At 36.6% G+C, this 144,179-nt stretch overlaps 1 protein-coding gene and 1 non-coding gene across 3 annotated transcripts; one reads left to right on the top strand and one right to left on the bottom strand.

The window, feature by feature from the left end:
• Positions 1-11,005: 11,005 nt before the first annotated feature.
• Positions 11,006-103,354, bottom strand: Erk7 (Extracellularly regulated kinase 7). Of its 2 annotated transcripts, XM_081739523.1 has the most exons (10): positions 102,970-103,354; positions 66,917-67,136; positions 48,079-48,209; positions 47,579-47,748; positions 42,026-42,165; positions 40,123-40,315; positions 37,524-37,930; positions 31,272-31,492; positions 27,605-27,664; positions 22,203-22,340 (listed from the first exon to the last, which is right to left on the bottom strand). In XM_081739523.1, exons 1-9 carry the CDS (start codon positions 103,042-103,044, stop codon positions 27,638-27,640), a joined length of 1,584 nt encoding a protein of 527 aa, XP_081595649.1. In that variant the 5' UTR covers positions 103,045-103,354; the 3' UTR covers positions 22,203-22,340; positions 27,605-27,637. The 2 variants fall into 2 exon arrangements, with proteins under 2 accessions (XP_081595645.1, XP_081595649.1); XM_081739519.1 differs by lacking the exon at positions 27,605-27,664 and having other exon boundaries at positions 11,006-22,340.
• Positions 103,355-143,296: 39,942 nt separating this feature from the next.
• Positions 143,297-143,370, top strand: TRNAI-AAU (transfer RNA isoleucine (anticodon AAU)). The gene has a single exon. It is a non-coding gene; the product is annotated as a tRNA-Ile (tRNA).
• The last annotated feature ends 809 nt before the right edge of the window (positions 143,371-144,179 follow it).

Raw genomic sequence — 144,179 nt, forward strand, 5'->3', positions numbered from 1 at the left:
TGCGTTTTAGTTTCCCCATTGCCAAAATTGAAATGCAGACAGTGAATGAATTTTAAAATATATACTTCACAATCATGTCTACCAATTTTTCAAGAAGGTTCTGTACTGGTATTTCATAGTTTTCTCTTACAAGTAAACCTTTCGATGTCGAAATCTAGTTTCTTATCCAAACTTGTCAGAGAAGTGTGGGATACCAAGAAACGAATGTAAACAAAATTTAAAGTGCTTCCGTCCATAAAGACTTCCGCAGTGGCAAAAAACCTGATTGATCAGAATAAGCCATAACAATGTGTTTCAAGTTTGAAAATTTAATTTTATTTGTAAAACGGGTAAAGCGATGAAAAACAAAAACGCATTAACTGACACCGGGAGGAAGTAGACCCTCTGTTTGAGGGTATGCTTATCATGATCGTCATTTTCACGTCAGCCATCTTGTATCTCGTTCGATTCTCTTAATCAGAAAGGGGGTCATTTAATATATCAAATTGAGCTAGAATTTTACGAGAAATACAATGGTGAAGTCTACCATAAGTATATAATTGTAAGACACAATGAAATGCATACTGATAAGAATTCGTTGGTTCAAAGATTTCTTAACAGCCGTATGTTTTTGAAAAGAATTCAAGTCAGGAAAACCTAATGTACGCTAATGAGAACATCGTAGGTAGCTACTTATGAAAGGTATAATCAGCTTGAAACAATTATCAACTGCAGATAAAATGAAATGGCGATGAAACGATCATAAACCTTAAAGAACTCATGGAAGATGGATGACATATTTTCTATTGGATTATTCGAGTTAGAAGACAAACCTTCATAAGCAGCCACCTAATCGTACGCAATAGTATACAGTCATTCGGTTTTCTTGCCTTGGTTAAAAAAAGGGTTTTTTTTTTCACAGGAGAGGGCAAAGTTCATCCTCTGGTTTTGTATTTTTAATATAGATATAATAAGAGAAAGGATATGCAAAGAAGTCGCATTGAAGCTTAGTTGATACCATCTCGGTATTCACGGTGGTATCACATGACATAATCAGTAAGAACGCCAGGAACATTTACGTAGTGGGGTGTTCAAAATAAAGGAGGGTGTGCACCTAAAATAATGGTATACAGTTTTACACAAACTCAAAAAAAAAAAAAAAAACATTTTTACGCCCAGCGGTGTATGTAAGGAAATTTGGGGGAGTGTTAGTGGTGTGCAGAATACTCCCTGGACATAATATATATTTTTACAACAGAAGTTGTAAACGTAAAAGAATAAAGAAACTACAACCAGTGGCGGATCAAGGAGGGCGATCGGGTGGTCACCCAGAAGAGGAAACATTTTTTAATTTTATATATAAATAAAACCCATCCCAGAGTTTGAAGCTCTTAAAAGTAGCTCTAAGTAGCAATATTACAACCCACTGCCTCCCCCCAGAAGTCCGTCCTGGATCCGCCTCTAACTACAACAGCATTAAATTCAGAAAATACTTGCTTATGCTCGGAAACTTAATGCAAACTATTCATTTAATTGTTAGGGGCAGGCCATACCCTCCCTTGTGGAGTCTATGGATGTACCTGTATTGCAATGACAACCGAGAGTAGGAGAGCCATCTTAACTGTACCATAGCCACTTGGCCGGGGGCCCGCGAACAGTATGGCATGTATTAGGAGCAAGATTTAGTCATAAGGACCACAACACATATGTTTGCTCTGGAGCCTAATATTCTCTTAAAACGGCATGTAGATTAGAATGGAGATTAAAAGGAACTAGCGCGGGGCCCCCTTAGGCGCGGGGCCCGATTGGGAGCAATCGGTCCAATCGGCTTAAGGCCGGCCCTGCTCCCGATAATAGGGTGGGAAAGAGGAAAAAATATTCTTATGTATTCTTATTTCACCAATTCTTCCATCATCATTCATTTGCACTAATCATCCGTCTCACTTAGTCTAAACATAATTGCGTCCCTTTAAACTGAAATATTCCATTTTTTTTTACAAAGCCAAGGCAATTGTTTTTAGGTGGGACACTATTGTATAGAAGTTGTAGTTTCGATAGAAGAACAAGCGGTTCTATTTTTCAAATCTAGTCACAAAGGCTCTGTAATCTAGTCACAAAGTCACGTGCCTTCCCAATTAATACGAAATTTAATAATTAATAATAAAACAATTATGAATGTTTATTTTCTATATAGGAATAAAGAACGAGCGAACAAAAAAGTAGTTATCCTAATTTTGAATCTGGATTCGAGAGATTTGTCAACATACGAGGTCATATACTTGATGTTGCATTCTATTTACGTGTTCTGGGTTGGCTCTATTTTACGTGCTAGCATGCCTCTAAAACGACCCCTTAAATGCCTGCCCGTACGTACCATGTAATCACGATTTTAACCTGTCTGAAAAAAATCGATTTCAAACATGTATTTCATTGCAGCCGACGGAAAAGGAGATAAGGTGGGGGAAGATGGTTTCTCAGTTCTATACTGGTCTTGCGCGCTCCAAACAATGAAAGTGGAGGAAGGGTCTGCTTCTTGCGGAAAAAGCCTGACTCGTATTGTATGAAGGGCGAGAGTATTCTGCATTACATTTTCGAATATTTATTTTGATGCTCATATATAAGACTTTTTAAAAATAATATTTTATTTGGGGTGTAACTATGAACATATGAGAGACTTAACAAAGGGAGAGACCAATTTGAGCAATCGAATGATTATTCTGTACATTTTAACATCAATAGAGAAATGAAAGCTAAACATAAGCTTTGATTTAACATTATTAAAATGAAATACTTGTTTATGTGTGTTTGTGTATCTGATTATGTGTTGTTACAACAACGTGAACTATATTTCTTTTACTAATCTGGTTAACACTTATAGATACTATCCTTAAAGTTTGTTGGTTTTAAGTTTTTGATTTGCTGTATTTGTATTTAATTTTGTATTTTGATGTTTTGCAAGTTTTTAATTAGAAATGAAATGAAATCTTTCAGTTTAAGGTCACACGATACTGTTAACTAGAGTGAGGTATTTACTTTATCTGTTTATTTTGATTGTGATATATTTTAACCAGTGGTATGTAGGGCAAGCCTTAAGCCGATTGGATCGAGTTGCTCCTAATCGGGCCTCTCGCCTAAGGGGGCCCTGCGCTAGTACCCTCTACTCTACTTCCAGTCTAATCAACTCTCTAGTGCCGTTTTAACAGCATATTAGGCCCAAGAGCAAACAAGTGGGTTGCGGTCCCTATGACTGAATTTTGCTCCTAATACATGTAATTAATACATGCCATTCTGCCCGCGGGCCCACGGCCAAGTGGCTATGGTACTATTTAGATGGTTCTGCTACTCTCGGTTGTCAAGTACACATAACAACATATTGCAATACAGGTATATCCATGGACTCCACAAGGGAAGGTATTGCCTTTCCCTAACAAGTAAATGAATAGTTTGTATTAAATTTCGGGCATAAGCAAATATTTTTTGAAGTTAATGTTGCAGTAGTTTCTTTATTTTTTACGTTACACTTCTGTCCTAAAAATAGATATTATGTCCAGGGAGTATTCTACACACCCCCAATACTTCTAACACCCCCAAATTTCCTTGCACACACCTCTGGGCGTAAATTATTGTTTTGTTTGAGTTTGTGTAAAATGTATAGCATTATTCTGGGTGCACACCCTCTTTTATTTTGAACAACCCACTAAGTAAAAGTTCCTGGGGTTCTTACTGATTATGTGATGTGATACTACCGTGAATACCGAGTTGGTATCAAATAAATCACCCTCAGTGCGACTTCTTTGCATACTCTTTGTCTTATTATAGCTTTATTAAAAATACAAAACCAGAGGACAAACTTAGTCCTCTTCTGCGAAAAGTCCCTTGGATGTATTAAATCAAGTCAGGAAAACCGAATGTAAACTAGTGCGTACTGAAAAGGTGGCTGCTTATGAAGGTTTGTCCTCTACCTCGAATAATCCAATGGAAAATGTCATCCACCTTCCATCAGTTCCTTATGGTTTGTGATCATCTCATCACCATTTCCTTTTGTCTGCAATCGATAGCTATTTCAAGCTGATTATACTTTTCATAAATATACCTATGATGTTCTCACTAGCGTACGTTAGGTTTTCCTGGCTAATTCTTTTCAAAAAGATACAGCTATTAAGAAATCTTTGAACCAACGAATTCATATCAATGTGCATTTCATTATGTCTTACAAATATAAAAATTCTAGCCCATTTTGATATATTACATTACCCCTTTCCTATTTAAAAAAGTCGAGCGAGATACAAGATGGCGGCCATGATAAGCATACCATCAAATAGATGTCTACTTCCTCAGTGGCGGTGGTTGGACGTTAAAAGTGGGGGGGCAAGACATGATCTGAATATTTGATATCAATGTTAGTTTTCCTGGTTGCTTATAACACTTTGTTTGACGAAAGGTTGTATAACTATTAGGATACTATATTTTTCAGTTAAAATACCGTATATCTTGTTTCATATTTTATTAAGTAAATTGACAAGAGCAACGAAGTAAGTACTAGCCCTTTTTACTCTTAAACAACGAAGGTGTAAGAAGAGATTTGATTCCTTGCTCATGAATATCTTAAAATTCTGTCTGGAAAATTATGTGATCAGATTAAGGGCCTATCTAATAACAAATTTGCAAAACAAATAAACAGAAAGGATAATATTAATCATTTAATAATAGTAATGAATAATGAGGCTTGTTTTGTAAAAGTTACGGTATATTGAAACTGGAAATTAATGAACAACTTATATTTTTAATTCCACGCATGCTGTTATATGTGTTATTACTCTTAGAATGACAGTGAATACTACAAGCATATGCTACGATATTTAAAGAAATACTTTTGCGACTTCCCGAAACATGTTCGCTGCCATTAAGTACAGTTTTCACTTTCTTGGAATATATCAAAACTCAGCAATACTTAGAGTCACTCCACATTTCAGTTATACAAAATAATCCTAAAACCTAGAATTATGCTGAATTTACTAAATTTAACTGTATATAAAAAAACTGTATATGTACACCACTAAACTTTTATATTACACTGCAAAATTAATATTCCTTACTGAGCTCCTTCGTGGCTAAGCGGTTAGCGTACATGCCTTTGACGTGGGAGACCCGGGCTCGATTCCTGGGTAGGAGCTCACGTGGTTCGGACTTTACGTTGATAATTGAGTCCACGTCTCATATAACTTCGCTGCTGAACAGGATGTTAAACTGAAAAAATCAAATCAAAGTATTCCTTATTATTAGAAAGAAAAAAATACATTTTAGGAACTGTCGATTTTGTACTATTAAAGAAAAACTTGTGAAGGACTTCTTTTCTTGCGAAATGATATCTCAATTAGTTGCAAAGCGGCTGACTAACATATCGAGCCCTTGCAAGAAGAAATAAAAGTACGCTCGAATTGTGGCGCTCTAATAGGTTAATTTTGGGGCCATTTTTAGTGGCAATTCAAACGCAATTCCTGTAGCTTTCTTAATTCAACAGGAGACAACCAATACGTACTCATGGAACGACAAATATTTTATGGCACCATTTTTATTCTATGAACCAATAATATATACAAAACTTTATATTTCCAAATGAAACAATATACATTAATGGGTAATTTCAAAAAAGTAGGGGGGGAAGGCAACTGCCCCCCTTTGCCCCCCTAATCGCCGCCCATGTACTTCCTCCCGGTGTCGGTTAATGTGTTTTGTTTTTAGTTATTTTACCCGCTTTACTAATAAAATGAAATTTTCAAATTTGAAACACATTATTGTGGTTTATTCTGTTATGACCTGTTAAAGTTTGGGATACTTGTCAGAGTCGGCATTATAGCATATGCTCAATATGACCTCCATTGCTCTGGATACAATCGGAGTTTTTTTTTTTTTTTGCCAGTCCTGCAGCATACGTCGCAGGGTCTGCGAGTCAACAGAGGCAAATGCCTCCTCAATACGCCGTGAGAGATGTGGTACATTGTTGATTTTTACCTCATACACAATTGATTTCAAATGATCCCACAGATAAAAGTCAAGAGGTGTGAGATCAGGAGATCGTGGTGGCCATTCCATAGGACTCTCCTATCTACCCAGTGACCTGAAAACTGTTAATCCAGAAACTGTCTGATCTCACTAGCATAGTGGGGTGGTGCACCGTCCTGTTGGAAGGAAGTTGGGAAATCACCCTGGGATTCAACAACGTTGGAAACACATAATCACGTAGCCTGTTCAGATACCTCTCCCCATTCCAGGTTCCATGAATAAACACCGGATCCACGATTCTTGTGTCCCAAATCACACATCAAACCATCACTTTTCCACCACTAGTACCTTTAAAAGGATCCATCCACGAGAGGTTTACATCTGGCCAATAACGGTGATTATGTTTGTTTACGTCACCTTGCACATAAAAGTTAGTTTCGTCATTGAACAATACCTGTCATATGAGGTTTGGATTACTGCCGCACTGATCCAGAGCCCATTCTGCAAACTGTAACCGCCGATCAGGGTAATCCTCCGAGAGATGATACTGCAACTGTAACTTGTACGGGTATCATTGGTGTGTGCGCAACACACGCAGGATTGAACGCTGACTGACACCGGATATTGCATATAACAGGCGCGTACTGTAATGTGGACTTTTCACAACCGATGCTACAACTGCTGTTGCTGTCTCCTCGTCGGTGGTTGTTCTTAGGCGTCCACTGCGTGGCTTGTCCGCCACAGAACCTGTTGCACTAAATTTGTCCAAAAACTTGAAAACTGTTATATGTGAAATGTCATTTCTCTCAGGATGTCGTGCATTGAAATCAGCAGCAATCACTCTGGTACTTCGTCCACCACTCATTAACATAATTTCAATGCGTTCCTCCTGTGTAAATGCCATTGTGGATCACTTGCAACAGTAAAGAAAATTGATCACCTATTGGCAATTTTAAACTTTAACAGATCATAACTCCTAGACAAATTAAGATATTGCAAAACGGATTACACAGGTGTTCCTCAGAAAAATGCAGTGTAAAATGATACGCGACATGACTCCCTTCCCATTTAAGAAACGTAACCCAAATCCAAGATGACGGATTTTAAGATGGCCGCCGCTGTCGCCATAGCTCCTATAAGTTGCGCCCCCACCTATACCCCATACCAAACGACACTATGATTCCTCACACCGTTCGTTTCAGACTTTGGCCTCACCCTGTATAATATACGCCAACCAAATTCCCTACGAGCAAAAAGTAGACAATGAGTCATAAATTACGTGTCAAAGTTGCCAACTTTTAGTCTGAAGTATTTTCTTTAGTATGGGCAAAATCCATGATAATGAGGCGTGACTTAAACATATGATTCTTAAAAATCAAATATCAAGAAATAAAATTTGTACTCTGGCATTTGAAGAAAGGAGAAAACAAAATAATGAACAAATGAAAGAAAGAAAGTTCAATATCAAACGAGAAACAATCAGTTTCCCTACGTGCCACATGAAATGTGTGTAGAACTAAATTTTTCTGTCATTGAGCTCAATATGTGATGGTACAAAGGTGTGGACTGCGCTTCTAACAACATAACAAAATATATTTGTTCTTGTTAAGGAAAATAATTATTCACCAACTATTTTATAAATGTGGAACATGGGAATTTCTTGATAATTTACGAACAAATAAAAAATAAAAACGCAAAATATACATAAGTTTCATTTTCATATATTATAGCGTGCCCCACAAAAAAGTAGGAAATTTGGATTTTCTACAATAAGAGCGATTGTATGTGCAATAATGTGTGTTATATGCAGTTGTATAGTTTTGTGCTGTTCCATTGCGTATATTACGTATGTGCACCCAGATGTTCCAAGACATTAACACAGTTATGGCTGATCACGAATGGACATGGCAACAAGACAGTGCGAAGGCCCATACAGCAATCGATACTGTGACACGGATAAGAATTAATACTCCTGACTTCATCGAACCTAACGACTGGCCGTCTAAAAGTCCAGATCTCAACGTGATGGAATATTGCATTTGGGGTATACTGCTACAGAAGATTCAAGAACACAGGAGAGACATCACAAACAATGATGGCCTGAAAGCTGTACTGACAGACGCCTGGAACAACGTAACACTTCAAACTATCCAGAATGCCACCGGAAATCGGTTACAACGTCTACGCCGCTGTGTGGAAGCCAAAGGGAATCATTTTGAGCACTTGCATTGATTATGAACATTCAATTGACAGTGTCAGTAAAATATAAATGAAAATATGTGTGTCCACCTCATATTACAGAATCTACAATAACTTTCCTGCTTTTTGTAGGGCACCCATTAATAATAATAATAATAATAATAATAATAATAATAATAATAATAATAATAATAATAATAATAATAATAATAATAATAATAATAATAATAATAATAATAATAATGATAATAATAATAATAATAATAGAATGTGAGAAATTGAGACGCTTTTCTGCATCTTGAGATGAGATTTTATAGCGTTTCACGTTGACATCACTGAATGACCACCATTTCTGGCCACGATTGACTAACAATAAACGCAAAATGATCTTAAACTGATCATAGAATGATCGTAGACTGCAATAAACTAACTATTACTAACCATAAACTGACTACCATTTTGAAAAATAATGTAATTTCTGTTCTTTGACGTTTCACTGAATTAGTTTTTACAATGAAAATTCACGCGCTAAATGCTTTTCCAAGGTTAAGCCTAAGGGAATCTAATTTTTCGGTGATTATTTTTCAATGGTATGTCCGATTGGGACATGCGATCTCTTACGACACTCAGCACACTCTCTCGAATCATCATATCAAATTTGGTTAAGTCTCTTCATCCCGGCGAAATTAAAATACCGCTAATTTTACAGTAATTATGTGATATCTTCAAATAGATAAAAGATAATCGAAATGTGGAACAAGAGCGCCCTAGACAATAATATTTTACATGAGAAACCGTTATCACGACTCACTTATCTGCTTTCGATTTCGAGCCATTTTGAAAATCGGCATTTATTTTCGCGTTTCTAAACAGCTGAAAACGGAAAGCCACTAGGTGACTTGTGATAACGGTACTTCACGCAAAATAATATTGTCTAGGGCGCTCTTGTTCCACATTTCGATTATCTTTTATCTATTTGAAGATATCACATAATTACTGTAAAATTAGCGGTATTTTAATTTCGCCGGGATGAAGACTCTTTAAGAACGGTTCAGGTATCTCGGAGGAGTATCCGGACAAACAAACTTCTAACTCGAGTAAAGAGGAACTTCGTTCGAATTGTTTCGGATTTGTTTATTTATTGCAAGGTATTTCACAAGCGTTAAGCCCAGTTACAGTATCCTAAATCACTACGTGCATGAAATGAAAGAGGAAAAATGGGTGCGGAAAAAGATATTAATTTTTACCAAGTTTGTATAGGAAAATCACTCGAACCGTCCCCAGGCGGCTACAAAGGAAGCGGAACACAAGGAAACCGCGTGTTTCTTTGTTACATGGGAGGGATAATTCAACATGTCCTTCCAGTTGAGGGTGGCCTGCCAGTTGACCTGCTGAAAAAGAAAGCGAAGTTGCAATTTTCACCCTCTTGCTTACTGATTCTCCAATAGTCTTCGCAGAAAGACAGATTTATCTTGTTTTTTCGTTACTTTTGTTTTCATTGCATCCTCCTCCTTCCGTCTCCTTTAGCTTGAAGGGCATAATTCTGGGGCGTTAAACTGAAATATTTCTTTTAATTTGAATTCGTTGTAATGAAGAGAAAAAAGAAATCAATCATTCGTTTCATGATATGTGCTTATATTACTCTTAAATATAGATTATTGTTAATATTATGTAACTTCCATAACGATAACGCTTGTACAAACCAAACATGTTAAGTAGTTCGCCCCTGTCCCCCCTCCCAAGGCAGTGACGCAAAAGCCCGATGAGAAAAAAAATACAATCTTTCTTTGCCGCTCCCAGAAATCCGTCCTTGATCGCCCCTGTCCATACTATCATACTGAATTCCTTTAATGATTGTGTTTTATTATTATTATTATTATTATTATTATTATTATTATTATTATTATTATTATATTATTATTATTATTATATAATGTCTCCATCGATAATAAAAGTTTAGCGATGGCAACAACGTATTACTTCGACACCGAACACGTGCCGTTTATGGCTTATTTGGAGTGTTATTTATGAGGGCGGTTAGGGTAAATTTTCTGCTTGAGTACAAAGGAAGCCGGTTGGGGACCAATAGAACGTCTCGACTATAAACCTGGTAAAATGCAGTGGAAGCGACAGTCAATACTCTCAATAGGGTATCTATATAGAGAGATATATGACAACCACCAAGGTAATGGGCAGGAAATGACATCACCATTCTTCTATAATAATGCGGTTGCTACGAAGAGAGACAAAATAGGGACATAACTTTCTCTGAATCGTGTCACTCTTATTTTTAGGGGACAGGCGAAGAAGTTGGAGTCTTTCTATTTCAAGTGCGCTTCTGCTAGCGCTGCTGTCGATGTGTGTTTTTCTGTATCTCCCTCGAAAGAAGAGAAACAAGTTGCTGCGGCCGAGGTCTTTCAATTATTGGATACGGACGCGTTACCACAATGAATTATTTCGCTGTGCACTGTCTTGTTAGCCATTCTAAGTAGCCTACGATCTTCACTCGTCAAGACTAAATGACTGAATGACAAATTGGCAACACAGCCAAGGTTATTCACTTCTTTTCCCAAAGCAAAGGGAGAGAGTGTTCCGTCAGATGGCGGTGGGGATGAGACCGAAGTATGTTTCACATATTTTCCGAGGGCACACTTGAAATAAAAAAAGACTCTAGTTTTCTTTTGAGACTGAGAATGAAATATCTATAAATTAAATCGGAAAATAACTTTTACTTATACATACTGCCTCAATTAACTATCTATTGAGTGCGATCCTAAAATTTAAGATTTTCTCACCAGGAAAATAATACACATTGAAATACGAAAGAGTATAATTTAATGATTAAATATATGTATATACAATTGACAATATTTACAGATTCTTGCTTCTTCTACATTTCTGCATTACAACAACTATCAGATGTATTATAAAACAAACAATATTGTCATATTTATATAAGTTTTAAAAACCTTGAAGACTAGATGCATTAATACATAATTTTTTATGCTAATACATGTGAAATAGAGAAAAATCCTGTTAGTTTTACAGGTACCATAATGAGCAATGTTTTATTGTTTTCATTACTAAGACTTTTGTGAAAAGTGAAGATTGTGATAACAATGGATATCATGAAGTTGTACATAGTTTCAGATATCTCGTAGCAGGACTAGATAAGAAACTTGTTCAGACTAGAATGTTTAATACCACAGTTTAAACTGGACGGAATAAATTACTATTATAATAACTGCATTGGCGTTATTAGTAATTACACGAGGAAAAGTATTCATTCATTTAAATAAAACAACCAAGCATCGACTTGTGTCAGTATTCTTATTATTATTTGTCAACCACTCAGCTTGATACATAGACAGTATGGAAACTAAAATTCTTATGAGATTTTTCGAATATGTTAATGTAACTCCTTAAAAAAAAACATCGCGTTTGTAACACAGATACTACATTTTACTCTTCTTTTCTTACGTAGATTTTACTATTTTTACGTAAAGAATTTACATTTCTCTTTTGTATCAAAAAGACCATACAGTAAAAACCAAGGATCTTATAAAATAGAGGATCTGCCCTTACAACAAAATCTTGAAGCCATACGTCACAGTTTCACCACCCCTACTCTGCCCACTCCGCCCAATATGATCACAACGTTTTGAGCCAACAATCATGGCGGAAACGAAAGTAGCCAATCAGACGTGCCTATGCTCGGTTTTTTTTGGCTTCATCGATTTAATAGAATGAAAATAGATATGGACAGATCCTCTATTTATAACATCCTTGGTAAAAATATACAATTGAATTAAATTTTTCGGCGTGTTGATAATGTTACACTCAGAACAAAGATAAAATATATGTATCTTATTAATGGTCATTTTGATAAGGAGCATGAATCATTATCATTAACTAAGGTAAGTATATTTTTTCTTAGATTCTCGTTATAGTGTTATCAATACGCAAAAAAAAAATCAATTGTATGTTTTTACTATATGACTTTAAAGAAAAAAAAACAGTTGATAATGCTACATTCAGAATCATTATCAAATCAAAATGTATGTCTCATTAATGATCATTCTGATAAGGAAGAAGGATCGTTACCTAAAGTAATTGCATTTTTCTTTGATTCCCATTTTAACATTAGCAATACGAATTAAGATTACATAATAAGGTGATATTAGATAAGCTCGAAAAAAACTTAACATAGCATTCCAATTTCTCGATTCTATGCAATAGACGTGGTAGGCAGCATAGAAAATAACTGGGTAAAAAGTTACGTAGATTTTGCTAGACATACTCAACAACAATATTGGCAAAATGGAAAGAGTACTGAGAAAACAATGAAAAACTACTGAGATGTTTAAGAATATGAAGAAACGCAGAAGGGCGAAAACCATTAATGTCAAAGAATACAGAAAAATGAAATGAAATGAAATCTTTAAGTTTTACGTACCATGGGTATGCCGGCTAGGCTAAAAGGTATGAATAAAATGATGAAATGAAGAAAGTGCGAGGAAACGGGAGAACCCCGAGAAAACTCACGCACATGGTGTTTATTCACCACACAGTTCACTTAGTGCAAGGTGGGGTCGAACCAAGGGCCCCATGCACCAGAGGTGAACGCTCTGCCAATGAGCCACCGCGGCCTCTCAAAGAATACAGGAGGCTGAATAATGGGTTAAGAAGAGAAACGGACAGAGCCAGAGAGAAGTACGTGGAAGAGATAGAAAAGTAATGGAATTTCAACGGTGTGGTAAATTAGATTTGATGTATCAGAAAGCACAGGAATTGACAAGGAGACATAACGAAAGTATATGGATGTTTGAAATCGAAGACCAGCAAGGTCACGTAATTACTGTCCACCAAAGAATCCTTAGGATCTAGAAGGAATACATAAAATATCTATATGAAAAAAGAACCGCCCAAGAGGCGATTGAAGCAGAGGAAAAAGTGGATGGAGAAGAAAAACGACTTAGCATATTGAAAGATATAGTAGTACAAGTCGTCAAAGATATGCGAATGAGGAAGATACTTTGACGATGACATTGCTCAAGGGATTAGGAGACAATGGAATCAAAGTGCTTTCTTTATTTATTAACAAGATCTATCTGAGTGAAGAGTAGATGAAACATTTCCTAGATGTTACAATGGTTGCATTACTTAAGAAAAAGCAAGCAAAAAAGCACAGTCATCACATAATCATTAGCCTTATTTCCTACACTGGAAAGACTAATGCCTGCATACTGAATAAGCGGATAGGAAATAAGGTAGAAAAGATGTTGTAGGAAAATCAATTTGATTCTGGAAAGAAAAAGGCAGTAAAGATGCTATTTGATTGATGAGAGTTATATCGGAAAGAAAACATTCTTGATGTAAAGCAAGCGTTGTGTTTGTGTTTTAAGTGGCGAAAAACTTCTAGAAATACTCAAAGAAATCGGGGTCACTTGGAGGCATCTTGATTCATTCTCAATCTGTACACATGACAAAAGAGCAGTGGCGAGGCTTGAATGGAGACAATGTCTACCTGTTAGAATTTTATGTGCATTAAGTTTAGGTCTTTTCCTAGCTTAAAATTTCCAATAATTTATTTTCCTCTTTGTTTTGTTTTCTTTTTTTTAAAGTTGAATATAGATCCTTATTTAGAGCCTGCTTCCATGTAGATAGACAGATTCTCCATCGTCTAGCGGAACCTTGAACATTATCCCTGTTTTAGATCCATATTCTGTGCGTCAATCTATAGAAGCGTAGGGATACGAACCGCGCGCGCAAAAAATGAGTGAAGTTGCGTCAAATCAAGGAGAAATTAATGGTATAGAGATTGGGAACAGAATCAGACAAGGATGTTGTATGTCATCCCAGTTGTTCAACGCTTATAGTGAATGCTTAGTGAAGGAAATGTTAATAGAAGTTGGAGATTTCAAGATTAGAGGACAGATCATTAACAAGGTGAGCTATGCAGATGACACAGTTATTATAGCTAGGACCAAAGGAGGACTACAGTAGATGATTGATAAAATTTAAAAAAAAAAGAAAAAAAAAACAATCTTCAAAAAAAGCACAAATTTTTCCGCAGTCTTTTTGCCTGGGCAATTTCGGACTTTTTGAAGCATTTCAATTTTAGTGCAGATATAACACTACGTTCCATCTTTTTGTACATCATAAGACGAAAAAGCATTTAATTAGCAGGAAGCTAATGAAGGACGACAGATCATAAAGATAATAGGAAAAAGAAGAAACAGCATGCTTGGCCATCTTATTCGGCACTCCGATTGAATCACCGTGCTGATAGAGGGAAAGACAAAAAGAAAACGAGGAAGAGGAAGACCAAGCATAGAATAGCAAGATGTAGTTACGAAGAAGAGACCTTATCAAAGTATAAAACAACTCTCCCAAGGGAGAGAAAAGTTTTAAAATTCCCATGTTGCCCACTAACCAATGGTTGAGGTGAGAAAGAAGAAGATAAAATCCTTAAAAAAAAAAAAAATCAAGAATCAAAGGAAATCGGACAATCAACAGGAAAGAAAAAGTACATGGATATTATAGTTCCAACAAATTGTTATAGAGATTTTTAGATTAACGTTCAACGACAAAAATGTTTTAGGAAAAGTTAATTAGCAGCAGTGTATTAGCAATAACTATTCTGAAAGTTTGATAGATTTCTAGAAGAAAACTATCATTTAAAATTTATGAATAAACTAAAACTTCATTATAACTTTATATAACATTTATTGACGCTGCTAAAATTTAGAGGAGAGAACGTTTAAAACGTTATCCGGAATTTTCTTATTTCAAAACTCTTGAAACAATATAACAGAAAAAAAAGAATTCTGTAAATAATAATATTATACTAAACTCATACCCAAAATCAGGCCGGTAGCCAGCCGAAAAATGTAGGGGGGCCCGGCTGAAGTTAGAGCGGCCCGATCCAACCATATTAAGTTCATCACCATATTATAGTTCATTTGCAAGCCTACCGTGAAAATTTTAGAGGGGGCCGGCCCCCCAAACCCCTCTGGATACGAGTCTGCCCAAAATAGCCATTTATAGCTTTAATTTTGAAAACTGAACTCACTATGTTTAGGATAAAATGTTTCCCAAACGGAGAATAAGATGGAAGCAAGACAAAAATGATTTTGTATCTGTTTCCTGGTTTATGGTATGTTTTTCTTGCCTGTCAAATTGTATTTAGGAAACCAGTAGAACACATATATCAAGATACATACTTAATAAAATGTTTAGGCAACCAAAGTGACATTTGGAATATATGGGTTGCATACATTTCACTTGCACGTAACAACTGCAACGGCAATTTGAAGACCAATCAAGACAGCCAACTACGGATTGAACACAGAACTCATAAATACTGGATGTTGTCAACGCACTTTCTTAGTTGAAGAATCCACTACAAGAAAACAAAAGTAACACTTGAACAAGAAAGAAAGAAAAAGTAAAAAAAAAAAGTCAATATTTTTCCCCACAAAAAGCATGCTTTGTTTGCATCTAAATGAAAATCAATGCCGAAAACTCGAAAGCCACGAGAATATCCCATTGGAACGCATCTTTATAGATCATAATAGAACAAAGAAAACTTGAAGAGGTCGATCATTTCAAATATCTTGGAAACCTTTTGACAAGACACACTTACTGCACTACAGACATCAGGTCAAGAATTGCCATAGCCAAAGTGACATTCAACAAGAAAAGATCACTCCTAACTAGCAGGCTTAACACCGGACTAAGAAAGAAAATGAAATGAAATCTTTAAGTTTAACGTCCCACATTTATGCTGGTTAGGCTAAAGGAGACTGTGATAATGAGGAATGAAGAAAGTGGGAGGAAACGGGAGAACCCCGAGAAAACCCACGAGCACGGTTTGTCCACCACAAAGTTCACACGGCGCGAGTTGGGATCGAACCAGGGACCCAAGCACCGGAGGTGAACGCTTTACCACTGAGTCACCGCGCTCCCCAGGACTAAGAAAGAATCTAGTCAGGTGCTATATATGAAGTGTTGGGTTGTATGGTTCGAAGACTTGGACATTACAAAAGTTAGGGGAGAAATGTGGTTTTGAGGGAAGATGAAGAAGATAAATGGACAGAGAAGATACAAACAAAGATGGGTAGGAGAGAAGAGAACGCTTTTAGCCAGCATTATTCGTATGAAGACCAATTGGATTGGACACATCTTGCGAAGAAGTCTTCTTCATAATGCCATTGAGAGAAAGATTGAAGGAAAGAAAGGAGTAGGATGAATACAACTGATCGATGATTTGAAAAATAGAAGAAAATATTGGCAGCTAAATGAGGAAGCTGAAAAGCAGGTAACTTGGCAGAAACGTTTCCAAACCTGAACTCTTTCGCAGGAACTGTCGACAGCAGAATACTTGCAGAATACAGAATAATTGCAGATGATGCCCAAATTTCTACAACTTCTGACTTTTTGTATTACTTCCAACAAAAATAGAATATAGTTATCAAGAAAATTTCTGCGTAAAAATGTAATACGGGAGAAATTTGTAATGGTTAACGAATGCGACAAAACTGTACAAGATGATAACTAATTTGATTTTAACACTGTTGTAACTTTTAGATGCCATGGTGGCGCGAAGAAGACATTGAGGATTTAGTTACTGTATGCCAGAATAGTTGCCACTGATTTCCCGAATATAAGTATTTCCAATATTTCATGGATAGTAGTTGTTTTTAAATCTTAACCAGGAAAAATGTTTTACCGAAATAAGAATTAGAAAACGCCACTGAAATGTTGAGAGGAAGACGAGGAGTGATAACTTCTTCAACGACAATATTGGGGCTGAAGAGGCCAGAGTCTCAGGTTTTGGCCTCTATGCCATGCACTTTTAGAATAAAGAAGGATCATCTATCAGGACAATATATCATATTTAATGGATGTACGACTTTTTTCTGATTTTATTCTTGATAAATATAAATGTGATCCATATGAAGCACGAATCAGCGAAAAAGAAAACCTAGATGAAGGAATAATTGTTTTGACAAATTACGGATGTTTATCCTACATTTACTCTTTCATTCTTTGGAAATTGTAGTACAGAAAGCTTCCTTTTCTTAAAAATAACTTTTCAAACAATTTATTTACCTTCACAATCACTTCCCTAACTAAACTACCTTAAGAATCCAAATAGTCAATGGCTGCTAAAACAAAAGGCTGCCTGTTAATACTATCCTGAACCAAATTAACATAGTTGCGATTGTTCACCCATTCTCTAACATCCAACTTTACATTATCCTTCAATTGTACCTTTTCCTATAAGCTATCCAACTGATACTTGCATGCTCCGTCGTAGCCAAGTAGCTAGTGATTGCACTTTCTGTATCCATGGTCCTAGGTTGGATTTCCTGCGGGTGTACTTGTTTCGGTTACAAATGCCCCATTAAAAAAAAAAAATAGATACCAGCTCATATAACCTTTGTGCTAAAAAGGCACATTAAATTAAATCAGTAAACCAATCAAAATCTATGTATCTTACGAGTTCTTTTCATTCTAGCAAACATGACCCAACTATTCTAAACGTCTAGAAGTATTCGCACTAGAGTCAGTGACGAAAACAGTGTTTCTGGTCATATATCTTTCTCAGATGTCTTTAAAAAAAGTTTTGCGAAAATTTTGAACTACTTAGCTATTAGCTGCGAAAACAAGCAGTTATGTATGGAGTAGTAGCACGCAATTCTCGAGCATTAATTTGTTTCACAACTATCCACTCGATTCGTTCTATTTTATCCTTCACCCCTAAAATACAATTTTTAGCTGTGACATAGTGAGACACCAGAACAAATGTTTTACGGGTTTCATAAAAAATAACGAAATGGAATCTCTTCCACTTCCTTCTCCTACCCCCTCCCTCACACGATCTTTCCAAACATCGTAAGCATGAAGTTTCTCGAAATATTTCGGTTTCATTCCATTTTACCATTTCTGATTTTCGTTTGAATGTTTCCAACCCTTTTACCTTAAACTGTGTGACCGGAAACATTCAGCTTAGATGTCTGTAGATCATAATATGTGTAATTCTAAAACGTAAATAATTGGATTTCAGCGTATTTTTCTGTCCAGGTTCCTATCCAAATCAAGGTTTTTAGAAAATCATACTACAACCTTCCTTTCACTGTCGACAAGCAATCCATCTCTCATTAATGGGTATGTCATTAAAATTTCTCTTAATTTGCACTGCATTGATTTGAAACTCCATTTGTTTACAAATGCAGTAACAAAATCAATATCTCGATACTGTAATATTATGGATTAGAGTTATCTTACATCGATTTATATTGTCTGCCATGGACGTCTCTGGCAAGTTAAAATTGGGGGGACGGGGACGACTAGAATCCTAGTAACTTAGATCCTAACTAAATTTACGTTAAAATTATGAGTAAATGTGAATTTGCTTGAATTATGAGCCAACGGGATCCTCATACTAGCTTTATAAACACAATAGATAAAATAAGCATGACGTATTTCCGTCAGTGTTTGTTGTTCATTTGTTTCCGCTGGGTTCCAAAGTCGTGAGATCCGTAATACTATTGTTACTATGGTTATGTTTCGCATTCTTATAATGAAAGAGAGAATTGAAACAGGGGGGTCATTTAGGGAAGGCAGGAGGGGGCAATTGTTTCCCCCATACTTTAATCGATTGTCTACTAATACACTAGTACAAAACGTGAAAGTCTTACGTCGGTGGTGCTCTTGCCCCCTCAAGCGAAGTCTGAAATGACGCCCCTGAATTGAAATTTTTGTTTTTAAGTTTCTCAAAAAAGAAAATTTAAAGACCATTAGATCAAAGATAAGTAGGAGAAAGAAACTTGTTTACATGAAAATAAAGAGAAAGTTATACCAACCTATGCTTTCTATACGTTCGGACATTTTAATCATACCAACCTAATACTTAACCACAGATATAGCTTTATTTATTCTCGCTCTCTTTACTTCTTCCATATGGATCACCATTGATACATTTAATCTTCTCAACAAAATATTGGGGGGAACAGGTCCCTCTGTCCCCTCACCAGAGACGCACGTGTTGTATGAATACAAAGCCTTTCTTTATGATCTAAAATATTATTCTCCATCATACTTCGAATGACAATTAGAACAACGGAAAAAGTCAAGGTGTTCGTAACCAAGTTTTTCAATTTGAGACAAAATACACAGTGGACCAAGTTCCTACAACCGCGCAAAGTTAATTTGTCCTTTTCTTCTCCTTGGATCGCAAATAATGTAATTTCTTAAACTGCATTGGATTAACTATTAAATACACAATGCAATAATTCTATTACACGTCTTCCATCAGATTCAATAAGAAATGTATTACAGAATCTTTCGCAAATTCTAAATTTATTTCGCTAGATAAAAATTAGATAACGTCCCAATTTAAGTATGACTAGATCAGATTAGATTGGACTTTTAAAATCGATATTAACCTAACTTGAATTTACATCGCAGTAATTATGCAAAAGAATCACATATTTAAAGAAAGAGATGAGAAAAGCTACCATATTTAATTTTTTACGTCACAATACTTTGGCATGTGCATAAAGTGCAAAATCGAAATCCAAATTTTGAAACAATATAAAATTTATCAACAGTAATTAAAACTTTCTTCTTTTTCTTCACAATCGTTATTTTTCAAATATATTCAATTATGAAACAACTACATATTCCTAATGATTTAACGGTTCATTCTTCTTTCACCGAAACTAGTATTAACGGAATAATTTCGGCAAAGTTGAATAAATAAAATTGTTGTTTGTTAAATGTTGAAAACAACAAATTACCAGCATTTATAGAGAATGTATCAATAGCAGTTTAAAAAATACAAAACATTATGTTCCTTGCATATGTTAATGTAAGGGTTCATTGTTTAAACGTACGTGATATGCTTTTCTGGAAATTTCAAATATTTATAATAGAAATAATATTAAAATAAATAATATTTGAATTTCATTTAGAATTCTGTTCTATTAGCTGTTTTTTTAAATTATTTTTTAAACGATAATAATAACTTCCCTTATTTTTAGTATAAGTATACGTTTCCATGAATCATTTCTTAGTTGGAAGTCAAATTGCAATGAAATCAATTACAGTTTGAAAATTAATATCAAACGGACAGAGCTTGTAAAACTTTCAAATACTACAATAATACCTTTAACACGATTCATACTTTATTTAGGACATACTTGTTACCAGAATTGAAACAAAATTTACAATTTTTTTTTCGCCAATAAGAAAACAACTCTACAGTTAATAAAAAAAATAATTTCTTCAAATCGTTGCTACATTATCCTGTTTTCAGCAATATATATTCGGTAATAAACGTCCAACAAATTACTTACTATTGCTCAAAATACTGGATTTTCCAGTTAAATACTTTCTTGGTTGTATATTTGAAACATCAAAATTGTTTGAAAGAAAAATCTTTGTTTTTACATTAAGATCCACCAAGACATTAGTAATTTGGTGTACGAAAGAGGATTTTCATGATGGAAATATTGCAAGCAACATCAGAAACAACAGAAAAGCTCTTCCATTAACAACGAGATAATAAATTTTGGATTTATTCCTAAAAGAAAAAAAAATCCGATCAAGAGTAAAATAGAAATTTTACTTTCTTCTGCAAAGCAATAAATTTAGAATGAATCTGAATATTTACTAGTTAACTGTATTGTGCTTGCCTTCATTAGCGAAATTATGCATATAATACCCAAATGAAATTTATCGTGAAAAAACGAACCTTGTAAACTAATATCAATGGAGATACATGTTTTAATTTTCGATTGCTTTTGATACAACATGTGTATGAAAATAAAAGAGTACTATTCGGCACAAGATAAATGAAAAAAGAAATAGTTTTACCAAAGTTCAAACATTTTATCTAACTCTGCTTTTTGTTGTATTATTCATAATCACATACACAAATACTACCTCGATTTGCATTCATGTTTTGAGTTTTGACTCGAAGTAATAAATAATAAAATATAATGATCATCCTTTCCTTAAAATCTAATCTTTCGCCTTTTGTTAGTGGATTATTAGAAATGTTACGTTACAAACATATTTTTGATAAATGATTGGAAACAGCGGTAAAACTCATGCATCAAAATGTAATTTAATATATTAAAAAGAATTTTAGTTTCAAAAAACATTTCTTTTTAGATATTCCCAGTTTAATTTAACTTATTATTATCATGCATTTCTTTCTAAACGCAAGATATTTATACTAAAATAACACTTCGTAAATTATAATGACCCGCGAGATATTATGGATATTTGTTGATTTCTTAAGAGCATATTCACTTTGTTTTCATAATAATTGTTCTATACAAGATATGCTCAATCCAGATCAGAGACAAAGTAACTTGAATTTTATTCTGAATTTATGATAGCAGTAGTTTTTCCATAACTAAAAAAAACAGTATATACACTTTTTAAAAAAATATAAAAAGTGTCGAGATAAATAAAAACCATCTTACGAATTATTACTGTTCATATGATAAAATAACTTAACATAACAATAAAATAATACAAATAAAATATCAACATTAAAAAAAAATAAACTCAATATTCGATAGTACTCATCATCAGTATTCTATTCTCCTTTAAAAAATAAAACTGATCAATGTAGGTCACATAAAGATTCCTAAAAAAAAATGCACATTAACCGCTATTTATTTTGAGATCAACCTTAAAAATAAGGTACAATAAGTTTCCTATGCGATGTTAGATGTTTTACAAATGTGATACAGAAACCATTGTCGACATAACTAAGTTCTTATCCCTCACAAAACTTACTCCAAAATGCTATGTATCTGTATAGTTAACTTTCAGAAGCCACTGTTAAGATAGCTTAATTCTATATTTCAAAAAACGTGATATTTAGCTACAAATAAATCCTAAATATTTTTGCCCTGTTTTCTTCCTTAATAATAAGTTGCAATTCTTCCAACACGTCTTTGAAGCTCTTGAAGAGCGGAAGCTGCTATTATGCCATTGTTTTGATGATAACTCTGGAAAACTACTCTTGGAGATCCTGAGCTTGTACCATTACTATAATTCCCATACTGTCTCTTGCCGTAAACTGGTCTTGGTTTCTCCTTCCAATGCGAACTATAACGTTCAAATGGCAACTAGAGAAATATTTAGAGAAAAAGAAAGTGTCAAATTGCAAATCTAAACATTTCACACTTTTATGCAATGGTGTAAAGGGACACGTTTTGCCAATAGATGTCACTACAATCTTCGTATCTTTCTCCTTTCACTAAAATTTACAATTTCTCTTACAAATTTCAACCTAGAGACTTCAAATTTTTAGAGAAGGAACTTCATAACCTATCGAAGGCAGTAATTCGTGCCGATTTTTTATTTAGAATTTTCTTCATTGTTGAAACAGTTATATTGTTAAAGGTTTGAATATCCATTTCAACAATCGAGTCATTTCAACAATGAAAAAACTTTAAATAAAAGATCGACATGGATTGTTGCCTTCGATAGGTTATGAAGTTCCTTCTCCAAAAATTTGAAGTCTCTAGGTTAAAATTTTTTAGAGAAATTAGTGTAGTGATATCCATCGGCAAAACTTGTCCCTTTAAACCAACATTAAGATACGAATTTCAATACGCATTATTGTGTTATTATCTGGGTTTCTAACTAAAATATGAAAATTTGTATTGTGTGAAAGTCAAAAATTAAATAAAAGACATGATGCAGGGTAGGAAAGCTACGTCATGCCAGTCTTTGTACACGAATATCGAAACAGTGTGTAGCAATTTTTAACAGCAATTTTAGGTACAAATGTCTGAGCATTAATTCCAATCTACTTATAATTAGACATCGGATTTTTATGCAAATGCATATTTTGTTTGCTTATATGCATCTCTGTTAAACTTGGTACTTTCTAACAACAATAATACAACTCGAATTTAAAGTTTTATAGTGCATATAAATGCATATTTCAAACGTTGGAGCATATATTAGTACTTAAGACATAGTCAGCATATTGTATAAGATTTTATTTCAGATATATGCTTATCGTAAGGAATAAATCCAGTTTTAGTTCGTAGTTTCAATGCATTTACATGTCTATGCAACAGAACGGCTTTCTGCATGGGAGGATGGTAGAATGCTTAGTTTGTGGAGGACCAATAATATTAGCAACCAATCAGCAGAGAAGACGCTTACCATTGCCAAGACGTTAAGAGAAAAATTAATGATAAAGACATTCTAATATCATGTCGACATCAAGTCAGAAAAAAGAGAGGCGAGGAATGATGTTCAGTGAACGCTCAGCTCTAATTGATAAAGTTCAGCAAGATTTCCAGTTAGTTCTTACTAAATTCGGGCGCTCTGTGGGAAAGAAATTGACGGATGTTATTGCCAGAAATTCCGACTACAAAATAATTGAAGTCATGGGAAAGTACCTTCAAGGTTAGCTTTCAACTTGCCAGAAAATATAGATACTAAACTTGCTACTCTCTATAAATACTGCCCAGTAGCATCTATTGATGTTAACAGTCATTTTCTGGCTACAAATCTCACAGACTCTCACAAAAAAAGATGAAGAGAAGGATCTTGTGATACACTGTAAGGTTAATTACAAGGAATAAATCCTTAAAAAAGATTCTTTTGTACAGTGGAAACGTGTAGAAAAGTTAAGCTCGTATTATTTGATGTAAAGCAAATGCACTCTAAAATACAAATGTGAAGAAAAATTAGAGGTCGTGTTCTTGTATCACTGTGCATATTTTAATCTCCTAATTTGTTGCGTTTTAAAAAGAGTATATAAACTATAACTGTCAAAAATAAATTCTGAAGAGAAACTCCTGAAAGGTAATGTACACTTTCGATGTTATATTTCAACTACAAAACTTTGTCACAACTTTACTACATGTATGAAAATGCTCTCTTACATTGAACTGCTAGTGCATATAAGTGCATATTCTTTAAAAAAATTAACAGCACAGTTACATGCATATTTTATGAATTTTAAGTGCATAAAAATATGATTTCTAATTATAACACATTAAAAAAAAATAAAGAAATTAGTTCCAGGTAAGAATAAAAAGAAATCGTGCAATTAACTAGCGGAAAGACATACAAGGAGAGTATGTTTTCCTATAAATAAAAATAATAAGTTAACATACACTGGACTTGTTCTTGTTTCGTTTATTTCCTACTTGAAAATGCAGTGTTTTTGTTTCGACCTTTGTTCCTTTGTCACATAAATTCAGATAAAAATGTATTTTTTCGTTTCACAATAGTAATTAATCATAACTCACTAATAGATTTGCTATGTTAAAAACAAAGAGGATTTATTATGGTAAAAATTAAAAATGATTTTCATCTATAAACATCAACAAAGGCATACGAAATAGGATGCTTAGTGAAAATAGAAAAATGCACACACACACACACAAACAATACATTATCCTATTGAGTTTTATCCTTCAATATTCTAATAATGAATATTATAGTTTGTGAAGAATGTTATAATATAGTAAATAGTCTGTATCTCTGAAGAGTGTAATGGTGAATAGTCTGTGAAGAATGTGATAGTATAGTGTGGTGAATAGTCTGTATCTGTGGAATGTAATAATTGAATAGTCTGTGAAGAATGTAATAGTATAGTGAATAGTCTGTATCTGTGAAGAGGTGTAATAGTGAATAGTCTGTGAAGAATATGATAGTATAGTGAATAGTCTAGTATGGTGAATAGTCTGTATCTGTGAAGAGTGTAATGGTGAATAGTTTATGAAGAATGTTATAGTATAATGAATAGTCTGTATCTATGAAGAGGTGTAATAGTGAATAGTCTGTGAAGAATGTGATAGTATAGTGAATAGTCTAGTATGGTGAATAGTCTGTATCTGTAGAGTATAATAATTGAATAGTCTGTAAGAATGCGATAGTATAGTGAATAGTCTGTGAAGAATGTGATAGTATAGTGAATAGTCTGGTATGGTGAATAGTATGTATCTGTGAAGTGTAATGGTGAATAGTTTGTGAAGAATGTTATAGTATAGTAAAAAATCTGTTATCTGTGAAGAATGTGATAGTATAGTGAATAGTCTAGTATGGTGAATAGTCTGTATCTGTAGAGTATAATAATTGAATAGTCTGTAAGAATGCGATAGTATAGTGAATAGTCTGTGAAGAATGTGATAGTATAGTGAATAGTCTAGTATGGTGAATAGTCTGTATCTGTAGAGTATAATAATTGAATAGTCTGTAAGAATGCGATAGTATAGTGAATAGTCTGTGAAGAATGTGATAGTATAGTGAATAGTCTGGTATGGTGAATAGTATGTATCTGTGAAGTGTAATGGTGAATAGTTTGTGAAGAATGTTATAGTATAGTAAAAAATCTGTTATCTGTGAAGAATGTGATAGTATAGTGAATAGTCTAGTATGGTGAATAGTCTGTGAAGAATGTGATAGTATAGTGAATGGTCTGTGAAAAGTGTAAAAGGACAATAGTTTGTGGCTTTTGGCATAAGCCGACAGTTTTATGAGCAGGAGTTGGATAATACAAGTGTACATGTTACTTCTTCTTATTCATGTTATTTCTACTACTTCTTCATGTTATTTCTTAGCATGAAGATAACAATTAGTATCTCTGAAGTAATTTGAAGAGTGTTGTGTGCATGTATCTGCACCAGTAAATAAGGAGTAGCCTAGTTTTAGGGAAGTATTTTTTTTAATTAGTAAAAGTAACAGAAAATATAAATTGAATTTCATAATTGAGGTTATATACTAGATAAAATATTAACATAGTATTAAGACCGCTGGCAATAGGGTTTAAAATGGCTTTCCCAATGAAATGGTTTTTAATTGGGTGATGTGTGTTAATTAGGCATATCGGCACCAGTCCCTTTGTTTCTAGCAAGCAACACATAGACACCGATCACCCTTGTTTCTGGATTCCTTTTAATTCAACTAGTTCCTCAATTGCTTCATAACATCGGTAATGTTGTACCTTCGGAGCACAACATCCATACTATACTTGAATATAACAACAATAATAGTCAAATTAAAATTATAATAATGAAACGGTATCTTTTACACAAAACATAATAGTCTAACCAGTTTCCACATAGCTGTAACAGGATGATTCATTTAGCTAATAAACATATTCAAGGTGAACATGCTTGAAAGAAAGGATCTATCCGGTTGCAATGATATGAACAGACTTTGGGAGAGATGGCTGAAATTCAGCTCAAATATACAAGAGACTATCGAAAAGCAAATTGTCCTAAAATGGATGGAACATAATCAAAAAGCACGAAACATTAACATTAATGTTAATAGAAATCAATGAAAAACGAATAATTTCTCCACTTATCTCAAAAACCAAAAGAGGGAGATGGCTGACATTTAGCTTAACTATAGAAGAACTTTGTAAGATTCTATATTCCAGAATAAATTGTCCTAAAATAGATGGACATAGTAAAAAGTCAAGAAACATGAATATTAAAGTCAGTGTAATATCAATGAAAAAAAAAAAATGAACTCGTCCAAATATCTCAAAAACTATAATAAGGAGATGGCTAATTGAAAGCTTATTGCAAAGACATAATGAAGAGCTTAGAAACGATGTATAGCACGTAAGGTAAACATGCGTAGAACATTGTCAAAAGTCAACCTGTTTGAGTAAATTCAATAATAATAAGAAAAATATACTGCCGTCCTAAGCGAAAAGACCTTAACTCCACATTTTTCGAAAATCGAGATATTGGTATGGGAATGTTCGTAGTACCATTCTGCATCTATCTAAAGTGAAATTGACGTGGTTTGACCAATAAGTAGGGGGTAATGACGTCATGAGTGTTTACCTTATGTTCAAAACTGTAACTGAAAGTAAGCAAAAAGACCTTAAGTGGTAATTCATAAGCAAAAATATTTAACTGTATTACCACACTAATTTTAGATCGTGAAAATATATTTAATAAAGTTTTACTGAAATACAACAAATTTGAACGTACAGCCTAAGCCAAAACGCGTTTTGCTTATTTTCTCGAAAGTATGTGAAATGGAGATAAGGCCTTTCCGCTTAGCACGGCAATATATGCATCTTCTGCGAATTACCCAGGGCGCCCTATGCGGAAGTTACGTGCTTGAAGCATCTCACATCTGGATTTGGAATCTCCAGACTCAATTTAGCACACAACGTGACTTTTGACCTGATCACGTGACAGTTTGGTCCTTATGGCAACCGGATAGGCTCTTTACTTGGACTTGTTAGCTTAATGTGAAAAGATATACTATGATAAGAATTTTCATTTCAGTTATACATATAACACACAGTACTATAAGGTGCAAGTGCTTTGCAGCAAGCATATATGTGTGTGTGTATTTATTGGTATCAATACAATCAGAATTTGAATAACTTATTCACCTGCTTATAAACTACCATCTTGAATCATAGACACTACACTACTCCCATCTTGCAGGTTAACTACAAGAAAATAATTATACACAAAATATAAGAATTAATGCTATTTATAGTATAATAGTTGATAGGAAGACGAACAAGGAAATGTACAAGAATTGACTCTTAAATTAGAAACACAGTAATAATATTAAGGATTATACCAAAGGCCAAGAAAGATAAAAAGAGAAAGAAATAAGAAATTAATGGTATTACCTGCTCAGCTAGAATTAGATTATAAATATAAAGCATATTAAACAAATGAACGTTTACGTCTGTATACAAAGATAAAATTTTGAAAAAAATGAAATGAAATCTTTTGAGTTTTACTTTCCACGGTTATGCCGGCTAGGCTAAAGGAGACGGTGATAATGAGAAATAAATGAAATGGTGGAATGATGAAAGTGGGAAGAAACCTGAGAACCTTCAAAAAACCCACGCACACAATGTGTGTTCACCACAAAACTCACTTGGCGCGAGCTGGGATCGTACCAAGAATCAAATGCACCAGAGGTGAACGCTCTACCACTCTACTACCGCGGCTTCGATAAAATTTTGAGTTAGAAAATTATGAAATTATCGCTTATAATGACATAGATGGAGGAGACAAAGAATCCCAAAGTATTTGTCCATCGGAAGCCTTCATGGTTGGAACCATTTGTAACGGAGGTGAACTTTGTATTCAACCATGGGTCTTTGTTCGCACAAGTTATTAAAGAGATTGCTAGAGTTAACTTTTAATCTGCCTAATTTATTTTAGATTAGGCCGGTAATAAACCTGGATATTACTAAACCACCAAACATAGTTCACTAATGACTTTCTACTGTCAACGAATCTGCGTACATCTCAATATTCTCTATATTTATTTTCATAACCTAACACTCAGTGTTTTGCTCTATATTAGAGTTTCTCAACCTATGGTACGCGTACCACTGGTGATACGCAAGCTGCTGTTGGTGGTACGTACGATTTATCTTAGTAATGTTTTGCTGGTACGTCAGTATAAAAGGTTGAGAACCCCTGCTCTATATAATACTAATTACCATTAACCATTACCTAATAAACTTCCTTGTAACCCAAACAACAAAGCTCCCTTAACCTAGACACAAACGAATACTGAAGTACATAACAACACCTTTCCCAATAACTCTATCATCTTATTTATATCCCAACGAAGATGCTACCTTGAACACATCATATAACATATGATGTACGAGGAGGTATCCAAAAGAAACCGAACTTATTTTTTTGAACTTATTTATTCATATTTTAAGCACAAACCTTCAATCCCTTTCAAAGTACTCTCCACTTACACTAATACACTTGTCTAATCTTTTATTCCATTTTTCAAAAGATTGTTTCAATTCATCTTTTCTGATGTTTGACAGCGCCTCCATCGTTTTTTTCTTCACCTCAGCAAGATCAGCACAACGCTTTCCTTTTATGTCTCTTTTCATTCTAGGAAAAAAAAAGTTGCATGGGGCAAGGTTGGATGAGTATGGGGCTGAGGAACAGAGGTCATACAATTTTTGGTCAAGAATTGTCGTACAGACAGGGCTGTGTCAGCAGGAGCATTGCGGCACGAATTTGGCAGCCACTCTTTTCATTCCCAAATCTTCTGTCAAAATTCGCTGCATTGAATTCCAAGACACTCTCGACAGTTCCATAATTTCTTCAATGGTCCGTCGTCGATATTCGTGAGTAACTGCACGAATTTTTTCAACATTTTCATGTGCCCGGGCCATGGAAGGACGACCAGAACGAGGTTTGTCATCAACTGACATTTTACCACTTTTGAAACGGTAAAACCACTCAAACACTTGAGTTTCCCCATAGCATCGTCCTTGCACACCGTTTCTAACATTTCAAGAGTTTGTGTTCCACTTTTTCCGAGCAAAAAGCAGAATTTCACCACTGCACGGTGTTCACGAAAATCAGCCATTGCAAAAACGACGATTACACAAAACAGTTGTCACTATAAACTCTGTCGAAACTAGTCCTGACCTTCTGCAGCGACAGCACTCGGCTTATTGACTCAGGAATGTTTCCTCTATACGCTCTTAGCGGCAGAACGCGGTACTACAAAAGCTCTGCCCACCAAAAAATTAGTTCGATTTCTTTTGGGTACCTCCACGTATATTATTTGTCTGGAGAACAATATATATTTCAATTCATCTGTTTTCAACCAATGTTTTAATTTTCGTCAAGATGAGTGATAAGAAGAATTAATTTAAGTAAAGGGCTTAAGACAAGAAAACCAGATTAAAAGAATTAACTCCCCTAAAAGAAGAATAAAAATATTTACCGTTTTCAGCTGCAGAAAATGAACCTAAGAAGCACCGATCCAGTCATATTTCTACGAACAATAAATCAAGGAGTAGTAACAATTGGAGGTGTCGCAGAACTACAAGAAAGCCCACTGATACGATGTTTGTCCACCACCAAACTCATGTGACTTTCAATTGGATCTACTATGCTGCTTATCAGATAAGTGTTCTACTACTGAACTAACGTTCCTCGTCTCCACAGGTATAATGAGTATTTAACAGATATTTTAAGAATGCTTACTATATAGCTAAGCTGTTACACAGATGTATATTTTAAAAATAAACTTTTTTTGTCTCCCGTCACAAAGTGATGCTTTGATATAAACGTATTCTGGCCAGATCTACATGGTAATCATCATAGGTATTCTGCCATTATCGGCAGGTCACTTGCTACAACTGAGAAGCTTCCACGCTCCACAATCTTCCGCTTCCGCTAACCTTCACGTATGATTTTTCTGTTTTGATAATTATAGCCTCCTTCGCCCTCTCCCTCTTTTCCCTGACACCATACTTTCTAGCACGTCCCTCATAATACAATTCCTTCTTATCCAATGCCCCAATCAGTTTCTCTTTCTTTCCTTAATAATATCTAAAACTGTTTTCTTGTCTCCCCTACCATTTCTAACACCCTCTTATTCGCTTTCCGCTCCACCCAGCTAATTCTCTCCATTCTTCTCCACACCCACTGGTGGAGAGTCGAAACAATTCTTTCTTGCTGTTGTCTCCCATATTCTTAATTAATTCGCTTGGTACATTATTCATCCCGGTTGCCTTTCCATTCCTAATCTCGGATATAGCTTCTTCAAACTTATCTCGAAGAATACTAAATCCTTTATCATCTTCACCAATTTTATTTTCTACTTCAATATCTAGGCCACACGGTTTATCCCTACTCTCATATAAGTCCTTAACATATTCTTTCCATCTTGCTAATATTTCACTTCTCCTACTGACTATCTTCCCATTTTCGCTGACTGACTGCCTGATAAAACTATTTACTGTAAAACATATATGAAAAAATGTCTCTTCTAACTCTCTATGTAGTTTTATCATTTTACTTATCTAAACCAAAATTAAACTCCCTAGCGTTACAACCGATAAAATGTCATGGTTGGCCAGATGGCTTACTGTTGGACAAGGACGGCACATCGGCTCTAATTCCGTTATTTCTAGCTTCCCTACCCGGAGTCTGCTATCTCTTAACTCAAGTGGTTCCCAATTGTCTCATAATGCTAGGTCAACATAAAAAATTCTGTCCCTCACGACTACCAGTCTTATTTATTCATATAACAGACATTAAGCTTACCGGCCTTGTTCCATTTATTTCCTGGTGTTTGGCTTGTGGAGAAATATGAGCCTGGTTCCCGATAGACTTTGAGAAGATTCTTTTCTCGGCACTCTTAATACTCGTAAAAGACTTGGAGGCCCTAACCTCGCGAGCTTCACCATTGTCTACAGGATTTTGGTGGATAACATTCACCACATTCACTTGTCGCGTCACTGAAGATCTTCTGAGAGGTATGTGACCTACGAATGAGAAAATAAAACCTATCAAAACATGTACAATTACCTTCTATTGTTTTTATATCTATTGTATCAGTCGGTATTACTTCATTTCAGATGGTTTCGATGTTTATGCTTGCAAGTGTGCGATACCATAATTCCAAGTGAAATTGCTTAATTTTAGTGGTTTATTTATAAACTTCTTTCGTATTTCTAAATCATTTATAATTTTGTTGTGATAACTACTCATACTCTTTTTTATTGGAACAAAATCTTTTGTACGTCTTATATCTGGAGAACTACATATAGTGTAGCCAAACTCAAACTATCACCTAACTTAGTATGATGTGCTTATTCCGTAGAAAATACGAAAACTCGATTTAGAGGCCGTTAAAAATTGTGGCCCCTGATCCAAAATAATAATTTAAATATTTTAACTGTATACATTTCTGGAGACAAAACCAAAGGCGAAACTTAGTGTTGCCTTGTCCAATTGTTAATATGAAAAAAAAAAAAATGTAGGCATTTTAAGAGGAGATACAATTAACGGAAAGGGTTTGAAAAAAATAATAATTAGAATTTCTAAAACACTGTATTCATAGTATTAAAGATGTTACTTCATATTTAATGGACGGTTATTTCTTCAGTGGTTTCTTTCACTTATAGTTCTTGAGACGTGTAGCTAACGAAAGCAGAGAGTTTGCCTTTTTCTGTAATGCAATCTAATCTCTTCCGAATTTCAGGTCTGAACCTTATATATACTGAAAATTTGATCGAGATCGGTCGGGTGGTTCAAGAGTTTTAAGTCACAAATGTAGTCAGTTTCATTTTTGTGTATTTTTCTATATCTCCCCCTCCCCTCCCCTAAGTTGCACCGTCAAAGTAAAATGATAAAAAAACATCCCAGGCCCGAACCTCATCTATGATGCAAATTTAAACGAGATCAGTCTCGTGGTTCAAGAGCTATTAAGTTTTATTTATTTTTATATATTTCCTCTCCCTTTACTACACACACACACACACACACACACACATATATATATATATATATATATATATATATATATATATATATATATATATATATATATATATATATATATATATATATATACAGAGGGTTGATTAATTCGTGTGTCAATTTCATTTGTTCACTGTACAAAAGTGGTATGAGGTAAAGCCGTGCAATTTGGTATAACTTTAGACGAAGGACTTAAGTTTTGTTTCGCCATAGAAGCATGCTACTTGTACTAACGATTCAAGAGATATAGGGTCAAAGGTCAAATTTCGATTTTTTCCTTATAGGATTGGAATGGTAAATTCTGAAAGAGTCTGAAAAAACGTAAGTCGAAGTAATAACAAAGAAAAAGCTGTATGGCATGATTCTATGTCGCAAGCCGACCAAATATGCGTCAATCAAGTGTCAAGGTCAGACGTCACGGTTAGATCAAGGTCACAGGTCATCTTCAGAACCCAATTGAATACACTGAAAACAACGCAATGCCCGTACTTCATCATGCCAAATGGGTTCTCAAGGTGACCTGTGATCTTGATCTGACAGTGACCTTTGACCATAGCACTTGATTGACGCATATTTGGTCGGCTTGCAACATAGAATCATACCATACAGCATTTTTCTTTGTTATCACTTCGATTTACGTTTTTTCAGGCTCTTTCAGAATTTACCATTGCAATCCCATAAGGAAAAAATCGAAATTTGACCTTTGACCCTATATCTCTTCAATCTTTAGTACAAGTGACATGCTTCTATGGCGAAACAAAACTTATGTCCTTCTTCTAAAGTTATACCAAATTGCACGGCTTTACCTCATACCACTTTTGTACAGTGAACAAATGAAATTGACACACGAATTAATCAACCCTCTGTATATATATATATATATATATATATATATATATATATATATATAAGGAAGGAGAGGCATGGGTAAAATTGAGTGGTTTAGATCACATTATAAATTGTTGTCTGCAGAAGGCGACTGCCTCAAATCAACTGAGGAGGAATATAAGGCAAACATTTCTCAGTCTGTAATAATTTTGTATGTATATTTTAGAAATATTTGTTTTTTTGAACCGAGTTCAAGATTGTAGTGAGTATCGTAGTTTTAAAAATATTTATTTTATTTCTTTAATATTCGAAGCAAATATCCAAAACGGCTTTTAAAAAAAGCCAACGACAGAAGTTGTTTTGATATTTTCTAGTATTCCTGAACTCTTTCCTATTCTTCGACGACGATCAGTTTGCGGCTTGAAAGCTGATCCCAAACTCCGGTTGATAAAAATGTGTAGTACTATATTATTGTATCACATATTAATATGTATATGCAATATATTTTCCTTTCTATTTCATCATTTCAGATAGATGATATCCTGCAACATTATATAAGAACAGTGGCGTATTTAGGGGGGTGGCTTCCGGGCTTAAGCCCCCCCCCGAAATCTTAGTATAGTAAAGTAAATGAAATATCTTGCAGAATTTTCACATTTCCAGGCAAAGGCCCCCCCCGAAAGTTAGCAAAGCCCCTCCCGAAACAAAATCGTAAATACGCCACTGTATAAGAACAACTATTACAGGTGTATTGACACCTGAATGTTCACATCATGGAAAGATGTATATGTGTGACGAGACTTATAAACAAATAAGCCCTCCCTAAAAGAACAATATTATGATGGAATTACAATTTCTTTATTATGGGATTGATTAAGGACAAACAGGGATAGGACAGCCATCAACACGACGGAAACATTTGAGAAGGTAGCCAAAGATCTGAAATGGGATTTTACGGCAGCTTTTACAGAAATTGACGCAGAAGCTATGTTTCCTTCTCCAAATTATTGCTCTGTAATATTTGGTATTAAATAAAACATTCGTCGAATAAATAACTAGCCAGTATTTAAATTATATTAGTAATTATTTTGAAATAAAATATTGGAACTTTATGAATTATAAAACAAGGATGAAATCAATCAAAACTTTTAACGGGTTTAGTGTTGGTTTTAAATTGCAAACCTGATATGAAAATTTTATCTAGATCAATAGCAGATTACTTTTTTTTAAACTCTGAACAGACTCAATTTTACTTAAGGGGCCGCGGTGGCTCAGTGGTAGAGCGTTCACCTCTGGTGCTTGGGGTCCCGGGTTCGATCCCAGCCCCAGCCAAGTGAACTTTGTGGTGGACAAACACCGTGTGCGTGGGTTTTCTCGGGGTTCTCCCGTTTCCTCCCACTTTCTTCATTCCACCATTTCATTCATTACTCATCATCACCGTCTCCTTTAGCCTAACCGGCATAACCGTGGGACGTAAAACTCAAAGATTTCATTTCATTTTTTTTCAATTTTACTTAAATATTATATTTTATTATATTTTACTTAAACATTATATTATATTTTATTATAATTACATATATAATATAATGGAAACGAAAAGCAGAAAACTAAAAAGAAAAATCCTCAATATTCCAGAATTAAGGTGAGATGTGTTAATCTTTACAAACCACATGAATTTCATATCACGCTTGAAATTTTCCCTTAGAAACTTTTTTCTCCCAATAATTTTTTGGATGAACGGACTGATCTCCACTTCAGTTTACCATTAATTATAAATGCAGAAGTTTGGTCACTTAAAAATACGAGTTTACTCGTAGTCCACTTTGAACCAGTTATCGGTTAGTAAATCCCTTCTCCACCGGATTGTGTTCGATGCGACTGCCACGGACCCTGCAGCGTAGTTACCACTGTAGCAACAGTAGGAGTTTTCATAATGAATTGAACCGAACACTGACCTATAATTTCATTTAATTTCAACGGAAAATAAATTAATAATTTTTAAAAAATGAAGTTTTGATATTTACTTTATGGCTAACTGGTTTATGATGGTATAATTGTGTTGTGGAGAATCAAAGCAAGCTTGTGTTAACATTTTTTTTTTTTTAGCTTGGATATTAGTAATCGTGGAGCGCTGGTTCGTGAGAAACGTATATTTTATGAAGAAAAAATTGTTTGAAATAAAATCTATCGAATAATTGCTGGCATTCAAAAGTTTCGAAACTGATACTCCTCTCATTCTACTCTGTTTAGTACTGAATTATTCACCTGTTACGCATAAAGAATTGTCGTGCTTGCTCAACTTGTGAACGAGATTTACAGCACAAGGAAAGTGAACACTTAAGGTTTATGTAGATTCCGTGATCTTATGTGTAATATTTAAGTATCCTTTTGCTGAACGTTTAAGGTTGCAAATCATAGTAACTCCTACTTGCTGAATGTCGTCATGAATTCTCATCGCTGTCCGCGGATATTGTTTGTTTTTAATATTTCCATAGACACACTATTGTTTTACCCACTTTTTAATTATCTTCCATCTGGGGCAATGTTAAGTCTTTGAACTAGAAGATTATGTTCGAAAATGTCTGCACAAGCTTGTCTTCCCAATATCCACCATTTCCCTGTTATGTAGCGGTGTTAATCTAAAATCAAGAGGAAGCAACTATTCCATTACGTACAACGTGTCCGAAAAAATACTATCATATTTTAAAGTGGTATTACGTTGCTTCAGATAATCGTATTTAAATGAAATTGATCACATTTGAAAGAAAAGCTCAAATATTTTTGTGTGTGTCAACAATCGACAACAATGTCAATAATGAACATTATCAAACACGGAAGAAGTAAATTTACTCATGTACTTTGTGATTAGTCAATGTGGGTTCATTGTTGGATATTTAAGAATCAGTTGCTGTTTCTGCTGGAGGTCACTTGGGAAGCTTTTAGGTTTCTGTTTTGTTATGCTGTAATGTGCTAACGTAAATTTATTTCCTTTCGTTGTGTTGTGTTGTGTTATTATTAAAGAATAACTTTTAAGGAGTTATGGCGACCCTACAAGAACGAAGTTGGTGTGCTTTGGAATATCACAGCACGCAGAGTCTGGTGCAGGTTCAGCGTGCTTTTAGGCGAAGGTTTCAACATCAGGCTCTTACACACGTCAGTTTTGAAGTGGTACCATGATTTTGTTGATCGTGGCTGCATTTGTGATCAAAGTAAAGGCTATTCAGGGAGACCATCTGTCAATACGGAACACAAATTATAATATGTATAAAATCTAATTATGTGTAGAACCATACTTAGAACATACTTCTAGAACCATACCCATAGTTAGATTTTATACATGTTATAAATTGTGTTCCATTCTATTTAACAAATCTTCATTTTGTGCTCAGTTGGCAACACTGAATTACATATGATGTTATTGAGCATATCTGTGTGTACAATAGTTGCTTACTATACTGTTGTGTAAATGTCATTTTGATTACTTTAATGGTTTTGAAGTTCTTTCTGTGTCAGTGTATCTTTTGCATTGCTATCTTCACATGATTCTAGATCCTTCTTTCCTCTGTATCTCCTGTGTTTTTGGGTGTCGGCCCTAAAACTTTGGATTTCTCACTTTTCTTCACTCCTTTATCAATTCCACATTGTTTGATTGGGCAATGCTACTATCAATATAAGATGTTCCCTTGTGAGAATTATATTAAAATGCATTGTTTCCTTACTCATAGGTAATCTGTTTTGCCTCTAACCACCTATAAAAGTGACTTTTTTTTGCGTTAATACATGTTTTTTTTTTTCAGAAATCACATAAAGCTAGGAGTATACATATTGACTTAATCATGTATGATGCCTTGTAACGTCTTGTGGCAAAGATGCCAACGAAAAATATACCCGCTGCTTGCTTTTTTTATATTTTTTTATTTTTTAATATCTTCCGGGTTTCTAGATCGATTTGAATACAGCATTTTGACTTGGAAAGGACAGAATCCTGTGAATGTTACCGAGAATCGAATTTAAACTGAACAACAATATTTAGGAATTCCATCCAGGATTTTAAAAAGGTCGTTTTTACTTATATCACATTGAATGAAAGTGAAGATGCAAATATTAACTTACTAATTTATTACGAAGCTACTGATAACAGAAAATCTACAGGTAGAAAAGTATTCTTATTATTAAATTGCCTATAATAAAAGATGAAATAATTACCATTATACGAACTGTTAGAATATGTATGTCTGCAGTTGATATCGGAGACAGATGTTCTTTCAAGTGGTGGCTGACTGGTATTGCGAGTATAAATCTCTTCCACCGACTGATGCCTGCTCACTTTCTCTCTGTCCAACTTTCCTTGAGAGTCCCTTCTTGTTTTCACCTTCACCGGCACCTCTTCTTTCATTTTCACCTCTTTGGGTTTAATGGTCTTCGTTCTAGTTAGCACACTGATTTGTTTCAGTTCTTCTTTTGGTCGTATGGGGAAGCAATGTTTGTGTCGCTTCAATTTCATATACTCATATAATTTGTTCCTATACTCATCTACCGTTAGCTGTACATCGTCACTAAGGGGAGGGACAACATCGTGGTAAAGGGTAATTTCATTTTCAGGATTATGGAACCTGAAATCAACAGAAAATATATTTAATTAATTGTCGTGAGGGACTTGAAGGCATTTTAATGAACAAATGTAAATCGTATGTATTAATTAATTCAATTAAAATATAAATAATACATTACTGTTGTATAGTCTAAAAAGCATTTCATGCTATTTTCTTGATAACACTCCTTACTTAAATCACACCATTAACAATATAAATGAGTGTAGGTATGAAGAAGGAACAGAAAAAATCGCGCCGGATTTTTTTTTTTCATAATATATTTGAACACTTGTTAAGAAAATGAGAAAAAGGTGATATAGTCACTTTATGATTTGAGTCATGGTCCGATTAAATAAATAAATAAATAAATATAAAGGAAACAAAAGTAGAAAGTATTATACACTTTGAAGCAGAAGGTACACTTTCATGACTAAGATTAAGCAGAGGGTACACGGCGTGTACCACCGTGTATCCCAGGAGCGGATCCAGGGGGGCGATCGGGGCAATCGCCCCCCCAGAAGAGGAAACTTTTTTATTTTATATATAAATAAAGCCCATCCCCGAGTTTGACGCTCTTAAAAGAAGCTCTAAGTACCAGTATTACAAGCCACCGCCCCCCCAGAAGTCCGTCCTGAATCCGCCCCTGGTGTACCCTCGACTACAGCTCTGAGTTTAGATCTAGAAAGCTCTTGATGTTCCTGTTAGGGACAGCGCAACGCAGAGCGCTAACCACGTGCTCGTGTCTCGGCTAGACGTAGTTCAGCCAGTCTCTAGCAGATGGCGTTGGAGCAAGCTTAGGCCCACAAAATGGGTTGTTACGCCAAGTGTCTTTTTATTACAGTTATCTCAAAACTTTTGGGTTGCACCTTGTATAAAATGGCTTGTCCCGACTATGAACATAGGTCTTTTATGATAAAGTTCTTCTCGGGCAATCAGCCAGGTGAAAACTGGTGGATAGGCCAACGTTTCGAGAGCTGTCATCGTTCTCATCAGGACAATTATGTAGAGATCAGCGGATATAAGTAATATATACTCTGGGCTGGAGAAAATGCTGGTTCCTGATTGGCTGAAAATGCTGGTTCCTGATTGGCTGGTTCAATCTGAAAAACTGGAGCTGTGATTGGCTGGCTATGTTCCGTAGTCCGTGCTATCGATTGGCTGAGGGTTATCTGGATGTTTGTGTGTCGTTTTCTTTGCTGTGGTACTGATGACTGTGTACTGTGGTACATAGGTCTTTTATGTTATGAACTAACTAGGTGCAAGCATAAAAAAGCTGAAAAGCATATTAAATGATCAGGTGGCCATCTCCAGCACTAGTTATAGTCAAACTAACCACAGTTAGATTCATAGCATTTGACCAGTGGTGGTATTCAGCCGGTTCGCTAGAACCGATTGTTGAAATATTTCGAATTCACAGAACCGTTTGTTATGCCCGAGACATAACAGTAAATTTACCTAGTTATGCCCAGAAACAGTAAATTTGAGTTTAACTATCTTTGTTTTTAAAAAGTTTTACAGATACAGGGTTAAACATATGATTTCTCAGAACAACGTATAAGAGTTTATTTCTTAATCTCAAATGCTCAGATATCAAGAATGAGAACTGGTATCACATGAATGTAGTTGTGAGAGTTATTTATATTTTAAATATATATACATGCCATTTTCAACAATTGTCGATCTATTGCTGGATTAAGGTCTTTCCAATACTTTTTGATAATTATCTAATCTTGGATAATTCGTATCCAAGATGTTCGAAGTGCTACCTAATTTAGTCACACTACTTTGTATTAGGATGGTATGTAGGTCTCTACTTGTCATTTCTAGTATCCAGTAAAAGATTTGCTTTTCTCTACCTTGTATGGTTTGTTTCCTAGGAGAGTTATATCTATCCATCTACTCTCTCTCTCTCTCTCTCTCTCTCTCTCTCTCTCTCTCTATCTATCTATCTATCTATCTATCCATATATATATCTTTGCATATAGCCGGCCCTTAAACAATTAGAATAACACCACTGATAATAACTACTATATTTTCTTGTTTTCCCTGTATCACAGAGGTTTTCATGTCAGGACCACTTTTATTTGAACCTTCCTATAATTCTCAATTAACTGTGAGAGAAACAAATATGTAAAAGAAAAAAAAAACAGAGGTATAAGCAACCAGTCAATTAGTCACATTATCATGATAGAAATATCTAAAGTATTGCCTACCTTGCAACATAGGGATGCTCCAAAGCTTCTGTAGCAGTGAGTCTCTTATGAGGATTGAAGACAAGAAGTTTCTCAATAAGGTCAACAGCATCAGGAGGAGCGTCTCGGAAGATCTCCTGCAACGACCGTCGAGGACAAGCAGGTGTACGTTCTAATAAAGACGTTGCATAGCCAGCACTAACACTTTCTAAATCTGTTTGAATAGAAAACAGAAATAAATATTTAAAAAAATATATTTAATGCTTAGGCAATCGGTCAACATATTCGTGAATTTTGTCGCTATATTTTAGTCTTCTTCCGAATTCGTATCGTTGATAGCATACCACATAAAATAACCTCTCACTAAGTCGAATCCCAAATTTGATGGCCAATAACTGAGGAACTAAAGGTCTGTACACCAAAATATTTCGTAAGAGCACTAAACTCCTTAAGTTCTATCACCATCGCAATTTTGGTGAAGATTGGAAGATTTCCATCAATCACGTAAGATATATAAGCCTACTGTCCTACAAATATTGATTAAAAAAAAGAACGAAATTATTTGCTTCATTTGTACTATTTTTGAGCATAACATATTGTGTGTAAATAAACTATAAAAATTTTTCATTTAAAGCAATTATATATTTAAAATAAATACATAGCCTTGACTAATATGTCATATTTTGGCAGACAAGAACTGTTACGGAAACATTTTTGTTCTTCATACATAACTTTAGATAAGTTACTTCGAACTCTTGCAACTCTTAGATGAATCTTTGATATATTCTTCTAAAATATATAGCTTTAAAGATTCAATCGATGGTATTTCGTACGTTCTAGTAAACTTCCGCCTGCTTTCAACTTCTAACAACTTACCGCTATCACCTGTATGAATAGTTGCACTTATTACATTAAATAATTAATAACTAAGACTTCATGAGCTCATTTCTAACAAAGCATTTACAATATATATGTGGGAGGCACGTTGGCTCAGTGGTACAAGACCGCTTATCTCTGGTATGTGAGGGGTCCCTGGTTCGATCCCTGGCTAAATAAGTTTGTGGTGGACAACATCGTGCCCGTGGGATTTCTCGGGGGTACTCTCGTTTTTTCCCATTTTCTCATTCTCCCAATTCTTTCATCGTTATTCACTTGCTTTAATTATCGTCTACCTTAGCCTAAAGAAGCATTTCCGTGCGACGATAAACTGAAAAATTCATTTAGTATGTAAAAATTCACTCACAATGTAATTATATTATATTGTCTATAGGGTGTTCTGAAATACCAAAACGCTTGAGGAAGTATATCTTCACACGAAAAAATGCAAAAGAATATATAAACCAACATGGGTGCATAAATGTGTAATTTCGGAGCTATAGCCTAGCGATAATTGACCGAAATGATTACATAAAGGGTCATAGATCAAGGACAAAATGTCGGACAAAGATCAGATAGAAGAACATAGTCTTTATTTTGAAGCTAGAATCTATTAATATAACAATGGACATGGCATAGGAGCGGCGACAAGGGTAACCCGAAGTATAGGAGAACAAACATGACAAACATGGTGCCTTCTACAAACGAAAAATGATAGATCAGAAATTGAAGACTGGCGCATTTACCATGATTTATGGTTCATTAATGAAATCTAGGCACAAAATGGTGCAAGCATCATATTTACTGGTTCATTAATAAAATCTCCGCACAAAATAACTCCTCTCTTCTTTTATCCGACCTTCCTCCGGGATTGTCTTCTCCAGTTAGGACCCTTTTATCTCGTTCTAATCAATTTTTGGCGGGCTATCAATCAGGAATGATCATTGTGCATCCACGTTAGTCTATAATTAATTTAATGTTTTCATGGAACGCTTCATTTCCCAAAGATTTTTCATGCTGTTTCCGAACACCTTGTATATAATGGTACCTTCCGGTGATGGTTTAGGAATAGTTGACATGATCCTTTCGATTTGATTGATTGTGGAAGTTCCTGGGAATAACGGCTTCTCAAGAATCATTTCAGCTAATATGCACCCTAAGCTCCACATATCAATTCCCTTGGTGTACCTGTAGAAATACAAATGTTAAAATGCACTAATAATCACTGTGATATAATACAATACAAAAAATACATTATAAAATTAAACAGTAGAGTTAAGGTGGATCACAAAGTGTTCTCGGTGCTATGCTAAACTCTGCTTGAATAGTGCGGCATTGTCAGATAGTGTCGTACGTTTACTGATGCCAAATAGTAAAGGGAGTTATCATGGAATTCTGCTTAGATACTTACTGGAGAAATTATTTTTCGACTCTTACCGCGATTCCTCTTCTCGAACTGTAACGCTAAAATCCAGGAATTTTCTTATTGTGACTACTGCAGTAAACATACAAATTTGGCAACAACGCATTATGGTGTTCTGTGTAAGTTTCGTCCCAGAATCTGTTTCCTTATGTGTAAATTAATATTTAAATAAAGTATGAAACATAACACGAAAAAGGTGAAACAATATATCTATTTCTTGATAAGATTGTTACTTTAAAATACTTTACGCACACGAATAAACATTTCATGAAACGGAGCACTTCTAGAAAGATCTAAGAGCAAGTGCCATCTTGTGTGCTCATTGTAAAAGGAATCAAATATTTTCTTTTATTTGTTACCTTTTTCAATATCAGAAGACACAACCAAAATAATCAGTGTCTTGTGTTGTAGCTAAAACATAACTTTATCTTATAGTACAATATTTATAATGTAACGTTTGATTGCGCAGTAGTTAATTGAATGAGCTAAAATATGTACTGACTTCCGGGTGGTGATCCATCTTAATATGGCAATAATTGTTATACTATACTAATAACTTCAGTAAATGTAGTATGTTAAATTACTGGAAAGATTTAGGGTTACATCCAAGGAAGGTGGATGGAAACAAAAGAAAAATATATATTGTCCTACTTTGCAATTGAGAGGTGTTTGAAATTGAGAATGATATGCTACTTTAAAAGTGTTACTTTCCTCTTCCGTTTTACGTCCTCAGGGCCATGGCATGGACGTCCACAAGACGGTCCGTGACTGAACAAATTAATGCCTAATTTAAAATTATTTCGATGGTAATTTTTATGAGACTTTAATATGTTTGGCTTGGCACGACTCTAAAAACATTTATAGATAATAATAATGAATTGTTTTCTATTTTTAGGCGCTTTATTATTAATATTATCTGCATTTTAATATTTTTATTATTTTTTACCTTTTTATGCCTTTTTGAAGTAGGTTCATATTTTTTAAAGTTTTTACTTTTTGCTTTTTAATTTTTTTTAAAGTCGCTCGTTTTTCTTTAAAAACTGTTTTCTGCTTTTAACTACGTTTTGGAAGTCAGTTATTTTTCTTCTAAGTTTTTATTTTTTTTTTCATTTTCCCATAACTGAGTAGTTTAGTTAGATACCTAAACTGAAAATAGGACAAACTCCCTATAAGATGGGCATCCCTACGAAACATGTGTGAAGAAATGCATAATAATGAATTATCAAATTATTGAAATATTTTTTTATAACAGGTAATAGCCTTCCTTGAGACTAACTCATTATATAAGTGAAAACCGAAAAAAAATAATCACGCAATCTAAAATGTAGTTAGCCTTTTGTGCAAGAGATGGCATTAGTGTATGAAATCGCAAGGCAAATCGGTCGCAGCATGTCCAACCTAACACCATTAACAGCTGATAGTTGAGGCTAGTAGATATGTAAAATGTTGGAATTCTTATAATATGTAAGTTTCACTAAATTTGAAACTTTTTGTTTTTATTCTTCAAGAAAAAAAATGGTTGTAGGAGTAGCTGAGTGTCTTAAAAGATTGAGTTAATTGTATTATTTAAGCAAACATGGGAACATACACCCTATATCTGGGGCTGAGAAGTAAAGGAGTATAAGTCAGAAAATATTAATTTCACAGAATAAGCAGAAAAGCGTTTTCAAGACAATATTTTGTTGAAATGCGTCGATTGTTTATTGACGGAAAAATTGCCTACTTCCTGCGTTCCAGTTCTCCACATCTCAAAACTTTCCTAATGTCCCTCGTACTAATGTAAGGAAGAAAAATATGACAACTCAATTTCGGCCAATAAGTGGCTTGGCATAGTTTACCTTTCAGCCGCAGATATACTCTTTTGTCAAGGGCTTTAGGACAAGTAGATTGATTTCCACTTTTCTTTGGTGTAGAGAAAGAATATATTTCTCTGAACAGTGCTAAAAACTATATTTCAATTAGACAACTCGTCAGTAAGTTGTTGAAAAAATGAACGTGTAAGGTGCATGTACCCAATTTTTGTTAGTGACTGTAGATGGGTTCATATTTCATAAACTATTAATGAGCTTCCTGATTGAGGAAACAATTCATTCACCGTTGATTTTAGAAATTCTTTATTACAAATACAAACTCAATTTACTTAACAGTTTAATCTCAAATAATGTTTAATACGATTGTTCCATATATTTTCGCCTACTATTTTGAAAATCTAAATAACAATTAATTAATTTTTTTGCTAATTCTTGTTCTAAATAGTGATTAGTGACTTTTTTTGCTAATTCTTGTTTTAAATAGCAATTAGTGAAAATTTTGTTAATTATTGTTCTAAACAGTAATTAGTGAAATTTTTTGTTCATTCTTGTTCTAAATAGTAATTAGTGAAATTTTGCTCCTTAATCGTTGTTCTAAATAGTAATTAGTTGAATTTTTGTTGATTCTTGCTTTAAATTGCAATTAGTGAAAATTTTCTGGTGAATTCTTGATCTAAATAGCAATTAGTGGTTTTCCTAATTCTTATTCTAAATAATAGTCAGTGAAATTTTTTTGCTAATTTTTATTCTAAATAACAATTAGTGATTGTTTTGTAAATTCTTCTTCTAAAAATAGTTATTTTTTGTCAATTTTTGTTCTAAAAAGCAATTAGAATTTTTTTTGCGAATTCTTGGTCTAAATAATAATCGATTATATTAGTGAAAGATAAAGCAAACACAGCTATAGAGGGAAGATGGTAATTCTTTTTATAGAATTCAATATCGAGCTTCAATTTTAACATATCAGTTTGCAATTCCAGTGTAACTAGCTATCTTATCTTTATTTCTTGATTTTCCTTCTACTTTTGTAAAAAAATAAATAAAAAAACTTGTTTCCACCTTTAATGATAAGTAACTTGTTTGTGACAAAGACAAGACTAGTTTTCATATCAAAACTGTGATAAGTAACTAAATGGAGCAGATGTTCGCTACTGTTTGAGAATTGAGCTCTTGTATTTGACAATAATCAAGCAATTCATGCTGGAATTTGTTTGACCATTTGCTTTAACACTGTCCATGCGACCTAAACATGATTTATGAATGTGGTATTCAAATAGAAGGTCACCTTAGTAAATTTAACTACCATCATCATATGGTCTGTTTTCAACATTAAATATTTTTAAACAATATACGAGGCGTGTCCGGAAAGAAGTACCGTTTTGAAAAAAAATACTAAACCAGGTTTGATCAAGCCGAATTTATTTTTATATGAAAGAACACACAAACTATTTTTCGACATAGTTTCTACCAATGTTCAAACACTTGTCATAGTGGGTGAGCAACTTGTCCAAATCTTCCTTAACAAAACATCTGTTCTCAACGAAAGAAACGGATGTTTCTTTGAGAAAAGCTTGGACAAGTCACCCGCTATGACAAATGTTTGAAAATTGGTGGAAACTATGTCGAAAACTAGTTTAAGATGTGTTCTTTCATGTAAAAATAAATTTGGCTCGAACAAACAGTATTTTTTCAAAACGGTACTTACTTTCCGCACATGCCTCATAGGTATGACAGATTTTACCGTTCCGTGCAAATGCACGTGTTGTACGCATGGTAGAGCCGGGCCTGATACTAAGCAAGTGAAGATCCATCCAGTCCCTGATCTTCACAAGTTTGGTGAAGATCAAATGACTTCCGTATAGCTCGTAATTCCCTTCTCTGTGATTAATTTCTGTTTTCCAATGTAAGATGGACGGCGAAATTCTTTTTAACAATACTGTACATGTGACTTACGGAAAAGATTACAAAATATTGATTTATATATTAAACATTGTTAAGTATATGCATATTGATTATATGATAAATTATCGGATATTAGAAAGTACATCATACATGTAATAACAAGAGAAATACAATATACTATATTATGTTAGCCAAGATTTGATTGCACGACGTGTGTTTAAACAGTGCTTTTTCAACTTGTATTTCAAATTAGTACATTAAAAATTCAGTGTTTGCTATTTAGAACAAGAATCAACAAAAATTTATTAATTGCTATTTAGAACAAGAATTAGCAAAATTTTATTATTCGCTATTTAGAAAAAGAATTAGCAAAAACTTCACTGATTGTTATTTAGAACAAAAACAAGCAAAAATTCATTATTTGCTATTTACATCAAGAATTTACCCAAAAATTTTCACTAATTCCTATTTAGAAAAAGAATTGGGAAAAATTTCACTGGCTGTTATTTAGAACAAGAACTGAAAAAAGTTCGATAACTGCTATTTACATCAAGAATTCACTAAAAAAATTCACTAATTCCTATTTAGAACAAAAAATAATTAGCAAAAGTTTTATTAATTGATATTTCGAACAAGAATGAGCAAAATTGTCACTGACAGTTATTTACAACAAGAACTAGCAAAAATTCACTAATTGCTATTTAGATAAAGAATTAAGCAGAAAATTTTCACTAATTGTAATTTTAAACAAGAATCAACAAAAATTCAACTAATTGCTATTTAGAACAACAATTAACGAACAAAATTTTACTAATTGTTATTTAGAACAAGAATCAACAAAAAATCTTATTTTCACAGGTAAATATTTGTGTTGATTAGAATTGGTTGTAAATTGACATCTATTGTATAATATACAGAGTGTTTCGAAACAACACCGACAACATTTGGAAGGCGATCCCTGATATCAAGATGAGACAAAAAGTATGGACCAACCTGGATGCATAAATACTTCCTTTCGGTACTCACGCAACAATTTCTATAGAGGGAGTTTGACTACGGACATTTAGTTTGAAGCACTCACCAATTACGTCCATAAACATTGTTGCGGAAGTACCGCAAGATTCTGAAACGTGGATATTTGGATAGGGCATATACTAGTTCCTAAACAAAGTCTTGACCCGACTACGGTATGTCCAATAGTTTTGAAGCTATGGATTTTTAAAATTCATTTTTTCGTGTTTTTGGCAGCCTATAACTCCGAAAGCAAGTATTTATGCATCCAGGTTGGTCTATACTTTTTGTTTTATCTTGATGTCAGGAATCATCTCCCAAACATTGTCGGTGTTGTTTTGAAACACCCTGTATTTTTGGACGTTTTACTACCAATATAAAGTTTATCAGACGACTTTACAAATACCTTTATATACTATTACATTTATTATTATTATTTTTGTTCAATACTCACCTTTTGGAAGCGACTAAAATCTCCGGTGCCCGATACCACCTAGTAGCTACGTAATCTGTTAAAGAAGGGTCTCCCTGTAGTTCTGGACTATCGTATTGCGTGACAGATCTAGCTAAGCCAAAATCCGCAATCTTACACGTGCACTCTCCGTTTAGAAGGATATTAGAAGGCTAAAAACAGATCAAATCATGTTACTCAACCAGAGTAAGTTCTTACACAAATTCAATATATTGACAAGTACAAATTGAACACAGAAATTATCAACATAAGAGTTCCACAAGGATAAATAATCTTATTTCCAAAAGGGAATTTTTTAAAATCAAAATTTACGTTTATTGATTTCTGAATCTTTAAAATGAACTCTTTCGGATTATATAAGAAGGTTTATACATAACACCTATATAAAAGACACAATCATAAAAAAAATCCACTTTCAGAAAAGTAAAACATGTTTTGAGGATTCTATCTTAGTTCTTTGTTTTAACAAATCTTTTACTTACCTTTTGATCTCTATGTATAACATTCCCTGAGTGAATATACTTAGTCGCTTTGAAAAGTTGATACATTATATAACGCTTATGGATGTCCTTCAAAATATTCCCTTTCTTTATAACATTATGTAGATCAGTTTCTGAAAAGCAAAATAAAGGAAAGAGTAAATCAGATGGAAATAATTATGACAAATTTCAGGATCAATTAAATGTGCAAATTAAGAAATTATTTAATCTTATGCGGCAACTGAGGAGCTACATCACTTAAGAGGTAGCAAACTTTTATTTAAAGTGTGACCCACGTCTGAAAGTATTGGGAATTGGTGATTGAACGATAGACTCGGACCTGTACTATCGATTACAAGCGCAAGTGCACCTAGAAATCCAAAACAATCGACCAGAGATGGCCAATAGAAAGGCTGTCGTATACCACGTTGAAAATACTATACCTCATACATCTTTAACCCTTTCAGGATTTATGATATATTCTTTTAAAACGCTCATTTACCATTTATTATTGGTAGATTCTTTATTGTTCAGTCGTAAATGCATTGCGAAACAGGTCATATGTGTTTTGAGAAGGAGCTAGTCAAGCTGGTGTGGGGTCATGACGTCATCTGTTTGACCTTCAAGAGTATAACGCAAAATGTTTATTTTGTTTTCTCGGAAATGCTATCTAAAAGGTTTTATGGGATCCAAGAACATATATATGTCGTCGACATGACCATCAGACAGAATACACATGTTATTATGGCTTCTTTCCTCCTTCTCTCTCCTCCCCCTCTACAATTTCCTTATCATTGTTTACTTTCAAAATGAAATGAAATCTTGTTTTACGTCCCACGATTATGCCGGCTAGGCTAAAGAAGACGGTGGTTATGAGAAATGAATTAAGAAATGGTGGAATGAAGAAAGTGAGAGGAAACGGGAAAACTCCGAAAAAACCCACGCACATGGTGTTTGTCCACCACAAAGTTCACTTGGCGGGAGCTGGGATCGAATCCGGGACCCCATGCACTAGAGGTGAACGCTCTACCACTTTTTAAAAGTTAACTGACTCACCGAACATGTCTCAGTAACTTACTTGAACTACTTATTACTTAATTTTACTTGCTTTACTCGTTTACTTGACTTTTTTTTCCAATCACCTAGGACGACAGGGACACGAACACAGAAACATTGAGGACAGTTAAAATCACAAAGGCTCTCCCACCGGGAATCGAACCCGGGACCCCGTACGCCAGAGGCACACGTGCTAGCCACTAAACGAGCGGGAAGCGCACCACTGAGCCACCGTGGCCTTATTGTTTACTTTGAATTAAAAGGCCCGGGCTGTAGGGAGGTCGATGATGCCCAAGAGAAACTTCTTCAACGGTGTGGCGCTCCTCGTCGGTGACGTTTCTCTACCAGCCGCAAACTCTGGACATAATTCCGCAACATGCTGACGAAACATTTCAGTCTCTCCGTAAATCTCTAAAAGCTGCCGGTGAATTTCAGCCGCAGTTACATGTTTCACCCACAGAAACTGAATAACTGAGCGGACTACTCCGCGAGACCGGTTTTCCAAACGAGGCATCATTTGTATTTACCTACAACTAGTGCCGTAGGAAGCGGGTGGCTGAAACTCTGCAACTGCCAACTTCATGTATTAAAATTACCGCACATTCTTCATTACTCTATAACAGACGAAACTCCATGACTTGTATTCTTAGTTTCTGATCCTTCTTCGTATATTTACCTGTTTATGATAGGCTTTTTCAGTATATTTGATCTAAGATGTTTTCCAAATAAACATTCCTGCAACAATAATGCATTACTGTTTACATTTGCTGAAGATCTATCAACTTTCATGCCCTTGTTAATGTCTTCATATAGTTGTCTAAAGTTGGCCCTTGCAAAATCATATACTTCACCTTGAGTTTGTGCGATATCTACATTAAATACATATGAGAAAAAAAATTATCAGCTTGCCACTCAAAAACAAAAGGTGGACCTGTCAACTTTAACTAACGGACTGACATTAGATCATACTGAACAATTTGTAATGTTAGTTAAAACAAGATTCAAGACGATAATAATAATAATAATAATAATAATAATAATAATAATAATAATAATAATAATAATAATAATAATAACAATAATAATAATAATAATAATAATAATAATAATAATAATAATAATAATAATAATATAGCTTTTAGTTTAACGTCAAACAATTTAAAAGGATAAGTCAAAATTATCCCTAATTTTGACATAACTCGTTTTATATTGTTCATACTGACGTCTGTCTCCGTTTATTTTATTGTTATGCAGTTGTGGTCTTGTTTTGAAAGTTTGATCCTAATTTCTCCATTTGTCTCTCTTTTGTTGTAGATAGATCATGGCCGCTCATTAGAAGATTGCACCAAAGAGTAACAATGAGCAGTGATCGGGTTTTTGTGGTCGGAAGGTGTATCAGGGTCCGCAATCATCAAAGACTTTCGGTACAATACAAGAACAGTGCCTGGTCGCAACGGAGGGTCTACGAATGGATTGAAAAAATCAAGAAGGGTCACACAATTGTTACACAGGAGGAAGGAGCTGCACAACCATCTACGACCACAAATGATGACAAACAACATTTAGCGTGTACGTGACATGGTTGTGTTCAAGGATGCTTGAAATAGAGGATCTGCCCATACAACAAAATCGTGAAGACATACGTCACAGCTTCACCACACGACCCGCTCGGGAGAGTAATACTCCCGGAAGTACTTTTTTTTCGCGCACTACTCTAGCCAGCTGTTTTACGCGCTATCCTAGTCAGTTGTTTTAAGTTGGTCACAAAATCTATATCATTTAGTATAAGGGGAACAAAACGAGCCTTATATCATGGAGTACAAGGGCAACAAAGTATTATAAAAATGTAAAAAAAAATGTTAAAAAAACTTTCCTCGGGCCGGGTTTGAACTGACGCCAAAAGAGATTTTCGTAACTAGCATATAGCGCTAGCCCACTCGGACACGAGGACCGACAACACTAATCGTCTGAATTCTGCTATTTGAATGCAACGTTGCAAGACATAGATAACGCCAACCAATCAGAAGTGTGTTTTCCGTTCCTACTTCCGGGAGCATTACTCTCCTGAGCTAGTCCTTTCGCCACACCTACTCTGCTCGCTCCGCGCCACTAAGATCGCAATGTTTCGACTCAACAATCAGGGCGGAAACGAGAGTAGCCAATCAGACTCAGACGATGCTCGGTTGTTTTTTGGCTTCACTGAGTTCATATGATGAAGATAGGTATGGGCAGATCCTCTATTTTATAACTTCCTTGGTTCTGTTGGACAGACGAGTAGCTATTGATTAAGTGACACATCGTCTGGAAATTAGTCATGGTTGCTGATACACCTTTCGACTACAAAAACCGGATCACTGCTCGTTCTTTCTCTTTGGTGCAAACTTCTAATAGAGCGGCCATGATCTATCTGCAACAAAAGGAAGACAAATAGAGGAATTACTATCAAACTTTTATAGTATGACCACAACAGCATAACAATAAAATAAACGAGGACAGAAGACAGTATGAACAATGCGGATAATTTTTGACTTACCCTCGTATAAGTGTAGTTTAGATAAGACGACCGATTAAGGAAAACAAAAGAAGATAAAAAGAATTGGTGAAATGAAGATTGCGTGTGAATATCTTAGCAATCCCACGAATTCAATGTTCCCTACTATAAACTGTCATGAGCTGGGACTCGTTGCACCAAGCACGAAAGATAAACGTTCTATCAAGTGATCGTTTCTCTCGAAGTGCCTTCGTAATAACTAACATTCTTTACATTTCGTAAAATTAAAAATATCAAGCAATCGTTGCAAGTGACGTAGGCAAAGCTTTTAAGAAAGGCTTTTAACACAAGTAGATATTTAAAAAAAATGGCAGTAAAATGGAAAAAAGAAATCACAGAATGAAGGGTTTATTTTGTTTCAATCTTAAAAGTAACCATTAAGAGTCTCACATTATTATTATTATTATTATTATTATTATTATTATTATTATTATTATTATTATTATTATTATTATTATTATTATTATTATTATTATTAAGAACCTCAATAACATTATTATTTAATTTTAATAACTGTATGTTAAAACTTTTGTTTATTAGAAACTAAATACAACTACTATTTAAAAAGTAACTCACAGGATACCAAGACAACATGATACGTAATCAAATGCAGTTGGGTTCGTTCCTTTAGTCGCCGCCTTAACTTTTTTAACTTTGTGGTGGACAAACACCGTGTGCGTGTGTTTCCTCCGGGTTTTTCCGTTTCCTCCCACTTGCTTCATTCCACCATTTTATTCATTTCTCATCATAACCGTCTTCTTTATCCTAGCCGGCATTAACTGTGGGACGTAACACTTAAAGATTTAATTTCATTTAGATTTTTGGGGAAATGTTAGTCTGGCAACACTGTAATTTCTATGGATGGCAACATTGAAATTTCTTCAGGTTCATATTTTCTGTTATAAAATAGCATTATCTATGATTGTGGTAAGTTGCATTTCATTATCTTCTTTCACTTATGAAAAACAAGCAAAAGAAAAATTAAAAAATGTATTTTTTTTAGTATGTCAGGCTCTTAATCTATTGTTCGAGTAAATACAAAATTGATTTACGAATTAAATTTTTTGAACTGATAATCGTGATAGAAATTCGTACAGTAACTTTTTAACTTTAAGTTCGATAGGAGATGAAATTTATTTTAAAATTATTCGATAAAAATAGGCGGATCCAAAGGTGAGGCGAGAGGGGGCGCGATGGCTCAGTGGTAGGGCGTTCACCTCCGGTGCTTGGGGTCTCTGGTTCGATCCCAGCTCGCGCCATGTGGACTTTGTGGTGGACAAACACCGTGCTCGTTGGTTTTCTCGGGGTTCTCCCGTTTCCTCTCACTTTCTTCATTCCACGATTTCATTCATTTCTCATAATCACCGTCTCCTTTAGCCTAGCCGGCATAAATGTGGGACGTAAAACTCAAAAATTTCATTTCATTTTCCAAAGATGAGGCAAAGGACCGTTTGCTCCCCTTCCAGCAGCATAGGCACCAGTTCTGCAAAACCCCGATGAGAGTGAGAAGAAAACTCAGAATCTTTCGCTGAACCCCTCTTTCATAGACACCTTCAGGAGTCAGTAATGGATCCGCCACTTTCGATATTAACAACATAATTAATATCCTAACTAAATATAAAACTACATCAAATGACTGACAGAAAATAAAGTGGTACTTCCAGTTGACGTGGAAAGTTGAAATTTGGCATGATTATAGCTTTTCGGTACTAACGCACAGGAAAATTGCTAAAAGTGAATACTTTTAATTTTTTAGGAGGTCTAAAGCGGTATGAAGAAATTCCCCATGTTACTTAAACGGGCATTTTTGGATCTATAATCTCATGTTTTATGTACTTGGAATTGGAATAAAAACTTAAAATTCGGTATGCTTGTATGTTATAGGATTATTTAATAACATTACTAAAAAGAAATCCAACTTTAGAATGGTTTTATGGGTAACTAAAAAATTTTCCCCATGTTATTTATATGGGACACCTTTTACACCCCAAAATTAGTTGGCACTTCCTGTAGGGCTACAATTATTAAATTTGACATTATTGTAGCTTTCATGGTCTAACCGACAGAAAAATTGCCGAAAGTGAATATTTTTAATTTTTAAATGGTATAAAGGGGAATGAAGAAATTCTTTGTTATTTCTTCTTTTTTGGGAGGGGGATATTTTAGGTACTTGGAATTGGATAAAAACTTGAAATTTGGTATGCTTGTACGTTTTCGTTAGCCTTACCTAAGTAAATCACCAAAAATAGAAATTTCGAACTTTAGAGTGGTTTTATAGGGAACTGAAAAATCTTCCCCATGTTATTAATATGAGACATCCCACACCCTAAAATGTTTAGGCACTTCCAGCAGCATTAGAATGATGAAATTTGACATGATTGTTCCCTTCCGGTACTGACCCACAGAAAAATTGCCAAAAGTGAATATTTTTGGTTTTTAAGGGGTCTAAAGGGGGACTGAAGAAATTCCCATGTTATTTAAATGGGCGTTTTCCTGGGATACAAAATCTTACCCTTTTGATAGTTGAAATACGAAAAGAAACCTGAAATTCGATAGAACTGTGGGTTTAAAAAGTGCGAAGCCGTAGGGCGAGGAAACGCGGGGGTTTGGAAAGAAAGCCCCCAGCTGGCCAAATTTAGAAAATAATTTATTAAGAGCAAATGCACGAAATTCACTCTTGATACAAAGGCTGATACATATGAGATGCGAGGTCGTAGGGCGGCCAAATGCGGGGGCCCGGGGGCGAGGTCCTCAGCTGATCAATCCTTCCCCAGCTGAAAGGCTAGTTCTGTATATAAAACCTAAAAGGTGATTCTCACGTATAAAATCACATCTAATCTAAGTCTCTCAAACGTTACTTCCAAAGCTGGAACCTGTAGCGTATTTCTGTAATCTAACGAGGGAACATATCCAAGTGTATAGGGATGCGCTCGAGTCGAGACACACTTTGTAAAATTCGAGACGAGTCGAGACAAATGCATTTCTCGACTCGAATTTTCGAGTCGAGACTCGAGTCGAGTCGAGACAGCTGGTAAAAATCTCGACTCGACTCGAATGTCTCGAAAATTTTTCTATAATTTTTAATATTATTTTGAAGAAAGTACTGGATCAGAAACACTCGGCACGAGAATTTCGGAAACTGCAGGACTTGTCAGGTGTTCGAGGAGTGCTATGGTGATTGTCTTCAGCAAGTGGCGAAACCAAGGGGAAAAGACGTCCAAATGTCGAGGGGTTGTGTGCCCCACCTCATTACAGATGTCGAACGTCGTAGGCTGGGCAGACTGGTAAAACAGAACAGGCGGCGAACTGCGTCGGAACTAAGATCAGAGTTTAATGCTAGGCAAAGTACAAGTGTGTCTGAACTAGTGTTGTCAAATTTCCGGAAATTTTGAACCTGTTTTTTAAAAGTTTTTTTCGATTTTCCGGAAAAATTGAAAAAATAAATATGTTTGTATTAGGTTAATTTTGCTAGTAATGATATCTCTTTTTTTTTTCAAACACGCGAAAAATTTAAGTTCAAAAATTTCAATATTGCGAATATTAAAAAATAGCACTCGAAAATAAAACTATTCCAATTATTATCTATATATTAAAATACTAGATTTACGCGTATATGTTTCTCCTCACAGAAAAGTTTATATGTTTGTCTCCAATCCTTTCAACAATGAGATCTCGAACCCACAAGTGCTAGAAACGTGCCGTTTTCATTTGTCGATTCCAAATTTTATGTAAATTGTCCAGTTCTAATTGAATATTTTTATATTAAAAAAACATGGCCATTAGTTCTTTATTACATTTATAGGGGTACACAAGAAGTACTGTGGGGGCGCGGTGATTCAGTGGTAGTGCGTTCACTTCCGGTGCATGGGGTCCCTGGTTCGATCCCAGATCGCGCCGTGTGGACTTTGTGGTGGACAAACACCATGCTCGTGGGTTTTCTCTGGGTTCTCCCGTTTCCTTCCACTTTCTTCATTCCACCATTTCATTCATTTCTCATCATCACCGTCTCCTTTAGCCTAACCGCCATAACCGTGGGACGTAAAACTAAAGATTTCATTTCACTAGAAGTACTGAAATTTCTGAAAAAGTAAAGCATCATACCCTACGAGTTATATATTCCAACATCACATAGTTGTATATAGGGGTTGTATATCTGTCAGACGTTTGTTTCATGGCCAAATGATAATGAAAACGAAGGATAACCATTTCTCCAGTCTAAGATTAATCTTCATTGTTTGGAGAGGGTTTTTTTCAATAAACACCGTTTATCACTGACATAATTAATTGTGTGTACTTTATTTACTTATTAAATAATACATGCAAATGCATGCATACACGATATGGGCATTCAGTAAATGGCTACTTGAATATTTGAATTCAATTATCTATACAAGCCGGCTACGAGTCTTTTGTCCAAACTACTCTTTGGGATGAGCTTCTTACCAGATGTGTAGCCTACCGAAGGACCACACATATGTTATGGAAACTATTGTGCTATTGTTTTTTTTTTTTTTTTAATGCTTTGGCAGAAAGTTCTGTAGATATCGAAGCCCGCCAGTGAAGCCATATCTAGCATCTTGGTGCTAGATCTAGCATAATTCACTCCCATTTAGCATATAACATCTTGACTTTAGCATCTTGGCAAAATCTCATTCTTTCTTCTGGAGAACAGGAAAAGAACGAAAATTTAGATGGCTCACTGACCGTTGGGAATTATCCCTTAGTTAAAGCGATGGTTGGAGTAATAAAACCAGTTAGTATTTCCGCTGTTGTATTGTTGAATTCACAGAAATGTTCAAAAATAAGCAAAACGTGGGAATTATCCCTTAGTTAAAGCGATGGTTGGAGTAATAAAACCAGTTAGTATTTCCGCTGTTGTATTGTTGAATTCACAGAAATGTTCAAAAATAAGCAAAACTCTGTACAAGATGTTTACTTACCTATAGTTTTATTATTGTCAACTGAACCCTGAGTGTCTGGGATGTTTCAGTCCCTTCTCACTTTACAACTTGAGAGGGGAGGGGGGTATGACCGCTAAAAGAAATACTTCAGTGCTGCGTCGGAAGCGGCATGTTTTGTATATATTTCTTAAAATGTTATCCATTCTTAAAGTATAAATTCCCCCTTCCTCCTCTGATTCTCTTTCCAATACAGAAATGGAGAAAGAACCCTGAACCCTCCCGAAAATGCAAAAATGAATGATGCGTACAAATAACAAATCTGTGGATGAATCAAATAATGCAGATACATGAGAAGATGATGAAGATAACAGTGCTTGATGCAGCGCACTCCACCACATGTAAATAGATTTGAAGGGTTCATATTTGTGTATGTGTACGTGTGTATGTACTTGTTTCTGAGTATTTATATGCGCGTGTGTCTTGGAATTGTTATAGTAGTATCCACTGGATTAAGTGAAAGTATAAAATGGATTTGATGACTGCCAAATTGACGTCACCTTGGTAAGTCATTATTTTTTAATATTTAGTAATATTAAATTAGATTATAGTTTAGCGTCGTTTTCAGGAGCAAAGCTCTACAAGACGTGAACGTACAGTTTAACGTCGGATTTGAAACACATGAGCTCCTACCATGAATCAAACCTCGTTCGAGAAAGGCGCATATGCTAACCATATAGCAACGGGGTGCTCAACATTTAGTGATATGTATATTAAGTTGTAAAATTATATTCGTTTAATTTTCACTAATATAATCTTCACAATGTAAAGCATTCGCTAGGCACGTTATCTTGTTTAAAAACAAAAAGCCTATCTCTTATGTTTCCGTCTCGAGGTTGGACTGCGGGATGATAGAAATCCGAAAGAGATGTTTTTATTATATTTTGTACAGTAGATCTGCTCCTTCATAATCTCCGTGTTTGATAAGAATGAACCTCCCTGACTCACCTATACGTAATATAACAAACCATGCACATTAAATGCAAGACTAATATAGCAAACATTGAAGATGCCCCCTAGGAAATTTTCTTCGACCGCCCACATCTGGAGGTACACAATTTCGCAACTCAGTGGATACGATGTGGATGTATTCAAAGTCTACTGATTTACCCATAAAATTTAAATTTTATAACAATATTCTCAGTGAATACTAACCTGAGGAGAACTATTTTTTAAATTCGATCGCTAAATGAGTTTTTTTTTTTTTTCACCAGGTCTCGGTAATCGTCTGGCACGAAAACTGAAGTTTCTAAAAGTGTTTCCCCAGCAATTTTTTTGAGAAAGGGGTCCTCCAGGAGCGTTATTTAGGGTGTAATTCCTGCGTTTGTTATATACATATATAGATATAGATAGATATAAATATAGATATACTGTGTATATGTATAAAGATAAGTAGGAGCGGGTCTTTAAAATTAGTTCGGAAAGATAATATGAAAATCTGGCATAATTTGCAAGAATCTATCTAGTCTAATATAAATAAAATAAATAGTTTGTTTGTGTTTGTCTGTCTGTATGCAGCCTGGGGACCAGACGAGTGGACCGAGAGTTACCAAATTTTAGTCAGGAGTACCCTGGTCGCGGTCGCTGAAATCAATGGTGAAACTCTGATCACATTAACTTACAAATTCACCCTATTCGGACCGGTGGTCACCGGAGGGGGGGTCGGATACCGAGACATGTAAAAGTAATCCAAAATGACCGATATTAGTGTCAAATCCATAGTTTTCGCGGTCACTAATATCGATGGTGACACTTCCATTTGCGATGATTTGCAAATTAAGCTATAATTGTATGCGGGCCGGGATAAAGAAAAAGTTTTGCGTCCCACGGTTATGCCGGTTAGGCTAAAGGAGACGGTGATGATGATAGATGAGTGAAAGGGTGGAATGAAGAAAGTGGGAGGAAACGGGAGAACCCCGAGAAAACCCACGCACACGGTGTTTGTACACCACAAAGTTCACTTGGCAGGGGCTGGGATCGAACCCGGGACCCCAAGCACCAGAGGTGAACGCTCTACCACTGAGCCACCGCGGCCCTCAATAAGGTTGGAAGCTGGTCAGTCATGGCGGGAAGTGGCACATGTCATAGGAGTGGCACAGAGTGTGATTTCCCGATTGTGGAATCGATTTCAAACAACTGGAAGTGTTCGAAGAAGACATGGACAGGGCCGTCCACTAGCAACCAAATCCAGAGACGATCGTAATCTCTTGTTAACAGCCCGTCGAAATCGGCGTCATAATACAACTCTGCTGCCGCGAGCCTTCCGAACAACAACAGGACGCACAGTATCTACTCAAACGGTCCGCAATCGCCTTCGAGAAGATGGTCTCTACGCACGTAGGCCTATGGTGTGTGTCCCATTAACTGCATGACACCGTGTTGATCGAAGAGCGTAGACGGAGGAACATCGTGGGTGGGGACGCAATGAATGGGGCAATGTTTTGTTCTCTGACGAGTTTCGATTCAGTGTAGAGCCTGATAATCGACGTGTTCTCATCTGGAGAGAGTGTAGAACACGACACAATCCCATGTTTGTGCGAGAAACATCCCAGTATCATGGTGGTGTACTGATGGTGTAGGCAGGAATCAGCATTGGTGGGCGTACTGAGCTCCACATCATCCGAAATGGCTCTTTGACGGCTCTCAGATATAGGGATGAGATCACTAAAACTCTTGTTCTTCCTTATACTGGTGCCATTGGTGATTCGTTCCTTTTTATGGATGACAATACTCGTCCTCACATAGCTCGGTTAGTGGATGAGATGCTGGATGCTGAGGGTATCGCTCGGATGAAGTGGCCAGCATGCTCTCCGGATCTCGTTCCAATTGAGCATGTCTGGATAATGCTTGGCAGACGAATTGCTGCTAGGCCAGTAAATCCAACAACCATTCCAGAGCTGGAAGTCGCTCTTCTTGATGAGTGGCACAACATCCCCCAAGAACTCATCGATAATCTGATTGAATCCATGCCCCGCAGGTGCGAGGCCCTGTTGGCTATTCGAAGTGATCATATGACATATTAAGGAACAATCAGTGTTGTTGACTTGCCTATTTGTGAGCAGTTCGAGAGGTGCACACATAACCCTCTTGTGGCATGAGCCATGTGAACAAGGTTTTCCGTGCCCCAACACCAGTATGTGCCCCATTTTTCTAGTGTATCTTAAAGCATTCCATCTTGTATGATAATATGAGTCAAACACAAGCTTATTCATACACTATCTTAAGGTCTTGTGTGATATTTCAGCTGAACCCCTAATTTTTTGAGCATTATATACAGTATATATATATATATATACATGATCGAAAATGGCCTCGAATCCATACTCGCTGAAACGAACAGAAGATGCCGTTTAAATCCACAAATTCAGCCCCATTAATACTCTAAGGAGGATGGTGACATGTAAAGATAATTGAAAATTATCGATATGAATGTCAAATTCATAGTTTTGGGGCTCCACAAGTTCATTGGTGACAGTTTTGGTGCCCTTTGTGTCCAAAAATGAAACGTATTCTCCCCGTGCGAAGAACGGATATTCTGCTCGTCTGTAATAACTAACGGAAGTTTCATTTAATATATTTCTCGCTGCTCAAATTTACTCACTTGTGCGGTATATGTGTGTAAAGTAGAATTAAAACCTGTTGCTCTAAGTATTTTTCCGTTAGCGAAATACATTGTATATACACTAGGACGTCGATAATCCTAACGTCAAAAATCCGAACGCGGTCCCTAGAAGGTTTTTACATTTTGTCTTAACGCTAGCGAGAATCAAACAATAGCGTGTCCATCGACGTTATGTGAAGTCAGTGTTTTTACAAAAGTTCATTTATATGTAATTGTTTGTCATGTATTTTTATTTTTATTTTTTCTTAGGCCTATAAGTTTTAAGTGTGACTTAGAGTACAAGGAAGTTCTTCAGAAACATTAAATGTAAGCAGCCTTACGTACGGTATTGTAATTACTGTATGTACTGAATAACCACTGTATCGATAGAAGAACATACCGTACAGTATATGTAAGCCTAAAAGACATTTTCTTGGTCATTTTCGAAAATCCGAATACCTGTGGTCCCAATTAGTTCGAATTTTCCACTTCCCACTGTATATGTTGCAGACATGTTACAGCAAGTAAGATCACTAGCATCAGGCCAACAAATAGTTTTTAAACTACATTTTCCTGTTTTTGCCAATATTTCCGAACAAATGATTTTTTCTAATGGTTTCAAAATTTCCGGAATTTTACATAGAACAAACAATGAAGATATCTCTATGAAATATATGTTTGATTTAACATATTAACTAAAATGATTCTGTGATTAACAAGAATGATGATTCTGATCATACCCAAATTTTCCATTTTTTCCTCAGCTCAGGAAAACAGTAAAAAAAAACTGTTTTTTTACCCAAAATTTCCGTTTTTATCACAGGCCTTCACAACACTAGTCTGAACACACAGTGCACCGAACACTCCTAACGATGGCGAATGTTAACACCACGACATCGGCAACTATAACTGAAATGAACACATGACCATCGCCACTAGACCTTGGCACAATGTCAGAGCGTTGCATTGCCTGATGAATCCCGATATCTTTTTCATCATGATGATGTGAGGGTGCGAATCCGTCGTGTTCAAAGCTCCTGCGAACAGCTCCTTGACATCTGTACTGCGGGACTGAGACAAACTGGCTGCGGCTTAATTATTATCTAGGGAACATTCAGGTGAGCATCCATGTGTCCAGTGGAGCTCGGGCAAAGCATCATGGCGGCCGAGGTGTCGCACGCTGCTTGCAGACTACGTACACTCCCTTCATGACGGCCATGTTTTCCATCGGTAGTGGAATTTTTCGACAAAATAATGCACCATGTCACGAGGCCAGGAGTGTGATGGAGTGGTTCGAGGAACACAGGAGCGAGTTCCAAGTGATGTGCTGGTCCCTAAACTCTCCGGATCTGAACCCAATAATTCACATCTGGGATGTGATTGAACGTAACGTGAGGGTGCATCACCCTCCTCCCCGGAGTTTACGGAAATTAGATGACCTGTGTGTGCATATGTGGTGCCAACTCTCTCCAGCGACCCACCGAGGAACATTGCGACCGTGCCAAGACATGTTGCCGTTGTTATTCGTGCCAAAAGTTGGACATACTAACAATTAGGTAGGTAGTCATAACGGTCTGGCTGATGTGCGTGTATATTTGAACTCGTATATTTTGTCTCGACTTGAATTTCGAGACGTCTCGACTCGAATTCGAGTCGAGTCGAGACAGAGACTGTCGAGTCGAGACACGAGTCGAGACAGCACCATATTTTCGAGTCGAGACAACATTTTCTCGAGACGAGTCGAGACAGGCTTAAATCTCGACTCAAGCGCATCCCTACAAGTGTAACTCTGACTTCGAGTCGAGACTATGGCCGTTGGATTCCTTGTCCCAAAAGAGCATAATACGAAAAGGGATACATCCTCGATCGCAACCGTTGCGGAGATATAAGCGTGAAAAGTTACAAATTGAGCTCCATACTATACATTACAAAGTCGTATTCCGGGTCAAATTTTTCGGAAACGGTCGAGTAAGGAAACTCGCGAATACATATCAGATTAGTGTGGGGAGCACAGCACCTATTGAATAAAAAAAAATTGTGTCCCCGGGGCACTCGCAGGGTCCCAGGCGGGGTCTAACTCAAAATTTGCAAATGGAACCGGGGGTTAAGTAGCATATTGTATGAAAGCTATTGTTAAATAAAAGAAGTTAGAACAAATCTCAACTCTCTACGATAACCCTGTGCAAACGGACAACTGGTCAAAATGTCAATACAACCTACATCAGAAAATCTATGGCTACGCTTCTAAATCCGTTAAGTTGCGACAATAACAAAACAGAAAAACACGTTTAAAAGTGCAAGGTATTGAAGTAAAGCAAATTGTTGCAGTCTTATATTGCCTCATATTGCATTTTCGGTCGAGCACGTGCTAGACAAAGCCCTCTCCAACGTTGTTCATGGAGACAAACAGTCTCTTCATCCGCGTTGTCTCCTGCCTTCCTCTACCTTAGCTTGGCTGGCCTTACTTGGTCAATATGCGGCCGTCCTAATGGAGGTGACTGCCTAGTTTGAAGTATGTGATGTAATTCGCTTTCTTCACGCTGAAAGACATAATACAACCGCAGTCCGTCGTCGAATGAAGGTTAATTCACGTGTGACATCCCGTTCCCATTCCGTGCCGAAGTCCACAAAGTTTCTTTCCAGTCGTTGACATTGTAAACCCATTGGGTTCTCATTTTTAATTCACACATAACATGCCGTGTCTGTGCTGTTCCTACGCCGTACACCGATACAGTGTTGCCAACCAATTTTTCGAAAAATCTGGAAAATTCTTACCAAAAATCCAGGAGATATAACTTAATATCTAAATATGTTAATTAGGATGATTATTTTTTTTACAAGGCAAACAGTGGACCTATCAATGATTATACTTACCAATAAAAGGCTAATCATCTTTATCTGCGTACATGTCAACATTCACTCTGCTGGTCAGAGAGCGATTCACAGGGGATCTTAGCATGAGTTGTTACAAGTGAGCCTTCTTGTGTGCAGCAATCCTTGCAAAGTTTGGGTATCAAGTCTGTTTGTTTCGCCTTCATCAAATTTACGATTGAAAACACTTTTTCTACTGTGACACTTGAGGAAGGCAGACCAAAGACATAACAAATGTGAATTAATTCGGAAATATTAACTGGTTAGGCTATCTACTTACATTTTTTTTACTAACAAGCATCAGAGGCGTCATTTAGGGAGGGCGGGGAGGGTCAGTTGTACTCCTTGAGTTGGAGATTTATATTGATTTTATCAATAGAATAGTAATGAATCAATGAAATGTCCGAAATTTTACTTATATCAAAGGGTCTTATTCCCCTAAGCAAAATCTGAAATGACGCTCCTGACAAGCATCCAAAAATCTTAAAAAGAAACTTCATTTTCAGTTTGCAAATCTGTGTTTCGCAATAACCGCCATTCTGTATCTACCTGTTGCAAATTACTCTATTCTATATCATTGGGAAAGTCAGCTACGAGAGGAGCAATTGATTGTGCCGATTTCTTTATCTCATTTGATAAGCTAATCATCTCTAAATGTGTCATGACGGGATCATGAAGCGTATCTCTCTCTCGAGTTCAGTTGAGTTTAACGTCCCGTTAAACAGCGAGGCTGTATGAGACGTGGACCTACTGATTAACGTGAAATCCGAACCACATAAAATCCCACCGGGAATTGAACGCAGTCCTTCATGCCAAAATCGTGTACGCTAACGCTTAGTCACGGAGGAGTTAATATCTCTCTTCAATTTGATGTACTGCTTCAATATATAGTTCAAGACACCTCAGTTTAAAATCTTGCAGTCCATAATTTGGGAGGTTTCTTGATGCCATAGATAGGGAAACTTTTGTTGCAAAGCACATTTCATCTTAGATACGAATTCCTTTTGGTTTCTGAAGTCTACTTTTCTAAGAGCTTTTGGATGATGCGCAAAACCAGGAGTTTTTAACATTTTTTAAAGAAAAATCAGTAGACCAGGAGACAACTTGGATAACCAGGAAATCTCCTGGAATATCAGGAGACCTGGCAACACTGCACCGATAGACCTCCTTGAAGAAAAATCAGTCCAGTTCTGGCTCGTTGGCTGCGATCCTTCGGCTTTCTTCGGAGCACACGAAACGACACGAAGAACTAAGGGAAATGATGTAGTAAGCAGTAGCGATACGGCATGATATGATATTATATATTGTGTGTGAATGGAGGCAGCCGTAGCACGACAGGGGACGGAGCATGACGGGGAATGGTATGGGCACACCACACTATATATGAATTAACTTTACGGCACACTATATATGAGAGGTTTACGGCAAAAACTTTGAATAATGACAATTTGTGTGAGTGTTGCAGAACTTAAGAAAGAACGCACAGACGTAAGTTTGTGGTGACATACGATCTTGTCCAAACCATGAATCACGCAGTTCGTGAAGGGTCACCTTCAATATCAGATCACTATGACATACTTTTACCAAGGTATGATACGTGTCTTAATCGCAAAGACTGCTATCCAGAAAACTAACAGAGGGTTGTACAATCCGCGGCAAAAAACCTGCAACATCATAATGTAAGTTTATTGTGAAACTACGCCTAACAGCACAGGGAATGAACATAATGTCTAAGTGGAGCGAATCACGCCAGGATAAACCTCGGCCTCCTCCCGTGCACACTTATTTTAGAGCAAAAGACTTCGTGATTTCACAATAAACTTATATGCTCATGTTGCAGGTTTTTTGCCGCGGATTGTACAAGTTAACTAAAAAAGTTCTTGCTGTTCTATAGCAGTGATAAAGAGCAACACAGTGAACGGTACGTATTTGTACCTTTAGGTTACTAAGTAAGTTCCTTCAGCATCCAACAACTTTTGCCAACGTTCCTTTAATTGCTCAATATCCTGGTGATAAAACTCGGTGGTCGTTGATGCAAAGAAGCCCGTGAGTGCGTTCTACAGGTCCCCTCATTTGCGAAGGAGCTCCCATGGAGGTGGTTGTCGAGGGAATGAAACAGGTGGCAATTTGTTGGCGAAAGATCCGGTGAATATGGTGCATTGCACGTCTCCCACCCAAGTTGTCCCAAGTGAAAGGTCTCCCAAGTCCTTTTTGCCATATGAGGCTTGGCATTGTTGTACGGGAACAGCACACCCTTGCTATTCACCAATGTCGGCTCCTTCTGCCGCAATGCACGGTGAAGCCTTTGCAACTGTTGAGAGTAGAGATCAGCAATAATGGTCTGACCGGATGGTAGGAGCTCGTATTCCACTACTTATCGAGAATTCCACCATGCAGAGAGTATAACTTTTCGTGGCTGCAGAGATGGTCTTGAGGTGTGAGGAACAGAGTCACGTGGCGACAACGAATGTTTGGTACAGTTAAGAGCGTCATTAGAGGATACACTTTTCGTCACCAGTTAGTAAGCGATCAAAGATGGGTGTGTTCAAGTGACGAGTGAGCAAGGACAAACAGACTGTCATTCACTGTTCCTTGATTGTTGCCGATAATGTGTGGGATATCCATTTGCTTAACCTGTATGACATCCTTATCCCATGCAGGTGCAGTCTGACTGTTTCAACGTAAACAGAACCTTTCTGCAAGTTCAACACGTTATACCACGGTCCTCTTCAATGGCTGCTTTCAGGGCCTCGTCATCCAACACATGTGGTCGCCCACTGCGAAGTTTATCCGAAAGGCTCAGATCTCTAAACGAATTTCTGGAATCAGTGCCTAGCGGTGTGTTTGTTCACGGTATTCTTCCCAAATGCCTGGCATATGCGGCGACTAGATGCGGCAGCTGAGAGATCTACTTTGAAGTTATGCAACAAACACAAGCATTTCTCTTCGACGCTGGACCAGCTATGACTGCTGTATGTACGCAACGTGCCTATATTATTGAAGGTTGATGGTCACACTAACTCTCGACCGCTAGGTAAACATGTGCGTTGTTTCATTCCCTCTCTGTGAGCGAATGATTAATGGGACATTACAAACGACAATAATTTTTTGGTTCCTTGTACTTAAGACCACGTCTTCACTTTACATGAATCTTGTAGCTGTCATAAAAAAGACCTTGCTACCCGATCTTTCTATCTACTGTTTAGATTTTACAGCTTCTTGTAAGCAAGAAAGGTGTCTCCACCCATGCAGCACTGCAGTCTAGTGGACAGACAATTAACCTCCTCATTAAAAATGTGTATGTTGGCGCACTCCCCCTCCCTGTCCAAAAGAATTCGTTGTTTCGGAAGCGGCGAAACTGGCTTTTCCTTTATGTCAGCGGGAGGGTGATAGCAGGTAGCAACCAAGACATCCCAGAAAGTTGGACACTGTTCAACTCCTTGCAAGATGGAAAAAATGTTTTATGACCCTTTCAAGACTATGTGTACACGGTGAAATATGGTAGGGTTTCAAGATCTTTTTTATGACAGCTACAAGATTCATGTAAAGTGGAAACGTGGTCTTAGGTTTGTGTATAATAAAGTTTCCGAATTTATGTTTAATTCTTCTTTACGCTTTACCGGAAGAAGAAAAAATTGCCTTCGTTTTTTTTTTTTTTTTTTTTGTAAAAAAAAGACACACAATATTATTAAACTTCCTATCACTCTAGCCCACAAAGAAGAATGTTAAGCATATGAATTGAAACACCATTCATTGAAGACAGTGTAGTGGCTGAACGTTTAGCTTTTAGCAAAAATAACTTACCCATAAACTCAAAGATGAGATAGATATCCTTATTATTGTTCGCTCTCATAACATCATGGAGCTTAACAATATTCGGATGAGAATTAAATTCTCGTAGGAACATAATCTCTCTAAAGGTCCGCTGAGCGTCAGTCTTATTCCGGAAGGCATCGAAGATTTTCTTCACTGCAACAGTTTCATGGGTTTTCCTATCAACTGCTTTCCACACGATCCCATACGCCTGCAAGAAAAACAATTGGGCATTAACACTGTGTCTAACATAAAAGTAGGAGGAGTCTATATAAAGATTTGGAGAAATGTATTAACTACAGAAATTGGAGGAGGGAAAGTAGAATACGTGTTTGTCACTTTCACTCAATCTTTAGTTTAGTTTCACCTGTACTCATTATAATCAACAAATTATCATATTTTCCACTAGATAATTGCCCGGAATACATTAGAATCCCATTTATACAGTAAAGCCCCGATTATCCGCGAGTTGAATTTTCTTTATCCCTGCTACGGCCGCACACAATTATTTTTCATAAGTAGTCGCTGCAGAATGACACCCCGCATGCAAATAATACTGTATGTTCTAAAACATAAAAATAAATTGCATTGTTAAAATCAATATTTCCAAAAATACTGAACGACTTGAATTGCAACTCTACTCTGAAAAGCAGAAGCATCGGTGCCAGATCTAGCATCTAGCATAATTTGATGCTAGATCTAGCATAATTTGCATGTCTTTAGCATCTAGTATCTTGCTTTCAGCATCCTGCCCAAATCTAGCATAATTTCAGTTTATTTAAAAAAAGCGGCAAAATCTAGAGATGAGAAAGAAGTTGGTAGTAATGGCAAGAAGAAGAACGGCAGAAATGTATCCTCTCCCATTGATTAATACAGTCGGTAAACAATACAAGCAGTCTTGTTGTTCGAAGCAAATTTGAAACGGCCGGAGGTCATCCCTTTACCGATGCCTTTAGAGAAGGGGCGTGGGAGCAAAAAAAAAAATAGTTCTTCTGAAAATGAGTTAGAAAACGAGTTTTTATTGGAGACGGTAGCTTCTTGACGTTAAGATGAAACATATAGCATACAAATGTAGGTGACTCAAAGGCCTTTCGCCATGTTTGACCCAGTCCACCCCAGAGATAAGTTTTTGCTTTTTTTTTTTTTTTTTTTTTGTAGCTCCACCCAGGGTTTTCTAATCCTTCGACTGCAAGGTCATTTTCTTTCAAAATTTAAAAAAAAAATCAGAAGGCACAAAAAACCTCTAGTTTCAAGAAGTTTTAATGTTTGTGTTGGAACTTCAATCATTTTTTTAATAATTAGGTTAGTAGGAACAGAAAAGGAAAAAAATTAGAAAGGTTTTTCTACATCCTGAATTATTTTTAATTTTAGAGATTTTTCTTTAGAGACTTCTGAATTAGTAATTATGAGGATCTACCATAATTTGACCGAATCTAGCATAATTTCGATCAGGTTTTGGAATAATTCCGAGCTGTGAGTCTGGCAACGCTGAGCAGAAGCCAATTGTTGTAAGATATGAAAAACGGGAATTGGGAAGAGTGGTTTGCGTGGTAGATTACATTCATTGTTCACTGCAGAGTGAGTCTGCGGGCGACTGCTGGAGGATTAATTACGAACCTAAATAATAATAATTCAAGCCAACAATCGGGAAAATATAATAGGCCCTACAGCGAAGGACGTAAATTACTGACAGGTTTATTGTATATACATCGTAATTCTATAGGCCTCCTCGGAATTTCTAGATGAGTGGCACGCTCTTGCTCGTTTATTTTTGTCATTGCTATTACGTTTTCTGATCACTGACCTTGACAACCCGAGCAACGCAATAAAACATAATTTTTTGTGCTGAAATACTGTATCTTGCATGTTTGTAAGCCATTTTTAGTCTTTTTCCGGGTTATCAGTGAGTTTTGGTATCCGTGCTGCCTGTATTGAAGTCTATAATAAACAATCTGTAAAGAAATAAACCACTTTATTTATTATCTTATTAGTTTTTATTAATTAAACATAGTTATTAGATTTATAATTATCGTTTCGTAACAATTTATAAGTAAATTGTAATCATTTTAAGAAGTGCACGTTGTTCCACAATACTCCAGCTTGTGCAGACGAAATCGGAAATTGCGTGACCAATTTAAGGGATGTATGGTCCCTAACGGCTATAGAAGTTCCATAATGGACATCCGTATTCAAAATAATTTTATTGATGAGAGACATAGATGGAAGACATTTCTCGTGAAATGTTACTTGTTGCTCCCATAGAGTCGAAAGGAAATGATGTTCTATTATCCATCTGCTTATGACATCAAACGTATGTTTAATTAAGTTTACGTCCAATATGGCATCAAACGGATGTTTAATTAAGTTTACGTTCAAATGGCTAACTGATAACTCTATCCGACAGTCTCACTTCAAGGAGAGTCGCTTACGAGACCAACTTTATGTGGGTGTACATTATTTGTCCATAGATACTTATCTGAAACCACCAGTACCTCAAAACTTCCCCACTCATCATTCCAGGATCTCTTCACAGCAAAGTTAGACAAACAGCCTCAATGAAGCAAAACTAGGAAAGGAAACAATCACGGCATGCGTCCTACACTAGTACATCACCATAGCCATACTGATCTCACGTTTTACAGAAGGTTGTTCGCTTTATATCCGACCATATTTGACGTGTACTCACCTTAAGAGATACCGCGCCGCCACCACCGATCATGTATTCTATTGGACCCCCAACATTGTGGACTATCACGCGGTATCGCAGTTTTCATTGCAGCAAGCTTTGGAACAGGACAGGCATGGCAATTCTGTCCCACTTCTTCCTGCACACTTTTCATAGACCATCCAGGATGCTCAGCCGGCGATATTGAAGACGTCATTTTAAGAGTCCAAATGCGCAATAATCTATTGGACTGGCATCTTGGTTTTTTATAGGAATGTATTCAAACGGAATGACACGAATTTCTAATTCCTCTGCCATTTCCTCATATAAGCATAGCGATGTTCTTGCGGTATGACTCGAAGCCTTGTCCATGTGGGCATTACCTGGTTCGCGTCCATTACATTCAATTGCGAGATATTTCTGCGATAGACATGTGTCAGAATGGATTCTTGGAAGTATCTTGCATTCACCTTCACGTTCTAGTCCTCCTTGCGTATCATCAACTTACTCTCATATCCGAATCCCGTAACAACCATAGAGTCACGAGAGAAACTTTCCCTGCACTGACGAACGAAGTTGCTGTGCCCCTTGCCGTCAATGTCACGGTATATGATCCCCCGAATGTAACCACCAGCAGTGAGATGGACATATGATTTATCCATTGTAACAACACTCTTCCATATGAACCCGCCAAGTACTTTTCATACAGTTTCCTGCAGTTCTTCTTACGTTCGATAATGTGACGCAGTAGCAGGTGGTGTACATGGGCTTCCGCACACACTTCAGCCTGAGGCGCTTGCGAATTATTTTGTTCTTAGTTGACCGTGCGATTTTTAATGTGGCCCACATCACGCTGAATCAGGGGATTTTCTTAGCACGTCAATTTACGGATCCCCCTTAGCACTACGGGTGTCACTATGCTTGCAGTCCTTCTCCTGGTAGTTTTCGTGGGTGAATGTTTCGCAAAGGGAGTCTGTTGTGTGTAACAGGTCACAATAGCTTTCGCAGTAGTCATCCCGAGTGTTAACCCATTCTCCCGACACTGTTTCATAATGCGTACGTCCGAAAACTTAACATGGAAATGGGCCACTAGGTAACCCTTCTAATAGCGGTTGATTTTCGGCGCCATTTGATAACATTCATGCACCTACAAGGTTAGACACAACATTGCTCCCGCCAGCAAACCCATAGTTCCAGCATGATACGCCAGGTGATAGCACCAAATGGCAAATGGTCGGATATTAGGCGAACAACCTTCTGTACAGATATTCAATACTCTGATGTTTCTCTTATGTTCAACATTGACAAGATACGTACACGTTGGGAATCAGCCTGCAAATAGAGCATACGACCAATGATGATCGTGATAACATTCAAGACGACGTCCTGTCTGCGCTCTGCAAGCTTTTTTTTTTTTTTTTTTTTTTGCAAAAAGAGGAACGAATCCTCCGCGACACACTCCATCCCTGAGGAGAATTGATGTGCAAATAAGGTGAGTGGCATTTGGCAGGATATTGTGGATTTGTTGTGCTGTATGGTTGAGAAACATGGGTGCTTACATTGAGGGAAGGACTGAAAGTACTTGAGAATAAAAAGTAAGGTGAATATTCGGACCCACAAGGGACGGGAATAGGGAATGACGTAAACTTTTTTTTTTAAAAAATGAAATGAAGTCGTTTAATTTAACGTCTCTTTAAGCTAAGGAAGACAATGATTAAGGTGAGTGAGTGATGATAGCAGGACTGCTGGCATGAGAATGTGAGAGAACGGGAGAACCCTGAGAAAACCCATGGCCATGATGCTGTCCACCATAAACTTATTTGGCCAGGGATCGAATCAGGGGCTTCACCCACCAGAGATAAGCACTTTAGTACTGAGTAACCTTGGACATTCTATACCGAGGAACTCCACAATTTATACCTTTTACCTAACATTGTTAGAGTCATTGAGTGTAGGAGGATCGAGTGGGCAGTTAGGTAGCCAGAATGGCAGAAAGTAGGAACGTTTGCAAAATTTTAACTGGAAACCCAATCGGCAAAAGTCATTGGGAAGACCTTGGCGTAGAAAGAACAATATTAAGATGGGTTTGGCAGAAATAGGAATACAAAATAGAAACTGGATCTGTACGATAAGGACACATATCAATGGAAAGCTTTTGTGAATGCAGCATTGAACCTTCGAGTTCCATAGGCTATAGAGTTAGTTATTGTGGATTTCTATCCCTTGGGTGAACCTTGCTTGAGCTTATTTCACACACATTACACAATACTTTTCGTGATATCTTTGTCTCTGGATACTTAGGTATGCCTCCATTCGATCAATCGCTCCCCATCTCAGGAAAAGGTCTAAATGACGTCCTTGAGTCATGAGAACGCCAAGTAATCACTAAGAAACAATACAACTACCTCTCAAATAGCTTCTACTTAAACTGTTGGGCTGTTAAGTGGTCATTTCGCCACATTACATCATTATGGCTCCGTCCACTCTGCACTGACATTCAAGTCAGAAAAGGAACGTTAAACTCAAAACTACCCAGCCACGCCACAATAATTTCAAGTATTCAGCATAATAGCTAATATACTAGCAGCAATAAAACATTGCATAATTTATTTACTGGATTTTTTGACGCTGCCAACACCAAATATGATAGAGGTACTTTATTATAGACGGGTAAAGTTGTATTTACTGCTGTGTGTGACTGTGCTCAGGAGACAATCAGAACATAAACAAATTAGAATCGCAAGCAGTCACCATATGCTTCAAGACCTGTTGTGATACGGAAAGACATACAGAAGACAAGTTAGATATCTTCCTGTAGTATCGCAATCCACGCTGATTTCACACGTGCTGCCGAACTTTATCTACTATAGCTTCAAGGATACTTTTCATACAAGTCATTGGCACTGGATTAGGCGTGTTCAACGGGATAGAGACCAGTTGAACAAGCGGGTCAAGAAGCAATAGAACACGGTGTCTACATAAAAATGTCTTACATTGTGTACAAATTGCGTTGCCGAATGTTCTGTTGCAAAGGCCGCATTCGGGGACTGCAGAAGTGGGACCCAACAGTGGCTAGTCAATGTATGGTTAATTTGCACTACACGTAAGCGAGAACGGAATCGAATCACACAGTAACTCTCTGTACCGAACCCAGTGTGGCAATGCAGAACCTATGCCTTCCTCAGTTTCTCGCCGCAATTCCGCCAGACACGAATGGGACCATCATGGTACTGCAGAGTAAAGGAAAAGACAACGTTATGTTACTCAGTCCGCCATGCGCAACGCCTACATAATGGAATATAAAAACACCGCAACAATTATCATCGCAAAAATAAGAGAACCGAGAATATCAAATACATATGGCAGATACTTAGAATATTCATAATATATCCGTGCGCATAATATGTCTGTCTTGTATGTCAATGTGGTGAGCTTGGGATTCGTAAGATCGACGTGTTCCTCTTCCCTCGAGTAATCGATTCTAAATTCATATCACTATAACTGTATTCCAGGCGCTACGTAATCTAGTGGTTAGTGCGTTGAACTCATGTCCGCATGGTCCAGGGTTCAATTCCCGGCCGATACATCCCAATTTTCGGTGTCTATCCGACGTTGCAGACGAACTGGGAAGTCACGTAAATAAAAGACATGGACAGCCGCTTGATCCAGAAAGCTCCAGATATAGCTGTTAGAGACAGAGCTCCTCAACGCACTGACCATGTGTTCGTTGTTAATCTGGATGTAGTTTAGCCAGTCGCTAACAGATGGCGTTGGAACGGCTCAGGCCCGCGAAGGGCTGTCACGCCAACGATTATTGATTTATGACTGCATTCCGTCCATCACGGGCATCAAGTTCGAGGAAACAATTGATAAATCACATTCCTGTTAAGTAACGAGGCATATTTTAACGTCAAGGAAATATGCTTCTATTATTAAACCCGGTTCTCTATCCTTCACTCGATTAGTATTTTTCACCGAACGTGATGTCATTGACCTTCTATTGTCTACATATTGTAAACAGCAGACCCATAGAGTGACTCTTTCCTTATGTTGCAATTTTAATGTCCAGCAGTGTGTTTACTCCTTCACTAAAATGGTGAAACGAACAGAAGGAAAAAGAAGTACAATGATTATTATTAGGTCTTTTTTACTTATTAAAACGCGATGATAAGAAAGTGCCAATCTGCATTGTAAATTAATAAATAATTGGTTGTTTTATATTTAAAGGAGTGTCATTTCCCCTTATGAACAATTAACATGTCGCTGGGATGCGTGACCAGTTACGAAGTTAATACATTTTTCATCATTAAATGGACGAGACATTAAAGGAAAATCCAATTTGCATGTGACATTTTCCTTTGTTTGTCTATTCATCTTATGTAACAAGTGCTACACGCATGTCATATGCGAAAACATCAGGTATTGTTCGGTAGACGTAATCGGAAAATGAATGATTATCTTGTTTCGATTTTTCCCATGGGGTGAGAAGGGGAAGGACTAAGAAATAATGCTTTCCATAATCAATCATCATCATAAATATTCTTCCATTGATGCAAAAAGTTAAAAGCTTCTGCAAAGGTAAAAAAGAGTGTTCTGTCGCTTTTTGTGGAGGTCTGTGTTCAATTGGCCCTCACAACGTGAGTTGAATGGGAATGGAGATAAAGCGAAGGTCAATTGTTGGTGTGGGCATATTCAACATACTACCTGGTTGTGGCAGTTCAGTTACACCGTGAACTTGCGTAAGGACAGAGTGAACATGGGACCTCCACAGAGCGTTATAAGGGCGTGTATGCCGTACAAGTTAAAACAAGGATCAAACGCTACTGCAGCGGGGCAGAAGATATCCCAGGGCTTTGGTGAGGGTGTCGTGAATACGCAGACAATGCAGCGGTGGTTTAACAAATATATGGAAGGTGACGAAACACTTAAAGACGCACCACATGCCGGAAGACCTACACATGTACAAAATTAAGATCTTCAGGCAGCAATTGAGGCAAACAGTAGCCACATATGTGAGGAACTGGGACTACAATTCAGTGTGAGTGGAGAAACCATTCGGCAGCACCTCCATCAACTTGGGAAGCACTACAAGTTGGGTCAATGGTAGGGCCGATTCTAGACATTTCTTAAGTGTAAGCAAACAATATTTAGGTCCCCCCAGATAAATGATAATAGAAGAGTAGAATGTTGTAATGGACAAAAATTCTTCAAATAATTGTTACAATTGCAAATTTCTTCAATATGTGTAGTCTCCCTGTGAATATTCAAGAGAAATAGCGAAATTATAACTAATTGATTGTGGATGAACACTAAACAAAGTTCCAATTTTAATAATTAATAGCATTTTTATTAAATAAGCAGCAGACACAACAGTATTTTGGCAAGTACAACTGAAAGTCGAAACAGAATAAAACTCACGAGCTTCAAGTCTAACATTAACACAGGTTTGATTTTGACAAAAAGGTATGCTCTTATGCTTCATTAAAAGTATATTCACATAGTATTCTCTTAGTGATACGATTATGGTAATTAGCTTAATTTCTTGTTTTCTTTGTTACTGAAAACTTCACGTTATAAAGACACTGTTCTGACTTTCTATTTTTCAAGATCTCTTATTACTGCATCCACATCCATTTCATTGAGTATGTCATTTTTCAATAGACATCAAAGCTAGTGCACTTAATCGTTCTTGAGATATAGTTGATCTCAAATAATTCTTTACTAATTTTAACTGAACTTGTTTAATACACAACAGACACAAGTGTGTGCCTTAATCGATATTTGTCTTCGATCCACTGGCGGAACTTCAAAATTAGACACCCCGCAGAAAATATTTTCAGGGCTCCTTAGGCCTGTAAAACAATTGAATTCTTTCATGTCTCTTTCCAACATAGACGTTCGAAATCAGGTAATGACTAACGCAATGTAAACACAAGCTTGGTGCACCCAAGGTTTCTCTTTTGGGTAAGAAGAGTTTTCAGAGTAACCTATAAAATGGATATAATTTTCTGTATTTGCCCCCTGAAATTGTTCTAATTTTCCTAGATATTAAAAGTTTTGGTGGAATTCAGACTTCGGACCACCTCCGCTCGTGCATCCCTGAACACAAGTAACTAATAAAACTCTATTTTGCATTAGGACTATCACCAAATGTTTAAAAATACCGCTCCATCTAAATTTAATATGAAAGAATGGATTGATAATGATTGTTACACTATTATAATACAGCAAGTATAATGCTGTTGTGATTCACAGTGAGAGTTCTCGACAACAACAAAAAATATTACTTGTAATCCTAAAGACCTTTCGATTTCGATTACAGTTACCCTTTCGAGTTATATTCGCATATGCTACGTAAAAACTAATTGTGTTCAAATAAATTTTGAAATACATTAAATTTAACTCAGACCAGTAACCGAAGAGGTTGCATCCATTCCATTTTAATTTAACAATTAAATTACTGCAATCAAGTAAAATAAACTTAGTTTCAAAAGTTATCGACTTGCAATTGCTTCGTTAACAGTAACTGATATTGACAACTCACCCACTTCAACATTTGCACGATTAGCACTTTCGATATTTTGCCCAGAAGTGGAAAGAAACTTTCTAGGGCCTTCGCTTGCCTCTCATCTTCTTTCAAGATTGTAGTTTTCTTTTCCGATAAATTGCTCACCTTTTTTCTATCGTTGGCCATTATTATTACATGAAAAACAAAGTACTGTTGAAAAGTGAAAACACATCATTATAATTAAAAAGAAAAAAAAAAACGAAACGACTCCGGATAGAAATGAAAATGTGGACGAATGACAAATGGACTATTAAACATTAACAAAGTGACAATTAAGCAGTGGACAGCGATTGTGGACCACTGATATTAGAAACTTAAATTTCCCTCAGAAATGATCAAAAATTCCATTTGTACCGCCCGTCTTTTATTAGATATTCGCCCTCCTCCCTGAACCAATGGACAACAAAAGCCTAATCGCTTGAACTTCAATAATGTGCAATTCATTTACGTTGACTTTTCTCAACCCATAACTGGTCATTGAATCGAAGCACTCTGCGAAGACACCGTTTATGACAAGGCGGAGCACCCTTGAAGCCATTTCTTTCTACTGCTATAATGACACCCAATCCATAAGAAATACATGCAATTGACTTTCTTTTGTTTGTTGATCCATTCCCATTTCAAAGACATATTTTACAATGATATTTTCTACACAGAGAAAAAATGTCACTGTTGTCCAGTTCCATATGAACCTGCCAAATGTATGGCTATGGCAACTGAACATATTTAGTTAAATGTCTGATGTGAAATGTGCAGTAAGCAATGTACCAGACGTTATATTGCCTGTGTCACTGAACGCATATGGTCCAACAATATGGCAGGAAGGTGCTTACCAATCAATTTGATTCAGACACTGGATAAGTTTAACTAAATACATTTAACAAAATATGCTCAGTTGACATCGCCATACGTTTGACAGGCTCATCTGGAACTAAATAGTAGTGACTTTTTTCTCTGTGTAGCAATTGAACATATTTGGAAACTTTTTAATCGTGACATTTTTTTGTCATAAATATTCACACCTGTGTTTCTTTGCTGTCTCGTCTGAGGAAGGAGCCATTTCTGGACATGGTGTTGACATGTGATGAGAAGTGGGTCCTGTACGAAGCTCCACGGCGCCGTAATCATTGGTTAGCATCCCATGAACCGGTTTCAAAACAGCCGAAACCAGTACTGAACCAAAAGGTCCTCCAATGTGTTTGGTCAATTGCTCGCGGCATCGTGCATCGGGTATTGCTACCAGCTGGTCAGAGCATCAACGCAACTGTGAACTGTTAACAGTTGAGCCGTGTTTAAGAAAAACTCAAAACTCTAGAGCCAGCACTTCTGAATCGCAAAGGGGTCGCACTTCAGACCCGTATGAAGAAGGTGGTGAATATTTCACATCGAAGGCCAAGAAGTGAAAAACCAATAACAATAATAATAAACTCAGGAATTTATATTTATTTCCAGCAAGACTATTGTATACCCTCCTAGTGCAGTATTATTTTTTAAATGGTCATTATAAAATTGTCAAGTTAAATTTTATTGCTAGCAAGTTATAAGTGGTGCTTTATTTATTTCACAATTCATTGCTACCAGTAGTTTTCGTCCCCTTACTCGCTCTTAACGCCTACCCAGGAGGAAGCTGCGCGCCCCCAGGTTAGAAACCATGCTTTCCATTAAGACATTCTCACAGTCTGTTAGAAATTTGTTTCCTGACTAGTATCAGTAAACTGCACCCGTCTTGTCTGCTGCGCTCGCATCAGTGAACTTCCATTTCAGTGAATTAATATTTTTAAAGCAGTATTAATTCGAATTCATTAATTTTATATTGCTGTTAATAGAGAAAAATAAGTATTTCTCTTCATAATTAAAGGTTATAAAATACTTTAGAGTATATAGGGTAAAAAAATCATAAAATGTTAGTCTTGGGGGATAAAGTGAAATACTCTTAAGGTGGATCACCCGGAAGCCAGTACATATTTTAGCTCATTCCCTTAACTATCACCACCCGGAAGTCAGTACATATTTTAGTCCATTCCCTTAACTACTGCGCATTGAAATGTTACATATTATAAATATTGTACTATAAGATAGAGTTATGTTTGAGCTACAACACAAGACAATGATTCATTTGGTTTTGTCTTCTGATATCGAAAAAGGTAACAAATAAAAGAAAATATTTGATTAGTTTTACAATGAGCACACAAGATGGCACTTGCTGTTAGATCTTACTAGAAGTGCTCAATTTTATGAAATGTTTATTTGAATGTGTAAAGTACTTTAAAGTAACGATCTTATTACAAAATAGATATATTGCTTGACCATTTTTCGTGTTGTGTTTCACGTTTTATTTAAATATTAATTTACATTTAAGGAAATAGATTTTGAGAAGAAGCTTGAGCAGAACGCCATAATGCTTTCTCGACAAATTTGTACGTTTAATTCCTGGATTCTAGCGTTGGAGTTCGATAAGCGGAACTTAGCTGTGAATTGAGGTAAGGGTCGAAAACTAATTTCTCCAGTAAGAATCCAAGCAGAATTCCATGATTACTTCCTTTATTATCTGGCACCAGTAAACACTCGACACTACCTGACAACGCAGCACTATTCAAGCAATGTTTAGCATAGCGCTGAGAATACCTAGTGATTCACCTTAAATATGTGAATTCCAAACTTTGAGATTCTCAACTATAGTGTGCGGTACCTATTTCACTAAAGTTGTATTTTGGTCTAATTTTTTTTGTACCAATATTCGATCAGAAAGAACCAGAAGAGAACTTGTGGTTCACGGACCACAGTTTGAGAAATACTGTTCAAGTATTTCATTTTCTCTTTTTTTAATAAATCACCAGTGTTTTATTCATTCGAAAATGTTTTCAACTTGATATTGTATTATTGTTTTCAGCTTCACACTCTATTTTTCATTCTTTCCCATATCAACTCAACTTCCACTCTATTTTTCATTCTTTCCCATATCAACTCAACTTCCACTCTATTTTTCATTCTTTCCCATATCAACTCCACTTCCACTCTATTTTTCATTCTTTCCCATATCAACTCAACTTCCACTCTATTTTTCATTCTTTCCCATATCAACTCAACTTCCACTCTATTTTTCATTCTTTCCCATGTCAACTCCACTTCCACTCTATTTTTCATTCTTTCCCATATCAACTCCACTTCCACTCTATTTTTCATTCTTTCCCATATCAACTCCACTTCCACTCTATTTTTCATTCTTTCCCATATCAACTCCAATTCCACTCTATTTTTCATTCTTTCCCATATCAACTCCACTTCCACTCTATTTTTCATTCTTACCCATATCAACTCCACTTCCACTCTATTTTGAAAGCTGCTAGTCCTTTCTCACATTCTATCGTAATGGCGACTTTATACTTAATTTATAGGAATAAATTGGACCTACAAGATAAACCAACTTCAGAATAATAGAATTTTCATATACAATTACGTTCTATGACAACAATATTGTGTTTCATATTGTCTCCAATTAGCAATGTATTCTTTTTCCAATTTTCTTTTAAACATAAATACTGACACTGACAAACAACGGGAGGGATGGGGCTCAAGTTCTTCTCAAGACAACGAAACAGTTATAATAATTTTTCAGTTTGCCATAACGTTTCTTGAATAATAAGGGAAATAAACTATTTACCCTACTCCTGCTCTACTGGCTTAGTAGACCCGTCTAGCTATGTTAGAGTAAGTGGGTAGAAGCTTTCTTCCGTCAGAGAACTCAGACAAAGAAATTTTGGAGAAAAAAAATCGCGATATTGTATTTCAGCTTCCGTGGTTCCGAGTTATGTAGCCAAGCAATAGTCAGTCGAGGTGGCCTGAAAATCGAACACAACAGAACATGGAAACACGTCATTTTCAAGGTGAGTGAAACATATAAATTCGGCTCAATATAAATGAACCAACCTTTGTAGTTACATGTAGAAGTACAAGATTCTTAGAAATAAAGAAAAGGAAACGAATATTCCATATTTGATGACTTTAGTGTATGCATCTTTGCCCAAGAGACCCGGGTTCGATTGCCGGCGGGAGCTCATGTGGTTTGGATACTAGTTACACTGAGAAAACTCCGTTATCCGGACAGCAGTATATTGTACAAATATACGGAATCCTTATATTTACTACAGAAATCAGTACGGAGCATACGTTATCCATATGTTACATACTTTCCCTGCTTAGATATTACATCATGCCGTTGCAGGATGTATGACATCTAATAGTTTTCCGTATATTACATACATATACGTATGCTAGATACGTCAACTATATGTTACATACGTCCATCTGTATGTGACATCCAGACCGCCTATATACAGTTCTTTCGTTTCCACGGAAAGTATTTTTATTCGGAACATTTGTACGTAAAGTATTATAAAACATACTTTTTCAGTTATACGTTTGTTGTACGTTAAGTTCGAAACCTACAGGACTTACACATGTAACATACATTTTTACGTAGCCACATACGTTTTTTTCTCAGTGTAAGCCGTAAATTCAGGTCTCATATAGCTTTGGTGCTAAAACGGACACTAAACTTTAATCAAATGTGTATGTCAGAATGTATAGAATTAAAAAAAAAATCAACCCTCCACATAGTCCTGTTATCTCCCTCATAATTGAATGTATATCCCTTCCTTCAGCAAATAAATTACGTATATTGCCACCTTTTCCATTAATCCACCTGAAACCGACCTTCCATGAAAACTGTCAATGGAATTACGTCGCAAGAAAAAAATAAGTGAGTGTAAGAAGAATAAAAGCTACTCGCGAGATCGATTTTCATCTGATACAATCACGTTAATACTAGTGCAGTGACAAAATATAACGCATAATAACTATGTTAGGGTCAGTAATAGCTAGTCCCTTGATCACACTTTTGTTCATTCGTCAATATCAGATTACATTACGGTTGATTGCCTTTCCCCATTTCCAGCCAATGCAGTGAATAATTTAATAGCACAAAACGACCATTTGCTTCTAAAAGGTTTACGTACAAATATATTGGAAAAGCATGTGCTATTAACTCCCTCTCCTTCTAACAATGAACTGCTTGCATGTAAGAGGAAAACATAATTTAGGTAACACCAACATTTTTATCAATCATATGTTATCTATTATTCAATACATTTACTGTATCAGATGATTGTATTTCCATTTAATTAACGTGTACTTGCTCGTAGTCCGTATGCGTGACAAATTCTGGTGAATACAACACATTTATATAAGAGTAAAGCATATTTAATCGTTTACCAATGTGAGCAAATAAAACAATATTATATGTCAACAATGTTCCATATAATGGACAAACACAACACGCACTAGAAAAAAAATCACTGTATCAACCTTGGAAATACCTGTGATAGAAAGGTTAACACCTACAGGCCGGAGATTGGTTAAGTATAACACTTCGAGCTAGAGAAGGCAGCTCAAAACTCTACAATATATGGAATATACTTCTTGTCGCTATTGTGCGATTAAGGAAACATGGCGTCTGACAGATAATTACACATGTTCTAAACCAGTGGTCGTCGAAGTTATGAAGCGTTCGAGCTACTGTACCGTTTTTAAATCCTACTGTGAGCTACCAACCAAAAGAACTAACAATTTTTTTTTAAATATCACATTTGTTTATTGCCTACAAAGTTACATCTCTAATAAATATGAAATATAACTATCCAAGTTAGCAAATGTCTAATAAACACACGAAAAACATAGCAAATGTCTAATATACACACGAAAAACATAGCAAATGTCTAATATACACACGAAAAACATAGTAAATGTCTAATATACACACGAAAAACATAGCAAATGTCTAATATACACACGAAAAACATAGCAAATGTCTAATATACACACGAAAAACATAGCAAATGTCTAATATACACACGAAAAACATAGCAAATGTCTAATATACACACGAAAAACATAGCAAATGTCTAATATACACACGAAAAACATAGCAAATGTCTAATATACACACGAAATACATAACGTGCACAATCCTACGCGTATACAATAAACTGTGAGATGAGACTGACAATGGCAGTTGCGCAGGAGAAACAAGTAGTTGTTGTCGTCAACGCCCCCTATCGTTAGCGTCAGTTCCGTGGAGGAATCGAGGTTAACCAATCGGAGCGTTAACGCGATTTACCGAAAATGTCCCCGCGAGCTACTAATAGCTCGCGATCAACGCTTTGGGGATCCCTGCTCTAAAGGAAACGATTATTCGCTAACCACTGTTGTATTCTCTCACGTTGTTGCTACGCAACTAAGTTAACTGATCACACTTTTCACCACAAATTCAATGTTGAATCTTCTTTCAAATATTTCAAATAATATTATTTTCGTTATTTGGAAATCATACGTTGCACATCTACTTGTTATATTATTACGATTACAGAATTATTATATGTTAAACGTTCCAAGTTTATCGTCAGAGATGTTTTATCTCTTGTTACAGTCCTTGGCAATAGCGACTCCAATGCATCAGGTGTACTGTAAGGAACTGTGAGACACCAGCTTTCCTTCACCTCACAGTAGGCCCGGACTATCCCACCAACACTCATGAGCCTTAGGGAAGATTTCTTTAGTCAATGGATGAGTCAAGTAATCTCGTCACTTCCGGTGCAACAAGAACTGGAAGGCCCCTATACACTAGCGTGCGCAGTACATTGGGAATGTGGGTGCCAGATCTAAAGTACCACCATATGGAATGTAGTCCTCCTCCTCCTTTCCCCTAAGAAAAGATAGCGTCATTGCACCCGACGCTGCGTCGGCGACGCACGGCACACATGCAGACGGGAAATAATTTACACGTAATCTCTTCTCAGTTTGTAATAATTCTACATAAAAAATTTGTCTAATGGGGGTGCCAAGGCACCCATGACACCCATGCCCTTATAGATATATTTTCGGTTCTAAGCAATATGGCTGATAACTAATAAAGCATAGGATGGTGTATATTTACATTTATTTTCGAGCAGAGATTGTTTTCCTTTTCCGAATCCTTAGTTTTTTGTTATTTATTTTCGTTTACTGTTTAAAGTTCCTTCTTTCGGAAATTGAAAGAAAAAGTTTAAGTCTCTCTTCTACTACGTATAATGTTAAATGGTCAGCGCAAAACTTACAAGTCCCGTGTATTGTTATGGTTGCCATCTGTCCCGAATTAGGCGAGATATCCCGAATCTTAAAAAAGAAAATCAGCGTTCCGAATTACGTTTAAGAGGAACGCATTATTATGGCAGAACGCCAAATTATCCAAAGCGCTTAAAAATATATGTGACAAAAATTTTTAGTGATATTTGTAAATTTTGTCCCTTGTGTGGGAAAGAATGGAGAAAATCAGCGGAGTCGAGCAGAAAACGAGTGAGAGTGTTAGAAATGGTGGGAGAGAAAACACTTTTAGATATTAATAAGAGGAAAAGAAACTGGTTGGGACACTGAGTAAGAAGGAACTCTACCATGCCGGACGTACTAGAGAATATGGTGACAGGAAAGAAGAGGAGGGGACGAAGGAGACTGCAATTAATAGACGATATCAAAGCAGAAAAATCGTACGTGAAAACGAAAAGGTTAGCGAAAGACCGTGGAGTATGGAAGTTTTTACAGTTGCACCAAGTGACCTGCCAATAACGACACAATACCTATGACAATGATAATAATGATCATGATATGGTCCTATTGCTATCGAGATATGATTTTATCGATGAAATTTCTCGTGTTGCCAGCAGTGATTTCACTATCAATGGTGCTATTCTTAGTTTGTACCAATTCAAGTTTCATAACTTCTGTTCAACTAACCGCCAAAAAAAATATGCTACCAGTTTTGTGTGGTTTTGGTTTAAATTTTCATTGCAATACTCATGCAGGAATATGTATTTCTTCCTATTATGCTTAATAAATAGTTCCATGTAGAAATTTAGGTCTGAAGAACCAGTGCTATGCAAATGTTCTATGACTGTGTCTCGCTTTAGGCTTTCTAAAAGGTGAAAACTCTACGCGTAGGATATTCTTTAGAATCCACCTAAAACAACTTATGGTAGGAAGCAGGCTCTGAAGTAGACAATGAAACGACTAGCACTCCAGATCCAAAAACGAATCATGCCTCCTGGAAACAGCAACCGGAAGCAGGTCAAAAGAGCTACATATAAGTAATGGCCAAGTATTGGCGTGATGTTAGTGTGTATGGATAGTGTATGAATGGTTTGTGGTCGAATGCGACAGCAATTTCTGTCTTTTATCGCGGAAGACTTATAACACACCGCAATTGCGAATTACCCTTATTGGATTGAGATTGGTGTCCTTATTAGATGAAAATGAAATGAAATCTTTGAGTTTTACGTCCCACGGTTATGCCGGCTAGGCGAAAGGAGACTGATGATGAGAAATGAATGAAATGGTGGAATGAAGAAAGCGGGAGGAAACGGGAGAACCCAGAGAAAGTCCAAGCACACAGTGTTTATCCACCACAAAGTTCACTTGGCGGAAGAAGGGTTTGAACCCGGAACCCCATTCACCAGAGGTGAACGCTCTATCACTGAGCCACCGCGGCCCCTCCTTATTGGATGGAATACAATCAGAGAAATGCGAATATAAAATGATTGCTCCGGAAAGGCAATACAAATACGACATACAGAATCTCAGTGGTCACGTCATAACACAGACAAAGGACAGGTTTCTTATAAGCATGTATACAGCGGATCGGGCAACCACATTCCAAACATTGGTGCACAAATGTGAGGTTTAGTGCACAGCTACGAGTGTCCTCACGAACAGTTTTATGTCGTCTTTTTGCATCGGCTCTTTTTGACTGCGTGTATGGCTGCAATAGTGTCGTGGATGGAGAACCGAATTGCGTTACATTATTTTCTTGGAAAATCCAACTTCTATCTTCAACATCATGATAACCGTATTGAGTACTTTTTATGGTACCCCGACAATAGGATACTTAATGAGATACTGATTTATAAGATATAAACAAAATTGTTATAGCTGTTTGTAAGAAGTGCCCATTTTTGATTTACATCTTCCGTAAACTAATCTTATTTTGGGGGTAAAAAGTCGACTTTCCCCTCTCTTCTTGTAAAACTTTTAGTTTAAAATTTGTCCTTGATATATTGAACAATGACCTATAGGTTGGATATCTATGGGACGATGGAGCGGACAACAGAGATAGTGGACATCCAAAAATTCCGTTTTCAGCATGTAGGCACCATAAAACGTGTAAATCCGCTGAAATATTGGTATTTTGTAACAATGAACACAAATCTTTCTTCTCTCTTATCGTCCCTCGAAAGTAGAAAAGTAAAACAAAAACTGTTGAAAGTACGATTATTTATTATTCTTCGTACGAAAGCTTATTACTTTTCTTTTCCGTTGGGAAAATGAAAATTCCTCGCAAAGCTTTGTTCTATTAAACGACATCCTACTTACGTAGATGTGAAATCTTATTGATTCACTGCACAGGTAGACAACCAACATAACACTAGTGCAATGCAGGTTGACAACAATACGTATGTCCATTACAAGTAATAAATCCTTGAAAATATTGCCGTCATGGAATTGTCCTACTTCATCAAGGCTCAAAAAGCAACTAGATAAAGATTTATTCTCTCTCCATTGGCCTTCTAACAGAAATGAGCCCTTTTATTTATTCTCCGTTTAAGCTATAAGTGCTTAAATAATATGTTAGTTAAATTTATTACATAATAATTCGATTAATTATTATTAAAATTAAGTTCCATCAATTGAAGTAATTTTAGGTGGGATACCGTGGCTTAATGATATGAGCCCAACTCTGGTGTGAAGGGTTCGTGGTTCGAACCTAAGCCATGCTATTTTTGTGATAGTGTATGCATTTTTGTGTTTCTTCTATTACCTACAACATTCTCATTTCAACAGAACTATAAACCTTCGCTTAGATTTAGCCTACAAAGAATAGCCATGGGACTTCAAAGATTATATTTCATTTCAATTCAAAGCAAAACGTACTAGATCTGATGGGAACATCACTATAGAGTTACATTCACTGGCCATGAAGGTATCACGGTAAAGGCCAAGAAGATCCATAGTTGGTCAAACTGTTTTTACAAAGAAATTTGGTTTATTAAAAACTCCTTTATATATTTACCCTGTCCATCTGTCCGTCCGTCCAGAAAACTAATAATCTCAAAAACTTCTTACCGGATCACCATCAATTTTGGCTATAATATATAGAGTCAAAAATTAGGAGCAAAGTACGTTAATGGAGCTGGTATTCAAACCGAAAGTAGTAGAAGACAACCATATCTAGGGATGGGCACAAGTCGAGTCAAAGGCAATTTTCTCGACTCGGCTTCCGAGCCGAGTCACTGTTTTTGAGGTCGAGTTTCGAGTCGAGTCGAGTTTGATAAATGGTATGCTCGTTCAGCTCGTTTTGAAATCATTCCTGATTAGCCTGGAAAGCGAAAGCTATGTGAAATGTAAGCAGTAATGTGGAATACTTTTAGTGTTGCTCACGACACGGAACACTACGTATATACTGTAGTTTCTACCATCATGGCTAAGACATGCACGGTCGAATTTTTGACCTCAAGCAGAAGCCCAACCCGGATAGTGTTGTCATCCGGATCGGATCGGTTCAACTGAGCGAACAGCTCGACCTGGCTCGGTTGGGATAAGCCACTGACTCGGCTCGAGCCAGCTCCCTTGAAACGAGTCTATCGGTTCGGTTCGACTCGGATCAACGATGCTCGAAACAGCTCGGTTGGATTGAGACATTAGCTTGGTTCGGTTTGACTCGGGTGAGCCATCGGCTTGAGCCGGCTTGGTTGAGTGAGCTGTTGACTTGACTCACTTCTCGGTTCGGCTCGATAGTGAATGAACTGTGAGCTGAACCGGTCGAGCCGTTGACAATTCTAAACCCGGGCCGAGCAGTTTTGAACATGTTTGGCCGGCGCCCTATGACTTTTAACAATTTTTGGCTTGAGCCCGAACACTTGCTCCTCAGGAACTCAAACACAGAACCTCATGAACATTGTCCTTGCTTCCTGAAGACTTCTCGATAATCGAGATCGGCAGCTAACTAGTTTTCAGTATTCAGACACAAACCGCCTACCTTCCATGTTTATACATAGTGTAATAATAATAATAATAATAATAATAATAATAATAATAATAATAATAATAATAATAATAATAATAATAATAATAATAATAATAATTTGTAGTAGTAGTAGTATCATTGATAATTATATTGTCTATGTAGGATACTTGAAGAGAATACTTGAAACTACACGCAGGATTTAGCTCGATTTGGCTCGACTCGAATCGAAACTCGATCCGAATTCGAGTCCAGTTGGAGGAAATTTTTCGAGTCGAGCTCAAAGATGTCTGTTTCGAGTCAAGTCGAGTTTCAAAGAAAACTTGCTCGTGCCCATCTCTAACCATATCCGGTTTTTATGTTGATCATTATAGTGCATAAATGGCAATAGATAGCTGGAAGCGATTTTCCGCAATTGATTAAGCGTTCTAAGAATATACTACATATCTATTCTTAACTCTATGGGTAGTGTAGTAGCTAGCACGTCCGCCCTTGGTGCACTGGGTCCTGGGTTCGATTCCCGACGAGCAAGCACAAAATTTATTTCACAATCATTTATTATCATTAATCACCCGTCTCCTTTAGCCTAAAGTGCAAAAATGTGGGACATTAAACTACGAGTAAATAAATCAATCAAAAGTGATATAAATCCACTACAATTTCCGATTTCAATGTTAATCTACATAGAGGAAAAACGATAAAGGATATCGAGAAACGTAGTTTGAAGTGAATTTAGCGTTTTAGTAATGTAGATACTATCTTCTGTCTTAAGTGTCTATCCAAACGTTGATTGCTATAATGTAAACCCAGTACAATATAACGAGGAGGGGTTTCTTGCAGTCAATTAAGCGTTCCAAAAATATATTCAATCTCCGCTGTAATCCTCTGCTAAAACCGGAAATGTTAGAAATGTACTGCCACCTCTGGTTTCAATATTAAGGTTGGTTTAAAGGAACAAGTTTTCCCGATAGATGGCACCACAGTCTTCGTATCTCTCCCATGCATTTTTTACCTGTCAGGAGAATTCACTAGTTCTCTTACAAATTTCAACCTACAGACTTCAAATTTTTAGAAAAGGAACTTTATAATGTATCGAAGGCAATAATCTGTGCCGATTTTTTATTTAGAATTTTCTTAATTGTTGAAATGGCTTGATTGTTGAAAAAGATATCCAAACCTTTAACAATGGAACTGTTTCAACAATGAAGAAAATTCTAAATAAAAAATCGACACGGATTGTTCCCTTTAATAGGTTATGAAGTTCCTTCTCTAAAAAATGAAGTCTCTAGGTTGAAACTTGTAAGAGAAATTGTATTGTCTGTTCACTCTAGGATGGAAGATTGTTTACAAACAACAATTGTAGTGCGAGCGTCAAAACCTTGCTTCTCACCCCTACATGGTTAATTCATGGTTGCCAGGCACATGAATCTCCGAACCGGATGTACCTACTTCTGCACAGTCATGGACCAAGTGCTATTACTACATAAATTGCTGCTTTTGAGATGACTGAGATATTAACGTTATGAAAAATTGAGTTAGTTATTATGTAATACAATCTTACATATAATGCACACTCAATTTTGTACAAGTGTTCTTGTTCGAAAGTGTGCGAAAACCTTGTACGCCTGGCAATATTGGAAAATGGCAGTTTGTGTTGTAAACAATAAACAGAGGTAGCGAAGACCGTTAGGTTCGCTGGACAGCGTTGTTTTCATGATAAGGCGACAGAAACATATTGTACTGATTGTAAACAAGGGCTGGGAATTTCGATGCGAGTATTGGTGGAAATATTCTCCCCACATATTGCCTGTTGGTGAAGGTTTGCAATGTTGCAGACTGCTAAGTGTAGAATTTCATACTAATTGAACGAGCTTTGAGAAGGATTAGTATGATGAAATAATTATAAATACTAACAACCATAGACTTAAAGTATTAGGAAATAAACCGTGCTGCTGTAAGAAGAATATAATACACATTGAATTAAGTGTTCAAAGTACAATATAAAGCGAATTTGAACATTTAAACATTTTAAAGCTGTACACATTTGCCCTGTTTGGGTGCCCTTACCAGACACTGTGCAACACGAAAAAAGGCATTAAAATAGGTAGATCGAGCGTGGGCATGAACGGGGCTCTGGCCGGTATTCCTTATTAAGGTTTTCCTCAGTCCCACGAGGTGAATGACTAGATAGTAGCTTCTGTAAGGCAGGGGCGGATCCAGGACGGACTTCTTGAGGGCGGTGGGTTTTAATACTGCTACTTAGAGCTATTTTTAAGAGCTCCAAACTCTGGGATTGGGTTTTATTTAAATATATAAAATGAGAAAGGTTCCTTTCCTGGGGGCAATCGCCATGATCGCCCCCCTGGATCCGCCACTGCTGCAAGGCCAGAATTGGGCCAAACACCGAGGCCCCAGAAGTGGCGGGAAATATATTTCTTCAGAATATTATGTTGTCAACACTTCCACAAATATGATGGTGGTGGGTTCCGACATCCCTTTTTCGTTTATGTGTGTTTAAATTCATTATGAAGTAAATGTAGAAGTGTTTCTTTCATTCTCTTTCTTTCTTTCTTCTCATCTTTCTCATCCTTGCTCTCCTTTCCCCACTTTCTTAAAATATGAATACTATCCTCCTGTAATATTTTTTCTCTCCACGGCCCAACCGGTTTAAAGAGACCAACCTGATATAGTTAACTATTAGCAGAAGTGTACCAATAAATTCACATTAGAGACAGCGCCGTAACTTATATTTTTTTTCTGGGGGGCAAGCATTAATATGTGTATTTGGGGCTCCTAGAAAAAGTTGTTTTTCTCATTCTTGGCCCCCCTCTTTCTAACTTTTTCTTACTATTTATGCCCCCGGAGCCTGTCGGCCCTCCCTCACGGCAAGGTCTGCGGGGCCGTTACTTACGCCCTTGGGCCCATTCCATACATGACAAATTAATTAAGGGGACAACATTGACAAATCTCAAAGCCATACTAATAAATGTTATTTCTAGGGCCCCTAATAATAGACGTTTCTTACTGAAGTGGGCACAAGGCTCACTTTTGTTTTATTTACCTTTTGTGCGCTGCTTTATGTAATGTAGTGAAACTGTTTAATGCTTCATTTATAATTTCATGTTCGTATTGTATATGGATTAAGAAAATTTCGTCTCCAAATGGGCCCCTTCGAACGGCGGGGAACCTCCCTGGGGGGAAGTTGCCCCTCCCCTGTCCCACACAAGTTACGGTCCTGATTAGAGAAGAAGTAAACTCTTTCGAAATTTACGCAACTTGCAAATACCAAACCCTACTAGTGCTAGAATTGATGAGTTAGTTCCACTGTTACAACTGCTATAAGGGGAAAGTAGGGGAAGGAATGCTAAGATTCGCTGGCCAGGTTTTGTGTCAAAACACAGCGCCAAGCTACAGTGAACGGACAATAAATTTTCGTGAATGGTAATAAATATATGGGAGAGATACGAAAACTGTAGTGACATCTATCGACAAAACTTGTCCCTTTACACTAACCTTAAGTGATAAAATATCAAACCAAACTTCTTCACATGCTGTAAACACTGCTACTTGTTTGGGTAATACGTATTCAGCGCACATCAGCTCCCATCATTCTAATTTGTAACCTTCTGGGATAAAATTCGTTGTTTCTTAATTTAGGTAGTTCTCCTATCGTCTCACGGAGGGGCCACGGTGGCTCAGTGGTAGAGCGCTTAGCTCTGGTGCGTATGGTCCCTGGTTTGATCCCCGGACAAGTAAGTTTGTGGTAGACAACATCGTGTCCGTGTTTTTTTTTCTCCGTGTACTCCCGTTTCCACCCACCCTTTCTTTTCAATAATTCTTCCATTATAATTGACTTGCCTTAAGGTTGGTTTAAAGGGACAAGTTTTGTCGATAGATGGCAGTACAATCTTCGTATCTCTTCCATGTATTTTTTACCTTTCACGAAAATTTACAATTTCTTTTACAAATTTCAACGTAGAGACTTCAATTTTTTAGAGAAGGAACTTTATAACCTATTAAAGGGAACAATCCGTGCCGATTTTACATTTAGAATTTTCTTCATTGTTGAAATGGATATCCAAACCTTTAACAATGGAACTGTTTCAACAATGAAGAAACTTCTAAATAAAAAATCGACACGGATCGTTCTCTTTAATAGGTTATGAAGTTCCTTCTCTAAAAATTTGAAATCTCTACGTTGAAATTTGTAAAAGAAATTGTAAATTTTCATGAAAGGTAAAAAATACATGGGAAAGATACGAAGACTGTAGTGACATCTATCGGCAAAACTTGTCCCTTTACACTAGCCTTAATAATCGTCTCCCTTAGCCTAAAGGGCATAATCGTGGACGTTAAACTAAAAGACTTCATTTTTTGCAATCGTCTCGCGATTACTAGTTTAACGAAGACATTCCTGTATCTTCAATGGGGAAACGAAACCTTTGCTATGCTTACCAACAGTGCCTGTCTCTGGGGGTGCTTTGTTTCCCAAAACTTAAGTAGTACATTCTTCAGAGAATTTAGTTAAGATACTTTTGCATAGACCTATATCGTTACCTACAAAATCCCTCGTCCTTACCCTTACATCGATTCATGCTGAATGTGGATTACCAGCATATTCATAGGACTTCGACGGCTATCCAGAAAATAACTAACGTTTTGGAATTTAACAAGAGACAAAAGAATTTTTTTATTGCATAAGTTTTGAAGCGACACTCTTACACTACTTTTTGACATAGTCGCCATACAAGTTTAGGTACTTTCATAATGATGAACAACCTTGCAAGCCTACAACAACCTTGTCAAAAAAAAAAAAAAAAAAAAAAAGCTACCTGTGACTACAACCATTCCTGCACGCCAGCGTGAGGTCTGCGTTGTCATCAAAACGCTGCGATGCTAGTCAGTGTTCGTGTGGAGAAACAAGGATTAAACACTTGGTGTGTGATACGGGCTATGTGGTGGATAGTCGAATGCATCCCAATAAAAGGTTAGTAAGAGTTCATGAATCCGTTTGAGCGAGTGCGGGCGAGCGTTGTCATGAAACAGCAGCACGCAGTTTTCCTCGGCATTTGTTTTGAATTCGTCTTCACAAATTCTGTAATGTTTCACCATATTTTTCAGCGGTAATTGTTGCACTACGTTCTAAAAAATCGACTAGCTGGTAGCAATATATTTTCTTTATCCCATTCCACAATAGCCGTAAGTTTTCTTGCAGACATGGTTTGCAAGCTTTTTTTTTTTTTTTTTTTAGTGAGCTGGTGTGTCCCCACTCCATAGAATGTTATCTTTGTTTCACAATTAAGGTGCTTAATACAAGTTTCGTCTCCAGCAACGATATGATCAATAAAGCGCCGTCTTTGTAATAGGCCACATGGAATTTCAAGGCGGCTGTCATCCTCCTGACTTTTGTGTTTCTCTCTTAAAATTTTCGGACCGATATTGCATAAAATTTATGGTAGAATAATTTTTGCATTACAACTTCATGCAATACGCTCCATGAAATAGAAACTCAAACGATATATTGTGTTGTAATAAAGCGGCGATTTTCACGAATTTTGCCACCAGTTCATCTGTCACAATGCTCGATCACCCACTTTGGTCTTTATTGTGAACATTTGTAAGGCCATCATTAAACATGAACACTAACGCTTTACTGCACTTTCAATCACTACATCTTTACTGTAAATTTCACATGCTTGTCGACGAATGTAAATTGGTTTAGTGTTTTTCATTAACAAAAAACATATCATCGACCTTATTCCACAACTGACAGGATTTTCAATCGGAACATTCATCTTAACAATGCATTATAAACAGAGCAGAAACAACACGAACTTCACATATCTACAGCTGGATGTGAGGAAGTCCCTGCACAAAATAGCGGCTCTTGCCCCGCCTCCAGCGGCACTCCGCCGACATGTGAATATCTTTCTGAATAACCCTCGTATATTTCACCTTCCGTGAGTTGATATTCTCCTCAGAGGAGATCTGAAATCACTGGTGAACTTTCAATTTAGAACACAGATAGAAAGTTGCAGCAGATTACGTCACGGAGATGCAGACGACCAAGCACTATATTTTTTTTCCCCATCTGCGTGCTTCCTCTCTTACTATTATTTTTTTCTATTCTTGAAATCAGAAACGTTGAAGTTAAAGTATGCGATAAAGTAAGAAAATGAAACATGTGATGCAGTAAGAAGTACGCAAGTAAGAATGACACAATGAAAAGAAATCCAAATATTATGAAATTCCTTCTGATAAGGGCCCAACAAATAGCTTAAATGTACTGACTCCTCATTACCAACCCATGGAATTTATCAGCCCCACACCGATGCGTAGCCAGAGTATACGTCTTAATTTACAAGTTCCGCTGATTGGCGAAATGTTGACTAATAATTAGCAGACATACCTGCAAACCATGATATACAGTACAACAAGAAAGAAGTTCGTTAAACCGTAAATTAAATATTTGTCGTATTTGGTCTAGGAATTAATTCGTGCGGTTGGTACGCACACATTGAAGCTGTAGTACAAACACAAAATACATAAATACCTTAAGAAAAATATTGTCCATCGCTAGCCACCACTTTCGCCCATCTGTCAGGCAATGTACGGATTCCGTGGCGAAAGAAGTCCTCATCCTTGGAAGCGATCCAGTCAGAGACCCATGTTTCGATATCTTCTGAAGAAGTAAACCGCTGTCCAATCAAATTGTTGTTCATGCAATCGAACAAGTAGTAGTCCGAAGGAGCAACGTCTGGTGAATACGGCGGGTGGGGTAAAACTTCCCATCCGACATTTTCTAAATAGGTTTTGACCGGTTTTGCGACATGTGGGCGAGCGTTATCATGTTGAATAATAAGTTTATCATGTCTGTTCTCCCATTCTGGTCATGTTCTGGCCAGAGCTTGCTTCAAACGCATTAATTGTCGTCGATAACGTTCTCCATTCATAGTTTCACCCGGTTGCAGCAGCTCATAGTACACCACACCTTTCATATCCCACCATATGCACAGCATAACCTTTGCACAGTGAATATCTCGTTTTGGTTGTGATGGACCTGGTTCACCTGGTTTCACCCAGGCCTTTTTCGTTTAGGGTTCTCGTAATGGATCCACTTCTCATCACCCGTAATAATTCGATGCAGAAACCCCTTTCTGCTCTGTCGTTGAAGCAGCAATTCGCAAATGGTTTTTCGTCTTTCAACGTCTCTGTCTTTCAATTCATGTGGAACCCAATGTGACATCTTTTGAATCATTCCCATGGCTTTCAAGCGTTTGGAGACTGTTATTTGATCAACGCCTAATGCTGCTGCAAGTTGTTCCTGCGTTTGACACGAATCCTGCTCGAGCAATGCTGTCAATTCTTCGTCTTGAAATTTTTTTGGCTGTCCAGCTCGCTCTTGGTCTGCCAAGCCGAAATCACCACTTCTAAACCGTGCAAACCACTTCTGATACGTTCGCTCAGCTAGAGCATGGTCACCATACACTTCCACCAAAATACGATGACTTTCAGTCGCACTTTTCTGCATGTTAAAGTAATGCAGCAGGACACCCCGCAAAAACACTTTATCAGGCACAAATTGCGCCATATTCACTTAACTACAAACTGGTGTTGTTGACGCTTTAATCCACTGCCCTATACTACGAACGATACGCGATGACAAAGGTTTGCAACACATGTGTGGATACACGGAACTGTGGGACGCTCCGTTCGTTGCGCCATCTCTTGTCCACCCGCACGAATTAATTCCTAGACCAAATAATATTTGTTTTCTTTTTAATTTCTCATTTTGATTTCATGATTATTTATTCGGATTTATACAGATTAGAAACGAGACATAAATGCTGCACATATGGAATAAGATAATTACGACTTAAGAGAAGCTAGTTTTTTCTTTATTTTTCCTGGGTAATAAAAGCTGAAGCTGCAGTTTACCGTCCCTTTTCACCATTAAGGTTCTATGAGACGCGGGGCCTACAGTTTAAGATATCATCCTAACTACTGTAATCAGTGGTCGAAGTGAGGCGGTATGTGGTGGTATGCCATACCGTCTCTGGTTTTTCAGTGATGAAGGCATACCGCCTCTGGTTTTAGTGATCCAGACACACCGTCACGGGAGAGTAGATGCCAAATACCTTTAATAAATTCATTTTTATACACAGTAATTGTTGAATAGCTTTGCACGTAAAAAGATTTTATTTCTTATGTAGAAATAATTTTTAAGTTGAACAACGGACATTTTTGTTATCTTTTTCCTACTTTTTGTCTTTAAAATGAGGCGTCTTCAAAGAAGTTTATTTAGTTTAGATTTTGATATGCCATATTGAATTGTTTCTTTCGTATGTGTGTGTGTCTTCTTGTCTTAATATAAATATCGTGTTTTGAGCATGAGCGGATTTAGGGGTTGTCTGGTAAGGGAGCGATTCTTCCGGTGGTTTAGAATACCCCTCAGTCGAGTGGGGGCCCGAGAGCTTTCCCACAGGGAATTGTTATTATAGAATCTCGATTTTTTGAGCATTTTCGTGTATAATTCTCTATAATACACCATAAGGGGATATTTTAAAATTCTTTTTCAGAATATTGTTGGCGAGTTACTTAAAGTTTCTCCGTGACCCCCCTTAAAACTAAAGAGAAGTTCTGTGTGTTTCAGTCATTATGTAAATAGAAATGCAATCTTTTAGGCAACATACCCTCACTATATTTCAAGATAGCCGGTATGTTGAGTTAAAATGCTAATAAAAAATGCCGCCTCTATTTCTTTTCCACTTCGGACACTGACTGTAATGCACTCAATGTTCTCCTAACTAGAATCGAACTTGAGATCTCGTGCACCAAAGGTGCGTACTCTAGCCACTAGACCAGCTAGGAGGGCTAAAGTAATAAAAACAACAGAAAAGAACTTTAGTCAAGATATTCAGGAAAAGAGTAAAAAGTATGAACATGCCAAGAACTAAGTCAATGATTTTATGAAATCGTAGAGTTCATCACGGTAACAAAAACCTATGGGCGGATGTTATTTTGTGCCAGTTCTGATTAACATGATCCATCTACTCAAGTTCGTCACACGTGCATATCGTATAAGGGCAAAGGATAATACTAATCTTTCGAGTGAGGGGCACCTGAATCGATATCAGGTCTTGTGTGTTTGTGGTGATGAACAGCATCACTGGCGTCTCTGGCATGTAATTTTTTTTTTTTGGGGGGGGACAACGAAGAAAGTGATTAAGGTGCTACCTAGCCCAACCTATTTATTATCTTCGATTCCATTTGTTACCTTTCTGCTTACCTTCCCCTAAGGTATATCAAGAACTCTGGTATAATCGTTCCACAGCCTGAATAATATATTCCAAATAAATATAATTATTATTAGGCCTATTTATTTATTTGTTTGTTATTCTGTCGTTAGTAAATAAATTAAATTAGAATGAAATATTGAATATTTTGTACTTCAAAATATTGGGGGGACGCGACCCCTCGTCCCCCCGCCAGAGACGCCTATGGACAGCATGTATGTAACTTTGCTCGAGGTTGACGCCCTTCCTTCCCTAATCCGCAGTAATCAAGCACGTCTATGGTAAGTCTAAGCTTGCATTTAATTTCCTATGATAGACTTAACCTTACAGATTCTCTGCCTCTAAAGCTTTGCCAAGTGTAAATTTTAAGTCATTCTTATAGTCCAGATAGCCTTGACGTATAAACCCGTATACGATTGGGTCAGATGTAAGAATGATGGCTATGCAAGAATAGAATATATGTGCGCGTTAGATAGTCTTAGAAATTCTCCCTGTGTATGGTTTTTCCAAGGGTAAACTTTTAGGAATTTTGAGGCTAGCTTATATTACGTACTATTGGCAAGTCTGAAACAAGCTAGCAATCGAAGAACTAAGAAGTTTTCTTCTGTACCCTTGATAAGGTTTGCAAGCCTTGAAGTCTTGAGTAAAACTAATAAATTATTGAGTTTGGAATGCTATTAGGGTCATCACTCCAACACAATCATTCACTGTCATTTATCTTCCATTTGCCTCAGCTAAAAGAGCAGAAATGTCGGTAGTGTTACCTATGTGACAGGACATAAGGTTTTCTGGTCTCGTTTTCGTAAAAATTGTAGAAGTATCAAATAGTCTCGATTCGAAGACTTTTTTAGTTTCGTCTGGATTCTCGAACTTCTCTCGTTTCGTCTCGGTTTACTAAGACTTTACTCACCTTGTGACGATTCTTGAAGACTTTTCTCGTCTCGATTCGGGAAGGATTTTTTCATCTTGTCACGATTCCCTAAGACGTCTCGTCTCGCTTCAATTCTCAAAGACTCGTCCCAATTCTCGAAGATTTGTCTCGTCTCGATGCTCGAGAAGACTCTTCTCATCTCGTCTCGATATCGAATACCTCCATCTCGACTCGTTTCGTAAATTCATGTACAGAAGTTACGGCCTCATTTTCTTCTGAATTTTATGTAGAAAGATCAAAATCCTTCTGCGTCACGAGAGTTCCACAAAGGGTGTGATATAACAATATTTAAATCATATTTATTATTGAAGTATATTATGTAATGACTTTCATATCTTGCAATGTCGATACATGTTCTTCATTATGTTTGGACAATCACTTTTTCAATTTATTGTTTTTAGACTATGATTACTGTAGCACTAAAAAAAAAAAAGATTTGAAATTTAAGATTTGGGTGAACTAGCGTTCCTTACGAGAATCGAGGAATTTCTCGTCTTGAATTTTTTAAAAAAAAGGTATTTTTCTTTTTTTCTTCAAGACATTTCTTGAGTCATGGGCAGCACTAAACGTGGTACGAAAAATATTTCTTTCCAATTTCAAATGCATAACGTGAAGCTTCCGATTACACACCTTTCTCTAGTTATATATTTCTCTATATGCTCTTGATATTTTTTCTGAAACATCTCTCGAACATCATCACATTATCTTTCTCCCTTTACCCGCAACTGACAATTCCTAATCAAATAATTATTTCCGTTAACCTCGGTTAGTAGTGTTTCGTAAGGAGCCACTAATTTTGTACGTTTTAACCCCCCTCTCCCCCAAATATTCATATTAATTATGCCTTGTAGTCCTGCTAGGAGGGTAAATCAAAAGGTATCGTAACAACACCTAATTGAGAGTGTTGTATTCTTCCTCTTGTTCGAAGTAGACAAACATCGTGTGCATGGGTTTTCTCGGGATTCTCCCGTTTCCTCCAATTTTCTTCATTCCACCATTTCCTTCATTTCTCATCACTGTCTCCTTTAGCCTAGCCTACTTAACCGTGAGAGGTAAAACTTAAAAGATTTTCTTGTTTGAATTTCCCGCCAGGACCAGATCGCGACACTCCAAGCTTAGTAATATAGACGTTAGATGGCGTATACGTTCCGTCAGATCCTCACAGTCAGAATAGTACAATCTTTTTTTTAAAAAAAAAACAAAAGAGACACTGACCAAAGCTTAAAACCCACTTTATTTTAAATTATAATTTGTAACTGTTTCGGATATCTAGCATATCCTTCTTCAGACACTGTCGAAAAAAAAAATTAAGCTTTGGTCAGTGTCTCTTTTGTTAAAACAATTAATCCAAAGCCATGAATAGTCTTACTATCGAAGTACAATCTTGCTCAGCAATTCAGTGTTTTATTTCTACAGTTGCTTCACTTTTCACATTTTATAAATGCTGAAAATGTAGAGCGTGGGAAATTCAAGAGCCAAATGGGAATTTCTACCTCTCGAGATGGGATTTTAAAACTTTTAAGGTCGGCATCACGCTGGAATTTCTTTTTTTATTTTTTCCAACTGATATTACTAATGTCTGACGAAACATCTGCGCCATGATATGACTGCATAGCCAAACATGATGAAACGTGAAAGTAGTTAATATGATCACCGCGTAAAGGGTCCGCATCAACAGCAATTCTTTCCCAACTTGTTGAGATGTACGGTGCTATTGTTATAACACGGAAGCAGGTGGGATTTGATGCACTGAGCCACAACTTTTGGTCGCGAGTGAGATCGATAGTGGTTTAGAACAGATGTGCAAGATGAGCATCAAGCATATGTAAGTAAGGAAACATGGATTCATGGTTGGATAAGCATGAAAAAACAGATCGTCCGCATATGGAATTGCCATCGGACCATTGAAGATGCACCTTGTTGGTAGGTGATGCACAATCGATACGTTCAGCGAGATGTGGTGACTTGACTTCCAGGGACTTAACGCATATTTTTCCTATACTGACATTGTGCACGGAAAAGATGGTTGGAGAAAACATAATGATCAGTGGCGTAGACAGAATTTCACCAAGGAGAATTTCAAGTACCCACACTCACATAATTTAAGTTACATTTACATTTTGTATACATATGTAATATGATAAATGTTTATTTCTTTTGCATAAAATCTTGTTTAAGGAGGGTGTTAAAGCCCTGAAACCCCCCTTTGCGTGTGCCACTGATTATAATTACTATGAAAAGTAACATGCAGTAGTGCCCTACTACCGTGTGTAAATACATCTGCCTATGGATTGAAGTGTATCCACAACTGCCCTTGTTATTTTACTCTTTCATTACATTTTTTTTTTTTTTAATTTTAACAGAAAACCAGTAGGGTCTAAATGAACTGTGGCCAGGAACTTATTCACCTATGGCGCGGAGCGGCAAATTTTCTCCAACCAGATTCGTTTCATACTCCAGTTTCTTTTCAAACTTTCAATGCTTCCTCATACCGAGGCAAGACTTGATTCGATGGAGAATTGATCGCTTGTTTCCAGCAATGTAAAAGAACGTAAACATACGAAGACACAAAAGAGGCTTTTTTTTCGAAATAATATAACAGATCTGACACAGTTATATGTTGCTATTTTTCATTGACGCTGTAATACTGATCTGGAAGGGCGTTAGTTCAAGAAGGTATTCAGCTACCAAGTTCACTAGATTCTCCTGCAGAGTCCTATTGAATACTTTTGCCACTCTAAACCATTACAAAAAATCCAACCTCCTCAGCATCCATAAGTTACTAGAGTAGGAAATTTGAAACAGTCAAATGAATAATCAATATTGAATAGGAAAGAAATAAAATTCAATTAAATGTTTCTGTTTTATGTTAGGAGCGCACTCAGAAATTTTTGTTTGGAGAGGTCCAAGTTTTCGGCGGGTTTATGTTTCGGAGAGTCCAATATTACAAGCCACTACATCTAAATAGTATTGAACAAGTATTATTCTGCACCCGAAAATACGATAAGTAATTGTAAAATACTTCCATCTATATTTGCAGAACTAGATTGTTTTTATAAGAGTCCAGATGAAGTGTAAGATCAAATTTTTAAGCTACATCAACCATTTCCCTGTTAAGAGTCTCCATCACTGCGAAATTAAAATACTGCTAATTTTACAGTAATTATGTGATATCTTCAAATAGATAAAAGATAACCGAAAACTGGATCAAGACCTCCCTAGACGATGTTATTTTGCATGAGGTACCGTTATCACGAGTCACCTAGTAGCTTTCCGTTTGCAGTTTATTTAGAAACGCGAAAATAAATGCCGATTTTCTAAGTGGCTGGAAATCGAAAGCAGATAATTGAGTCGTAGTAACGGTATCTCACGCAAAATAATATTGTCTAGGACGCTCTTGTTCCACTTTTCGATTATCTTTTATCTATTTGAAGATATCATATAATTACTGTCAAATTAGCGGTATTTTAATTTCGCAGTGACTAGGCCTCTTAAACAGGTATAGTTTTATTAAGAAAGTGTACAAATGTATGTTCAGTTTGGAAGTTTTTTTTTTTTTTTTTTTTTTTGCGGGGGTCTGGTCCTGACGGACCTCCTCGTTGGTGCACCCCTGTTCTACGTCCCACCTTTATGAAATGAAATGAAAATTTTGAGTTTCACGTCCCACGCTCATGCCGGCTAGGTTAAAGGACACGGTGAAGATAAGAAATGAATGAAATGGTGGAATGAAGAAAGTGGGAGGAAACGGGAGAACCCCGAGAAAACCCACACACGCAGTGTCTGTCCACCACAAGGCCCGTGTGACTCAAACTAGGATCGAACCAAGGATCACACACACTAGAGGTGAACGCTCTACCACTGAGCCACAATAGGAAAGAAGTAAAATATACCAATACTCAGTTGTAGAGTGATTATCTCAGGTACGGGGAGAACTGGTTCGATTCAAGCTACCGCGAAATAGGCTTTGAAGTGGACAAACCCCATGTTCTTGGGTTTTCTCGTAGTTCTCCCGTCTCCTCCCACTTTTTTATTCCACCATTGCCATTCGTATAATCTATAGGCGGAGCTAGAACGTAAAAACTGGGGGCCAGCTAGAACCCAGACTATGACAGGTATATCATGAGCTTACTATAAATTTATAAATAATAGCTTAAATTATTTTTGCTGTTCAAAATACTGTGGGGTTTAGGCCCTTGACCCCGGGAAAAAATGAAATCTTTAAGTTTTACATCCCACGGTTATGCCGGTTAGGCTAAAGGAGACGGTGATGATGAGAGATGAGTGAAATGGTGGAATCAAGAAAGTAGGAGGAAACGGGAGAACCCGGAGAATACCCACGAGCACGGTGTTTGTCCACCACAAAGTCCATACGGCGCGAGCTGGGATTGAACCAGGGACCCAAGCACCGGAGGTGAACGCTCTACCACTGAGCCACCGCGCCCCCTTGATCCCGGGCTAGATCCATCACTGGTATAATCATCACAGTTTCCCTTAGCCTCAGCGCATAATCATGGGATATTAAAGTAAAAGTAATGTTTTCTTGACTTCAAACGACGTTTTATACCTTTAGGTGCAGACCTAGGTCCCAGCTCTCTACATGACTAGATTTTCTTATTATAAACGATAGATTTACTGTATAATAACAAACCCCTCAACACTCCGTGCGCAAACATTGATTTCTATCTTGTCTGCCCATAATAATTATTTTGTAATACAGTAAATTCAAGGTAAAAACTGATAAAATTGATTGATGATGATGACAAGTGTGAGACAAATCAAGACATACATGCAGTGGCGTATTTACGATTTTGTTTCGGGAGGAGCTTTGCTATCTTTCGGGGAAGGGGGCTTTGCCTGAAAATATGAAAATTCTGCAAGATATTTCATATATTTTACTATAGTAAGTAAGATTTCGGGGGGGGCTTAAGACCGGAAGCCCCCCTAAATACGCCACTGCATACTTACTAAAAGAAAGTACCGTATACAAAAGTGCTCGAAATGTGGAATAAACAATGGAAAATAATGTAAATTAATTATCTTAATGTGACAAATATGTGAAATATGTGTCTCTGTTGTAATATTGGCATACATTCCGTTAATCCTTACCAGTTTATAAAACACGTTCGGTTAGGTTTAGGTTACTTTATATTAGATTAGATAAGTTCTGTTCGATTTACCATGTTATAAATTATCATGACATACCTTAACAGAATTTAACCCGTAATATTTTGTATTAAAAAAATAATAAAAATAAAATAGCATTGTTTTATTACATGTTCTGCGGCGATTTCCTACGAACTACTAGATCTTAATCAGGGATGAAGATTCAGATTTTGACAACAGCTGAAATTCGTTCCACATTTTCACACAATTATGGGTCGATAGCCTCAAAATATTACATAAATCATTTTAAAAATAGTTGCCTAAAACGGCTTAAAACAGAATCAATGCCCAAGATTAAAATAAACCTTTGTACTTACCCCTTTGCCTAGTCTTTTCTTGATTTCATATCTTCTAGCAATATGGGCATCGACTTCTCCTAGATTATCTGTCATTTTGATTGTTTTATTGTAGAGAAGTGTTTGTCACGTTTAGCTCGTGGTCATCATGTGTCCAAAATTTCACTAGCACTGGACATGGCACTTAGAGAAAGACGTTTCAGTTTCAGTTTAATCTCTCACACAATGTCATTCTACTAAAATCATTGTTCTAAGTCACATGTTGACTCGATATTCACATAAAAAACAAGCGCACATGCACACAAACACTCTCCCTCTTTCACAACCAAGCGCTCACTTCTAGAATAGCATTTCCGTACTTGCCACAGCGGTCGGTTGGTCTGTGCTTTCTTTCTGCGCACGGATCATAAAAGCAAGCCACAGCGTCAACTCAAAACTTCTTCTTCTTCGTTTCACGCGTTGCCATGGCAACTGAGCGATGCAGCAAATTAACAGGGGCAGCGCAGCGTGAAGAACTGACCCTCAATCGTTTCTGGACACGCGAAATTTTCTCATCAAATATCCAATGATCTTATGTGGGTGGTGATAAAAAAAAATTATATACCATACATATATTCTCTTTATTTTAGTATCATGCATGATCATCAGCATGTAATCATCTTCATTAATCATTTCTTTTAAACGAAAGAAATTAAAAATGCAATTATTGGGAACAAATTTTAAGTTTGGTGCTTCTTTCACGTATAAAATATATGAATCACGACGTTTTTACGCCAATATTGACTTTCCACGAACTGTGTTTAGTAATACTGACGTGTATGTTGAAATCTGACAACCCTAGAAAGGAAAGAAATTGGGCTTCAGTAAACCCAAGTCGTGTGCAATGTAAAGATAATTTTTATTTATTCTATTTATTTATCATGTGTTTACATATTATGGGCTATAAGGAACGAGCGCTGTCGTTTAGTAAGGAAGTGATAAAGTTTCAACACTTGGCGATTAACACAATATTGATAAGTAATAGGCCTACTTATTTCTTATTCAGAAGCCAATAATCCACTTCAGTAAGTTCTCATAGCATTCGCCATCAAAAAAGTAATATTGGATTTTAAGCTTGTGTAATAAATTCCTGGTTTTCAATATCCCTTCCTCATTTCTAGGTACAGTCTCTTTGATTAAAAGTGTTGTTCTTCTATAAATGTTATATTTTTAAATCCATTTTAAAAATTAATTACTGGTAAAAATGTCTTTATTATATTATTTTGCATTATCTCCCCAAAATTTCGAAGAGACAGTGAGTTATTATCCCGTCTTATGGAAACCCTTGTTTATTTTAATCTGTACTTTAAAATATCAGATGAACAATTTTAGATTAGTATTTGACTTTTTTAAAAAAATCTTTTATTATAGTTTACATATATTATGTAGACATCTAATGAAAGTGTAAGCCTATATTACGAGAGGGATTCAATCGTACTAGGGTTTGTTAACGCTACTAGTATCCAGCGCTGAATTAGTGTCGTCTACAACACTTCTATGCAACGTGCCACTCTTATTCCCGCGTTAGTCGTTGGAGTGTAGCAGACCATTGAATATGGCAGCTCCATTGTCGATCTGTACCAAGGAGGAAATGAGAGCAGTGATTTGCTTTTTGTTTGCGGAAGATCGCGTGAAGCAAGATCTACGAATGGATAGAGCGTTTCAAACAGAGAAGAACTTCTTCATGTGACGAGGAAAGATCGGACAGGCCATCAACATCAATGATTAAGGGCAATTTCGAAGTCGTTGAGGGCATGGTGATGGAAAACAAACGAATCACAGTGGACGAAATCCCCAATACTTTACATATCAGTCATGGTTCAGCGTATTTCATCTTACACGACAGGAAAAAAGATTTCCAACCGATGCAGAATTCATTGCTGCGGTGCAAAATTGGTTACAGTTGCAACCGAAAACTTTTTTTTTCTTCGACGGAATCAAAAAACTTGTGAAACGTTGGGAAAAGTGCGTTGTAGTGCAGGGAGATTATGTAGAAAAATAATGTATGTTTCGGTTCAAGGGCGCCCATGTTGTGGTTTCCAAGAGGGGGGGGCAAATATAAGCGAGGTTTCAAATATAGTTTCAAATTTTGCTATAACTAATGTAAACATTGTATTGGGCTTTCGACATTGCCAAGTACGATTTTCTCTTGGGGGGGGGGGGAGAGCGCCTCACCTTGCACCCCTGATGGGCGCCCTTGTTTCGGTTTTCTATCATTAGAAAGATGTAGTTTTTCTCTGAAGTTCATTTACTTTTTGACTTTTCCTCGCACTTAATGCAGAAATTTTGTCATTATTGTTTATAAGAGTTGGTCAGGATTATTTATAGGCTTACACTGTGACGACGCTACAGGAAACACGAGTGGCAGCACCCCCCCCTCGTTTCTACGCCTTCCTCTCGACAGTTCAGCTTGATATGTATTATAACGTAGATTGGTAACGTAAAACTCCTATGGCATACAAAACATAGCTGCCCCCAATATTACTCTTCCCTCCCGCTTGCTCCCCCAAATCAAAGCTAGTGTCGTGCTTTACCTATGCTATATCCTGTAATATAAAAGTTTTGTGAAGTAACCCGTAGTTATGTGTATTTCTGTCATAATTTGTTAAATTCAATCTTCATTATTTAATTAAATTATTTTCTTCCTACAACTAAATTTTAATAGAATTATCGAAATCTTCAATTCAATCAAAACAAAACTTTTATTCATGATGTACACTCATGTCCAAAATTATTGTCGCATATCTATAACTTTCTTGCAAGAATATTATTTGATAATGATTTTGCAGGATATCTTTAATACTGATACTATGTGTACAATCGGGAAATGTATATTTGTGGTAAATTTCATAGGAAAATAATTATAAATACGAAAATTAGGACGAGTAAAATAAAATGTTGCTAAATGGACAAGATAATTTTATTTTCGTTTTATTGTTCTTATTCACTGCTCTTTTGACATGATACTTGCCACATACACGTGTTTGCCGATTATACACATACTAACATCGTAAGAAATACCGGGGGAATTCGTTATCAAATTATATTCCTGGAACAACAGATTTATAGACATGCGACAATAATTTTGGACATGAATGTACATTCGCAGACAGTTTAAATGAGCATGTATTTCGTCATTACAAAAGTTACTAATAAACATAAGACTAGTTTCCCTTCCTGCTTTCGTGCATTCCCTTCCGCCTAACCTGGTGCTTCCTAGTTCACTGATTGCAAGACATCACTTTTTGTTTAGCAAAACCATGGAGGACACGTACACAACGGATATTCATCATGAAGATTTGAAAAGGATTACATCGAGTGAAGAAGAGACCATTTCATTGGAGACGTTTAGCTCCATGTTCTTTTGAATACCATTCTGAAGGTTCATTGCCGCAGAAATTCTTTGACAAAACACCTAATTCATTGAGCAGAGATGAAAAAATTCCGTTCATGGCCCTAGCAGCATGAAGATTTGATTCAACACCCATAGCAGCTTGACAGGATTAGGTTCCAGCTGTCAGCTAGCTCCAATTTCTAGAGTTTCCTCCAGAAAGAAGACACTGGAAAGATATATTCATTATTCCAGACAATGAGGATAACACCGAGTTAGGCTAGTGCTCCTTCTTTGTTTTGTAATCTAAACTTTTCTCTCTTCACCTCACCTTTGCTACGAGTCACTTCTTTATAAAATTGAAACGTTTGAATTTTATTTATACTCAACTTAACCTTTCACAACTAAGTTCTGTGTAGGATATCAGTTTTCATCCCCATATTTTATATCCCTTAGTTTAGCATTTAGTAATCATAATCTGAGCTATTCACTAATGTTTCCACCACGGCACAGTTTGATATACAATTTACATATGAGAACACAAGTTATCGGCAGGATTCAGTGGCGTACGAAGAATTTCATTAAGGGAGTTCAAGTACATAATTTCATAACCTTTCAGGACAAGCACGATATTTTTTTGTATATATCGGTATATACCTTAAGATATATACCGATTTTTTCCATAATGTTTTTTTTAAAGGGGTTTACCCCCGAAATTCTCCCCTTGCATACGCCACTGATAAGATTATTTCACAACACATCCAGATTGAATTGAAAATGTCGCTAGTGTAAGTTGCAGAAAGTGACATGGGGTGAGAAACACCTGGCGGGCGTATAGATCCAGAAGTACTGCAGTTATGAGGGGGAAGAGGTCATTTGCTTGATGGCGTTAAGCAAGGGAAAACTCTAGCGGAAACTTACGTTTGGAGCTTGCACAAAAAATAAATTCTCAATCCACTTCTTCATTATTCTAATTAGTCTAAAAATTTTCAATTTAACGGAAATTAACTATAAGTGTATTCACCTGGACATTTCTAGAGTAATGGAAAATTTGTTACATGTATAAAATGGTTATATTTTTGCCACCGCAAAGATGTTACGATACAATAGTTGCTCCCTTATATTATTGTACGCATTAAGTGTTGATAAGCTATGTGAAGGGATTCGTTATAAAAATCATTTCAAGTACTTCAGATTATTTAGTTCTGTAAGCTAATTCTATATGATAGGGGCGAGCAGTTCCGAATTCGATTCCCGGTGAGGACACTCGGTCGAAAACGTAATAGCTTTTTCAGACCACCCATCTTCAGTGAGCTTTCTCCTGGGTTTTCCTCATTCGCACCAGGCAAATGCCGAGATGGTTAGGTCCCAGGTTGCTTCTTTCCTTCCCTAATCTTTTCTTCCTTCCCATTCATCGGATAGTGTGCTCGCCGGGGGACGTCATCCTTTATATGCGTGACGAACTAACATGACCATAGATGCCGAGAGTTTAGAAATCTAATTTCTAATCCTAATTCTATATGAGTGGTATCTCACTCTTTTCTTTTATTGTTTTTTATGTATATGACATTTGATTTGTCTGTGCGTGCGATAGGGTTACCAACTATTTTCGTTGTTTACAACTGAGGTCAGCCCCATGGTAGGATTGCCAGAGGTGCTGCTTTTACTTGAGATTTTTTTCACGTGCAATTTTCATGAAAATCAAAGATATACTGAATCAAATCAAATTTAATGGAATCATTCTTGTACATACTTTAAGAGGCCTTATCACTGTGAGATTAAAATACCGCTAATTTTACAGTAATTATGTGATATCTTCAAATAGATAAGATATAATCAAAATGTGAAACAAGATCGCCCTAGACAATATTATTTTACATGAGATACCATTATCACGATTCACGTATCTGCCTTCGATTTCCAGCCATTTAGAAAATCATTTATTTTCGCGTTTCTGAATGGCTGCAAACTGTAAGCTACTAGGTGACTCGTGATAACGGTACTTCATGCAAAATAATATTGTTTAGGGCGATCTTGTTTCACATTTTGATTATCTCTTATCTATTTGAAGATAGCACATAATTACTGTAAAATTAGCGGTATTTTAATTTCGCAGTGATAAGGCCTCCTAAGTAGTTGTGCACTGAATACGTAAACTATTTAATATGGGATGAAACATCAAAGCAAGTAGGTGGCTGCAAACTTAAAGGGCCTATCTGGTTTGGCATAAGGACCAGACTGTGTCACGTGATCAGGTCAAAAGTTACGTTGCATGCTAAATCGAGTTTGGAGATTAAAAATCCAGATGTGAGATGTTTCAAGCACGTAACCTCCGCGTGGGGCGCCTTGGGTAATTCGCAGAAGATGCATGTACTTTTTCATTATTATTGATTTTATTCAAACAACTTTACTTTTCACAATGTTCTATCCATATTTACCTCACGTGCTATACATCGTTTTTAAGTTTTTTATTATGTATTTGCAATAAGTTTTCAATTAGTGATCTCCTAATTTGAGATATTTTGACGACCTCATTTTTCACTGATTTTCCATTGACTTTAATGTTTGTTTCCTGACATTCTACTATGCTCCACTCACTTTTGGATAATTTATTTTCTGAATGTAGAATCTACATAGTTTGTTCTATATTTGAGCTGAATATCAGCCGTTCCTTTTTGGTTTTTGAGGTAAGTGGAAGAATTATTTGTTTTTGATTGATTTTCAATTGACATTAATTTTAATGTTTCATGCTTTTTTTGACAATGTTTCATCCATTTTAGAACAATTTGCTTATAAAATATAGAATCTACATAGTCCTACATTTGACTATGAATTTCAGCCTTCTCTCTCTCTTGTTTTTTGAGATAAGTGGAGGAATTATTTGTTTTTGATTTATTTTCCATTGGCATCAATGTTAATGTTTCGTGCATTTTTTGACTATGTTTCATCCATTTTAGGACAATTTGCTTTTGGAATATAGAATCTACGTAGCTGAATTTCAGCCATCTCCCTCTTTTGGTTTCTGAGATAATTGGAGGAATTATTTGTTTTTCATTGATTTTCCATTGGCATTAATATTAATGTTTCTTGCCTGTTTCTAGTTTCTTCTACATTTAAGCTGAAATTCAGCCATATTCCCAAAATCTGTTCAAATCATTGCAACCGTATAGGCCCTTTACCATATGGAAACAGCTTAAAGAATATCCGATAATATTAAAAAAGTGATAATTTAGTACGTCTTCAACAGTGGCGGAGTCAGAAAAATACCTTGCAGCTAATAAACTTCCATGTCAGAAAAGCGAAATCGATGTACTGACAATGTGTGACCTGCTGAAATGTTCGCCGCATAGCCGGACAGATTTTCATGTACTATTATGATACCGCGTTAAATATTTTATTTCAGTACATAGAAGTGAACCGAATTGTAGGAGAGACAGATAAGAAACAAGATAATTATTCTTTAATTTTCTTTATATTCATACGGGTTAGAAATACTGATGACATCAGTTAACAGTTAAAAAGAAGTACGAAACTCACTTCTGCTACAATCCATGAAGATCTATGGCTAGGCAGATGTATCACTTTCAACGTGGTGATGCGTGGTCAGAGCACCAGCTCTCAGGTGCCATTGTTTCTGACTTTCTGCAACTGAGTTCGCTACTTCTTAATTCACACAGTTCCCCAATTGTCTCATGATCATGAAGAAATGGAAGGAAATGTTTCAGTTTTCATGACCGACGACCATGTCTTGGAAGCTAAAGGAGATGATGATAATGAACGAAATGATCGAATGAATCTATATATCTAATGTATGTACTATCTCTTAGCTGTATTGGTTGTATTAAATAATATATACACATTTAACGGCGGGCTTTGTAACTTTACTTTCTGATCACTCCTCGTATGAAAAAATCGTTGAAACTAGAAAACCACTGCTCCCACCGAATTAAGCTCTTTTTCCTATCGAATCACCAATTTTCTTTGATTCCTGATTTTGTTTTACGTTTCTTCCCTTAAAAAAACTGTACTCAAATGCTTTTCGTGTTATAATGAAAAAATGAAATGAAATCTTTGAGTTTTACGTCCCACGGTTATGCCTGTTAGGCTAAAGGAGACGGTGATGATGAGTAATGAATGAAATGGTGGAATGAAGAAAGTGGGAGGAAACGGGAGAACCCCGAGAAAACCCACGCACACGGTGTTTGTCCACCACAAAGTTCACTTGGCGGGGGCTGGGATCGAACCCGGAACCCCTAGCACCAAAGGTGAAGGCTCTACCACTGAGCCACCGCGGCGGCCCCCTCGTGTTATAATGGAATATATTGAAATGCTTAGAAAAAGTCCAAAATTTCCCAGGCAAAACAGCCATATTGAAAATCATTTTATTTAAAAAAGAAAAAACGCTATTTTTTACCTACTTTTGCATCTTTAACTTAGGAGCAAGTGAATGAATTCGCAATCAACTTTACATCTTTCAGGGTAAATTTCTGAAAAATAAAATCCAATTCCCAAAAAAATATATCATGCATTTCTGACATGCAGGAAGATCCAATAATCATTAAAATAACATTACTAACTGAAAATATTCTTTTGCATTAACAATAAGAACAAAAATATAAATAAATAAATAACACTTGACATACAATTAGTATATTCTGGTGAAAGTGCTGATTTATAGCTAATTCATCTTACGTGTTGGAAATATTTTCAATTATTACAGTTCTTTTCCATAATTATTTTTGTATCCGAGTACAATCCACACAAAAAAAAAAAAAACTGAATTAAATAAATCATAACGAAATAAATTTCAATATTTAATAAAATATTGAAGAAAATGCATCAGTCATAAGGAGACCACATAAAAGCTCTGAAACAATATACGTGTGTGTATTCTTTTGACATCATTGCTATTCAAGACAATGTTCTTATTGCATGTTTCGATACAGGCACAAAAAAAGAAGCACTAAGTTAGAAGTAGGTTCACGAATACATTTGGCACGCAATACCAAATTTATATTCTACTTCCAAAAAAAAGTTGATTGATATTCTAGAGAAATAAAACTAAAATAAAAATCGAAGTTCATATATGACATATATACATATTTTTCTTTGTTTAGAAAGAATGGTACCGTGCATTTGAAGAAATCTAATTTAATAGTTTTATATGTTCCATTACTTTAGAAAATATAAATGAAATGAGATTTATTTCGATAACCTATTAATAACAAAAGGTATTTAGTTTGTACCTAGCTTCCCAGAGGCATATATTTTAATGACGCTCGAACCTAGTCATAGGAGCTAAATACATAGTTCTGATTGGTTGAAGTTATCCGTTTCTCGCCACGTGACATACATATAGCAATAATCAAACACTAGATGATATCGGTTCTCGTAGTCGAGTATGCTAGCCAGCGGGCTAATAATTAGAATGTTTTTTGGCCTGGGTTCAAACCCGACCCAAGGAAAGTTTTCTTTTTTAATTTTCATAACACTTTCCATCATTAAAATAAGGTGAAATTAATACTCGTTTGCTCTTGTACGTTACATATAATGCATAAATTGTGCTCTTTCCACCATTTACCTAACCATTTGGGATGTAGTTAAATTTACATTGAAGTTGCATCATCCGGTCGTGACGTAATGTCACGTGGTAATTAGTCCACTTTGCACATACAACTTTATTGATAAAAAAAAGTAATTTACTTATGTTACAAAACATAGCTGAGCGAACGTCAGCGAGCGAAGGGAGTTAGAATAGAAGTCCCTTAGGATTCGTTTTATTCCACCTTTGCCCATTATAATACCACATGACATTACGTCACACTCGAGTGGTGCAGCTTCAATTAATATGTTTACCACAGGGGCGGGTCAACAGACAACTCCAAGCAATCAGAAACGTGTATTTAGTTCCTATTGCTAGGGTCGAGCACGAAAAAAATATGCTTTCCAGAGGCCATTGAAGTTACAGAATCTCTGAGGCGAATTCATTCGTCCGCCATCTTTCACCATCGCCCATCATTTTCATCATTTTTTACATTAAATATATGTATACAATTTTGTAATATAGTACAATATTGTATATGCAATTATTTAAAACAAAATTCGGTTATATAGCTGACTAGGACTTAAGTCTGCTACTGAAAATATAAAACCTCAATTAAGGTTAAGAAACAAAGCAATAACAATTTTTAAAATATAAACGCGGGACTCTATCAAAGTAGATTTTCTAACTCTTTAATGTTTCCAAGACAAATGAGATTTCAAGCACATAGGTTCAAAGGTGAGGTTAGATTTACATCGAAGTTGCACCAAATGTCACGTGGTATGATCATGGGGGCAAAGGTGGAATAAAACGAGCCCTGCGGGGCTTCTAACCCCCTTCACATGCCGACGCTCGCTCAACTTTGTTTCATAACGTAAGTAAATCACTTTTTTATGAATAAAATTGTACGTGCAAAGTGGACTAATTACCACGTGGCATTACGTCATGGCCGGATGGTGCAACTTCAATGCAAATTTAACTGCACCCATAGGTTCAATGTGTGAACAAATGGTTATAAAAACTACCAAATATTCTATAAGTGAAAATATAACTTTTCAGCTTAATTTTAACTTACGAAATTAAACCAATGCTAAACCGGGATTACATTTATGGCTTGTACGCGTATGGCATGATTTAAATACCGGGTAAGTCTAAATGATATTCCCAATTTCGTTAATATATTATTCGAACAGTAAAAGAGCTTTTCTTGCCAATATTTTTTCTAGAAAAATATACTCTCAAAAAAGTTTTTTCTCTTTCTATTGGAGAGGCATAGTTAATAGAACTACACCAGGAGGCAGTTTAGTCGAAGTGAGCAATATGACTTTTACAGGCCACAGTGATTTCTGTGTGCTTGATTTTCATGCGACTAAGACCGTCATGCAAATGCAACGGCATTTCTGTGGAAAGTTCAGGGTATTTGTGCCGCCACTTGCTACAAGTGTGGTTGAATTGCATAAGAGCATCACTGCAGCTGTGGGCCTACTACCCTGACATGCTCGGAAGAATTTGGCAGGAACTTAATTCTAGATTAGATGTGTGTCGTGCAACTCGTGGATCGCATATTGAACATTTATAATACGTTAGAAAAAAAAAACTTTTTGAGTTGATCAATCAATGTGTGTAATTTCTGTTTACATACGTGTTATTAAAAGCAAATAATAATAATAATAATAATAATAATAATAATAATAATAATAATAATAATAATAATAATAATAATAATAATAATAATAATAATAGCTGAAATCGGAAACATCGTTTTGACTCACCCTATATATACGTATGTATATGTAATATATGTATGAATGAATGTTCCATCATAACTCTTGAATACCTGAAGCAATTTCAACCAGACTAGTTACAAATATGAGTTGTAATCTGAAAAAAAAAAAAAATACTGGGGTGGGGGGTAAGACACCCATACGAGAAACATTTTGACTGAAAACATAAACATCTGAGAGACATGCAACCACACTTGCATTGAAGAGGTTAGGGTTGCATACACATAGGGGTAATTGGCACCAACATTGTCTGTTGTTTATTATTGCATAGCAGGAAAACGGTTGATCAATTGGAAATGGATTTTGGAATATTATTAATACCTATCTCCAGCTGTGGTTAAATTTAGCCACCATCGTAAGACAATTGCTAGATCCATTGTCATACAGCTATTAACGATTTTGTGTTTTGATAATCACAGATTTCCTTGGATTTTATTCCGTACACACTACATGCCGTTCAAAACATTTTACAATATGTTCAAATTCGCTTAATTGCTTACACACGTATTTCTATTGAATCTTTGGATATGGGTCAAGGCAATTGTGTATGTAATTTTAATTTATTTATTACAGATTTTGTTAACTGATTACCTTAATAGACATAAGTATTATTGGTCTTTCTATCTGATGAGTTTACTTGTAATGGATGTATTTAAACAACACATTAATTACAATATTTTGGACTTCTTCGAAGTTAATTCCAAATTTATAACCACAAATTCAAACTGGCATAGCTTACCTGAATCAAACTGACATAACTTATCCCTAAACGAATTGCTCGAAATCAAAACCACAATTATCATTACAGATCTGTCTACTAAAAACAAGATTATCCCACTACTACAGAATTATGTCGTACAAGACCAGATAAAGTCTTTGATGGACTTTGACCATCGTCTATGTTGTTGAAGATGTGTCCCTACGAGAACATGTCGAAGTTCCAGAAAAGATGAAAGTCAGTGAGCGAGGCCTGATGAATATGGTGGATCGCCAGCAATTCGTCTCGCAATGGGTGTAATTTCTACATTGTTTACATAAACATTGTTTTTGCCAATCATGGTTTTTTTTTTTCTGTTGATCGATGTCAGACATAAACGTTGTAGTATTCCTTTTAATACTTCTCGGTAATGTGATGTACTCTCCTGTATTAAGCAAGCCATAGTAGTTACCCACGGCCATGGACAGTTTCACCGTCACTAGAAACTTGTTTGACTGCAACATTGGGTTTGTAAAGATTTTAGAAGCGTGATGCAAATATTAGCAAAATGTTTCAGTTGTTACAGGATAGTATTTATCACCGTATGTCTCAAAGCAATTGTGAAATTGATCATTTTGTGCGCAAGAGCAACATAAAGCAGAATTTAAAACGAAGATTTCTTTGATTCTCGGTCACTTCCTATAGCATCATTTCCAAGTTTCTCCAAAATTCCATGTTGCTGTAGAATGACTAAAAACATTGAGTTAATCTGTAACCTCCAGCGTCGTTTTCTGCGGATCAGCTTCGATGGCCTTCAATTCGTTGTAAACATCAGACCGAGCCTGTGAACTTCCTTATAGTCCAAGTTTGTTTCCACAACAAAATTTACAGAAACAACGTTGCTCTGTGAATTCGTTCACATGGCCTTTATACCACACTACATTATTGTTTCGAGCTTTTTATAAGCCCCTGAGACCTAGCTTAAATTCGTGAAGTGGATTTAGCGAATATCGTGTTATGAGATTCTATTTACTCAGGCCCGACAATAGACAAAATTACAGAGATATCTCTTATGGCGTATAGAGCCACAGACTGTGGATAATATGCTTCTGAGTGAAACATAAAAAGGCATACATTTTTTATGGCTACTCCAAACGAAAATACCCGAACTTTCTTATGAGTTTTGCAACAGCTCAATAGTATAATGAAATATCCTATTAGTTATGCAACCAGTAAAACATTTCCTTGGAATCCTCCAAGAAAATTATCACATTATTTTGCGCTGAGGCAGTCATCTTGGTGTTGATCACTGGCACAATATATAATGAAAATGTGATCATATCTAATTGGATTTAGGGGATCCAATTTTGGTAAATTTTTGCTACATCCATTATTAGAGTTTAAAAAGAACATTTAAACCTTACAAAGGTTTCAAGATTCAAAAATCAACGATTTTGGAAGATTTAGTCATTTTATGTTGAATAGTTGTCAACCCAAGCTTTTAGCTCTCTGTACACTATACTGTAGATTAAAATCGTGCCTAATTAAAAACTTTTTAAACTAGTTTTTAACTTAACTTACTAGTTTCTCATTAAAAATTATTAAAAACATATAATATTTTTTAAAGTTTTCCCGTCAACTAGCCTAAAGTACATACCATATTCATCCTTAGTTATTCAAGGAGTTTATTGCAAAGAACATTGTGTTGACTTAAATTATTGAACAGCAAGTAATAGCGTGATATCAGTTAATGTGAGACCATAATAACCGTCACGACTCATGAAGTCTCGCCTCGGCATCAGTCATAGAACTGCTTTGCCTTATACATGTGATACATCAGAATAATTCAACGATTCCTGGAGGTGTCTTCCGAACGCACGCTTAAGAAAACGCGAAACAGCATAAATACACCAATAATATTGTCAAACTTAGAAGACATGGCGGATGAGCGGCAAATAAACAACACTTAAAGAAGTATAGCACGAACACTAACAATTATTGGAGTTAAAACAGTAACAATAATAATAGCAAAATTGTAAAGCAATGACAGTAACAAAACGAAGGCTTAGTGGCAATCCGACAACCCTATACCCTTAGGAGATGTGCTCTGTATACCTCGAAAGACGAGACTGCTAAAAATTTCATGGATGGGACTTGACGATCGGGATACACCCACGTGTTTGATTGGATGCTGAGATCGGTGCATCTAGGTGAAGCTTCACGACTCCTTGCGATCATTATAGTAGCGTCATTTCAAGTTTTACCAGCGGGAGGAGCAAGGATGTCCACAGACATGAGTTTTATGTTTCTATTTTTAGTATTTTAGTATACAATTTATTTAAAAAAGCATGCGTTTCTCAAACTCAGGAGAGGGGCCGCGGTGGCTCAGTGGTAGAGCGTTCACCTCTGGTGCTTGGGGTACCGGGTTCGATCCCAGCCCCCGCCAAGTGAACTTTGTGGTGGACAAACACCGTGTGCGTGGGTTTTCTCGGCGTTCTCCCGTTTCCTTCCACATTCTTCATTCCACCATTTCATTCATCACTCATAATCACCGTCTCCTTTAGCCTAACCGGCATAACCGTGGGACGTAAAACTCAAAGATTTCATTTCATTTTTTCAAACTCAGGAGAATAGAGAAAATTGTCCTTCATAAATGAAATGAAATGAAATCTTCAAGTTCCTCGCTTATGCTAGCTAGGCTAAACGAGACGGTGATGATGAGAAATGAATGAATTGGTGGAATAAAGAAAGTGGGGGAAACGGGAGAACCCCGAGGAAATCAATGCACACGGTATTTCTCCACCACAAAGTTCAACTGTCGCGAGCTGTAATCGAACAAAAGACCCCATACACTAGACGTGAACGCTTTACCACTGAGCCACCGCGCTACACCTTCACAAATGACACGCCTTGCGTCAGACAGGCAGGTAATAGCGCAAGTGAAGACTCTATTAGTGTAACTACTTATTATTATGTGATGCACAGGCTGACACGGGGATATTTTGTCTTTTGCTATTAGGATAGTACCTCAAATGTATAATACTTCATTAAGTAGCGAATTTTTTTTATTATAAATGGAACAAAATAAGTAGATTACATTTAAGACAGTCAGTGCGGTGTATGGAGCACAACACTGCATCAATGTTTTGCTAGGTACTAACAGACTAACAAAGAGAAAAATCTTATTTCGTAAATGACTATCGCTCGTAATGGGAGCAAGAGCTGAGTAAACCATTAATTTCCGGTAATTTGAGGAAATTTCAGAATGCATAACCGCAAGAAGGGGAAGACCAGAAAATGAAAGTGAGTCAGCCGCATTAAAAATATCAGTTGCAGAAAATGAACATATTAAATGCACCAACGACGTTTGCATGTAACTAACGTTTACCACATTTCGTGATGTTGGAAGCAAAAGTTTATGTCTTGGAAGGAAAAATGCTTAATTCATATACGTATGTAGCTCAGTATTCCTATTATAGCAATTACACCAAACTACCGGCAGTTTCAAAGATGTATGTGTCCTTTTATAGTCTACATGTAATTGTTTGTTGCAAAAATAATGTAATAGCTAATTCATATCCAAATCCAAATGTATGTTTTTTTTTTTTTTTTTTTTTGAGAAATGGAATTGGTTATTTTGTTTGAGGAAATTACTTTTAAAAAATTGGTTAATAATCATTGTTTTAACCATTTAAGCCCAAACCAGTAAATATTTGCGCCTCTTCTTGTACAGAACTGTATAAATATATCTGATTGAATACGAATACAGTAGATCTCTTGTTAACCAATCACCACGGGTTCACACCCTGGTTGGATAATGAAAAGTCGGTTAAAACGAAAAATCATCATTTCATAGCTCTTTAATTGTATATCATCTCCATAACTATTAAAAGAAAACCTTACGGTCAGGGCCGTAACATGTGGGAGGCAGGGGGCAACTGCCCCCCAGGGAAGCTCACCGCCCTTTGAGGGGGCCCCAGTCTAAGGCAAAATTTTCTTACTGCATATATAATACGAACATTATATTTAAATGAAGCATCAAACAGGTTCACTACATTATATAAACAAAACAACACACAAAAGATTAAAAAAAAATGAGTCGTGGGTCCATTTCAGTAAAAATGTCTACTATTAGAGGCCCTAGAAATATTTATTCTTATGGCTTTGAGATTGGTCAATATTGTTCTCTTAATTAATTTTTCATGTATGGAACGGGCCCAGGGACGTGCGGGAGAGCCCACAGGCTCCGAGGGCCCACAAAGAGTAAGAGAAAGATGGAAAGAAGGGGCTTATTTTCGAATTTTGCGGGAGGGCCCAAAACAACTTTTTCTAGGGGGCTCAAATATTAATGCTTGCCCTTCCCCCTAGAAAAATCTAAATTATGGCGCTGCTTACAGTACTATAATTTAATAAATTTAACTTACAAAAATTAGAAGTTTCGACCACAAGCTGCTTCAGTGACACTCAGTTAAACGAAATACTTTATCATTATAAACAGAGCTGTTACAAAGTCTATATAAATGGCTCTCATAAAGGGCTGTTATAAAAACTACAAAACAAATGCTCATCACTTTTTTTAAAAAAAAAAAAAAATAATGGTATTGCAGTGAAATAAATTTCAATATAACTGTTATTTATGGAGACTTACATTTTATATTCAAGGTTCAAGGTATTTTCCTTCCTTCTCTTCGGAAGTTTGGTTCCTGAAAAAAATAAAAAAATAGTGAAAAAATGTACTGCTGTTTTTTATTTATCGTTTTCCATTTTCTTTTTCCACCAAAATTCAAAAAGTTCTTTGGTTTTTTTCATTTCTTTCTCACTTAGTTCCCTTCCATTTACATTAAAGCCTAGCCTCCAAGCTAATTTAACCAAATTTTCTTCCTTTTCATGTCATCGTTCCATTTCCATGTTTCCCTTATTTTAGGTTTTTTTTATACATTTTAACAATAAGTGTTCTAGTGTTTCATCTTCTTTAAAATAGTTGACATTTTTCGTTCACTTCTTTAAATTTTTTCAATCTTACCTCTGTTTCAAGGCTCCCTGCCCTGTCTTTGAAAAATAAAATGCTTCGTAAATCATTGTCCATATAATTTATTTTCTCATAGCGCTTTTTATATGTGTATATTCCTTTCGAACTGCTCTTCTTGACAACTTCTTCATACCACTTTTCCTGTGCTTTTTCTTTAATTGTTTTTTCTGTGATTTTTTCCCAATTTTTATAATTTTCTTCTCTGTGCCAATGGGTAGTTTGATCATAGTTTCTTTCTAATTTCCTAGCTCTCCTAAACCATTTTGTGTTCTCCCCTTTTCTCATATGTTTAGTGGCCTCATGCACAACTTTTACTAATCTTGTTTCTTCCATAAATTTTATCATCCATAGATCCATCACTGCCATCTGCGCCACAACCCCAACTGGGCTACGTTAACATCCACACATTCCTGCAACTTCCAGCGAAATTCGTGAATGCTATTCCTTCTGGCGTCGTCAGAAATGTCATGGATCACTTCACTAATGGTAACTGTCAGGTCCTGCAAGTCCTATGGTTTTACTGCATACACCTGTGTCTTAACTTGAACCCCATAGGGGGAAACCAAAATCACATAGTTTCAAATCAGGGGATCTGGGGGGCCAAGCGGTGAGCCCTCTGTGCCCAATCCACCTGCCAGGTAGCTCGCGGTCAATGTGGTTCCTGGCGACTTGTGCAAAATGTGGGGAGGAGATCATCCGTCTTGCAGGTTGCAGGTAGTGAATACGACCCAAGCTAACCAATTCGGGCATCAGGAAATTTGTAAGTATTGGAAGGTATGTCTCCCCTGTCACAGTGTTCTTGTTGAAGACAAAACGGACCTATGAGGTGGTCCATTACTACAGCACACCACACATTCACCTTTGGGGCTGTCTCTTTCGTGCGTTTCATATTCATGAAGATTTTCAGTTCTACAAGCAAGTCAGTGGTGGTTGTTTACGCTCCCTGAAACATGGAAAGTTGCCTCATCTGAGAACACGAGTAACTGCAGAGGTTTGCTATCATCATCCAGTCGTTTCAACATCAGCTCACAGAACTCTTGATCTTCTCCTTCTTCTTCAGTTCATGCACAAAATTTAATCTTGTACAGTTTGGCTTTCAAATGTTTACGCATTGTCTTGCGCGTTGTTGACTGGGGGATTCCCAATTCCAGCGAGCACTGCGGAATCGATTTTCTTGGACTTCTCTCCAGGCTGTCGGCAACTTTTTGCACCGTATTTGATCTCACTGCGGGCCGACCACTTCTTTGCATATCAAAAACACTACCGGTAGCCAGAAACTTGCTGTGCCAACTCTTTACAATTCTGACATCAGGATGTACTCTTTTGCACACTCGTCTGAAGTTTTGTTGCACCAATACACCTGATTTCAGTTCTGCATACCAACACACACAGTGTGCTTTCTCTTGTACCGTTGTTAATTTCATGACCTTTGTTGTCACCAGTGTTGCCAACCTCATCATTGTGATAGTGTTGTCAACTAAAATTTTACAGATCATCGCACTATTGAAAATATATTTCATGCAATATCATTACTTTTTTTAAAGTTACAAGCATTTGTTTTATAGTAAGGACTATATAACAGCCCTGTATATAACAATGGATGTTTGTTTGTTTGTGTGTGTGTGTTTTTTTTTCCAGCATAACTCTGGAACGTCTGGAGCAATTTTAACGAAAATTAGTACACGTATTACTTACAGTCTAGAAAAGAGAACTGTCGGATTAAGACCTCAATAAGTTTCATCTTAACCTTTTCCCCTTTATTCAAACAGGAATTGATTAGAATTTTCGATTTCCGGTTTTAACACTAATTGTCATAGTAATAGAAATAGTAATAGCTAGAAACTACTTTTGATGTGGATTCAGGATTCGAAGAATGGTATCCATCTTCGTGTATATTTATCTATTGTAACCGGATGTGGTAGGTATTTACTACCACTTTCGGCTTTAACATGGATTTCCATGGAGTAAAAAACGGTTATGGCTTTTTTAAATATGGATTCACCAGCCCAACCGGAAGTTATACGTTTACTACTTTTGGTTTCAATATTGTATTCCCATAGTTTCGAATATCACGAACATCGAGATCAGAGCTGGCATCAAATTTTGATTCCACCAAGGAAAGTCTCCGTAGTAAATCTATGAGGAAATCAGTGAAACACTACAGGAGTCGCCTCTGTTATATATATACTGTATATGCAGTGGTGAAGAAGTTGGTGGCACAGTTTAAACATGGCGATTTCTCAGCAGATGATGATGATGCAGGAAGACCAAAAATGGTAGCTATGCCAGAAAATCGTGGATGAAATTCATGATATTATGATTGAAAATCGCAGAATTCCAATAAAACGTGTGACAGAGATTGTGGACATTTCTCGAGGACACATCGGTAGCATAATTCATAATGACTTGCACGTGCAAGTTCTCCGCAAGTCATCAGGGAAAGGCATCTCCCATTTTCATCACAATGTCTATCAATTTCTGTCACGAATAGTACCATGGACGAAACATGATTGTACCGCTACGATTCTGAAATGAAACAACAGTGAACAGAGTAGTGGCACTCAGATTCCCCTCATCTCAAGAAGTTCAAGAGACAGAAGTCGGCCGGGAAAGTCTTTTGCAATATTCTTCTGGGATGAGGATGGAGTCATGTTCATAGACTATATGCCTTAGGGTTAAAAATTTAATACAAAGTATTACTCTGTGTTATTCACAAAACTGAAAGACAAATTAAAAATGCAAAATTATAAAAAGGAATTATATTTCTTCATTACAGTACTCCTGTTCCTCTTGCACTGCAAACACAGTTGATATTGCATGATCTAGGGTTTCAATGTCCAGATCATCCTCCTTGTTCCCCAGATCTAGCTCCATCAGACTATTACTTATTCCCCAAACTGAAATAACACTTGAAACAACTACATTTTGGATTTGGTAAGGAGGTGATTAGTGCTATGGAACATAGCAGTAGTCAGTGTCAGTGCGTTAATTATTTACCAACCAACAGTAGCCTTACACTTCGGAAATTATGCGACGACAGTAACCTAGCAGACGATCTTGCTGTTTACGTCTCTCGCTGCTGAAGCACGTGTGAGCCGCGGAGCGAAACATTTCGCTTTGTTTACGTCTACTTTCTTCTAAGGCTGGAAAGAGTATAAGAAATACTACGATTGCAAACGACGTAGAAAACAGCGACAACCCCAGGCACATGACGACGAGGGAACAGTAGAGTCACCGCCTCACCTGGAGCGCGTACATAACCGAGAGGATTCCATGGACAGTCAAAATCTGCGAATGGTCACCCCTCCTTTAGCTTGCTTTGGAGCTTCAGGAGATACCTAACCCAAAGCCTTTAGTTTGCTTCTTAACTCTAGACTTTCCTTTTTCCCGCTTAGCTTCCTTCGGAGCTCTGTTGGAATTCCTAATCTCAGTAGCTTAACTTGCTTCGGAGCTCTTTTGGAATTCCTAACCTCAGTCGCTTAGCTAGCTTCGGACCTCTGTTGGAATTCCCAACCTCAGTCGCTTAGCTTCCTTCGGAGCTCTGTTGGTATTCCTAACCTCAGTCGCTTAGCTAGCTTCGGACCTCTGTTGGAATTCCTAACCTCAGTCGCTTAGCTTCCTTCGGAGCTCTGTTGGAATTCCTAACCTCAGTCGCTTAGCTAGCTTCGGAGCTCTGTTGGAATTCCTAACCTCAGTCGCTTAGCTTCCTTCGGAGCTCTGTTGGAATTCCTAACCTCAGTCGCTTAGCTAGCTTTGGAGCTCTGTAGGAATTCCTAACCTCAGTCGCTTAGCTAGCTTCGGAGCTCTGTAGGAATTCCTAACCTCAGTCGCTTAGCTTCCTTCGGAGCTCTGTTGGAATTCCTAACCTCAGTCGCTTAGCTTCCTTCGGAGCTCTGCTGGAATTCCTAACCTCAGTCGCTTAGCTAGCTTCGGAGCTATGTTGGAATTCCTAACCTCAGTCGCTTAGCTAGCTTCGGACCTCTGTTGGAATTCCTAACCTCAGTCGTTTAGCTAGCTTCGGACCTCTGTTGGAATTCCTAACCTCAGTCGTTTAGCTAGCTTCGGACCTCTGTTGGAATTCCTAACCTCAGTCGCTTAGCTAGCTTCGGACCTCTGTTGGAATTCCTAACCTCAGTCGCTTAACTTTCTTCGGAGTTCTGTTGGAATTCCTGACCCTAGCCGCTTAGCTAGCTTCGGAGCTCTGTTGGAATTCCTAACCCTAACCGCTTAGTTAGCTTCGGAGCTATGTTGGAATTCCTAACCCTAGCCGCTTAGCTAGCTTCGGAGCTCTGTTGGAATTCCTAACCTCAGTCGCTTAGCTAGCTTCGGAGTTCTGTTGGAATTCCTAACCTCAGTCGCTTAACTTTCTTTGGAGCTCTGTTGGAATTCCTAACCCCAGTCGCTTAGCTTCCTTCGGAACTCTGCTGGAACTCCTAACCTGAGTCGCTTAGCTAGCTTCAGACTGTTAACCCCTTCTCTGCTTTCTTCGTAGGATTGAGGATTCCTAATCCATTCCACCTAGCTTGCTTCTGAGCTCTGTGGCAATCCTGCTCTAGGTTTTTCGGGCCTTTCTGTACTTTGTATTAGAGAAATTACATCATTGTACTATTCTTGTAGAATACTGTTTATAGAAGATTTTTATTTAAAAAATCGGAACTCGGAGACGATTCCGGATTATAATTTACTCTACCAAAGCTTTACCTATCCCTACACAGGGAGAACTTTTGCAGTAAGTTATAAACTAGTAATATTTGACAAACGGCCTCGAAAGGAATATTTCTCAAAGTCATTAGCTTTCAATGTTTGTTCATTTATTTGTAATATTATTCTAACAATACTATAAATACACGAATTGTGTTTCTCAAGCCAACCAGACCAAAACAGTAGCTACAAGTCCATAAGCTAGTGTGACAAGAACACGTGACTTGCTTTTTCAGTGGTTCCTGTTTCACAAAAGAATAGTGTAAAACAGTGTGTTTATAACAGTAGTAAATATCCATAAGAGATTGAAGATTTGGACAACGTTTATATAATATCACAAGCAGTGGTGTATTTACGATTTTATTTCGAGGGGCTTTGCTAACTTTAATCCTGGAAATGTGAACATTTTGCAAGATATTTAATTTACTTTAAAATAGTACCGTAAATAAAATTCCGTGGGTCTTAAGCCCGGAAGCCCCCATAAATACGCCACTGGTCACAAGTGTAAATAGCTTAAATGTTCTCCGACTGAAATAATTCAAATGAAAGATACATGCTACCGTATTGAAAGTTTTTACTTCAATTTCTTACATTTCCTAGTGGTTAACTGGTTAGCGTACGCGCCTTTGGCGTGAGAAACCCGGGTTCGGATACCATGTTAAGCTATAAGTTCACGTCTCATATAGCCTCGCTGCTAAAAGAGACACTAAAATCAAATAGAAATATTCTTAAATTATTTTATGTATGTTTATTATTTATTACTGAAGCTTATTTATGAAATATGACCAAATCGTAGTTGATATGAACAAAATTATTTTCTTTTTAAGCTCTCATGTTCAAAATAATCAATTTCGTTCATTTTAGAATGAAATGGAACAAATACAACGCAAGTAGAAAATGGTGAAAGAGGCAAATATTTCACACAGTACTTAACTTCAATACGTATTTAGCAGCTGACTTCTAAATTTTATCACGTGACTAGTAAAAGTACTGCCTTACTTACAAGTTCTTGTACAATTTATGAGAAACAAAAATTACAAGAACTTGTGAAATTTGCAATTTAGCTTGTAACTTGTGATCTAGCAGGGTAGTAGTTTTGAGAAATAGACGCCAGGTCAATATCGAACTCAAAAATTCCTACAACTTTATTTCTAATGAAACTTCGAAAAGAAAAACAAATTGTCTTTCATAATGATGTTTTCTCTTGCCACGAACAGGGATATATACACGAGACATTAATTGACGGTGTTTCTCTGGAAAATATCGTGAAAGTGATGCATTGTCTCAAATCTGGCACGATGAGCTCCTTCGTGGCTAAGCGGTTAGCGTACGCGCTTTTGGCGTGGGAGACCCGGGTTCGATTCCCACCGAAAGCTCATGTGGCTCGGATTCCACGTTAATCAGTAGGTCCATGTTTTATATAGTCTCGCTGCTGAAAGGGACGCTAAAATCAAAGTTAAATTTGTCACAAAAAACTAGCTGAACCTGCGCTCTCTACACAGCACATCATTCGCATATCAGCATAAATCTCCCTCTCATTCCTCACAACATATGTACATGTCCTTTTACAGACACAAGTGAAAGACGTCTTGATTTTTAAAAACATCGGCAAGGGGTATCATAAAGGGGAGATTTTTTGATTATTTTTTCTCAATATCTCGCACCGTTTGCAAGATTTGAGCCTACTTCCGGTTGGAGTTTCTAATTCATGTATGACCAGTGTTTTCTTTCTTCTTGCATACAGTATGTAGTAAGCAAATACATTACATATACAATTAATTATAATGTCAGTTATATATATGGTGTTCATTTTGCAAAACACTCAAAAAATAAAGATTTATCTTAAGACTCGAGAAATGGTTCCTTTTTCACTATTATTTGGCCATGGAACAAACGCCTGAGACATATATAATTACAATATACAACATTGTGGTGTTGGAATGTATAACGCATAGGATATGATGCTTTAGTTTTTTTTATTTCAACGCTTCCAGCGTACCCTAAAAAATGTAATAAAGAAATAATTGCCATGTTTTTTTAAATATTCAATTAGAACTGGACAATCTACGCAAAATTTCCAATCGATCATTGAAAACATCATCTTTCTAGAGCATGTAGTTTCCGAGATCTCATTGTCGAAAGGATTGACCACAAATATATAAACATAGTTTAAAAGAACTCGGAAGATGGAAGCACAATTCACATGCATTGATTTTACAGAAGGCTTATTAAAATACAAAGGCTTTGAACAATAACTTTATATCATAAACTTTATGAGAAAGATATAGTTAACTAATTTAGACTATTTAAAGTACAAATACTTAAAATGTTTGTCTCTCTTAAACGTGAAATCACACATAACCGTAAATGAAAGATTTGAAATCCAAAGTTATAGGTTGGAGCTCAGGCGCTTTTAGTTGGTATTGTAGCATTTTAATAGATAGATTCTGTCTCATCTCGTACGCAACTCTACCCACGAATGGGTTAAATAAAATATTTCAATGTCATTTTTACTATCTTTTATACATACCAAACAGTTGCTTTGTGGCTTTCCGTGACAAGTTTGCGTTTCATATAGTAATTTCAATAACATGTTTATCTATTTGGAAACATGTTCCTTGTTGTTACTTAGAAGCAAAATAAAACGTTTTCACTCTTTGCAATTGCGACACTTATCTCTGAAGTACGTAAAAACAAACTCGCGTTCAGAAATTGATGAAGGTTAGAGCTAATCGCTATTGTGATTTTTTTTTTTTAACCATTTCTCACCTTGCATGCAAGCCGAACAAGTGATCGAAACTCTTGATTGTTTTTATAGCAAGGAGACTCGAGGTTCTGATAACGAACTGTTACCACATCCACTACACACCGTATTTATCCACGGGAATAACGCTTTTGATTTTCCTGCAGATTGACCTTGATTTTGAGATAATTCTTTTTCTTCTATTGGTTTAATTATTAATTACGATAATTTAACAGATGCTTGTGTTGGATTATGCATAACCTTGACAAGGTGAAACGTGTTTTATCAGACGCGAAAATATAAGCATAATATTCAACAACGAGTACTCGTTTGTACCACGTTGTTTCTTGAAAACATAACAATTTACTGAAGGTAATTTACTCAATGACGCTATTAGCAGGTGTGTGGGCTATGCAGAGACTTGTTTTTCTTGTTTTTTTTCGTCTTGGATTTTCACGGTAACGTTAGCCATTTATCGGAAAAGTCCTACTGTGTGTCGCATATTTAAAGCTTGTCATCACGATATTGGACATAAAATGGCGGTTTCCTTCTTCTCGAGTTTCTAACTACTTTCAAGGCAACAAAAATAAATTAAAAAAAAAAAAAAAAACTTGAAAGGTCAAGAACGTAACCAACACGCCATGCTACCGTTCCTTTTTTTCTTTATTTTATATTTATTGATCGACCATGTTGTGTTTCGTTTTATTTTTGTGTTCTCGTTGACAAATGTTATTGGTTTCCTTAACTCCGTATGACAATTTCAACATGAATAGAAATTGCCTTCCATTCGATTTAACTTTACATCTATCGTCGTTGAAAATAAGCACTCAAGAGAAAATAGAAATGAATACAATAACTATTGAGCTTATTTCTTGTAGGAAGTACGAACATTTAAGAAGGGAAGGGCAGAAATTGATCCCATGTCTCTTTGATAAATTTCTTCCATAATATGACAATGGTAATACTAAAATGAGAAAGCATTTAGTCCCAACTAAGGCTAAACTGCTGCAGATGGCGGCCCCGGATAAAACCCACATGAATCTGTTTTCAACGTTGTATTACAACTTACCTGTTCTTACTTTCATAGATCTTACGTACAATTACTCCTGTTTCAAATTTAGCCTTCACTATTAATCACAAATATTTCTTATTTCCATGGTTCTTTTGCTCTTTCCTACATCCGTATGTATCAGTATAGTATTACTGCGCAAAATTAGTAGGTTGAAACTGTTAAGTGTTGCAAACTACACACTATTCTTGAATGACTAAAACAGTGCGGCTGATTAAATATAATGGGCCTTAAGCAGAGTAGTTCTGACAAGTGATTAGTGCCGTACTAAAGAGTTCGACTAACATGTTTCCTGCAGTAGTCAAGCGTTTAGTATGACACTAATCATGTCAAAATGACTCTACATAGAGTAAGCGGAAGCAAAAATCCGCAGTTTGGTGTTTAAGTTGCGCTGGAGCCGAAAGATTTCGAATAACGGCAAAATAACGAATTTCGCACAGAAGTATAAGTGAACATTCCTCTATATTTTGAAGGTGTTAGAAAGTCTACTAATTTATTACTTAATAAGATACACCAATTTAAAAAAAGGTAGACAAATTCAGACTTTTGCCCCAGTATAGGGGGCAAAAGCCCTATCGCAATGGGGCAAAAGTCCGCTGAAATACACGAAGTAGGAAATCGACATACACACATTTTTATTGAATTATTTTGTTTTCTACAAGAATCTTAAGATAAACAAAGAGCATACGAAGCATGAAGTGATTCATCGTATTAACAAAAAAGTTAAACTAAGCAAAAAGATAAGTTTATCTCACTTGAGAAAAACTCCATAAACATACAAAGTATGAGGTTATTCTTTGTATTGATAAAGTTAAACTAGGAAAAAAAGAGAAATTATCCCACTTATTTACGAATAGCACAAGAACATACAAAGCATTAATTGTTTCCCCTTGTATTGAAAAATTACACTAAAAAAGAAGAAATTATTCTATCCCAGTTATTTATATATATAAAAAAAGAAAAATAAAAAAAAACATACGAAGCATGAAGTTTTTGTTCGTGTTAAGTTATACTAAAAGAAAAAAGTCTTTCTTACTTAAGAAAAGCTCAATAGACACATAACGCATAAAACGTTTCTTTACATCAACAAAGTTAGAGTAAAAGAAGAAATTATCCCACTTATTAAGAAAAGCACATAAACTTATGAAGTGAAATAATTACAAAACCAGGCCTGGGTCTAGGCATTTGTCACATACGAACTGGCCTCCTTCATAAGCTGTGCAATCATGATGCAACCAATCTTCGCACGAATTACACATTATCCAGTTCTCATCCGGTGGATCGACATATTTGCCTTTACACAACGGACATACATATTCCACTACTTTTGAAGCTGAACTTTCAACGGATGCAAACAATTTCTTCCGTGAGGCTGACTTCTTAGCAAACTTCTTTTTTTCTTCTCGAACAGTACGTAGCTCTGTTCGTAGTGTTTCTAATAGCAAAGGACAAATCTCTCTCAGCACCGATGAACCAAATGACTGCAGGAGCACTTTTCACACCTCAACAGATGGATTCAGCAATACAAACAGGTATGTGTTAGCACTACTAACTATTAATCCTAGGCTCTACCGCTGAAATGTGAAGAGTGCCCTTGGTGCCATCGGTGCACTAATCATTTTTGAGCGTGGCTTGCTCAAATTCAAAGATCAAACTTCATACAGGCCTACATAGCTTTAGTTAAGCTAAAGAAAGTCTACGTAGCAAACGAATTTAAATTGTTCTACTGTGAGAAACTGAAATTTAAGTTTAAGAATAAAATTATTTGCAAATTTGAGAGCTGGGTTAAAAGTCCGCGTTCGGATTCTTGCCCCACAAAAAACTGGACTTTTGCCCCTTTCGCACTTGTTTTAATTACAATGAAATGCTGACGTAATAACTATTACCGGGAAAAGGGAAGATAGTGTATATTGTTACTCAAGGAGTGTTTTCATATAAAACAGCAATAAAATAAGTCGTGACTTCTCCCACGGACTGTAGTACTATTTCCCATAAAACAAAATATTACTTCAAAGTAAGACAAAATGTAATTTACCTCATTGTATTAACAAATTTCACCGCACACCTTTACTAACATGGACAGTACACCGCTGCCATTTAATCTTTCTGTAGCAAAAGCTGTCTAACTCCAACAAAAAGTACCCCAAAACCTCCAAAAGTATTTTTTTCCCTGCGGACTTTTGACCCCGGACACTCTAAGGCTGTATGTCTTCCCAAAGGGCGAGGTTAAATTTACATTAAAGTTTCACCACCCAAGCGTGACGTAATGCCACGTGGTATTTAGTCCACTTTGTACACACAACTTTATTGATAAAAAAAAAAAAATACTTACGAAACATAGATGAGCGAGCGAAGTGGGTTAGAAGCCCCGCAGGACTCGTTTTGTTCCACCTTGATCCGGATGATACTACAGCAGCGTACGTATCCTAAGTTGGTTAATAACACAGTGGGTTTGAAACACTGTCAGATTGTGCTCTACAGCCACCTCACTTCGTATCGCATCAATCCGCGAACACAAACAGTCCACAATTCAACCTACGTTTCTCCCTTATTAATCATCCTTGATGACCTTTCTAACGTTTCTTACTCTCATTGTCACATTTAGTCTGACTGTTCATTTCTTAGTAAATTTTGTATTTCGATTCCGCCATCTGCGGCAGTTAACCCTAAAATAATTTATCAAAGAAAATAAAATATTTTTTTGTGTGTGTTTCACACTATGAAGCTTTAGACATACAAGAACGCTGGTTAATAGTTACTGATGAATATTCTCAGAGCAGCAGCAATAATCTGAACGATAAACACTGGTTGGCTCAGTGGTCGAGCGGATACATTTACTTTGAGGCGTTCCTGGTTCCTGCCCCGCAGATCACGTGAGTCTGTGAATTTTCAAGGCGTTATTTTACTTCCTCTCACATTTTCATTCTACGAATCATTCACTCTAATTTATTAACTGTGTTTTTTAACCTAAAAGGTAGGAGGGAGCATCAGAACCTAAAGCTACAAAGCCGATATTTCTGAAATTTCGTCTGTCTTTAGAGGAATGAAAAGTGTGCGGTAATTGTAATCCACGGAGTTGGCAACTGTGCAGAGCTTCAGCCACCCGCCACGTAAGGCGCTAGTTGTGGGTAAATACAAATGGCGACTTGTTTGGAAAATTTGTCTCGCGAAGTAGTCCGCTCAGTTATTCGATTTCTGTGGGCGAAACATGTAATCGCCACTGAAATTCACTGGTAGCTGGTAGAGGACTACGAAGGGACTGTAATGTCTCGCCAGCATGTCACAGAATCAGTGGCGTAACTGAGGGACCCGCAGGACCTGCAGTGCGAGGGCCCCGCAGAGTTTGACGGCCCACCACGAAGAAAGTATCAAAAACTATAAGCAACAAAAAAGTGAGCTGAATACGGAATATCCATTTCCCTGAATAATATTATTTACTTTAGAAAAGCAAAAATATGCTCTGGATGAAAATTTATCCATTTTAGTAATATCAGTTTAAAAAATCATCTTAGCACTCGAGGAAAAATAATTTTGCTGCCAACTGTACAATGTGCTGAAAATGTCTCTTTTTGGTGCCAAAATTTAAGCAAAAGGAACACATATCCCTATTACTACATTCAGCTCAGAACCTTTATAACTTATATTGTTGCGATTTCAAATTGATATTACACAATGAAAAAAAGTTAAAAACAGGAGCGTCATTTTAGATTTTGCTTTGGAGGGAGGGGGGGGACAAGACCTCTTGATATAAGTAAAATTTCGCGTTTTTCACTGATTTACTACTATTCTAATGATAAAATCTATATACATCTCAAACTCAGGGGGGCAAATGCCCCTCCCTGCCCCCCTAAATGACGCCCCTGGTTAAAAACAACAATTCGGGAACTCTATCATATCTAATATTAATATATAACTATACTTTGGCTTTTAGCGTTTTCGGTGTATGCAGTTTTTTTGTTATTTCTGACCTTACCAATAAGTATTTCTACAGCGGAGAGATCATTTTCAAAATTAAAACTAATAAAGAACTACTTACGCAGTTTCATATCTGAAGAACGGTTCACCAGTCTCAGTATTTTAAGTGTTCAATGTGAGAGAACAAGAACAATAGACGTAAGTAATATAATAGAAATATTTACAGGAAAAATGATAGAAGATTACACCGCTTTAAATGAACTTCGATATTCAGCATGATTAATTTTAATTGTAATTTAATTATATTCCATAGTCACTATGTTAATTATGATTTATGAACCATTGTCTTCTACAGGGACCTAATATAGTAGGAAGTTAATGGGCCTGGAAAGGGGGTCCCAACAATAATCCTGCGGGGGACCGACATTTTTGCGTTACTCTACTGCACAGAATGACGTCGAAAGTTTGCGCCTAGTAGAGAAAACGTCACCGACGAGAAGTCGACCCAGCAGATTCGCTAGGACATCGTCGACCACCCTCGTTATAGCCCAGACCTCGCTCTAAGCGACTTTGACCTGTTTCCGCACCTGAAGGAGCACCTAGGAGACCGTCGCTTCGGTTCAGATAAGGAATAAAGCGACAAGTGCCATAACCGATATGGAGACTATGTCAAAAAAATAACTAATGTATATACTATCTGTTGGCTGTAGACCCTATTGATTGTATGAAATAATATTGTATTTTATATACATGTTTCACTGCATGTTTTGTAACCTTACTTTCTGATCATACCTCATATAATCGTAGAATGTTATGCTAAAACTTTCATTTCATATCAGCATTATTCTGAATATTTGTCAGTATGTGATTAATAATCGTGTTCTCTTTGTATCATTTGTATTGTATTTCATCCTTTGTCGCATTTATTGTTCAGAGAATGAATTGTTCAATTCAGAATTGTGATCCTTGTGGTATTGACATTTGCGGTACTGCAACCAGGGCCGTGCCGTGGGGGGGTGCGAGCGGGGCGACGGCCCCGGGCGCCGAAGTAAGGGGGCGAAAAATTCGGGAGAAAAAAGGAAAAAGATAGGAAAATTGCTTGGAATATATGTATGGGGGCGCCGTCGTATACTCTAGCCCCGGGCGCTGATTTTCCACGGCACGGCCCTGACTGCAACATTTCGTCGCTGTGCCTCGAAGAACCGCTATGTGTTAAAACCATAATTTTCAGGAGAAACAAAAAAAAAAAAAATTCCAAACTTAAAATTTTGCCAAATATGCGGAAACACTTGAAAAATATAACAAAATTGGCTCTGCGTATATTATGCACTGGACATTGTTGTAGCTTGCTTCAACAGTACTATATTACTATTTTTGTGTTTATGTAGCACTTCTTGCGCACATAGAGGATTTGTATACATTAAATAATGCGTACGTAATGAGAACCAAAAGTCTTTAATTTCAATGTATAACTTTTCATTATTGTGGCGAAACAATTGAATATTAACTTAAAGGAAAGCTGCCTGACAGCTTTGTGGTTTATTTGCATGGCATAATTCATTTTCGAAAAATGTCACATAGCAGTTCTTCGAGGCGCACCGACAATTTGCTGTACTATTTGTCAAGCCAAGAGAAGACGTTTTCGAACGTTTAGATGGAAGACAGGCACACAGTCTCAACCAATGTTGAATTCAGACTTTTGTACAAGGGGGGGGGGGCAATAAAAATTAATGAGGGGAGCTCTGTTCTAGATTGCAATAGGGCAGCAGGAATCTGTCGCAACAAAACTTACGACTTGTTATTGTCTGCTTGGTTGCAATAACCAACATATTGTCATTTTTACCTAACTAATGTTGTAAAGCGTTTGTATCTAATTTCCAAGTTTTTATTTAACCTCGACTTTATATTAAAACGCGGTTTGTTAATTAGAACAATTAGGCTGGGCAAAAGAAGAAACTAATTTTCTTTTTTTTTAAAAAAAAGTCTTTCCTTTTAAGACCTCTTATTTCCGAAATAAATAAACTAAAAAATAAATATTCAATGCATATGTTTAGATATTCTAGGGGCTGCGCATATATATTCTAGAGGGGGCTCAGCACCCCCTTGAACATTCCTGAATTCAACACTGGTCTCAACTGTTATACAAATACCAGACCTTCTTATTCCTATCTCCAGTGAGCAATTTTAAATTTTATGGCAATTTTAAAACTTTTCTCTTCATTGGGACAACTGTTTTATACTTTGATAAACTCTCTTCTTCGTAACTTCATCTAGATATTCTATTCTTGGTCTTCCTCTTCCTGGTTTTCCTTTTGCCTTTCCTTCTATCCAATCGGAGTGCCGAATAAGATGGCCAAGCATGCTGTTTCTTCTTTTTCCTATTATCTTCATGATCTGTCGTCCTTCATTAGCTTCCTTTAATACGTTTTCGTTCCTTTTCCTTTCAGTTCATGATATGCGCAGCATACTGCGCCAACACCACATTTCAAATGCTTCCAGCTTGGATATTCCAGCTTTTCTCGATGTCCATGTCTCTGATCCATAAAGCGCAACGCTCCGTACCAGGATCTTAATAAATCGTTTCCGAACGTCCAACGACACATTTCTTGATCTTATAAGGTACTAGCAGCGTTCACCCCGCTTCGCTGCGGTCATCCCGGAACGCAATAAACTTTGTTACTTAGATAATTTTTACTTTTTCGCTTTCAAGTGATTTATAGCGCCTGTCAGTTATGTTAACCCGCCGAGTCACAGGGTCATGCGGGTTGCATATAAATACGTTTATTTTTATACCTATGATGAACTAATAACAAAGGATTTGTACGTATGGACAGCTGAATGGTCAATTATCTCAAGACACTGGTAATTGAAAATTAAAGTGATATGATAAAAACCATCTAGGGTCCACATCCTAACAACCCCCCAAAAATGAAAGAAATCGGTTCAGCCGTATTAGCGTGATGAGCGGACAAAGGATTTTTTGTACGTATGGACACCTGATTGGTCAATTATCTCAAGACACTGTTAATTGAAAATTAAAGTGATATGATAAAAACCATCTAGGGTCCAAATCCTAACAACCCCCCAAAAATGAAAGAAATCGGTTCAGCCGTATTAGCGTGATGAGCGGACAAAGGATTTTGTGCGTTCTCTTTTATATATATAGATTAATAAAAACGTCAAAATATGCCTTCAATGAATTTATAATTTACTCTCATGTTTTATAATAGATTCTACTCAATACATTACGGATAATACTGAATATTTAATGTATTGAATAGACATTCGTATGAAAGTTTATAAACAAAATGCAATGTATGAAATTTAGACACAACATTACGAATAGGAAATAATAAATACAGTACAATAATTATAATAGTCGGTGAAGTTAATGCAAATATTACCAAAATATATAACTTCCTGACACCACTGCGCAAAATGGCACAGTGGTTATGTATATGAAGGAACAAAAAAAAAAAAAATCACCGGGAGACACTTGATTAGAGATCATGAGTCTCTGTGATGAAGTCATCAAAATGGCGACCGTGATAAGAGACATAGGTCCGTTTAAATGATCATATCTCCAATATCAATCATGATATTGTGATGTTTCAATACACCATTTGAAAGATCTTGAATTAATCTACAAGAAAGAAGTTAATTTCGAATAGTGCGGCAAATGCAGCAGTACCGCAAATGTCAATTCTACAACGGTCACATTTTTAAAATTAAAAATTCATTCTCTGAACAATAAATGTGAGAAAGAATCAAAATAAATAGAATACAAATGATAGAAAGAAAACACGATTATTCACCATATATCCTATTGACAAAAGTCATAATATATATTGACACCTGGCAATATATAAAAGTCATAGCCCAACATTGATATAAAATGAAATTTTAGTTTCACGTCCCACAATTATACCCTTCAGGTTAAAAAAAACACGGATAGTTTACGAGAGTGAATGATTAGTGGAGTGAAAATGTGGGAGGAACTGAGAGAACGCCTTGAAAACTGATAGGCTCATGTAATATGTGGAGGAGGAGTGAACCAGGAACACCTTAAAGAAATTGTGAGCACTCGACCACTGAGCCAACTTATGTCTATCGTCCAAATTGTTGATGCTGCTCCGAGAATTTTCATCAGCAAGTATTTAACAGCGTTCTTCAGTGTCTAAAGCTTCATAATATAAAGCAAACACTAAAACTACTTTATTTTCTTTGATTAGTTATCTTCAAAGAACAGTTGGGACTAAAAGCTTCATTAATAAATCCAAGTCCAATTAATTTGCACTATCTTGTTCCAGAGCATTGGTTGATGTCTGCTTACTCTTCTGCCTTACCCGTTATAATCCACAGTTCCATTTCAATTGCAGTTTAGCCGCTGACAACTTCTGTAACAAACAAATAAATCAATCTAGGTATATTTTTTTTAGTTTCTTTGTATACATATCAGGAAAAAAATGAAATGAAATCTTTAAGTTTTACGTCCCACAATAATGCCGGTTAGGCTAAAGGAAACGGTGATGATGAGAGATGAGTGAAATGAAGAAAGTGGGAGGAAACGGGAGAACCCCGAGAAAACCCACGAGCACGGTGTTTGTCCACCATAAAGCTCACACGGCGCGAGCTGGGATCGAAACAAGGACCCCAAGCACCGGAGGTGAACGCTCTACCACTGAGCCACCGCACCCCCTATACCTATTAGGAGTTTTTAACTGAAGAAACTGAATAATATGCTTTGCGTACCCAGCATATAAAACATAAAAGATATTTCGAGAAACATCCAGAAATTTGCATTTGCAAGCAACAAAAGTCGAGATAATTCCAGCGACTATAGTGAAGGCGACGACTCGTGAAGCCTAGACTCTGTACGAATCATAGAACTGCTTTCTCTCACGTGAGATGCATCGGAAGAATTCGGGACGATTCGTGGAGCTGCTTTGCGAATGCACACTTGACAAAAAGTACAACAGCAGAAATTCACAACAATGTTGCCAAACTTAGAGGACAAGGCAAGACAAAGCAAGGCAAGAGCGAAGAAAAACAGAACTTAAAGAACTATAACACGAACACTAACAATTATTCGAGTTAAACGCTAACAATAATAATAGCAAAATAGAAGATAAAGGCAACTACAATAACATCAAAACGAAACTTAGCGGCAATTTGACAACACTGTACACTCAGATGTTCTCCGTATAGAGCGAGAGGCGTCACTAGCAAAAATTCATGGGTGGGATTGACGACCTGGACACACCCTCGCGTTTTATTGGGTGATGAAATTGGTAAATTAGGTCAAGCTTCACGAGTCCACGCGATCACTATAGTAAATATATTACTACTGCTTCCATCTAATGAGAAGAAAACAAAACTACTATCATTGAAAGCATTTTTCGCATGATGGAAGTTGTCTCGTTTTCCCCACTAGATGGAAGCATCCATTAAATTTTTGTCATTTTACTTTAGCAGTAGCTTAAGACATTTTTTTTGGAGGGGGGGTCATTTTCATAACTGCAGCGGACAGAGACACTTGAGTATTACGCACAGAGCTCAAAGGGCTCTGCGGACCACAGTTTGAGAAATGTTGCCTTAGATTAAAGGCTACAAGTTTAGGTTGTAGCAGTCTTCACAAGTATTAAGTGTAGCAGAATGTGCTTATTAGCTTTTTTTTAGGGATGCTCACGAATCATGTTTCGAACCTTGACTCGAATTCGAGTCGAGACACGCTTTGTAAAATTCGAGACGATTTGAGACAAACTTATTTCTCGACTCGATTAGTGGAGTCGAGACTACTCGTAAAAATATTTTTATAATATATAATATATAGAATGTCTCGAAAATATTTCTATAATATTTAATATTATTTTGAAGAAAGTATTCACTCAGAAACAGCCTTCAAACCAATTCCAGCATTTAGTACTTTAGAAAGGTTCAGAACGCATAAACTTAATAGTTAATCTTTTGAGATCAAGATTTAATTTTCAGCTCAATTCAGTTAATGTATCCTGATACCTTCTTCATCATGACGATGGGAGGGTGCGAATCCGATGTCGAGGAGCTGTTGCTGCTACGCCTGTACTGAGGAACAGACAAGCTGGCGGCGGCTTAATTATGCTCTGGGGAACATTCACATGAGCATCCATGTGTCTAGTGAACCTCGAGCAAGGCACCTTGACGGCCGAGGCGTATCGCACACTGCTTACAGACTACGTACACCTCTTCATGACGACCATGTTTCCCAATGGTAGTGGCATTTTTCGACAAGATAATGCACCATGTCACAAGGCCAGGAGTGTGATGGAATGGTTCGAGGAACACAGGAGCGAGTTCCAAGTGATGTGCTGGCCTCCAACTCGCCGGATCAGAACCCAATCGAACACATCTGGGATGTGATTGAACGTACCCTAAGAGCGCATCGCCCTCCTTCTTGGAATTTACGGGAATTAGGTGACCTGTGTGTGCACATATGGTGCCAACTTTCTCCAGCGACCTACCAAGGATTATTGCGTCTATACCAAGACGCGTCGCTGTTGTTATCCGTGCCAAAGGTGGACATACTGACAAGTAAGTAGGTAGTCATAATGTTCTGGATGATGTGTGCGTATATTTTAACTCGTATATTTTGTCTCGACTCGAATTTCGAGACGTCTCGTCTCGAATTCGAGTTGAGTCAAGACAGAAACTGTCGAGTCGAGTCACGAGTCGATACAGGCTTAAATCTCGACTCGACTCGACTCTTACGCATCCCTAAACTTTTTCTTGCACTTTAAATATATTACTTATTGAGTGCGAACGGACTCGAGTTCAATTCCCGGTGGAGACACTCGGTCGAAAATGTGTAATAGATTTTTCAGGCCAGCATTCTGAATCAGGTTTACCTGGGTTTTCATCATTTACACCAGGTAAATGTCGAGATGGTACTTAACATATATGTCCCAGGCCGTTTCCTTCCTCCCCCAGTCCTTTCTTCTTTCCCTTTCCTTGGATAGTGTGATCGCCGAGAGACGTCAGATAAATTTTTGCCGATCCCAAATATTTCAGTACTCGCGCGCTACCCTGGCCATCTGGTTTAAGTTGGTCATGTAAATTGTACAGAAAATTTTGGGCCTTTTTAATTTTCCCATTTTATGTCAAGAACAGAACACAACCAACCCCTGCTGTGCTTCTAACCCGTTCCTCCTCCTCGTCGTCCTCGTCCTCGTCCTCGTCCTCCTCCTATTATTATTATTATTATTATTATTATTATTATTATTATTATTATTATTATTATTATTATTATTACTCTTACTACTATTACTACTTATACTATGGATCCGTATAGTTAAACTGCACGCTTATTTTAATGAAAAAAAGTGTTATAAAAATTTTTAAAAAAATCCTTTAGGCTGGGTTAGAAATCAAGCCAAAAGTGAGATTCATTACTAGCACGACTACTAGGGCCGACAGCATCTAGCGTTTGTTTTATGATATATATGCTGACGGGATAACATGGCCATAGATACCGAAAGCTCAGAATTTAATTCCTAATTTCTAAATCCTAAATATTACTTACTGAGCACCAACTTTATTTACAATAGTCACAGAAGTTTAATTAATAGAATCTGTTGGGTTTTATATATTTAGTAATTTTAGTTTAAGTTAGCTATTATTAGAACATAAGATCTGGTAACACTGAAAAGAAAAGAGAAAGTGTATGTATGTCGATGGCGGTGTGCAAGGCCATGAAAGCGGACTTGTGGTGGCACTGAACCAATTTTTGTGTAAAAATTGAAGCTAATGTGTAACCTCATTTAAATACAGTCCACATTTTTTATATAATGATTTCTGCCATTTAGAACCAAACCAAAACAGAATCCATCATTTATTATTATATAATAAATACCTGTTGATTAAAGAAGAAAAAATGATTAAATTAGTAATAACACTATCTTGTAACTAATGAGCTTTTAATATTAAAAGAAAAATTTAGCGATTTCTTACGAATAGAAGTAAACTAAAAGCTTCTTTAAAAAAAAAAAAAATACTGCTTTTCAGTGTCCAGAGATTTTTTTTTTTTTTTTCAGAAACTTCACTTAAGCTTTTTACATTAATACAAATTGCGGTTGCCTTTCCCTCTTTTTTGTTTGAGTTCTGACAGCTCTGAAGCACGAATGGGATTAACTGGGAATTAGAAATTTTTGGGAGAAACATTGGCAGAAACTGAAAACACCTGTTTTCTTTCTCATTGAAATCACGCAATAATGAGAAAATTTTGTTTGGTAATGAGATAAGAAACATGGAAGAAAAACAAACACTAATTAGTTTTTGTTTTCTTTCTCAACAATCAGGATTCTCCCCATTGGTATTCGTGAAAGATTCAAATTCTAGATTAAGGCGTCTCTCTCTCTCTCTTTCTCTCCTAGCCAATTTCAAAAGCAGAATGCCATTTTCCTCTGTTTTCCCTCAGATACATTTATGGGGTAAGTTATTCTTGGAATTAATGTCAATGATTACTTCTTAACAATGTAAAAGTTTGCCCTTTTTTACAAAATAATGAAAGGTTTGTCGTTCAGAAATTAAGGGTGGGAATTGTGTAGAACAGAGGATGATTAGGGTTGTTGCTAGGCTGCGATTGAAACATGCAATTCGTCGTTTACTAACAGGATCGATCGATTATATAGAATTTTTTAACATCCATTTACGCAAATTGTATGTTGCTATGCTTTCTTTTTTTAACGGTTGCTGATGGGGTGAAAATTGGACTGTATAATTTTCTTAATGCAGCCCAGTACGTTTCGATTTCACGGTCATAAAGATTCCCATCTTAAAATATTTGGTCAGTTCGAGGTAATTTGTTTCGCTGGATTTTACTGATCATTCCAATTTTTTTTAAATTAGAAAATTAGTAAATTTTAAATTAGAATATATGTCAAATGTGTCGCGAGATTTTTAATGTCTTTTAAGATTTTTCGCAAAGAAGTTATCTTTAGAAGAAAATAAAAATTGAAGAACATAAAATATGACTACAGGTCTCGCCTCTTTGATGTGGACACCAAGATGGATGTGTGTCTGTCAAAGAGAACTTTCACGCATAGATATACGCTTTGCAAAAATAGCCAGGGACAAACATTTTACTAATTTTAAATTTGATGTCTTCTTAGGTTTCTGATGGTAAATTTCCCCCATATTCCTGCTTAAGAGTCATAAGTTTCTTTTATGTTAATACGTTTCTATTCAAGAGTCTTACGCAATTTGCTTGTGAGATTTGTATCTCATAGTAGTTCCATAGTTTTTTTTTAAATGCATTTTATATATTTTTATGTGTTTGTTTTTTTGTACTTAGGAAAAAATAGCATGCAGAGGTGTCGCGAAAGTTTGAAACATACTTTAGTGTGTCCAAAGAAAAAAAAAGGTTGAGAAACGCTGGTTTAGCTGAACAATAAGATATCCCAACAAGATTTTTTAAATAGTTGAATTTTTTGCTTTATTGATATTTGATGCTTTAAACCAGTATGGTCTAATAGCAACTTGCTATCCTGCGAGCATATTCTATCTGACTAGCAAATAAAAGTGAGAACTCCCTTTTCTAATCTTCAGGTGTAATAGGAAGTGTGTAACTGACCATCATTAATATATCTGAATCGAAATTTGATTTTTTAGCCGTGAAAATAAGTATCGTAAGGTAATCAGAATTTAAAAAACCTTTAAGTTTAACGTCCCACGTTTATGCCGTTAGGCTAAAGGAGACGGTGATAATGAGAAATGAGTGAAATGATGCAATGAAGCAAGTGGGAGGAAACGGGATAACCCCGAGAAAACTCACGAGCACGGTGTTCGTCCACCACAAAGTCCACACGGCGCGAGCTGGGATCGAACCAGTGACCCCAAGCACCGGAGGTGAACACTCAACCACTGAGCCACCGCGCCCCCAACCAGAATTTTAACTTGGAAAAAATGGAACGCATATGAATTGATGGGGGATGGTGGGAGGGAAGGAGTCTGGCAACCTCTAATTCCCAAATTACATTGAGTACCAGTAATGTTTTCCAGTTACAAATTACACAAGTAACGGATTCAGAATTTCCAAGCACTCAAAGAGCATGTAAAAGTTCCAGGCATAGCCTCGAACTTTTTTACGGTTGTGCTCTATAGGCTACAAGAGACGGATGATTAATGAAAAGAATTACCGTAAAATTAATTTTTGTGTTCTTTGCCCCTCCCAGAATGCCAGAAATCGGTAGCAGCACGTGTTATTCCGGTTCTACAGAGTGATCCAAATGTCTTGCCACCTCCTATGAAAAGTTGTAAGAATATTAGAATAATATCAGACATATAGGCCTCTATCGAATTTTGTTGATTACTGTGATTGACATTGTTATTCACTGACACTGTCACACAACTAAGTCTGTATAAGTAACATCATTTGCGTAGGACAAAATCATGCGGCGCACCATCCTGTATGATATTTTTGAAAGCGCTTCTTTAGTCATTATTGCAAAGGCTGCCTTAACAACATGTTTCAAATACAAGGTTGTCTCTGTTATCATTCTTGAGAAACATTTCCCTGATTATCCTGTCGCAAGAAGTGAGATCTGGGATTCAGGGAGGCCAATCGCAAAGCGTTGGAAGTTGTGATTTCGTAAAACATCTATCACGAAAAAAATTGTTCAGGAATTCCTTGACGATAATGAGACAGTGAGGTGATGTACTATCTTATTAAAACAAAATTCATTCAAATGGACATTTACCGTCTGGATCTCTAGAACAAACCAATGCTTTAACATGCTCCAAGATATTGATAGAACGCACAGTTCATGTGCTCATACATTTGCAACCAGCCTCTCTTCCAAAATATGGGAGTTCATGTTGGCCATCTGATATACAAAGAGAAGATTACTTGTAAAACCGCTGCCACAAAATGTACAGGGTTACTAATTATTGTCAAACATTTTCAACACTATTACAGGGGTGACAAGACATTTGGGCCATCCTGTGCGTTAAACAGTAGGTTTAAATCTTCAATAGATGCTGAAATGAATGGGCGAATAAGTTACTGATTTGTTTTAGAAACGATCGAAATCGAATGCACACTAATTTCAATACATCACGAAATTATTATCGTGGCTTTATTCTACAAGTTAATCAGCCAACTTTTTCGAAACACCATCGTTTCAATTCCATCGTTTGTTAATAAGTATACCGCAGTTTTCATTGATTCTGGACACTTTTAGTAAAATGTTATTTTTAAAAAAAATCTCAAAAGATACACGAACTTAACTTAACGCCAAACCAACATACAATGTTTTTGTTTTGCCTATTATGTTTCTATTGAACAATGGATCTTTGATTTCAAATTGATAGTACATGAACAACTGATCTTTGATTTCAGAATGAGATGTTAACATACAGTAATGGCGTCAGTAGCGGGACAGAATAAAATAAAAAAGAATGGGAATACTATGTTTCTTTAATAAAATTATATTCGTATTTAGCACAAGAATGAAAGTAGGTGTGGCCTGTTAGCTCAGCTGGTTAGAGCGTCGTGCTAATAACGCGAAGGTCGTGGGTCCAATCCCCTCACGGGCCAATTGTTTTCGTGGAATTTCTTTGACAAGAACGTTATTTTAATGGCTAGATACACTGTCTATCTTGTTAAGACTTTGTATATTTCAAATAGTATCCAAGTCTATCGTTCTTTTAGCCTGCAAAACTGGACAAATATGTGTTACTCTTGTAATTTCAGCCATAGTTATAAAATACCAATAAGCAGAGAATAGCAAAATCCCGAAAAATAAAAGTTTAAACTTTACTTACGAGCAAAAAGCAGACTTTGGTAAATGAACTTCGGGGCCACTTTTCGCGAGGTGCTAGTGCACATTTAAAGTGTCAACATTACAAACTGGGGAAGCGCAATAGCCAAAAACAGCGGAGAAAAAGCGTCTTAAATATATCACCGGATATATCATACGCAACGCGTAATTATCAAGTGACGGCGTGGAAGAGTGAGGACAATCACCGACTCAAGTGCAAAAGCACACGGGTTCGATTCCTGCTCAAGTCAACTTTTCCTCTTTTTGCTTTAACCAACAAAGTAGTCATTTGTAACTACAAGTAAAATATTAATTCAGCATATGTTTATAATGAATAAAACAAAATAAACGTTCAAATCAGTTGTAAAACCTTTCAATATTTCACGCTAATTAGCAACAAAATGTAATATATTCCGTAAATATAACCAGGGGCGACACACGACAATAGCATGGGAAAGTATGACAGTTGTACCCATGGGCGTCATTTATTGGAGCAAGGGGAGGCAATTGCTCACCCGAAGAGTTTACAAAACGTGACTTCATGTCGGTGGTGATCCTCTCCTCTGAAGCGAAGTCTGAAATGACG

Source organism: Thermobia domestica, chromosome 2 (assembly GCF_964235325.1).
Source record: "Thermobia domestica chromosome 2, izTheDome1.hap1.1, whole genome shotgun sequence".
NCBI lineage: Eukaryota > Metazoa > Arthropoda > Insecta > Zygentoma > Lepismatidae > Thermobia > Thermobia domestica.

Coding starts and splice junctions, on each gene's coding strand:
- Erk7 (XM_081739519.1), bottom strand. CDS start 103,044: ATGACAGATAATCTAGGAGAAGTCGATGCCCATATTGCTAGAAGATAT. Junction 40,316..42,025: donor TCCTAAACCATCACCGGAAG/GTACCATTATAT, acceptor CTATTCAAACAG/ATTTAGAAAGTGTTAGTGCT. Junction 37,931..40,122: donor GAGCATCCCTATGTTGCAAG/GTAGGCAATACT, acceptor TGTTGATTTCAG/GTTCCATAATCCTGAAAATG.